Genomic DNA, 117,776 nt, shown 5'->3' on the forward strand with positions numbered 1-117,776 from the left:
CTTTCAACTAAAAGTATCTGAATCAATATATAAAAATGAAATATACATTTACCGAAATTGAATATCGAAAAATCGTCGATGAATAATATAATTGGTCTGATGAAAAACATTAAAAAATGGATATGATTCTAGCGAAATTTATCCGTATAAAACTTACAGTTACAAAGTTGGGAAATTTAAAAAAAAATTGAAGAAAATGCTTGAAAGAATGCTCTAACGCTCTTAATTTAACCATAAATGAATTGAAACAAGCAATCACGTAAAATTAAAAAAATGCAAATTATTCTCGATCAACCTCAAAGTACGATAGAAGATGAGAGTTGAGAAAGGCATGAGAAAATATACCGAACACTTAAATGTTATTATATCTGGCTAAATAAGAAAAAATCTATTGCATGCTATGTAAAAACCTGTAAAATAAAATAAAATAACACACAACAAAAACAAGTGAAGTATTTAATAAAATCAGCGAAATGCTTCAAATAATACATGACTCCATACCACCAAGAAACAATTGGAACACTATACCTCGAAGAATTTGGCATCAACGGTGAGTTTGTTAAGGGTAAAATAAATGTAAAGGCGGATGCGCTCTCTAGAATTAAGATTAATTCAATAATATAATTGTCCTGAAAATAAATATTGAAATTAATAATTACAAAATGGGGGCGGATATACGTAGTTGGTCTTGTACGCCGCTCACCCGGATTTGATTCCCAACCCAGCACATAGGGCTAGACATTTTTGTAAAGAGATTTTTCTATGCCGAAAAGAGGTGAATGAGCATAAGGTTAAAACCTCTATAATCGAAATAAAATAAATAATAATTATAAAAACGATATGATTGTAGCGTCATATTGAATTACCTATTACATACGCCAATAAAGCGTTTATAAAAGGTATCGCAAATAAATTGACTGTGTAACAAGACTTGACATCGCTGAATTTGAGTTCGTGATTGTAGGGGTGGAGCCTAGTCTAGAATTAAGATTAATTCAGAAATTCTAATGTGTTTTTAAAATCCAAACAAAAGCAGGAACGAAAAATCTGCTGCAAAATAAATTAGAATCCTAATCAACTTTCATCTGATTAAATAAAGTTACAAAATGGATATGACTCTAGCGTAATTTGTCCATATAAAACTTACAGTTACATTTTTTTTTGAAATATTTGAAGAACAAGTTGAAAAATTAGCTCTAACGCACTCAATTTAAAAAAGGCATAAATGAATTGAAACAAGCAAGCAGACAAAATGAAAAAAATGCAAATTATTCTCGATCCACCCTAGAAGACATATGTATAATTGATGTTTGAGATTATCCAAAATCGTGACTTCCCAATTGATGAACACGATTTTTCTATGAATTTGAGAAAGAACATGCCAAAATATACCGAAAACTTTAATGTTATTATATCTGGCTAAATATAAAAACCTTTGCAAGCCATGTAAAAAACTATAAAATGCAAAGAATAAAAATATCTGGCTTTGACATCGACGGTGAATTTGTTAAGGGTAAAAGGCGCTTTCTAGAATTGAGATCAATTCAGAAACTCTGTGTTGTCTGAACCTACCAGGTTAAAGTCCTAATAAAAATAATTCAATGCAATAATATAATTGTCTTGAATAATAATCTATAAAATGCAATGAATAAAGTACTATATAGAACTGAAATATGAAATAAAAACTGCAATAAAGAAACCGAAAAAATGAAATATTGCAAAGCGAGAGCCAATACAGTACAGTAAATGATAATGCGATGATAGAAAACGACAAAATTTATGAAGGACCATAACTGAAAAAAATCTCGCAAATGTAACAATAGAAGATGCAGCAACGAAGCAAAAAAATAAACGATACACAAAAGCAAAAAAATGATACACAAAAATATATAAAAAAGATCTATGAAATTTTCTACAATATACTTTTTGACAAAATAGAACGTATGAAATTTTCTACATTTCAAACATTTAAAAACTAAAACTTCAAATATTTCAAATCAAAATATCATATATTTCTTTTCAAAAATATAATGGAATTTTGACAAAAAAATATTGTTGAAAATTTCATTTAAAAAAATATATAAAAAAGACTCACCTGGGAAGGATTGTTCCTGAAGAATTCCTCCACCGAACTAAAACACTAATCATAGCTTTTTGTAACATTTCATAAAAAATCACTATTGGTCTCTTAGCAAATGACCCAATTGGCAGATTTAATTTTCAAATACACTTACATCACTTACACTTCACTCAGTCATTTAATTTTAGTTCACGTCCATTTAAATTTATTGGTCACACCACTGCTGCCAACCGCTATCGGCCCCCTCACTGCCAACACGCTCCCACGCAAATGAAAAGCGGATGTTGCCCAAATAAAACTAACTATTGGCAGTTTTAATTTTCAAATTCACTTGTTTCACTTACACGTAATATTAGTCCACATATGAATCACATTTAAATTTATTGGTCACACCACTGCTGCCAACGGTTGGAACGATGACGCTGCAAAGTGCCGGCCCACTGCCAACACGAAAATGAACAGCGGAACACTGCAGAAAAAAATCGAAAATACAGTTAGAATATTGAAAAGCATATCTTTTCCACCATACTTACATACGATGACGAAGGAACCCGTTCGCTGTCGCCCGCAGTAAACCAAACAAACGATGCTATTACGACGATGCACTGGGGAACTCGATGCCGCTGGAACCTTTGCGAAGTTCAAAATGAGAATATGCCGGGAACGTCGCCGAGTGCTTCTTTTAAACTCTGCTCAGTAACAAAAACTGCACATGTTGGGCACAATCTCTTCTCTGATTGGCCGATATGAGCATCTTGTTGTCTCGCTTCACACCATGGCGCCGGTTAAAATAGGTAAACATTGTTGCTTTGCACTCGTATCGAACCCAGGCGAAATAAAATTTTAATCCTTGTTAGATCCGCCCATTTCCTTGTTTTCTCGCTTCACACCATGGCGTCGGTATGGTTAAAACAGGTAAACATTGTGGTTTTGCACTCGTGACGAACCCAGGCGAGATAAAATTTTAATTATTGTTGGATCCACCCATTTTCTTTCAAAGGACACTCGTAAAAGGCATGTCACGCCCTCGTAGCAGCAGTAGGAATAAGCATATTGCTCGTCGGCCGCAGGAGGAAAGGGAAACTAACACATTCTGTATCGCCAAAAAAACTATGAAAGCGATATTGTATTCACCAAAAAATAACTCCAAATTAAATCCATCGAAGCGCAACTTTTACGGAAGTGATCTTACCTATTCAGGGCACCAGGAATTTTATCAGATCCATCAACATATTTAACAATCTCCTCTAAACAAAAAACTTAGAAATCAAATTTGGACTAGTCCACTAAATAAGCATAAGCATTCAAAATTTTGAAAAATCATCTTTTATTCCGTAAAATACTACAATTCTCTGACTTCGGTAAGCAATTTATTGCAATAACTGACCCCTCTAAAGCATGATAATATTAAATTACATATTGCATACGCAAATAAAGCGTTTATACAAGGTGTCGCAAATAAATTGACTGTCTAGCAAGAATTAACAAGCATCCACTAAATGACACTATATTTTAAGCAACAATTAAAAGGAAAACAGTTTCTTGACAAAACAGATTACTGATCTCTAGTCTATCTGTTTTCGATGAAAACCCATTCTCCAGAATTAACCAGAATAAGACTTGACCTCGATGAATTTGAGTTCGAATGTAGGAGTGGAGGCTAGTCTAGAATTAAGATTAATTCAGAAACTCTAATATCCAAGCAAGTTGCAAAATAAACAAAATGACCACGAAATACATACAGAGCTCGTTCAACTCAAAGTATCTGAATCAATATATACAAATAAAATATTCAATTTACCGAAATTAAATATCGAAAAATCGTCGACGAATAATGTAAATGGTCTGATCATAAACATTAATAAATGGATATGATTCCAACGTAATTTATCAATATAAAACTTACAGTTACAAAGTTGGGATTTTTTTTGGAAAATTTGAAGTTTAAGCTGGAAAGAATGCTCTAGCGGTCTCAATTTAAACATAAATGAATTGAAACAAGCAAGCAGGCAAAATTTAAAAAAATGCAAACTATCAACCTCAAAGTACGATAGAAGACATATAATTGATATTTGACATTTTCCAAGAAAATCATGATTTCGCAATTGGTGGATATGATTTTTTAAGAGTTTGAGTAAGGCATAAATAATGCATGACTCCATACTATTAAGAATCAATTGGAAGACTTCACCTCGAAGAATTTGACATCGACAGTGAGTTTGTTAAGGGTAAAATAAAAGTAAAGACGGATGCGCTCTCTAGAATTATAAGATTAATTGAGAAACTCTGCTTTGTATGTTTTTTTTAAATCCAAGCAAGAACAGGAACAAGAAAACTGCTACAAAATACACAAGATGGTAGTTTTAATCCTAATAAATGTCAAGTCCAAATACAAAGCTTGATCAGCTCAAAATATCAGAACTAATAAAAATAAATAAAACATATAATATACCAAAATTAAATTTTGAAAAATTCGAGACGAATAACATAAATGGGTGCGGAGAACCTACCAGGTTAAATCCCCACTAAACACAATTCAATACTATAACATAATTATGATTAAAATTAATTATTACAAAATGGGGGTGGGCATAGCGTAGTTGGTCTTGTACGCTGCTCACCCGGGTTCAATTCCCAGCCCCGCACATAGGGTTAGAGAGGTAAAGAGATTTTCCTATCCCGAAAAGAGGTGAATGAGCATAAGATTAAAATTTCTTTACTGCCCATAAAATCATAAGAGTTCCAGAGTATGCTGTATTACCACTGAATCACAATGCACAAATAAAATTTTCAGGTTTGTTTAGAAAATATCGAAAAAATACCAAAACATGGTTGTCCCATCCATAAGGCTCAATTATAATGTAAATCTTCAACAGCGTTTTTCTCGGCTTTCTGTTTTTCAATATTGGACTCTTATACTTTTATGGGCAATATAATCGAAATAAAATAAATAATAATTACAAAAACGATATGATTGTAGCGTCATATTGAATTACCTATTGCATATGCAAATAAAGCGTTTACAAAAGGTGTCGGAAATAAATTGACTGTCTAGCAAGAATCAACAAGCATCCACTAAGCGATACTATGTTTTAGGCAATAATCAAAAGGGAAAATAGTTTCTTCACAAAACAGATTACGGATCTCTAGTTTATCTGCATTGGCCGATATGAGCATCTTGTTGTCTCGCTTCACACCATGGCGTCGGTATGGTTAAAATAGGCAAACATTGTGGTTTACCAGAACAAATACAATCACCCGTCAAAGGTAGGTAATGTTCTCACAAATAAAGGAATACGGATGATCAAGGATATACGAAAGATCGGCCGGTTCCGATTCACAATCATGTTCGAAATGGCGTAGGAGGCTAGCCAACTACCGCTAGAGTGGAGATTTTCGAAAATTTGAAAGCTGATAAAGAACGATAATGAACGTGGAAAAACGGAAATTTGAAAGCTGATGAAAAACGATAATGAACGTGGAAAAACGGAAACAGGAAAAAACAGGGAAGGGAACCACGGAGAACACTGGCGAATAGCGAAGATCAAATTCAAGAACAGAGTGCCACCGGAGACAGCAATGGCTTCCATTTGGAATTTTTCCAATGAAACTGCGTGATGTTCGGCCACACAAACAGCAGGTGCGAAAGAAGCAAATCCACAATGCGCACCCTGCGGCAACAAACATGGAAACGAGGTGGAGTGCACAGGACAGGTCAGATGCAGAGAAGAACATCCATCTTACGACCGGAGATGCCCGGAGCGAGCGAGATAACTCAAAGCGAAGGAAGACGCACAGAGAAGAAGTATTACGCAAAAAGAAGCGATGGAGTTGCACCCGAAATGAGCCACCCCCGACAGGGAAACCAGTTCGACATTCTAGAAAGATACGAATTTTTTCCGCACCTGCAACAGAAATGGACGAAATGGAGACAATCTACAGTTCTGGTCTGGGCGTTAGAAAACGAACCGAGCAACGAAGAACCGCACCTGAAACCAAGGAACAATGAAAACGTCGAACGGAACTCCGAAGTAGCAGTTTCGAAAATGGCTAGCTATTTAGAAGATAGTCCAAGATGCAGAAAAGAGATAAAGGAATAAGCTAGGAAAGTTGAAGAATTAGACAAGAAAGTCGACATAATTGGAAGGATAATAAATTTAAAACGATGCGTGGAACAAGAAACCAAACAGTAGCAGAATCAAATTAGCTTAGAGAAGAACATGAAAGAAGACGGCTATATCAACACAAAACCGAAAACACAAAAAGCAGCAAACTTCTGACAACGAAAATGACACGACGATATGGACGCAAACGAAGACGGAATGATCAGCAAGCGACAGAGGGTAAACCTGACCATTGCTCACCACCAAGAAAGAAAATTAATGCGAGAAGCGGAAAGCATTGCTCCCAGAATAGCATTCGGTTATTTTGTTTGTTTGATATTTCATGAAGTGTATCTTATTTTCAAAAATAGGCGAATGACCGCCGTGGTTATAGCCGTAATAAATAATAAGAATAATAAATATTATCTAATTTGTATCCCAAAATTAAATCAAGAAAATGGCCGGTCAGGTTAAAACCCGCATAAACATACAAATAAGTAGATTTGAAAAATGTGCATTATGGGAGAACACATAATGTAGAATGCGTCATATCCAATTTTTCACTATTTATGTTATCGTATACGCAGTAGAGTGGAGCATGGTTATATGAAAAAAATAAATAAAATTTCGCTCCGAGCACTTTTTTGGGTTCCATTTGGGTCCTAGAATATCTATGCAAATCCTAAGCTCGATCGGTGAAACTATATTTTTGCGCCCACGGTTTAAAGTTTACATGGGATTTCGTAAAGGGGAAATCGACTTTTACAAACCAATTCATTCAAGAGTCACCCAGTGCCTCCTAAAAATAAATAGATGTGAAATTTATCAAAGAAACAAAGCCCCGAGAACGGCAAAAAGACTGTGGAAAAAGTTATAGAGAAAAAATTGATTGTTGCTCAGAAGATTGATTAACATTTCGATTTTTATAGCACCACTGCTACCGACGGTCGAACGTATGTAACAGAATTTTTACCTTAATTAGAGAAAGTTACAAAAGAAGCCTCAATTTATCTCTCAACGCTCTTGGAAAGCGACCAAACAGTTCAGATCATTGATTATAAGAGAAAGTCAAAACAAAATTACATATAATTGGTCAGCCAAATGCAGTAGTGCTAGAAAACAAGAATATTTTATTAATCATCAGAGCGAGCATCAATCGGTTTCTGATTAATAACTTTTTCCACATTTTTTCCCATGCGAAGTCCCATGTAAACTTTAAACAGTGGGCGCAAAAATATAGTTTCACTGATCGAGCTAAGAATTGATACAGCTATTTTAGAACCCAAATGGTACCCAAAAAGTCGCTCGGAGCAGAAATCTAATTTTAGTCCCACCCTAATACGCAGTTGATAGATTGAGCAATCGGGAAAGATTTCAGGAGGATTTTGAGGTAATTGTACTGGTTTGTATAGTTTTTCACCTATCAAAACCAAATCACAAGAGAGACTTTACTTGAAACCTTTGTTTCTTACTGAATCTATGCGCATAAGATTTTTTCGTAAAATAATGTACGAAAAATATTCGCTAGACATTATTTCTAGAAAAAGAAAGGAACACGAAGCGAACTATTTCATAATATAAACATAACTTCACTTGCCCAAGCTGGAAAGCTATTCAAAAGCTATTCAGTTTAACCAGCTGTAGTTGTGAATAGAAATGAATGATGATAAATTGAAGACAAACGACGACTTTAGCAAAGTGTTCTGGATACGTCTTCTGCATCTGTATCGCTTTGTCATTGAGCATTGCAACGAAAAGTTTTTGCTGTATTAAGCTTTCTCCTTGCAAAGTATAGAACCAAAGCCAAAACCATTGGGGTAATGAAGGAGTTCAATCAATAGATTGCAGTAAGAATAATCTCAATGAGACGGGAAGGTTGAGAAAAAACTAGGAGGATTGCTTTAACGAAAAATGCAATTAAAGCGGACACCGCAGGGGAAATTTATTTGAAAGAAAAACGCAAATGAATTATGATATTACGATAATAAACTATATAAAAAGAACAATGATAATAAAAGGTACATTATAACGTGAAAAGTTTCGACAAAATAAACGAATTGTAAAACTAAATAAAACGTGGAAAACAAAAAGTATTCAATAGCAAATAAAATATAAGAACTCAAAGAAGGAAGGGATCAAAATCAAAAAGAGCAAGTTACGCAAAAATGGAACACATGGTCAATGCATACATAGAAGTAGAGGACATAAACAAAAAGCGTATAAGCAGCCGCAAAGAGTAAGACAAACTAAAGATCAGGGATCGACTGCATTACGAACACAAAGAAACAGACACTTTAATTGGATGCTTTTCCGCGCCCTATGCTGCACAGCGGATAAAACGAATGCAATATTGACTGAAAGCGTCTAAAATATTTTAATACAAGTATGAAATCGAGTAAATGTATGACAAGGAAAGCGCAAACTCGGAATAATTCAGTGTCTTTATTTTATGTACGTAATCAGTCCATATCACCCACCATTGATAGCACGAACCAGCTGCAATCGAACCAGACTAGTTGTGACAGCCATAACCGAAATGTGCGCAAAGCACCAGCACGTTCCAACGGACCAGATAACTGGATTTGGCTAACCGCCTCCATAAGTGACTGACACCATAACGGGTAAGTGTACTATGCCATCTGCACCAGGAGCAGTTGCACTGGGTTTGGCGTGCTTGTGGACGACGTTTACGGCAAGTACCAATGCTATGGGCATCACCATGCATCGCTAAAGCAGTCCCAACCAACACGACGCAAACTGTTGTTGGTTCCACTGAGACAAAAATATAAGTAGTATCAAAACAAAAGTCGTTCGTCGTCTACCAAAGAACCATTTCAAAGGAAAACAAAGTTGAAAAAAATAACTTGGAAAGAAAATCATATTCAGCCAAAACAAAAAATAGGCTCCAATTATTTTTTCGCTGAAGAATTCAAGAAAAGTTTTGAAAGAAATTAAATTTTTGGTTGTAAATCTGACGTGGAATGATGCATATGGATATTTCGAGTAATCGTCAAGGGGTTTCCTATTAAGCAAACAAATTATATATCGAAATAAAATCGTGTGTAATTTTTTAATACAATAATTGGCACTAGTCACAATTTATCAATATTATGAACGTAAGTGACCTAGGGGGCGCGAACAGCATAGTTGGTAAATCGATTGCATTGTATGCAGCTCAGCAGGGTTCAATTTGCGACCCTGCAAAAAGGGTTTGAGATTTTTCTAACCTAAAAAAGAAGTAAATGACCCCAAGGTTAATACCTCTACAATCGGAATCAAAAATAATAAAACGATGGTTATAAATATGATAAAATCCAACACAGTGAATAGACTGATACAAACACTGAAGAAGATTACAAGTAGTAATCGAAATACCGGTATCTGCTAAATAGTGAAGTGCAAGTGCATTTAACTATAAGAAACAGTGGAATTAAACGGAAGAAAACCTTTGAAATATTACGTACATTCCACTACGACCTCCGTTCGCGTATATATTGTGAAAATGGTAACCAAACCAATAGAGCATAATAAATTTATTAGTCTTAGGAAAAAAATTGCGGGAATACATAAAGATATTGCTTCTTTAGAAAGTGTAAAAAATTTCAATTGACCCCAACTTGTCATAAAGTCAAGTTGAAGACATACGTGCCTTTAAGTGTAGTGAAAAAGATGGAAGCCGATTTCTTAAATCATAGTATAAAACGTTTATATAGTGTATTAAATGTGACAACATTGGAGTGCTATAGCCTGCATTTGAAATTGGCTAAAGAACACCCAATGAGTTTTTGTTTGTTCCTAACAAAAGTGAATGTTGCGGAAAAGTGTGAATCGGAAAGAAAGAGAAAACTTTTGAAAAAGAAGTTCGACAATTTAAGACGAAATCCTACATTGACCGACCCAAACCGACAGTACACATTTTAAATGACTTTGTGGTAAATCGTTCATCCCAGAGCTTTACCGAAGAACAATCGACTTTGTTAAATCAGGGATCTAACTATGCGATAGCATCAAGATAAAATTTTGAATAAGTAATCATCAACCTAGAGACAGGTATCAATAATTGCAACCTTCATTTTTCAATAATTAATAACGCTAGATCCACGACAGCGGAAATAATTAAAGAAAATACTCCACAAAAATGTCAAACAAAAGAATAAACAATTATAAAAGAATTGAGGGAAAAGCCAGTTTTTATTTGATGGCTGACAAGGGAAATAAAGTTGTAATAATGGACAAAGAACAATATGACGCTGACATGATCCAAAAAATTATATCTGGCCCGTACAGGGCACAAAGAACGAACCCCCTCCCGGACATGATTAAACGTGTTGAAAAAACTCTTAAAGACTGTAAACCCCTCTTGGGTGAGAATCTCACTCGTTTCAAAGTTTCAAACCCCATCTTACCCCGAATAAAGGGACTACCAAAAATTCACAAACCCGGAAATGAAATCAGAGAAATTATTTCATCAATAGGTGCCCCAACCCAAAAAAATGCAAAATGGCTAGTACAAGAATTTCAAAATATACCAAAAAAGTTTTCCAGCCGGTCCATCACCAATACACAAGAATTCACTCTCAAACTTCAAAACTCAGGTGAAATCAAAGACGATGAGATTATGGTCTCCTTTGACGTAACCGCACTATTCCCAAGTGTCCCTGTAAACGATTCAATTAACCTACTAGAGGATTGGTTATTACAACAAAATAGTAACAGTCTATGGAAAATCCAAGTAAGATCTTATATCCAACTTACTCGCCTTTGCATGGAAGAAAATTATTTCACAATCCGGGGTGTCTTCTATAAACAAACCAAGGGTGCTCCGATGGATAACCCACTCTCTCCATTTCTTTGTGAACTTTTTATGGCAAACTTAGAAGAATGTTTAAAAGAAAAAGGTGAGCTACCAAAACGCTGGTGGCGATACGTTGACGATACCTTCTGTATTATCAAAAGTAAAAAAATATCCCGGATGTTGGAAACCGTTAACAACATCCATAAAAATATCAATTTTACACATGAAGAAGAGAAAGATAACAATTTACCCTTCTTGAATGTGCTTGTAAAAAGAGAGAGGGGGGGGGGGTCATTGACTTTCGAAATATATAGGAAACCTATAAAGAGAATTATACTAAATACTTCAAACCACTAATATCAGCATAAAATGGCCGCTTTTCACCACATGGTCCATATAATGCTTACTTTACCATTAGGGGAAGAAGCAAAAACTAAAGAAACTGAATTCATTTTCGAAACAGGTAAGCTCAACTGGTATACAGAGCAAACCATCCAATTGATAATTAATAAAAAAATCTAGAATGCTTCATAAACAAAACCTCACAACCTTAACTCCAACAACTGAAAACTTAAAAAGGATAGCAGTAGATTTCAACCAGAATACAGCTTATCCAGTTAGAAAAAAATTAAAAAAAAGCTTGGTGTAGATCTAGTTTTCAGTAGTAAAAATTACCAGCTAAAATCAATACTAGGATCCAGAAAGGATCCGAAAGAAACACTGAGCAAATCGGGGATATATAAAATATCATGTTCACATTGTGATAAAGTTTATATTGGACAAACCAGGAGAACATTAGAAATTCGATTCGAAGAGCACATAGCGAAATAGCAAAAGCTTCTAGAGAATCTGATAAACATTTGCCATTCCACTTCAAATCCAAGGTAGCGGAACACGCTTTTTCAGAAAAAACATAACTTTTTTCCCCTTTTTATTAACGACTTATAGTGAGTCAATCTTTTTCCTTTTTTTATATTGAAACGACATTTAATTAGCAAGGGACTGGAAGGTGAAGTATTTTTCAAATATTAAGAGCCATAGTACTCAAGGTAGAGCAAGGATTTGAAGTAAGAAAGTTTAGAAAAGCGTGGAGTAGGGTTAATGAACAAGCTTAGAGTTTCCCGGCTACTTAACTCTTTGTCTTCTGCAACGCAGGAGTCAGGATCTTTTGCATTAAATGCGAATCACCTGAGTTTGCAGCATGTCCGGACAAGCGTAAAGTCAATTTAATGGCTTATGCTGTCGGTTTGTATATATTAAATTTGTACATGATACGACTGATCTTGGATGTCCCGGATTACGATTCCGTGGGTACAATAGTATACCGCCGGAATAGGCCAAATATGACTCCATTCTGCACCGATTCCTTCTGACCAATAAGGTGAAAAACGGTAATATTTACCAGAAACTGAGAATTTACACTCTAACAAACAATTTAAGTTCCAATTCATATAGATTTGGTTGGAAATGTGTCTTAAAACGGAGTTCGAAATCGGGGTCAATATGACCCGCTAAAACCTTATTCGTTACAAAAAGTTAACACCTAAATTAGGTATAGGAAGAAATAACCTTTTGTAATACCGATTCAGCAAAAAAGGGCAGTCAAATGTATGGAAAATTTATGAGGAAATAACCAAATTAAAATTATAAAATTAAATTTGAAAAAATAACAACTGAGGTATTTAAAAGTTAATTTTTTATATATTTCTTCCAAGAAAAATATATTTTACACTTTAAATAAAATTTGGAACACTATTCAATACGTATTACAAACCATACTAAAAATTCATCAATTTTCTCTTGTTGCGGTCAAGTACCAACGCAACCGAATCGACCTTTTCACTTTGAATCAATTATACAATCCATCTGATTATCATACCTTAAAATATAAATAGTGATCAGTATATATCTCTGTAAAGCAGATCCTCCTCAATATTTACTATCTCTTACCCAATTTTCAATATTTTGCAATGAAAATTTTGTTCAAATGTTGCATTATTGTAGGGAAACTAACACTTTCTGTAACGCCAACAAAATGAAAGCGATAATAAAAAATACAACTCCAAATCAAATCCATCGAAGTGCAACTTTTACGGAAGTGATGTTACCTATTTAGGACATCAGGAATTTTATCAGATCCATCAACATATTCAACAACCAAAAACTTAGAAAAACTTAGAAATCAAAATTGGACTAGTACTAAATATGCACAAATATTCAAAATTTTGAAAAATCATCTGTTATTCCCTAAAATACTACAATTCCCCGACTTCCGTCAACAATTTATTGCAATACCTGACGCCTCTAAAGTGGGATGTGGTGTGGTTCTAGTGCAAAAGCATGATAATATTGAATTTCCTATTGCATACGCTAATAAAGTGTTTACAAAAAGTGTCACAAATAAATTTACTGTCTAGCAAGAATTAACAAGCATCCACTAAGCAATATTATATTTTAGGCAACAATCAAAAGGAAAACAGTTTCTTGACGAAACAGATTACCGATCTCTAGTTTATCTGTTTTCGATGGAAACCCCTTCTTCAGAATTAACTAGAATGAGATTTGACCTCGAAGAATTTGAGATCGTGAATGTAGGGGTTGAGACTAGTCCAGAATTAAAATTAATTTAGAAACTCTAATGTCTGTTTTCAAAATCCAAACAAGAGAAGGAACGAAAAATCTGTTGCAAAGTAAGCAAGATGACCACATACAGAGCCCTTTTAACTAAAAGTATCTGAATCAATATATATATAAAAATAAAATATACATTTACCGAAATTAAATATCGAAAAATCGTCGACGAATAATATAAATGGTCTGATCAAAAACATTAAAAAATGGATATGATTCTAGCGAAATTTATTCATATAAAAAAATATTGAAGAACATGCTTGAAAGAATGCTCTAACGCTCTTAATTTAACCATAAATGAATTGAAACAAGCAATCACGTAAAATTAAAAAAAAATGCAAATTATTCTCGATCAACCTCAAAGTACGATAGAAGATGAGAGTTGAGAAAGGCATGAGAAAATATACCGAACACTTAAATGTTATTATATCTGGCTAAGTAAGAAAAAATCTATTGCAAGATATGTAAAAAACTGTAAAATAAAATAAAATAACACACAACAAAAACAAGTGAAGTATTTAATAAAATCAGCGAAATGCTTCAAATAATACATGACTCCATACCACCAAGAAACAATTGGAACACTATACCTCGAAGAATTTGGCATCAACGGTGAGTTTGTTAAGGGTAAAATAAATGTAAAGGCGGATGCGCTCTCTAGAATTAAGATTAATTCAATAATATAATTGTCCTGAAAATAAATATTGAAATTAATAATTACATACGGGCGGACATACGTAGTTGGTCTTGTACGCCGCTCACCCGGATTTGATTCCCAACCCAGCACATAGGGCTAGACATTTTTGTAAAGAGATTTTTCTATCCCGAAAAGAGGTGAATGAGCATAAGGTTAAAACCTCTATAATCGAAATAAAATAAATAATAATTATAAAGACGATATGATTGTAGCGTCATATTGAATTACCTATTACATACGCCAATAAAGCGTTTATAAAAGGTATCGCAAATAAATTGACTGTGTAACAAGCAAGCATTAACAAGCATCATCTAAGCGATACTATGTTTTGGGCAATAATCAAAAGGAATACAGTTTCTTGACAAAACAGATTCGATGAAAACCCCTTCTGAGACTTGACATCGCTGAATTTGAGTTCGTAATTGTAGGGGTGGAGCCTATTCTAGAATTAAGACTAATTCAGAAATTCTAATGTCTGTTTTTAAAATCTAAACAAAAGCAGGGACGAAAAATCTGCTGCAAAATAAATTAGAATCCTAATCAACTTTCATCTGATTAAATAAAGTTACAAAATGGATATGACTCTAGCGTAATTTATCCATATAAAACTTACAGTTACAAAGTTGGAAGTTTTTTTTTATTATTTGAAGAACAAGTTGGAAAATTCGCTGTAACGCACTCAATTTTTAAAAAAAAATTGCATTAATGAATTAAAACGAGCAAGCAGACAAAAAAATGCAAATTATTCTCGATCCACCCTAGAAGACATATGTATAATTGATGTCTGAAATTATCCAAGAAAATCACGACTTCACAATTGATGAACACGATTTTTCTATGAATTTGAGGAAGGATATGCCAAAATATACCGAAAACTGGAATCTTATTATATCTGGCTAAATATGAAAAAACCTTTGCAAGCCATGTAAAAAACTATAAAATGCAAAGAATAAAAATATCTGGCTTTGACATCGACGGTGATTTTGTTAAGGGTAAAATAATTGTAAAGGCGCTCTCTAGAATTGAGATCAATTCAGAAACTCTAACTATTTTGTCTCAACCTACCAGGTTAAAGTCCTAATAAAAATAATTCAATGCAATAATATAATTGTCTTGAATAATAATCTATAAAATGCAATGAATAAAGTACTATATAGAACTGAAATATGAAATAGAAACTGCAATAAAGAAACCGAAAAAATGAAATATTGCAAAGCGAGAGCCAATACAGTACAGTAAATGATAATGCGATGATAGAAAACGACAAAATTTATGAAGGACCATAACTGAAAAAAATCTCGCAAATGTAACAATAGAAGATGCAGCAACGAAGCAAAAAAATAAACGATACACAAAAGCAAAAAAATGATACACAAAAATATATAAAAAAGATCTATGAAATTTTCTACAATATACTTTTTGACAAAATACAACGTATGAAATTTTCTACATTTCAAACATTTAAAAACTAAAACTTCAAATATTTCAAATCAAAATATCATATATTTCTTTTCAAAAATATAATGGAATTTTGACAAAAAAATATTGTCGAAAATTTCATTTAAAAAAATATATAAAAAAGACTCACCTGGGAAGGATTGTTCCTGAAGAATTCCTCCACCGAACTAAAACACTAATCATAGCTTTTTGTAACATTTCATAAAAAATCACTATTGGTCTCTTAGCAAATGACCCAATTGGCAGATTTAATTTTCAAATACACTTACATCACTTACACTTCACTCAGTCATTTAATTTTAGTTCACGTCCATTTAAATTTATTGGTCACACCACTGCTGCCAACCGCTATCGGCCCCCTCACTGCCAACACGATCCACGCAAATGAAAAGCGGATGAGGCCCAAATAAAACTAACTAACTATTGGCAGTTTTAATTTTCAAATTCACTTGTTTCACTTACACTTAATATTAGTCCACATATGCATCACATTTAAATTTTTTGGTCACACCACTGCTGCCAACGGTTGGAACGATGACGCTGCAAAGTGCCGGCCCATTGCCAACACGCAAATGAACAGCGGAACACTGCAGAAAAAATCGAAAATACAGTTAGAATATTGAAAAGCACATCATTTCCACCATACTTACATACGATGACGAAGGAACCCGTTCGCTGTCGCTCGCAGTAAACCAAACAAACGATGCTATTACGACGATGCACTGGGGAACTCGATGCCGCTGGAACCTTTGCGAAGTTCAAAATGAGAATAGGCCGGGAACGTCGCCGAGTGCTTCTTTTAAACTCTGCTCAGTAACAAAAACTGCACATGTTGGGCACAATCTCTTCTCTTATTGGCCGATATGAGCATCTTGTTGTCTCGCTTCACACCACGGCTTCGGCATGGTTAAAATAGGTAAACATTGTGGCTTTACACTTGTGCCGAACCCAGACGAGATCAAAATTTAATCATAGTTAGATCCGCCCATTTTTTTGTTGTCTCACTTCACACCATAACGTCCGTATGGTTAACACAGGTAAACATTTTGGCTTTGCGCTCTGCCGAACCCAAGCGAGATTTTAACTATTGTTAGATCCACCCATTTTCTTGTGTTCAGCTTTGCCACCGGATTATCCATTTAAACCTTTTTAAAACTCTAAAAGAAGAATATCAGTCGATTTATTAGATCATCACGATTCAATTCATGCTAAATACCTGCTGGAAAAACCATCGGCTTAGCTAAATGGTGCTTTAGAAAAAGTGGCTGTGGTTTTTTTCATTGCGCAGTTGTGTTGCGTACCCCAGCTCGGTGTGGTAGTAAAAAATCACAGCCACTTTTTCAAAAGCACCATTTAGCTAAGCCGATGGTTTTTCCAGCAGGTATTTAGCATGAATTGAATCGTGATGATCTAATAAATCGACTGATATTCTTCTTTTAGTGTTTTGAAAAGGTTTAAATGGATAATCTGGTAGCAAAGCTGAACACAATTTTTCTTACACCTACTACCAAGCCTTGAGGTAACTTAATCCATCGAAGTGCAACTTTTACGGAAGTGATGTTACCTATTCAGGGCATCAGGAATTTTATCAGATCCATCAACATATTCAACAATCTCCTCTAAACAAAAAACTTAGAAATCAAATTTGGGCTAGTCCACTAAATAAACACTTTGAAAAATCATCTTTTATTCCGTAAAATACTACAATTCCCCGACTTCGGCAAGCAATTTATTGCAATAACTGACCCCTCTACAGCATGATAATATTAAATTACTTATTGCATACGCAAATAAAGCGTTTATACAATGTGTCGCAAACAAATTGACTGTCTAGCACGAATTAACAAGCATCCACTAAATGAAACTATATTTTAGGCAATAATTAAAAGGAAAACAGTCTCTAGACAAAACAGATTACCGATCTTAAGTTTATCTGTTGTCGATGAAAACCCCTTCTCCAGAATTAACTAGAATAAGACTTGACCTCAATGAATTTGAGTTCGAATGTAGGAGGTGAGGCTAGTCTAGAATTAAGATTAATTCAGAAACTCTAATATGTCTGTTTTTAAAATCCAAGCAAGTTGCAAAATAAACAAGATACAGAGACTGTTCAACTCAAAGTATCTGAATCAATATATGCAAATGAAATATTCAATTTGCTGAAATTAGATATCGAAAAATCGTCGACGAATAATGCAAATGGTCTGATCATAAACATTAAAAAATGGATATGATTCTAACGCAATTTATCCATATAAAACTTACAGTTACAAAGTTAGGAATTTTTTTTGGAAAATTTGAAGATTAATCTGGAAAGAATGCTCTAGCGCTCTCAATTTTAATATAAATGAATTGAAACAAGCAAGCAGGCTAAATTTAAAACAATGCAAACTATTCTCGATCAACCTCAAAGTACGATAGAAGACATATAATTGATATTTGAGATTTTCCAAGAAAATAATGATTTCGCAACTGGTGGATATGATTTTTTAAGAGTGAGTTAGGCATAAATAACGCATGACTCCATACTATTAATAACCAATTGGAAGACTTCACCTCGAAGAATTTGACATCGACAGTGAGTTTGTTAAGGGTAATATAAATGTAAGGACGGATGCGCTCTCTAGAATTGTAAGATTAATTCAGAAACTCTGTTTTGTATGTTTTTTGTAAATCCAAGCAAGAACAGGAACAAGAAAACTGGTGCAAAATACACAAGATGGTAGTTTTAATCCTAATAAATGTCAAGTCCAAATACAAAGCTTGATCAGCTCAAAATGTTAGAATTAATATAAATAAATAAAACATATAATATACCAAAATTAAATTTTGAAAAATTAGAGACGAATAACATAAATGGGTGCGAAGAACCTACCAGGTTAAAGCCACAATAAAATAATTCAATAATTGTCCTGAAAATGAACAGGGGAGGGCATAACGTAGTTGGTCTTGTACGCCGCTCACCCAGGTTCGATTCCTATCCCCGCACATAGGGTTAGACATTTTTCTAAACAGATTTTTCTATCCCGAAAAGAGGTGAATCAGCATAAGATTAAAATTTCTATGCTGCCCATGAAAACATAAGAGGATTCTTGTCGAAAATAAGTTATATGTTGGATTGTATTCTGTATCACCACTGAATCACATTGCGCAAATAAGATTTTCAGGTTTGTTTAGAAAATATCGAAAAATTACCAAAACATGGTTGTCCCATCCATAAGGCTCAATTAGAATGTAAATCTTTAACAGCGTTTTTCTCGGCTTGCTGTTTTTCAATATTGGACTCTTATACTTTTATGGACAATATAATCGAAATAAAATAAATAATAATTACAAAAACGATATGATTGTAGCGTCATATTGAATTACTTATTGCATACGCAAATAAAAGTGTCGCAAATAAATTGACTGTCTAGCAAGAATTAACAAGCATCCACTAAGCGATACTATGTTTTAGGCAATAATCAAAAGGAAAATAGTTTCTTGACAAAACAGATTACGGATCTCTAGTTTATCTATATTGGCCGATATGAGCATCTTGTTGTCTCGCTTTACACCATTTGCACTCGTGCCGAACGCAGGTGAGATAAAATTTTCTTTCAAAGGACACTGGCAAAAGGCATTTCATGCCCTCGTAGCAGCAGCAGCAACAAGCATATTGCTTGTCGGCCACAGGAGGAAAGGAAAACTAACACTTTTTGTATCACCAAAAAAACAACTCGAAATTAAATCCATCGAAGTGCAAATTTTACGGTAGTGATGTTACCTATTTAGGGCATCAGGAATTTTATCAGATCAATCAACATATTCAACAATCTAAACAAAAAACTTAGAAATCAAAATTGGACTAGTCCACTAAATATGCATAAGCATTCAAAACTTTGAAAAATCATCTTTTATTCCTTAAAATACTATAATTCCCCGACTTCGTTAGGTAATTTATTGCAATAATTAACGCCCCTAAAGTGGGATATTAAGTTACCTATTGCATACGCAAATAAAGCGTTTACAAAAGGAGTCGCAAATATGTAAATTGACTGTCTAGCACGAATTAACAAGTAGGGTAAACAGGTCTAATACGCTTCCCTTAAGCAAAAATAGCTATATTTCACCATTCGAAGCTATGATCTTCTCACGAACTACTCTAATTTATTGTTATATTAGTTAGAAATTAGTACCCGTTTCATTTTTTATTAAAAATATCCTGATACAAGTATAATTAAACATTTTTCAAAGATGCCTAAATTCTAGTTCCCCAGGGCAAAATGCCCCCGGTGAAAGTGTAATATGCCCCACAACAAGAGGACGCTATGCCCCACAGCAATCGGTGAGTATGCCCCACAACAATGGGTGGGGCGTTTTGGCCGGTGATGAGCTGTTGTGAATACATGAATAATTCTCTCACACACACATAGTTTTAAGCCAAGCTATAAACTAAGATAGTAACTATAACATTCTAGTAAGCTACTTGAAATAGTTCTATCGGATCCGACTATTTCTAATTGGTTGTAATGCTTTGGGAAAAAGTGGAAGCTTACATAAAAGTAGCTCTTTTGAAACTTTTGTGTATATTGTTGTTTTGCAACATATTAAAAATACCAAACTAACTTAGTACGTTGATTTCATGAAACGATACTGTTATCAGTCATTTTTACTTTTTAGATAATTCAGGAATCCTGGGAATCGAATAGGAGCATTTAGCCCCGGTGGGGAATATTATACCCTTTTACCCTATCCACTAAGGGATACTTTATTTTAAGCAATAATCAAAAGAAAACCAGTTTCTTGACAAAACAGATTACCGATCTCTAATTTACCAGTTTTCGATGAAAACCCCTTCTTCAGAATTAACTAGAATGAGACTTGACCTCGATGAATTTGAGTTCGAATGTAGGAATTAGAATTAAAATTAATTCAGAAACTCTAATATGTCTGTTTTCTGGAATACCTACACAAACGGGTAAGAAAATATTTGACAACTCGGTGAATATGCCACGTGCGGCTTTTCTGGTAAATGCAAATGTTAACTTTACACCAATAACCGAATTTACAAAAGGATACATAGTGGCAATACAGTTAAATATACCAACAACGAGAGGGAAAACTGATATTATAGTCGCTTCTGCTTACTTCCCAAGGGAATCAGATGAAGCCCCTCCACAGGAAGTAACTGACTCTGTTGGCTACTGTAGAAAAATAAATAAGCAGTTCATTATTGGTTGCGATGCAAACGCCCATCATACAGTATGAGGAAGTAGTGATATAAACGAAAGGGGTAATTTTGATATAGAATGTATTTCAAAATGTTTGTCCAATTCCAAATGCTCATGAAAATTTTTCCATAAAAACGCAGATGTTTTTAAGTTATTTTAGATTTTCTTTCGATATGAAGTGTTACTTCGTGAAATCACGACCTGTTCATACGTTATTCACGTTTGTTCATCAAATCCAATATGTTTTTCAAAATAAACATGAAATTTCCCGTTAATATTCAGTTCCCAGATCAAGGATGATTAGTGTATCACTGTCTCCATATCCTTGCTTCAATAAAAATTCAGAAATGTAATATGACAGATTATGGTTGAAACGTCACATATTATTTAGTATACTCCATAAAATCGAAAAAAAAGTTTTTCCTCAGGAAAACTATATTTCAAGATCTTTGTTTTCCAAGGTTTAACTCAAAACTGTGTTTAAGGTTTAACGCAAATTTGAAGGCCAACGAAACAGACTTTTTCAATTTAGTTGGGCAACCTCTAAACTCACTGCGAAAATTGTGTAACGTTACAGACGTATCAAAATGACAATAACGCGAAAAGCGTTCATAATAGAAAATAACTTTCTGTACAAAAAATGTGCGACTTAGTGGCCTTAATCCTGTGAAATTGTGATAAAATCTGATTTAATAGTTTTTACAGACTTGTCTTATGAAATATGCGTAAACTTGTAACGTGACAGACAGAAGCCTTGACCATATGTCATGGTAGATAGTACACATAGATTAAGGAAGGGGCATACCACAGATCTAAATACTGGTCGCAGTGGTTTGTCTCCAACAAACACAAAATGTCTGTTTTCAAAATCCAAGCAAGTTGCAAAATAAACAAGATGACAACGAAATACATACAGAGCCCGTTCAACTCAAAGTATCTGAATCAATATATACAAATGAAATATTCAATTTACCGAAATTAAATATCGAAAAATCGTCGATGAGGAATGTAAATGGTCTGATCATAAACATTAAAAAATGGATATGGTTCTAACGTAATTTATCCATATAAAACTTATAGTTACAAAGTTGGAAATTTTTTTGAAAAATTTGAAGATTAAGCTAGAAGGAATGCTCTAGCGCTCTCAATTTAAATATAAATGAATTGAAACAAGCAAGCAGGCAAAATTTAAAAAAAATGCAAACTATTTTCGATCAACTTCAAAGTACGATAGAAGACATATAATTGATATTTGAGATTTTCCAAGAAAATCATGATTTCGTAATTGGTGGACATGATTTTTTATGTGTTTGAGTAAGGCATGAATAATGCACGACTCCATACTATTAAGAAACAATTGAAAGACTTCTCCTCGAAGAATTTGACATCGACAGTGAGTTTGTTAAGGGTAAAATAAATATAAGGAAGGATGCGCTCTCTAGAATTAAGATTAATTCAGAAACTCTGTTTTGTATGTTTTTTTAAATCCAAGCAAGAACAGGAACAAGAAAACTGCTACAAATACACAGTGGTAGTTTTAATCCTAATAAATGTTAAGTCCAAATACAAAGCTTGATCAGCTCAAAATATCAGAACTAATATAAATAAATAAAACATATAATATACCAAAATTAAAATGAAAAATTCGAGACGAATAACATAAATGGGTGTGAAGAACCTACCAGGTTAAAGCCTCAAAAAAAACAATTCAATACTATAACATAATAATCATTAAAATTAATGATTACAAAATGGGGTATGCATAGCGTAGTTGGTCTTGTACGCCGCTCACCCGGGTTCGATTCCCAACCCCGCAAATAGGGTTAGACATTTTTCTAAAGAGATTTTTCTATCCCAAAAAGAGTTGAATGAGCATAAGATTAAAATTTCTATACTACCCATAAAAACATAAGAGTCCCATATGGATTCTTGTCGAAAATGAGTTATATGTTGGATTGTATTCTGTATCGCCACTGAATCACAATGCACAAATAAGATTTCCAGGATTGTTTAGAAAATATTGAAAAATCACCAAAACATGGTTGTCCCATCCATAAGGCTCAATGAGAATGTAAATCTTCAACAGCGTTTTTCTCCGCTTGCTGTTTTTCAATATGGGACTCTTATACTTTTATTGGCAATATAATCGTAATAAAATAAATAATAATTACAAAAACGATATGATTGTAGCGTCATATTGAATTACCTATTGCATACGTAAATAAAGCGTTTACAAAAGGTGTCGCAAATAAATTGACTGTCTAGCTAGAATTAACAAGCATCCACTAAGCGATACTATGTTTTAAGCAATAATCAAAAGGAAAATAGTTTCTGTACAAAACAGCTTGCGGATCTCTAGTTTATCTGTATTGGCCGATATGAGCATCTTGTTGTCTCGCTTCACACCATGGCGTCGGTATGGTTGATACAGGTAAACATTGTGGCTTTGCACTCGTGCCGAACGCCAAAAAAAACTATGAAAGCAATATTGTATTCACCAAAAATATAACTCCAAATTGAATCCATCGAAGTGCAACTTTTACGGTAGTGATGTTACCTATTTAGGGTATCAGGAATTATATCAGATCAATCAACATATTCAACAATCTCCTCTAAAGAAAAAACTTAGAAATCAAAATTGGACTAGTCCACTAAATATGCATAAGCATTCAAAACTTTGAAAAATCATCTTTTATTCCCTAAAATACTACAATTCCCCGACTTCGGTAAGCAATTTATTGCAATAACTGACCCCTCGAAAGCATGATAATATTAAATTACCTATTGCATACGCAAATAAAGCGTTTATACAATGTGTCGCAAATAAATTGACTGTCTAGCACGAATTAACAAGCATCCACTAAATGAAATTATATTTTAAGCAATAATTAAAAGGAAAACAATCTCTAGACAAAACAGATTACCGATCTTAAGTTTATCTGTTGTCGATGAAAACCCCTTCAGAATAAGACTTGACCTCGATGAATTTGAGTTCGAATGTAGGAGTGGAGGCTAGTCTAGAATTAAGATTAATTCAGAAACTCTAATATGTCTGTTTTTAAAATCCAAGCAAGTTGCAAAATAAACAAGATACAGAGACCGTTCAACTCAAATTATCTGAATCAATATATGCAAATGAAATATTCAATTTGCTGAAATTAAATATCGAAAAATCGTCGACGAATAATGTAAATGGTCTGATCATAAACATTAAAAAATGGATATGATTCTAACGCAATTTATCCATATAAAACTTACAGTTACAAAGTTAGGAATTTTTTTTTTGGAAAATTTGAAGATTAAGCTGGAAAGAATGCTCTAGCGCTCTCAATTTTAATATAAATGAATTGAAACAAGCAAGCAGGCTAAATTTAAAACAATGCTAACTATTCTCGATCAACCTCAAAGTACGATAGAAGACATATAATTGATATTTGAGATTTTCCTAGAAAATAATGATTTCGCAACTGGTGGATATGATTTTTTATGAGATTGAGTTAGGCATAAATAATGCATGACACTATACTATTAAGAATCAATTGGAAGACTTTACCTCGAAGAATTTGACATCGACAGTGAGTTTGTTAAGGGTAAAATAAATGTAAGGACGGATGCACTCTCTAGAATTGTAAGATTAATTCAGAAACTCTGTTTTGTATGTTTTTTGTTCAAATTCAAGCAAGAACAGGAACAAGAAAACTGCTACAAAATACACAAGGTGGTAGTTTTAATCCTAATAAATGTCAAGTCTAAATACAAAGCTTGGTCAGCTCAAAATGTCAGAATTAATATAAATAAATAAAACATATAATATACCAAAATTAAATTTTGAAAAATTCGAGACGAAAAACATAAATGGGTGCGAAGAACCTACCAGGTTAAAGCCCCAATAAAAACAATTCTTTACTTCGAAGAATTTGACATCGACAGTGAGTTTGTTAAGGGTAAAATAAATGTAAGGACGGATGCGCTCTCTAGAATTAAGATTAATCCAGAAACTCTGTTTTGATTGTTTTTTTTTTAATCCAAGCAAGAACAGGAACAAGAAAACTGCTACAAAATACACAAGATAGTAGTGTTAATCCTAATAAATTTCACCACCAAATACAAAGCTTGATCAGCTCAAAATATCAGAACTAATATAAATAAATGAAACATATAATTTACCAAAATTAATTTTCTAAAAACTCGAGACGAATAACATAAATGGGTGCGAAGAACCTACCAGGTTAAAGCCACAATAAAATAATTCAATAATTGTCCTGAAAATGAACATTAAAATTACTAATTTCAAAATGGGGGTGGGCATAGCGGCATAGGTTCGATTCCTAACCCCACACATAGGGATAGACATTTTTCTAAAGAGATTTTTTTATCCCGAAAAGGTCCAGGTTTGTTTAGAAAATATTGAAAAATTACCAAAACATGGTTGTCCCATCCATAAGGCTCAATGAGAATGTAAATCTTCAACAGCGTTTTTCTCCGCTTGCTGTTTTTCAATATGGGACTCATACTTTTATTGGCAATATAATCGAAATAAAATAAATAATAATTACAAAAACGATATGATTGTAGCGTCATATTGAATTACCTATTGCATACGCAAATAAAGCGTTTACAAAAGGTGTCGCAAATAATTTGACTGTCTAACAAGAATTAACAAGCATCCACTAAGCGATACTATGTTTTAGGCAATAATCACAAGGAAAATAGTTTCTTGACAAAACAAATTACGGATCTCTAGTTTATCTGTTTTGATGAAAATCCCTTCTTCAAAATTAATTGATGAGTTTGGGCAAAGAAGAATTTTAAATTCGTGAATGTTGGGGTGGAGCCTAATCTAGAATTAAGAATTAAGGGACGAAAAATCTGCTGCAAAATAAACAAGAATCCTTATCAACTTTCAACACTAAATACAGACATAAAATGTAGAAAAATCGTCGACGTATAATGTAAATGGTCCGATCATAAACATTAAAAAAAATATGCTTCTAACGTAATTTATCCATATAAAACTTACACTTACAAAGTTGGGGAAAATATCTGGCTAAATTTGAAAACATCTATTGCAAGCTATGCACAAAACTGTATAAAATGCAAAGAATAAAAACACACCACAAACACAATGAAGTATTTAATAAAATCGGCGAAATGCTTCAAATAATACATGACTCCATACCACCAAGAAAGAATTGGAAGACTTTACCTTGAAAAATTTGACATCGACGGTGAGTTTGTTAAGGGTAAAAAAATTTATGGGCGGATAGAATTAATATTAATTCAGAAACTTTAACTTTTTCGCCTTTTTTTAATCTAAGAAAGAACAGGAATAAGAAAACTGTTGCAAAATACACAAGATGGTAGTGTTAATCTTAATAAATTTCACCTCCAAATACGAAGCTTGATCAGCTCAAAATATCAGAACTAATATAAATAAATGAAGCATATAATTTTCCAAAACTAAGTATGGAAAAGTTCGAGATGAATAACATAAATTGGGGTGAAAAACCTACCAGGTGAAGCCCCAATAAAAATAATTCAATGGAATAATATAATTGTTCTGAAAATAAACATTAAAATTAATAATTACAAAATTGGGGCGGTAGTTGGTCTTATACGCCGCTAATAGTACGATAGAAGACATACAATTGATTAGCCAAGAAAGTCATGACTTTGAATTGGTGTATAAGATTGTTTAAGAGTTTGAGAGAGGGCGTGTAGGCATAAACAGATTATACCGAACATCTGACAAATAATACGAACAATACTATACACTAAACATTTGGGCAAAAATTAAAAAAAAATATTGCAAGCTGCGTCACAAAAATTTTTGTAAAATTTTCATATTAAAAAAATATATAAAAAGAACTCACCTGGGAAGCGTTTTCCGCTTTTTGCTCACGCTGATAAATTCCTCACCGCACTAAAACACTAATCAAAGCTTTTTTTGTAACTGCTTCTTGTTTTTCATACAAAATCACTATTGTTAATCTTCGGGCGAATGACCACATAAAAAATAACTAACTAGTAGTTTTAATTTTCAAGTACACTTTCTTCACTTACACTTCACTCAATCGTTTGTGTGCGTCAAATTCAATTTTATTCCACTTTCAAATTTATTGGTCACATCACTGCTCTAGAAAAACTCTAGAAAGTGAACAGCGGAGAGAAAAACAGCATTTTTGGTAACGTATGCCCCAATCGATTCAAAATGGAGTCTCCACAGTTCTCTTTCTAGAGTTTTTCTACTGCCAACCGCTGATATCGACCCTTTGCCGATTCACTGCCAATACACGATGTATACACGATGACGCTGCAAACTGCCGGCCCACAGCCAACGCACTCTGGCCCATTCGCTGTCGCCCGCAGCAAACCAAATGAACGATGCTATTACGACGATGCTGCACTCCGGCTCCGGAAACACACACTGACAAGCGGAACGCTGTAGAAGAAATCGAAAATACAGTTAGAATGCTGGATCATTCCATTTTCGATGGCAGTGCACCGGTGTAGTGGAGTGCACTCCACTACATCGGTACCTATCAATCGAAAAGCATATCATTGCGATCATACTTACATAGGATGACGAAATGGGCCCATTCGCTGTCGCCCGCAGCAAACCAAATGAACGATGCTATTACGACGATGCTGCACTCCGGCTCGATCCAAAGGATCCTCCCATCTCCCCAGTGATAAGCTTCGTCTACCTGGAAAATTTTAATTCTTTACAAAGGATTGGTAGCGAGCTAATGCACTGGGGAGCTCGATGCCGCTGGAACCGTTGCGAAGTAAAAAGAGAATAAGCAGAGATTGTCGCCGACTTTTATACTCTGATCAGTGACAAGAACTGTACATGTTGGGCACGATCTCTTCTCTGATTGGCCGACATGAGTTTATCATGTTGTCTCGCTTCACACCATGGCGTCGGTATGGTTAAAACAGGTAAACATTATTGGTAGTGCGGCTTTGCACTCGTATTGAAGCTAGTCTTGCGATGCGTTTAGCTTGTGGCTCGGTGTGCGCAGGTAGCAAAGACTTGCATTCACTTCGCTCGGCGCAAAAGAGAAGGGTAAACATTTGGAAGAATCACTACTGTTTGACGTGTTTGGTTAATTTGCCGAACATAAAATTTTAATCATTGTTAGACCCGCCCATTTTCTTTCAAAGAATGCTGGACACTCGTAAAAAGCACGGCATGTTTTAATTACTCATCATTCGTTTACCCGCTCTCGTAGCAGAAGTAGCAACAAGCAGATCGCTCACTGGTCTGTCGGAGGAAAGGCTCCCCGCAAGCAGCAGGCAACGAAAGCAGCAGGGACGTTGTCCCTGCCACGGAGGAAGTCATCGCTCCGTTTCCACCCAGAATCATCACCATGTACGAGTGTCGTTCGCAGAGAACGTACATTATTGTCTCACAACAAATTGTCCTTATTAGGACAACACAAGAATTATGGTAAGGATTATTTGAAATTTTCCATTATTAGCATAAACCCTCACTCACTAGAACCGAGTGCAAAGTTTATCGTGCTCTGCGCCATACTGTGCTAGTTTACTTTACTTTTTTTGTTAAATACTACTTTACTTTTTTGTTAAATGAACAAAAAAGGAGCAATATTTGTATCGGGTCGCTTGACGCATGCATTTTGTGTTTGTTGGTACAACGTTTGATGAGATGAATGGGTGGCAAGTAGAATTTTCATGTCAAAAGATATTTTTGTCGATTTTGGCACCTAGTAGGTTACGTGTTAGTTTTGTATTTCAAATGTATGTGGTGGGTGGGTTTTTGATATTATATTACGTTCGCACTACAAGTTAAAACATGTTTTAACGCTATCTTGATGACATGTTTCTTGTTGCTAATTATTAAAACATGTTTTAACTCTGTAGTGTGAACATAGTATTATCCTTACGTGTTTCTTTATTATACTTGGCGTCATTTTCATATTGGAAGCGATACACTTACATTTTGAATCGCCTCTAGTCAGTTGCCACCCATAACACAGTACGCACAACAAGACAGTTAATGGAGAACAAATAGTTTTTACCAAAATTGTTCTCCACTAAGGAGCAATATAGCATAGTACATGAAACATCTTATTAAACATTGAAAATTATTAACCATTTCGTACAGAAAAAGATGTCAGATTTTCATCCTCTTTTATCGTTATTAGGGATGAAAAATTGTTTAAACAAATAGTTTCTACTGATATCGGAGGTTTAAGCCCAAGCGGTTAGTGTAGCCTAAAAAAGTGCATTGAACTTAATACGTGTAGCTTTTAGTTTGCAATCGTGACTGAAAAAAGTGGTTCCGCGCTCCAAAAATTCTTCCTATTACCGCACGAGAGGTGCGACGGGAGGCACAGATTTTTTATTTAATTTTTCGCGGATGATCTGACAATTTTCTTACGCAAGCATTCGCTAACACTGCATTCAATGTGGGGCCGTTCGATTTGTATATCCTAGTCGAACGAATTATTTTTGCTAGATATTTCAGAAGGAAACACTTCTGCGTTACTTCGGCTACTGCATATGTTGTGTATATTGCCGCTATCAGCTAAGGTTTCATATATAAATTATGTCATCGTTAAAGCTGGATTGGGGGAGAGTGGGGGGAGTAGTTTACAAAATGTGACGTTCTGCGACGTATGGGAGAAGGAGAGTTAGATATAACTACGTACCATGTTTTTTTCTGAACAAAAAAATGAATAGGTAATGTCCGATATATCGGAGTGAACTAGAATACCCTTTGACATGTTAATTCGAATACAGCAAAGAAAAGAATCTTCTGAAAGATTATTTTTAAATCAGTTAGTCAGGTATTTGTCCATGTCTAATAAAACCTCGGATTTTAATATAATTTTCAGCAAAGGAAAAAAGTCGAACATTTTCTATTGAATCCTGTATGACACAGTCGCCTACGAGTTTTACACACCAAAATAATTCAAGCACATACGATCGCTCGAACAGATGCACTACGAAGGGAAGTTTGATCCCTCACGATACGGTTAGTGGTATGCGAAGAATTTAACTATCCGTTTTGGCTCGGTGCTTACGGTGTGCGCAGGTAGCAAAGACTTGCATTCACTTCGCTCGGCGCAAAAGAGAAGGGTAAACATTTGGAAGAATCACTACTGTTTGACGTGTTTGGTTAATTTGCCGAACATAAAATTTTAATCATTGTTAGACCCGCCCATTTTCTTTCAAAGAATGCTGGACACTCGTAAAAAGTACAGCATGTTTTAATTACTCATCATTCGTTTACCCGCCCTCGTAGCAGAAGTAGCAACAAGCAGATCGCTCACTGGTCTGTCGGAGGAAAGGCTCCCCACAAGCAGCAGGCAACGAAAGCAGCGGGGACGTTGTTCCTGCCACGGAGGAAGTCATCGCTCCGTTTCCACCCAGAAATCATCACCATGTACGAGTGTCGTTCGCAGAGAACGTACATTATTGTTTCACAACAAATTGTCCTTATTAGGACAACACAAGAATTATGGTAAGGATTATTTGAAATTTTCCATTATTAGCATAAACCCTCACTCACTAGAACCGAGTGCAAAGTTTATCGTGCTCTGCGCCATACTGTGCGAGTTTACTTTACTTTTTTGTTAAATGAACAAAAAAGGAGCAATATTTGTATCGGGTCGCTTGACGCATGCATTTTGTGTTTGTTGGTACAACGTTTGATGAGATGAATGGGTGGCAAGTAGAATTTTCATGTCAAAAAATATTTTTGTCGATTTTGGCACCTAGTAGGTTACGTGTTAGTTTTGTATTTCAAATGTATGTGGTGGGTGGGTTTTTGATATTATATTACGTTCGCACTACAAGTTAAAACATGTTTTAAGGCTTTCTTGATGACATGTTTCTTGTTGCTAATTATTAAAACATGTTTTAACTTTGTAGTGTGAACATAGTATTATCCTTACGTGTTTCTTTATTATACTTGGCGTCATTTTCATATTGGAAGCGATACACTTACATTTTGAATCGCCTCTAGTCAGTTGCCACCCATAACACAGTACGCACAACAAGACAGTTAATGGAGAACAAATAGTTTTTACCAAAATTGTTCTCCACTAAGGAGCAATATAGCATAGTACATGAAACATCTTATTAAACATTGAAAATTATTAACCATTTCGTACAGAAAAAAGATGTCAGATTTTCATCCTCTTTTATCGTTATTAGGGATGAAAAATTGTTTAAACAAATAGTTTCTACTGATATCGGAGGTTTAAGCCCAAGCGGTTAGTGTAGCCTAAAAAGTTCATTGAACTTTATACGTGTAGCTTTTAGTTTGCAATCGTGACTGAAAAAAGTGGTTCCGCGCTCCAAAAATTCTTCCTATTACCGCACGAGAGGTGCGACGGGAGGCACAGATTTTTTATTTAAATTTTCGCGGATGATCTGACAATTTTCTTACGCAAGCATTCGCTAACACTGCATTCAATGTGGGGCCGTTCGATTTGTATATCCTAGTCGAACGAATTATTTTTGCTAGATATTTCAGAAGGAAACACTTCTGCGTTACTTCGGCTACTGCATATGTTGTGTATATTGCCGCTATCAGCTAAGGTTTCATATATAAATTATGTCATCGTTTAAGCTGGATTGGGGGAGAGTGGGGGGAGTAGTTTACAAAATGTGACGTTCTGCGACGTATGGGAGAGGGAGAGTTAGATATAACTACGTACCATGTTTTTTCTGAACAAAAAAATGAATAGGTAATGTCCGATATATCGGAGTGAACTAGAATACCCTTTGACATGTTAATTCGAATACAGCAAAGAAAAGAATCTTCTGAAAGATTATTTTTAAATCAGTTAGTCAGGTATTTGTCCATGTCTAATAAAACCTCGGATTTTAATATAGTTTTCAGCAAAGGAAAAAAGTCGAACATTTTCTATTGAATCCTGTATGACACAGTCGCCTACGAGTTTTACACACCAAAATAACTCAAGCACATACGATCGCTTGAACAGATGCACTACGAAGGGAAGTTTGATCCCTCACGATACGGTTAGTGGTATGCGAAGAATTTAACTATCCGTTTCACCCCGACCGTTTGTTCCGGGGGCGGAGATGCACATGCAATACCTGGAAGATCATCAGGAATGCTTGGACAGCGAAGTTCAGCAGTATGATGCTAACAATGTAAAGTTTCGATTTTTAGTGGCCAGTAGTGGTAAGTTGGATGGTTTCTTTAAATAATCTCTTCTCGCACAATATAATCTCTTCTCGTTAGATTACTATCCGACGTTGGCAGCCGAAACTGATATCTATACTGAGATGGCAAAAGAAGCACAACCTACTCGTAGTAACAAGGATGAAACGGAAATCAGTCGCCTGTTCGGCACTCAACAAAAACGTTTCCTCAAATGCAACACCGAAAGTGTCAAAAATAATATCCTTCTAGTGTGCAATCTCCTGTATCCTACCAACACCAACCACCGACATGTCGACGGAACATTTGCGTCAATTTAGAGAAATATTTCTGTTCAAAAAATCACACCGGCCTGGTGTGAGAAGTGCAATAAGTAGTATCTAGGGGTGGGCGTAGCGTAGTTGGTAAATCGATTGCCTTGTACGCAGCGCACCTGGGTTCGAGTCCCGACCCCGCACATAGGGTTAGAAATTTTTCATAAGAAATTTTTCTAAACCGAAGAGGTGAATGACCTTAAGGTTAAAACCTCTATAATCGAAATAAAAAAGTAGTATCTAAAGAAAGTAAAGTAGTAGGTGTAAAAGGGTATAATACGACCCACCGAGGCTAAGTGCCCCTATTCGATTCCCAGGATTCCTGAATTATCTAAAAAGTAAAAATGACTGATAACAGTATCGTTTCATCAAATCAACGTACTAGTACTAGTTAGTTTGGTATTTTTAATATGTTGCAAACCAACAATATACACAAAAGTTTCAAAAGAGCTACTTTTATGTAAGCTTCCTCTTTTTCCCAAAGCATTACAACCAATTAGAAATAGTCGGATTCGATAGAACTATTTCAAGTAGCTTACTAGAATGTTATAGTCACTACCTTAGTTTATAGCTTGGCTTAAAACTATGTGTGTGTGTGTGTGTGTAGAATTATTCATGTATTCACAACAGCTCATCACCGGCCAAAACGCCCCACCCATTGTTGTGGGGCATACTCACCGATTGCTGTGGGGCATAGCGTCCTTTTGTTGTGGGGTATATTACACTTTCCCCGGGGGCATTTTGCCCTGGGTGAAAGAAAAAAACTAGAATTTAGTCATCTTTGAAAAATGTTTAATTATACTTGTATCAGGATGTTTTTAATAAAAAATGAAACGGGTACTAATTTCTAACTAATTTAACAATAAATTAGAGTAGTTAATGAGAAGATCATAGCGTCGAATGGTGAAATATAGCTATTTTTGCTTAAGGAGGGCGTATTAGACCTGTTTACCCTATCTAAAGAAACAAATGCCGCGACCCTCTGCCCAAGTGTCTAGTGATAGGGATGCGCGGAATGGTGCAAACGTAGGTAATGGGAAAATGTGTCGTGCTCTCGGATAGATTGTCACTTTTTCCATCCGAGGTGAGATTTAATTTTTGATATATTGTCTTCGAATTAATAATTTTCGTACAGACTGAAATATTATATTAACTTAAACCTATTTTCAATTTGAACATTTCTCTACTTAAATTAAAGTCAAAATGATGAAAAATGCTATTGAAGAGCTGACAGCAAACATCTACCGGGTCATTCTGGCCGTACTGCGTGCGATGAGTAGAGCGCCGAAAGAAGTCCATTCTCCACAGAGACCTACCAGGAACATTGAAGTCCAGCTTAACGAGAAGCAGAGGGCAGTCAATGTTGTCAGCGAGAAGATCGAACACAAAAAGTCGCTGCAGAAAAACTCACTTGTTTCGTAGCGTAGGCAGGTTGATAAGAGCACAACGATGCTCATACGGTGGTAGTTCAAATCAATTTCGCCAGGGAAGCCGTCGAAGAGCATACCGGGCGAAGCTCTTTTGCACCCGTTCTATGCGATTAATGTGTACGGTGTGATACGGAGCCCAAACGATAACTCCATACTCTAGAATGCTGCGTACCAGACTGATGTACAGTGCCTTCAGGCAGTAGACGTCGTTAAAATCTTGGGTGTTTCGTTTGATTAGTTCTAGTACTGCATAGGCTTTAGCAGTTACTGCATTGGAGTGTTCGATGAAACGTAGCTTATGGTCAAGTATAACACCAAGGTCCTTAATTGATGAAACTCGTTCTACTGGTGCAGCGCTCACTGCATACTCAAACGTAATTGGCGAGTGTATTCGTGTGAATGTGATTATGTTGCATTTCTGAATGTTTATAGTCATTCCGTTTCTATCACAACAACCCATGATCCTATCTATGTCCATCTGAAGTGCACAACAATCTACAGTTCCAAGTCGCAGAGATGCACTGCGGTTTGTAAGGTACGAGAAGATCCAATTGGTCAGCCAGTCCGGAAATCCAATTCGCATCAACTTTTCAACAGCTAGCTGATGAGAAAGGCGATCGAAAGCGTTGGAGAAAGCTACATACACTGCATCAATTTGTTGTCGTTTTTCTAATTTATCAATCAGCGTTGACACATAGCTCATTAGATTCGTCGTTGTTGAGCGACAGTCTGATCAGAATCGCCATCAATCCTGGGACGTTTTTGCGTCTTACTGGAAGTACTATCCTTTCGGCCAGCTCGATCTTGAAGTACACTTGGAATGTGTTGCAAAATTTTGTTGATTTTTGCGCTGTTTTGTTCCATCTCATGTCTTAGCTCCATTAGTGTTTTGTTTTGTTCAGCACTAATGGCCTCCATGGCATTGTTGGTGGATGAAATCGTTTGACGAAAAGTAGCATTAGCCATCCATTTAGTACAAGAGTTACACATCCAGAATAGATTAGCGCATTTGGCGATCAAATATGGCGGCAGATTGTTTCATGCACTTTAGGTGGAAAGACGACTTACAGAATCCACTGCAAACGCTTTCTTCCACTGTTTCAATTACACGAGTGCAGGCACAACAGACCGACGCAGCATCCATTGTAATGGTTACAGAGAAACTAAATTCGGCAAAATCGTTAAAGTTGCGGCTCGGAATAGGTGTACTCCAGGTATGATGAGCGAAGCGATGATCGATGAGCGGGATTTAAATGTTGAATGTAGAAAACGGGGATTTTAAGCACAAAAAAACACTGATTAGGAAACGAGTAAGCCACACGAACAACAATGTTATTTACCTCGAACTGTCCTTGAACCTGAATACTGTTTCCACAGGTCCTACAATATTTTACGCTGTTATTACAGATTACCGCCACCGTCGTTCAACTCGAATGCGTCTAATTGAGGACAGCAATACTCATGGTTCCTGCTAGACTTCTGAATGATTTTGGATGAGAAGGAGAATTTGGAAATTGGATAGTTGAAAACTGCTTTATCACGTGTATCCGCGGGCAAAGTAAAGATGAAGGAGTTCCCTTCGTCGATGATTACATCTCCACTCAGGTCAGGTTGTCGATTATTTGACAAAATTCTCCGGAATCAAACCAGTCGATCTGGATGTTAACTTTAGCAACAAGAGACTGAAGACGCTGAAAAAGTCCTACCAAAAAATACGCTATCTGGTGAACAGTGGTGTCATCTTCGATGGACATGGACTCAAGAACGATTTTCGCGTGATCAATATGATTGTTCCACCGGAGCAAGTCGTGGACACGGTTTACCTGTTTCATCTCCCCATCATCGCATGGTATCGCTTCGCTTCTTGGCATGACAATTCTTCGGGATCAAGATCCAATCCGAGACACACGATTCCGTTGAGGATGCCTGGACAGCGCTTTTGCTGTACAAGAACTATCTCAAACTGAATGCTAAGGATGAGTTTACTATGGCACTGTCGAACCTGTACGAAACCGGCAAGAAGTTGCAGTGGAAAGTGTCGGATTAACGACGGAGGACGATGTACCGTTCTGAGGAATAGTGATATCAGTATTTTCCGTATCCTACAAGAGATTTGAATGTTTATTTGATGCTTGGGTTTGGGAAATAATGCTACACTCAGAAAAAAGATTTGTAGGTTCAATTAAAATATGCATTAAATTCAATAAATAAAATTATTGGTCGGAAGACAATACAATTATTTTTGAATTCAATAGTTTGTTTCAATAAAAAAAATCGTTCCGTAAGACCACAATTTGATGTTGGAACGGTCTATCCCTGAGAATGATCATAGGAATGGCAACCCCTTGATTTACACATGATTATACGCGTATGAATAATGACTCTTTACCATAGGAATGGCAACCCCTTGATTTACACATGATTATACGCGTATGAATAATGACTCTTTACCCAGAGGGATTCAGCGTCTAAAATTAAAATAAACACAATTTGCTCGCATTTACTTTGAGGATAATGCGTCTCGTCCGGGACCAGCAGCGAGGCAAACTACCAACCTAACAGAGCATCCTCTGGCTGATGACCTCGAACTCCTTCCGTCACTTGTCGAAATTGATCAAGCCATCTTGTGGCGTATCAGGCATGGCAGCATGAATCATCGTTAGGTCTGTCTGCCATGTTTTGCATCTGAAATACCTTCTTCAGATGCCGGTCGTTCTCGCCTACCGTGTCTGAAAATTTAGTAGTTTTTCTCGCACGGCCCAGGTTTTCGAAAGGCGATAGACGGCATTCAATTGAAGTCCTGAGATGATCGCCTTTAAGGAGAAGTTTTTCAACAGTCGAAGCTCCTGTGCAATGTCAATCCAAATGGGCATGAGGAGGGTTCGTTCCTAGTAAAAAAAAATAACTCGCTAATTCCTAACTTAGTTAAGTAGTTAATCTACTTGCGGTTTAAGTCGCGGTTCGATAAGCATGTCACCCGGAAGGATACCGCATTAAACTCGGTAACGGTGGCGAGTACTGATCTACACTCGTACTTGTCTCTAATGGACCAAATCACACGTCTCAACCGCTTGAACAGTTCCATATCCGGTCGGGTCGGCTGTTCGGTAAAGTGCTACATGGGAATCGGTACGAGTCCAGCAGATGCAAAGGTGTCCCCCGGAAGACAGATTGTAAACACTCCAAAAACTCCAAATTAGTCGGTCAGATCATGGTAATCATTGAACCATGGCAATGGCGAGGGTATTCTTAGGAAATTCTTTATCCAATGCTATCATTATCTCACTTTTTGAGAATTTGTGACTTACTCCGGTCTGACTTAACACCGAAAAAATATCAGCCTAACTCACCTATGTAAAGCTTTAACGTGTCTTTCTGAATTCGGCAACCGCTTCCATGTGAAGGCCAGAAGCCTTGCAAGCTTCTCGTGTCCAAATCTCCGGGGAATCCATCCAGCCAAATGTGTAGAATGGAGACTATAATGGCAGAGCAGATAGTGTTTCTTAAGTGGAGTTATGAATTACTATTGAAAACTCTGAACTGTTCATTTTTTAACAAACCTAGAGTTTTCTTGTGCTGGTCGTTCAGCGCATCCGAGGGCAATAGTGCCGCTGGTTGCGAATTTAATTTCTCGTTTCGGTTCAGCAGCAATCCCAGGACTTTCTCCGGCTGGCAAATATACGGTAGGTGGTTAGGAACACATTCACGAATGTACTCTCCAGTTCTCCGTCATCCGTTGTCAGGGAATCCACTAGTCATGAGAGATTGGGGAAACTCGCACGGTTTCCCATTCCAGGTGCGATATTTCATTGTTCGTGGAGCTGCGGGTAAGAAGATTTTAAGACAATATCCATGTGCGAGAATAACCACCTACCTCCTCAAAGCTGGAATACTCCCATCCTTGTGCTGCAGATTAGAGATGCTTTTTATGAGTAATATCTTTTATCAATAAATAAAGAACTCAAGAAAACTTACATTTGCGTCAACAGGTAACCACAGACTAACAAACATAACACTATGAGGGAATTCCCTCAAGAAACATCGATCCGACAATTTTCCCAGAACACTAGCTCCACCTATTATTCACAGTCCCAAATGCTCATTTACTGGTGGGTTACCCCTCAGGTTTGGGAACAGTTTTTCACTAGTGGTCTATCCTTCATATGCTTGTTCATATGTCAGTGGCGCCATAATTTTAAATGTGGCCACAGTCCCAACTATAAATATATTTAAAATGACCGTTAAAGCGGGTGAAGCTTTGTTTTTGAGTGTTATGTCTGTTAGTCTGTGAGGTAACCAAAACAATCGTTGCTAAACAAATTCATCCGTGGCACTATTTTATCAAAGTACATTTCCCCTTCTATCGATAAGGCACGTTGCATGCTCATCAACATACAAACACACGAAGAACGCCGCAAATTTGCCATGCTTTACTTTATATATTATGTCTTAAAGTGCACAATCCGCATCATTACTCTCGCAAATAAAATGTTATGTGCGTCTAGCCGTCATCTAAGAACTCGTAAATTATTCCAAAGCAATTTTTTATGGCAAACTATGCTAAAATAGCACTGTCAATAGAATTGTGCATCATCATAATGAAAATTGTGAAAGAAGTGACTTCTATGTTTTAAAAAACAAACAAACTTAACCGTAGAAATAATGTATAGGATATAAGCAAACATTGTTATAACTCGATTATATGATGCTTATATAGCCATAAATGTATGCATGGATCGGTGTATATAGGTACCAAGATTTTGTTAATAATTAATCCAGCAGATGCTGCCACTGGCTGTTTTGTGAATTTGAGATCCTTAATATTTCGAGTGTTAGTATCAACAAATGTCCTCAATTCTGCGAGCGATTTCCTGTTCATTTTCTTCATTCCAAAATGTTCAGAAATGACCAGGGTGGGGGTGGGCGTAGCGTAGTTGGTAAATCGATTGCCTTGTACGCAGCGCACCTGGGTTTGGGTCCCGACCCCGCATATAGGGTTAAAAATAAGAGATTTTTCTAACCCGAAGAGGCGAATGATCTTAAGGTTAAAAACTTTATAATCGAAATAAAAAAAATACTGAAAACACAGATCTCAGACCAAATCCAACTCAAAAATGAATATTGAGTAGGATGTGTCCAAAGCAATAAAAATCGGTAGTTTTCGGAAGGGATAAGAAAATATCAATAGTTTTCCCTTGGTCGTCTTTGAATCGGTAGGGAAGACCAAAATCGGTAAGTGGTTGGTCTAGCCACCCTGGAAATGACAAGCAGTTTCAGGGATAACAGGTATATTTTTCAAATGTCTTAGCATTTCATAAAAAATGTCTTCATTTGTCTTCAACGGCCAGGATTCTGAATCGGTTATTGATTTTGAGCCATAATTCTGCCGGAAATCAGTCAGACATCGAAACGAATTTGTCTTCAAAATGAAAAACACGTCTTTACAACATTTGAAATGTCTTCAAAATGAAGACAAATCTTCAAATCTGGCATCCCTGAGCAGTTTCAAATAAAAATGATAAAAAATAAATAAAATAAACTAGCTTCAAACCGGTTGAGTGATTATACCAGTCTACAGCTAATACCAGAACCAACTGTCTGTTTTTTCTTGAAGCGACATCTGTGAGTAAACTGCAATTATCATCGATATCGAACCACTTGCATACAACATCAGTGTGGATAAATTTATTTTGCTACCACCCACTGGTTCCAGCTCATATTCCGGTTCCAGTGACATAACCGATTCTATTTAGAATCAGTTGTATCACTGGAGCCGGAATACGAACTAGAACCAGCCAGAATTCCAGTTCATTTCCGGCTGAACTTTACTGGGCAGCATTCCGTGCCGACCAAACACTTGAACATAGTGAAACGCTATCTGTGCATGGATTGTGCCTTCCCGGTCAGCGTGGCAAGCAGAAAGTTAGCAAAAGTTGAGCAAAGCGAAATTGATGCTGGCAGAGTTTCTGCGAGCATTTTGCGCGATTTGTGCGAGAATTCTGGCAACGAATTCGCTCGAATGGAACAACCGTTTCTGACAGCAGCGGTTAAACCAACTGATGCTGCTCACTTTTATCCAGATTCGAGCCAGAAATGTACGGCCAAGATCTCTGCACGCTTCCTGCCACATCTTTGTCAGATGTTTTGCTCGATTCGTGCTAAATTCTACCAGGTAGGAATTGCCAGGATCTTTGCAGAGTTTATGTCTGAGTTATGCCAGGGTTTTGCTCGGTTCCTATTAAAATTTGTCAGAAAACGCGAGCGAAACCGAGTTCGCCCTAGCTCAACTAACCCGACAGGATACGCGCAGAAATCTGACAGGGCTGCCAAACCAAGACTTACAGAAATCTAGCAGATCGGTCTCTGCCAGAAAATTTGCTCACTGGGTTGCAGGATAATCGCTCAAAATTTATATGAAAGCTCAACTCAAATAGACACGTGACGCCGCCTGTATAAATTCACAGAAAGCTTTTTCTTTGAAGCCTTCGGAAAGCACACAGCAAACAGGCAAATAAACATTTAAAGAGAATTCCCTCCACCCACATTTATAATAGAGACTGCTTGTCACTCCTATAGTTCGCTTATGTTCGACTGTCTCGTTGTCTAGTTCTAGAAAACAGCTTGCGGATCAACTGCGCCTATATTTGAAGCGCTTTTCAGACGGGCACAATGTGAGATTTTCTTATAAGGGCGAATGACCAGGAGGTTAAAACCCCAATAAATAAACAAACACGCGACAATATTGTAGTAACCACTCATATGAGTAAATGAGTCCAGATAATTCACCATTTCGACGATAAAAAGTAGGGTTTCCAACCGTCCTTATTTTAAAGGACATATCCTTAATTTCGATAATTTGGGAAAGCGTCCATAATTTTACCCAAAATGTCCTTAGTTTTTGTCTCAATTCATGGTATATTTAAAATCAATTAGATTAGCTGTATCGATTTTGTTGGCTATTTTCGGCAAATTTAAGACTAAGAGAAACGAAAGCAATGAAATTGAAAGACCGATAGGTATTCTAGAACAAATCAGTTATAAACTTGGAACGGAAAGCTAGGACTAGGCAGGCTCATATGGACATGATCGAAAAGAAATGTGAAGATTCCTTCTGCTAAGTAGGAGTTGGGCGTTGCACCCCAGCCCACCGTATGGTCATTGATAGAACATAACTCATCATCATGTTTTACCACCGACGCCATTGCAATATTTTACTGGCCATTTTAGTTGTTCACTTCAATATAGTACTTTTTAATTTTTTATACTCAGATTAATGATTCAAAAGCATTGATTAATTATATTGCTTGAAGTAAAGTTTCAAACTATTCTTTTCATGTTTCTCATCTTGTTGAGTGCTGGTAGTAAAAAAAAGTTTGATACTTCGATTTTTGGAAATGAAAATGTAAGGGAATGTTCAGAAGCGTTTTTATTTGTATAGGAGTTTCAAAGTAGAACTGGAACTGAAACATTCATATCCCCAGCAGAGCGCTTTGTTTTATAATTTCTAACAGTTTTGTTTCAAAATTTAAAACTGTTATACGACTCCGTTCTATTTATTGCTGATTTTAAAACTCGTTTAGAACTGTGTTTTAAATACATGCAAAGTTTTCAGCACAGACACTTAGACCCGATAGACAGGGGAAAAATAAATTTGAATGCAGTAACACTGAAGGAATGGTGAGACATGAATTTTAAACTGAATAGAACATCTGCTAAAACTGCTACTAGGGACAGCAAGTTCTAGTTTTAAAATTTTCAGTTTTATATTAGATAGAAGATAAGGAAATAAAAAATAAAAAAAAAATATTATGGAGCTGTCAAAATTATGAATCTGGAACTGAAACACTCCTGAACATGCTCTAAAAGGTAGAATTTCTCGATCTTATATCCATACAAATTTGAAATGTAATGCGGGATGCCACGGTATAAATAATTGACCTGATATTTTACACAGTTCCTTATGCAGCGCCTACAGTTTTCAGCCAGAGTCAACCCTGGAAAATTAAACCAAGTGATGCACCATGGAAGCTAGATTTTCTTGGTTACATCACCAGCTATAGCCTAAAGCTAAGCTGATATTTTGACACGCTCGCTTCCTCCAAGCTATACGCTTACAGAAGCGAAAAATCAATTTGCTTAATTCAACACGGTTTTGCTTGCCAGCCGTGATGGCGCGACCTTGCGCGAGCGGAAAGTAAAGACTTCCGAGCATGAATCATAAATAACTACTGATTCATCTACCCCCTCCTACTCTTGCGAGCGAAGTATAATGGTTAATTTTAAACCTTAGCGTTCTCTGAGCCTACAGCTAGAACTCTACACAGCCGAGTGACAAAAGGCATCTGGGTTAAATTTAATTAGGCAGTTCGTAGTTGATAATCGCTCGGTAGAGACCGGGGCGATAAATTAAGTCAGTTCGTAGATTGCACTTCGCCCGTATGCTACCGGCGCAAAGTGTCTTAGAGGTAATTAGTCTTATACGTTGGCGAGCAGAAATTACGAAGACTAGGGACCATTCATAAACTACGTAACGCGAAAATTGCCCAAAATTGACTCCTCGCTCCCCCCATGTAACAAATTGTCACAAAATTCTCTATCCCCCCTCCCCTATTACGTAACAAATTCTTCGTAAAAAATTTGTTCAGTAAAAACATCTTACGTAACGATCTAGCATAATCCCCCTCCCCCATATGTCGCAACATGTCACAACCTGTCGTACCCCCCCCCCCCTAAACGCGTTACGTAATTTATGAATGGTCCCCTATTGGTTACGAAATAATTCCACGGATAAAAGATAAATAAAAGAAAAGAAATAAAACATGACAAAAGTAAGATAAAAGCGAAATAAATTACTTTTTGTATGCAAATTCCCAAATTGGAAAATTTTGGACAATACCAAATTTTTTGTGCACATATCACTTATCTGTATGTACTGTAAGGCATACATAGTTAGTTTATACAGTTGACACATAAAAGGTATGTGTGCGCGTGATCATTTCTTCTTAACATGGATATTTTTGGAGTGGGGGGTTTGAAGCAAATTGTTTGAATTTCTATCAGTGCGCATGTATGTGTGTGGATCAACGAAAGACGATTTCAGCGTCGTTCTTGATTCCCGACCCGACCAGAGATGCCAGATTCTTTTTTCAAATGTCTGCTATAATAATTTTAAAAGCCTGGGAAGAACAAAAATTGTCAGGAAAACTATTCTTGACCAAAAATGACTTATTGATGATGCGTTATATTAAATGAAAAGTGCAATTCTAGCCCAAGATAAGTAGAGAGAAATACCTTATGGAGGAAAAACCTAAAGTAGATTTGAAACTAGTGTAACCAAAAGCCTTTATTTTCAAAAATCTGTAAATATCTGCAGCCAAACTAAAAAATCTGCAAATATCTGCGTCGTGGAAAAAATCAGCAGCTACAATTAAAAGTCTGCGAATTTGCAGACATGTCTGCAAATCTGGCATCTCTGGACCGGACAAACTTTGACACGCACATAGCCGCAATTGTGGAATTCCACTTTTTTACACACACGCGCTTTGACAGATTATTTCTGCATCACACCTCTTTTAGCGTCAGCGCGCTCTGGAGGTAAATTTTACATTGATACTCCTATTGGTGATTCTACGTTGAAACCGCTCGCAGACAGCGCAGGAAGGAAAGTGTTACTGATTTGATTCTGTTCTGTCATAGTGCATATATTTTCTGTGAACATTGGTAAAAAATGACTTTTAAACACCAAATTACCGATCAATTTGTTGATAATTGTTTATGAAAATGAAGGAAAACCATCATTTTATAAGATGATGAGTAAACATCTTGCGAAAAGAGTGTAAAACATAGTGGTTTCTAATATTATTCGTAGAGCTATATGCGCGCTGTTTCGAAATGTAATTTGTTGAGCACCGTAGCCGCCGCAACAGCATTTCCCGTTCGTCCTAAGTTAAGCTAAACCTTCATGTGATGGTGTAAATTCATGAAACTCTCCAGATCAGGCGAGGAAAGAATATATCCGGCTAATAGGAAAGTGTCAGCTTTGTATCATGCACAGCCGATCCTTCTCTCCGATAGTCTTCACTGAATCTCCTACGTAGTTCAAAATATGAAGGAGTTTGACATTGGTACTGATTGGGTCTCGGTTTCGAGTTGGAACTTTATTTATGGAACGATTTTTTATAACCACAATAATACCCCGATTACATTTCGAAGAAATGTATGAGTGAAATAGTGGCAAATGGCTATAATTTCAGAATAATTGCAAATAAAACTAAATTTCTTACGCGTTTCATTCATATTTTGGCAGTGGTAAGCTTTTTCCGAGAAGATAATGAAGATTTTGTTGTAAGTTACGACTCACTTACGGGTGAAAAAAAAGCAAACTGTATCACTTTGCCAGTTCATGAGCTGAATCATAGGTGTCGCATGACTAATTTTGGCTTTGCCGCAAATCGCCAATAGTGATAACTGCCTATGTAGCAGTTTTGACTATTTGCTACTTTGAGTTGGTTCTTGTAGATGGCACGCCATTTTGTAATTTGACATTTGCCAGAACCAGTGACGTGTGTACTTGTGGGATCTGTAAATATAATTTAACGAAACACATTAAAATTTAACATTCAATAATAGTGCTCTTTTTTGTGCAGAAAATATTTTAAGGCATAAATCATTTTAAAACACCTCGTGCATAATGGCTAAACTGACATATTTGTATCGTTCCGATGAAGTGAACTGTGTAAAGGTATCTAAACGACAAATTCCTCTGATTGGTGGAGAAAATTTAATGGTGAGGCAAGTTATAGATATTTGAACATTGTAATATTTGCATTTCCTTTTTTAGATGCTAATGGATTTAAACTCAAAAGGCCTCGTTTTCGATCAGCCTCCAATTAAGGGTCTTGAATTAGAGGAATTCACTAAAAAATATCAGCTTTTATCACTTGCTGAGTTACGTGTCTCATTACAAGTTTCTACAACAGATTTTACAGCAATATTAAGCCAAAATGTGCCTTGCGTTGGATGCAGAAGGAGTGTTGAAAGGCTGTTTTATCAATTGATGCTTTCTGGGCATCCAACATTTGATCCAGTTGTAATAACAAGTAAAGGCATCCTGACTATAAGTGAAGAGAAAATCAGGTCTCCGCAATCAATTTGCACATTGCTTCACAAGCATAAAACCCTTTTGGATGGGCTGTTGGAAAATCAACTACGGAATCGGAAAAAAATACGGTGCAATCTACATTCGTTAGAATCTTTTCGATCACGTCCATTTTCAGAGACATGGGTAGAAGTGTGGAACTGCATGAACCAACAATGCAAAGATGAAGTTGCAGTGGTAGAGGCTTCTGAATTGCAAACCACGCTTGACGCATATCTCAGAAAACATAAGTTTTGTCAAGAGTGTCGCTCAAAGGTGACCAGATTATGTTGTATTATTATTACTGTATGTTAAACGAAATATTGTACTTCTAGGTCGAAAAGGCATACTGCTTGTTAGTTTACGAAAGTAATCCTACGAAGGAACAAGGATATGCTGCCCATTTGTATTCTGGTATCAAACGTTGTCTAATGGATAAGCATATTCATTTGCAAACTAAGCATGAATACATCGATGGGCTAATCAAGCGAGCCGAACCTGAGTTGAATGGCAGGTGAGTTCATGAAAAATGCAGCTTTAATACTACATTTGGGTAAATATTTTGCAACCTTGGATAAATTTTAGAACTACTAAAAATCGTGAGCGACACGCAAAGACACTTGAAATCGCCCAAGACGAAGTTCTAACATGCATTGGAATGTGTCTTTACGAAAAACTAAGGCGTATAAGCGTTTGTCTTCACGAAGAAGAAAATGCGTGTCAAGTGTTTTCAGCTGTTGCTGTGTACGCGTTGAGGCGGAGCTTTGATATGGCTGTGGAGCAAAAGCAAGGAATAAGCAACTTAGAATTACTTTATGAAGAAATTAGCCGCGAAGAGAAATGCAAGGAACAAAAAAGAGAACAGAAAAAGTTGAAGAAACGAAGGAAGCGAAATGAAAAAAAACATCTGGGGGATATTGCACCTGGTTTAGAACGATTCAAAATGGAGCCAGTTTTTAAAGGATGTTTTTGTACGACTGTAGAACGTAGCTACGAAGAAACACAGTTGAATACGAACACGATTGTTTGTAACGCTACCATAATTGACACTCAAGAATCGTTGGGAAACATTAATCACAAGGGCAGTAGTTTTCTCAAATCTGATATAGTATCAAATATATGTAAATCATGCGACGAAACAAATACTAGGGATATGTGTACGCCTTGCGCATTAAACGATGGTGGATATTCTTCTGAAGCACATAATACAGAGTCATCTCATCTGGGATCAAGAACATCAAGTATTGTTAGTACCCCCGAGGGGTCCGAAGTAGCATGTTCAGATGGCTTTTGTAATCACGATAGTTTACCACCATTGAGAAAGACTGCACTTATAGAACAAGCTCATAGTATTAGAAAGTCACAGGCTGTGAGGTCGAGTGTGACAAGACCCACGATGACTCTGCAAGAAATGTTGGTATGTACAAGATATTTTAGTTTAAAATTTCCTCAATTTATCATATTTTTTTGCTAGGATAAATCTTCAACTGAAGATGACGATACTGAAATGGATGTTATTCCACATGAACACATATTAGCGTTTAAATTACGAAGTAATATTATTAGACAGCAAAGGGAGGCACTTCGCAAACAACTTTTGAATAACTTTAAACGATTATGCATTAACCAATGTAAAAAGGAGCTTCATGATGAATAGTAGAAATACATAAAATTATGTATTTAATAATTAGCAATTCAATTTGTATAATAAATCGCTTAAAAAGCTTTCCCCATTTTCTGTTTGACATAATATATAAATCAAACATGACAATCCCTCAACGGTTTTCTACCATTCTACTTTAATATAAATAATCCATTTCGACAGATTTAGCATGAATGTTATTCGTACCACAAAAGTTACAAAGTAGGTATGTAATTTTATTCATTATATGTAAACATAATTAAATTTTTTTTCTGTTTTCACTCTCAACACTTCTCACGCGTTATCTGCTGAATTGCTCATTGTTTGATTGGAACATTTTTCAGTGTCCGCGCATTTCTGGATGCTAAGAGCAGCTCTCCTTAGTAGGTCATCAAGTTCGGAGTATCATAGTAATTTTGCCCGATGACAGAGTGGGGGCGAGAAGCTTATTTGGGCTGGTACTGACAGTAGACTGCAAATGTAGCCTGCTAGAGTAAAAGCAGGCAATCCACGCAGATCCGCTCGACATGCACTCAGTTCGGTTCTAACCACAGCAGTGATCGGTCGACTAGCTGACTAGCTCCGCGCGTTTTACTTGCACGCAAGTTATTGCACAAGAAAAGTGCCTGTGGATCAAAAGTGCGGTCGACGCCATCCGGACGGTGTGTTAACTCGGGCTTTGCCCCCCGGCAATACAAGAGAAGCACTAAAGTGATTCCGAACACGTGCTTTATTCCTATACCATTTTCGTGATTCGCATATTCGAGTGTTAAAGTGCCATACCAGCCAAAAACCCCGCATAACGGGCCGTCGACTCCCGGTGCGGGGTGGCTTATAATCCAGCTCCGCTGGCCAACTGATTTAAGTACAAAAGTGTTACTGTGAAAGTTTTTTTTTAGTGCAAGCTAAACGGTGTCAGTCAGGTTAGTTTTTCCCCCATCATACTTTTTCACCACAGCTTTGAGTCGAAACCACGTGCGTTACTTGAGGTAACCTAAAACAGAAAAGTCTCGGACGGCACATTCCCGAGCAAACAATATCTGATCCACCCTTTCTCGATGGACACCGATAACCCCCCTCCCTTCGGGAGGCTACCCCTCAGCAACAAAATACCAGCTTACATGAATAACGGGGATCAGATAAACGAACAAACCCTAATCATGCGAGCATCCAAAGACGCCATGGGAAACGATCAGTCGTTACCCTACAATCCATTCTTGATCCACCTATCGTTAAAAAACGCCATCGGAAGAGAACCGAACGAGGTAGTCAAGGCGAGCAAAGAAGCCAGGGGTACACAGTATGTCCTCAGAACCTCTTCCCAAAAAGTATACAGCCAGCTCATGGCGATGACGCAGCTAGCAAATGGGACCAAGATTGAAATCACACAGCACCCAGTGCTAAACAAAACGGCGGGCGTAATCTACGACCTAGACACAAAAAACTTATCCACTGACCTGATACTGGAAGGACTCAAAAATCAAGGGGTTATTGAAGTACGTCGAATCACGAAAAAAGTCAGTGGAATCCCGACTAATACACCACTACTGGTCGTGTACTTTGAGGGTTCGTACCTACCGGATTATGTATACTTGGGAATGCTGAGGGTAAACGTTAGAAGATATTACTCCAGCCCCATGCAGTGCTACAGGTGCGGCCGCTTCGGGCACGGTAGCAAAAACTGCAAAGATAAGGAAATCTGCTTAAACTGCGGAACGGAAGATTTAAGTAACCACGAGACAACGATAGAAAATCCATGCAAAAAAACAAGCTACTGCGTAAACTGCAAAGGGGAACATTCGGCACGAGACCGCACCTGCTCCGTTTTCGAAGCGGAAAAACACCTGATCAAAATAAAAACGGACAATAACCTAACCTTCCCCGAGGCCCGGGCACTGTTGAAACAGGACAGAACAGGAAAGGAAACATACGCGAGTAAGGTAAACGCACGAATGGACACAACCGTGGACGAAAGAGACCGCATTATCCAGCTGCTCAAGCAAGAAGTGGAATCCCTAAAAAAAGCCACCAAAAATCAACCTACAAGTAACGATAAAGACACAACAATTAAAAAACTAAAGGAACAAATAATCGAAGAGCGCATCCAAAATAAAGACTTGCGAAACGAGATGGCCGCCCTGCGCAGAGCAGTCCAAGAACTGCAAAGAGGATCTTCCAAATCGCCCCTCCCGCTGCCACAAAATAAAACATCGCAACAACAAACCCAATCCGGAAACCCACAACTCCAAAAAACACACCAGCAGCAGGTAATCGCAGGAAACGTCCAGGCAATAATAGGAAACGCACAACCAAACAAAACCCCCCAATCACAAGCAGCAACATCAAACACTCACTCAACAATAATTCTACCCAAGATCGGCACCCAACCACAAACAAGCCTCATCCTTAACCTGCAAACAACTGAAACCACCCGCACTGGTCGTAGTAGGGAAAAATACAACAAAACCACCAAAAAAAGGAGCAAGTCACGAAGCCCACTGCGAAAACTGAGCATAACACGGGACGGACAGAACACTGCGAACACATCCAGCGAAATACCATTCCAACACCGAACAAACCTTGACGACCTGTCGATTGACCTCTCAGAATAAGGCGCAACCAAAAATAAAACCCAACATGATACCAACAAACAGCAGAAAAACAAAAAACCTACCCACATCGACCCTGACCGGGGAAGTACCGGGTCCCCCCGACGAGCCCCCGGCGGCTGTTGGTGTGGGACCATCGGTACCAAACCAGGCAAGTACCAATTTCATTACCAACCTAAACAGTTCAACGGCCCCACCCCCTTTCAACACAGCAACCAACAAGACCGAAACGGCGGACAACCCGGCGGACTCTAGCGCCCCGCAACCTAGCGGGCCTCTACGCAGCCCAGCCGACCACCATATTTCGACAAACCAACCTACGGATACAAAAAAACATGGCGAACCCGGGTCTCCCAGCACACCCCCACCAGGGGGAACTAGAGGACGGCAAGCGGATCGCCACCCACCATACGACCCCCCACCACGTGACACAGCAAGAAGCAAACCGTTTCACCCCGACGAACCTTCGGCTGCTGCCGATGCAGAGGGCCCGGCCAACCCCCCGGAACACCAACACAAAGAACATCCCATCACCCCAATGAGCTACAACTTTCACCCCCGCCCTCCGAGCCCGGTAGCTGGCTGCTCCTGGCACCCCATCACCTTCCATTTGAACACAGCGACAAACACAGAGCCAACCAGCAGTTTATTTAACTCCGATAAAACCAGTACAGAAGGAGACGTTAGGGAAAAAGCCTTCTCCCCTGCACCGGCCCCGTCCGCGGACGTACCGGTACCTACCGACGAGCCTTCGGCGGCTGCAGGTGCAGGGGGCCCGGCTCCCCACCGGGTAAGTCCCACTATTCGCTGCGTTTCTCCCGAACAATCGTACGGCTCCACACCTTTTCTAGACAACTCACCACCAAACCCGCCCAGCCACCTGCTTCACAACTATAGGAACTCCCAGGAACGTCTTGCTGACACCCCATTAAACCTGATACAACCAGGCCTACATACTACGACCAGACCGCAGATTTCCAACACACACAGCCCTGGCAACCCTCGCCCCGGCACCCCTTCGGAATCCGGCTCCGATACCCTTAACTCCGGCAACCGCAGCACACTGGCCCTCCAGTGGAATGCCAACGGACTGCGTCAGAACCTCGGAGACCTCCAGGTCATCATCGCCCGGCACAACCCCATCGTGCTTGCCATCCAGGAAACACATATCCCCGTAGGAACCGATCCCACCAGGTGGCTTGGTGGCCACTACACGTGGGAACTCCGGACCGGTGTAAACATTTTTCAAACCGTCGGATTAGCCACCCGTTCCGACATCCCAGGAGGCGAAATCCGCTTAGACACACAGCTACTCGCGATCGCGAGGAGAATCCTGGTACCCACCCCCTGCACCGTCGCAACCGTGTACATACCCCAGGAGGTCCAGGATGTTGGAAAGAAGCTTGATCACCTGATTCGGCAACTACCCACCCCGTTCCTCATCATGGGCGATTTCAACGCCCACCATCCAGCCTGGGGGTCCCGCCGCCCCAACCGTCGCGGAAACGAGATCCTCAAAACTGTCGAAAACAATGGAGCCATCATTCTTAACGACGGAAATCCGACGTTCGCCAGAGGCCCTGCCCTAACGCACATCGACATCTCCATATGCTCCAGCCCCCTAGCACCTGACTGCCTGTGGTCCGTGCTTCCGGACTCCTGCAGCAGTGACCACCACCCGATCTTGATCACTCACAGGGCATCCCCCCCTACAACAACTCGCCGGCGTCGATGGCTCTACAAGGAAGCCGATTGGGCAAACTTCCAGGAGACCTTTACGGACCAACTCGACCCACTAAGGTCGTACACTGCAGATGAACTCACCGACATCATACACTTCGCTGCCGAATCGAGCATTCCCAGAACCAGCGGGACCCCACGACGGAGAGCGGTCCACTGGTGGTGCTCCGAAGTAGCTACCGCCATCAAAAACCGCCGCAGAGCCCTCCGTACCCTTCGGAAAACTCCGACCGACAGCCCTTTATGGGCCCATCGAGCCAACAACTTCCGGCAACTGCGCAACGACGCACGGAAAGCCATCTCCGAAGCCAAAACCACCAGTTGGAACTCTTTCCTAGACGGGATCCACCCCGATTCACCAACGGAGGAAATTTGGCGCCGAGTCAACGCGCTCAGCGGAAAGAGACGTAACATAGGTTTTTCACTCGACATCGGTGGATCACCAAGCATTCAACCCAGTGAAATTGCTAACGAGCTGGGAAGGTATTTCTCCTCGCTCTCCGCAAACACCTCGCTGCCCACCGAATTCCAAACCAGAAAGAACCACCTCGAAGCCAACCCCGTTACCTTCCTTCCGGACTCATCCGCCCAATGGAACCAGCCCTTTTCCGGAACGGAACTCTCCTACGCTCTCAACCAGGGCCAAGGGAAAGCCACCGGCATCGATAACATTGGCTATCCTCTTCTACGCAACCTACCGGCATCTGGTAAAAGAACCCTCCTCGAGTGTTTCAACCAAATCTGGAAGGGCGGACCTATCCCGAACTCGTGGCAGACAGCCCTGGTCATCCCGATCCCCAAAAGGGTCCAGGGACCCCGTACGGCCAAGGACTTCCGGCCTATAAGCCTGCTTCCCTGCATCAGCAAAACATTTGAGAGGATGGCTAATAGAAGACTAACAGACATCCTCGAACAGCGCCAACTCTTGGACAATCGTCAACACGCCTTCCGGAAGGGGAAGGGCACCGGGTCTTACCTGGCATCCCTGGGAGAGACCCTCGAACAGGCCAGAAGGGACGGCCTCCACGCGGACATCGCAGCCCTAGACATCGAAAAAGCATACAACACCGTATGGCGTGAGGGTATCCTCCGCCAACTCCACCGCTGGGGGATCGGAGGAAACCTCGGCGCCTATATCCAGCGTTTCCTCCAAGACCGCAGGTTCCGGGTTGGAATTGGCGGTAGCGAATCCGGAGTGTACGTGGAAGAAAACGGAGTACCCCAGGGGTCCGTACTCGCGGTCACCCTATTCCTCATCTCTATGAACACCATATTCGCCACCCTCCCCAAGGGGGTCTTCATCTTCGTGTATGCTGACGACATTGTACTAGTCGTAACCGGAAGAACCAGAGGTAGAACGCGAATCAAACTCCAGGCTGCCGTCAATGCCGTGTCCAAATGGGCAACTGGAATCGGCTTCCGACTATCGATCAGCAAGAGCTTCTACACCCACATCTGCGACTCTTTCCACCGTGCCACCGACCGTCCGATCCGCATCGCCGACACCCCGATCACATACAGAAAGGAACCGACCATCCTCGGGGTCACATTAGACCGCAAAACCACCTTCGCCCCCCATTTCCGGAGGATAAAAGCCGAATGCGCCAACCGTAAACGCCTAGTACAGACAATAGTCGCCAGGCACCCTAAATGCAACAGGGACATCGCACTGAGGGTTGGCGAAGCCCTTATTTATAGCCGAATCTTCTACGGAGTTGAGATAACCGGGAAAAACATCGCAGGCATCAACAACATCTTAGCCCCGCTCTACCACGGATCCATCCGGAGCGCATCCAAACTCCTGCCCAGCACACCAGCAGAAAGCGCATGTGTAGAGGCTGGCGTACTCCCATTCCGTTGGAGAATCGCCCTCGTCATCTTCCGGCGCGCACTAGGCGTACTTGAGAAGACATACGGAAACGACGAATCTGCGACACTCCAAACAGCCCAGGATATATACTTGGAGTTCACTGGAACCGCCCTACCCCCACTCGCCCGGCTGCACCGGGTTTGGCCTCGCCCCTGGAATGCACAACCCATCCTGATCGACACATCCCTGTCCAGAACCCTCAGGGCCGGAGGAGCACCAGAAATTGCACAGGCAACATACAACCAGCTGGTAGCACGGCGCTACTCCTCCCACACACGCATATTCACCGACGGCTCAAAGAGGGACGGGGAGGTGGGAGTCGGTGTTAGCAACGGCCCAACCGGCTCCTCCTTCCGGCTCCCGACCCAATGCTCGGTGTTCTCGGCCGAAGCAGCAGCCATCGCTCTGGCCCTTGCCCGAAGACCTTCCGACTCTGCAACCACCATCTTCACCGACTCGCTCTCGGTTCTTCGCGCCCTCGAGAACGGCCAGTCCCGCCACCCCTTTGTACAGGCCATCGAAGAGGATATCGACTCTCTCACCACCCTCTGCTGGATCCCCGGACATTGTGGCATAAAGGGGAATGCCGAGGCTGACTCCCTCGCAACCCGGGGTAGGACAGCGAGGAAAGTGTTAACCAAGGAGGTCCCATCGCAGGACATTGTTCGCCACTTCACCCAGGCCATCTACAATCACTTCGCCCAACACTGGCGAACTTCTAGAGGTCATATGCAGAAAATCAAGGGAACTCCCGCCAAGTGGGATGACAGGGACAGCTGGAAGGAGCAAAGGGTCCTTTCGCGGCTCCGGACCGGACACACCAAAATTTCCCATGAGCATACCGTCGCCAACGCACCCGTTCCCTCCTGCACCACATGCGGGACTCGGAAATCAGTCGAGCACCTGCTCATAAACTGCATCGAGCTACAAGATCTTCGAGCAATGCATGACCTACCACTCTCCATCCGCGACGCACTTTCTAACGACCCTGTGAGAGAGGAGGTCATGCTCAACTTCTTAAAAGACTCAGGACTTTACGAACTCATCTAGACTCACCAACCCCGGCGTACCACTCAGCTACGCTGCCATTCAGAACCGCGGGCCCCTCGCCACTCCCGGACCGGGTGATGGGAGGGTTCTCCGCGGCCCACCTGGAATTCACCACAACACACCCCACACAGCGGGCCCCTCGCCACACCCGGACCGGGTGATGGGAGGGTTCTCCGCGGCCCATCGAATATCAAAATTCACCTTTTGCATCCAACACGGAGGATGGGAGGGACAACCGCGGCCCACCCAAACCAACCTGCGCCCTCCAAGATCAAACTCCACAGGACCATCACATACTAGATTTTAATTAATTAAATTACATGTAAAAATTTCCTTTCATACTACGGGTGAATGACCTATAAGGTTAAAACCCGTTTCAATAAAATCAATCAATCAATCGACATGCACTCTGACGTCATCCCTCTGGTTTGCTGCGACCAGGTTTCTCGCAAACTAATGTCAGTACCAGTCCCAACACAGCTTCTCTCCGCCACTCCGTCAGCGGTCTGAAGTAGTGAATAGATTGGGCTGGGATTTTCCAAATGATAACATCAATGTAAACAATAAACATTCGATTATATTTACATACACTTGATGTTCTATTTGTTGAACCGTTTTGGCTCGTGCTTGCTAAGTCGATTTTCAAACATTTGGTGAAAATGATTGGTGTGGGCGATCTATATCCTCATAATTTGCTTGACTATCGCCAGATCTTTGAGCTATGAGAGTTAAACTCCCACCACGATCAATTAGTTCTCTATGAAGCACTAATAGTGTAAATGGTCGAAGTGCCAAGTTTATCATAGCGAACACTACCGAAAATATTCCACCTTTATCTGGAAAATATGCAATTATACCAATCAAATCAAATATGAAGCTCATGGCATTGATAAGGCACGCCTGTAAATAAAAGAGATTACTAAACATAAGATAACACGGATTTACGCTAGTATTTACTAAATGAACTGCATCAATCGATTCATTGCACTGGATTGCCCAAAAAAGTGATAAAATGTAAATCTGATTATAAAATAAATATGAGGACGGTAACCAATAACTTTGAAGAGCAACAGCAATAAAGGTGATGTGAACAAGAGTGACGATCTGAAACGATTGATATTATATTGTAGAAAACATTGTTAGCAATATAAATATTACACTTACTTTAACACGCAATTGGGGAGTATTCAACGCGTTTTGAACATCCATATCTAGAAGATGATTTCCAAAACAATAGCGCAAATAAGGGGAAATCCAAAATGACAGCTCGTTCAAAGTATTGATATTGTCGACGGTATGTCATTCCCTAAGATGCTTATGTACACTCAAATAAAATTGCACGTTTATTATTATTATTATTATAATTATTATAATTATTATAATTATTATTATTATTATTATTATTATTATTATTATTATTATTATTATTATTATTATTATTATTATTATTATTATTATTATTATTATTATTCTTATTCTTATTGTGGATTAAATTCTATAAATTGGGCAGAAAATAATTTTATTTACTGAGTTCAATAAAATATATTTATTATTTCTATAAAATATTGTTCCCTTTTTAATATTTATTTCATGGAAATTAAGACAAAATAATTAAAAAAAAGCCGTGTTATATTAAAATTAAAGGTTTATTGTCCTAATAAAAAATTATGTGCAGGTCAAATATTTTGTCATTTGACAACAACGCATATTTATGATTACAAATGCTATTTTTCAAAGTTTTCTTTGAGCAAGATTCCATACTGAATCCATTCAGGATTTCGAACCGGTTCCAGAACGGATTTGACGGATAGTTGGGATAAGTTGGTTTGGCGGTGCTATTGTTTATCGTATATTAATTCAAATGTTTACACACGTTTTTTAAATATTTTTGTTCGATCATGGATGTCTGTTCTCTGTGGCAATATGTTTATTTAGTACACGATACGTTAGCTTAAAGATGTCGATTTTTTCGTTATACATTCCAAATGCATTAAAACTAGGTGGATACATTATGAATTTATCTGAAAACTATATTTAAATACTAAGGAAAAACTTTAAACTATCTTAATCTAATTCACTGCAATATACTTGGGGGCTTTTGTAAGAATTTAATTTTTTAAAGTTTCTTGAAACTTGAGGGTTACATTATGTTGCACTTACCTTAAGAGGCGAATAACCTTAAGGTCAAAACCTCTATAATCGAAATAAAAAATATATGTTGCATTTAATAATAAGAAACAATTTAAAAAAACTATCAAATCTAACGAACATTTTTTGAATTATCGTAATCTAAGAATTTTCTTTCGAATACACGGGGATCAATTTAATTTTTAATATAACTAAGACGGCGGTAGTAGATCAGATTGGTTTGTATGGTTTGTTTTTGAAAGGAATTATAGCATGGAATATACAAGGCGGAAACAGATTCAAGTTAGATTTACAAAGGAGACGCCTATATGCATGGGAAAAATGATTCCAACATCGAAGTAACAGCAATATATAAGACAAGTGAAAGAAAGCGGACAACGGTAATAGTGAAAAGAAGAACATCAAGCTTGCAACCTTATGGGAAACCGATGACCCACGACAGTATTGGAATACCAAGACAAAACGCAATATGACGTCCGGTGCTCTTACTCAGCTGGGCAGGCAATGCTCCAAAACCAGTTAGATCATTAGGTAGACGTAACCAGAGATTTTTATCTCAGAAAATCCTAACGAACGTGACTAGAATTGAGCACTGCTGGATGAGAGATAATTCTCACTCCATTGGGTCTGGCCAGGAGACGCCAGTGGGACGATCCATAAATGACGTAACATTTTTGAGTGATTTTTAATACCCCCCTCCCCCAGTAGCATTTCGTCACAAACCTCTAAATACCGTATCTTGACGGTAATTCTCCCCCTCCCCCTTTTCCCCGTAAAATAAAAAAAAAATAAAAACGATGTTAGTTATTCTCCTTTAATACAGCTACGTAGCATGACATGACCCCCTACCCCCTGTCATCACACATCATCACAAAATACAAAACTCCTCCCTCCCCCATATTATGCTACGTCATTTATGGATGATCCCTCTCAAAATCTTAACAATCTGGATTGAACATATTAAAAGTTTCAACTCCTTTTTTTTCCATCTGCATCCCATGATTCGGTTATGTCAAACTGGTGTCGTAGTGGGTTGGTCATTGTCCATCCGCTACAAATACGTGTAGTATAATACAGTAAAATGAGAATTTTTAGTATTAACCAGTAATCGAGTATACTTACCTTAATTCCTTTCTTACCTTAACCCTTAAATGCATGAAACTCATTTTCCATGGTACTCATTTTTTAGTTGGATACTATATATAACTCTTGTTAAGGCTTTATATCACATAATTCGGTATGTTGCCAAATGGCAACAGTATGCATTTAAGGGTTAAATCCTTTCTTTTGTTAATTACAAGTCAGTTACGATAGGATGCCGAGTTCGATGGCTGCTACGAGGTACATTCCCATCGGTCGTAAATCGATTGCTTGGAGGTACAACAGGGAATAATTTGACTGTTTGGGTATGATCTTATAGCGGAATCAAAGATTTGCGTGCCTTTACGGAAATTGAAAGTCTCCTCGGTGATAATCCGATTCATCAAGGTGATCAATCGATGGTATCGGAATGCTGGAAGAACTGAGCTGCGACAAACTGGAGCTAGCGTAAGGAAATACCGATTCAAATCGGAAGCTTTGAAAGGGTTAATGAGACATCTAAGGTTTTTCGAACGGAAGATGTTGCGAATGTTCCACAGCGGAATGCAGATAGGAGATGAAACGTAAAGCATGAATATGGAGAACTATTCGCCGGTGAGCCGGGCATAATACCAGGAATGGTTCTCAAATCTACCCGGACGAGTACAAGGAGGAAACGTTGAAGACGACCTGAGGTGTCTCCGTGCTCTGAGAGGCTGGCGACTACCAACCGTAGGTCGAGTGTGTTGGGGACTTCTTGATACAGCTAGGTACATCACGGCTTGACTGAACGTTAAATCACAATTCATGTCAGTTTCTTGTATAATTTTTCTTTTTAAGAAATACATACTAATTTACGTGTCTCAGTATATATTATATACGTCAGTACAAGTTTTTATACTTTCGCAGGGTTAATTAGAAGCGTTAACCCTCAAAACGGCAAGGGGTCTAAGCGGCCCGGCTAGTTACAGTTCTCTAGTTTCAAGGAGCTTGTAATTTGAAATACAAACGATCGAGCGTTTTCGAGCTTTCGATTCTCTCACTGATAAAACGACAAAAAAGAGGCCTTTGATTGCATTGGGTCTTAGGAGCGATGTATCTTGAAGTCACAATTTTAACTTGCCTTTTTGAGGTTTAATAACCCGAGAAATCATATGTTGATACAATCGTCATGTTATCACGGTAAATTTTGGGTAAGTTGTAGTGTCCACAGTTTTATTAACAATATTTAATGGCCTAGACATATGTATTAATTGATGGAATCTTACATCAAATGTTAACTATCATTGTTATTAGTATTTGTTGTAACATACATACAACAACTGAAAAAGTTAAACCTAATTTCTCCTAAAAGACGCTGTAGAAACATGTAGAATCTACGTGTTGCGTGGAATCTAACAAATATGTTCGGTTGCAATAAAGTTATCGTTTTGTTGCGATGAGCAATGTACTGCTATGAACTTTTCTTAATGTTTTTGCCTAATGCGTGTATAAAATAAAAAGTAATTATAGTCACTGAATAATAAATAATAAAAAATAACTCGGTATACTTGTTTCATATGGCTTGTATTAAATTAAACAACACAAAAAATCTAAAATCTCAATTTTTTGTTGAATATTTGTTTTTTTCCATAAACGTGATTTGTAGTAAAGCAAAGTGACGGAAAAGCTGAATCTCAATGCCATCGAATAGAACAATACAGCGTTATGGGTAGGTTTAATGTTCTTCGAAAAGCTAAACTAATCTGTATTTTATACGACAGAACAAGGACAATCACTTCAACAAATTAAGTAAATAAAAATTGATGGTATCAAGATAAATTTGAATTGTTACTGTGGCGGACAACGAACAACTGTTGATGTTGCTAATTCATCAAATGTTTTGTCTATCGGTATTCGATCATCGTACAATGTTGGAGCTTGTAGAATAATTCCAGCAGTACCTGCTAAAACAGCTAATGTGAATATCCACAGGAATAAGCGATCCAGAACCATTGCGACATATTTCCAATCTTCTTTGACCTGGAGAGAAAGTAAACAAAAAGTGTATATGTTAAACGCTATTGTGGTTTGTATTATTCAATAATTTATGGAAGTGCACACCAACAGAAAAATTTGGAAGCGTTTTCTAGCAGGTGCAGGTTGTTACATTGAGCACCGAAAAACCCTTCGAACGAAGAATGTACGACACCGCACGAAGTTAACCTTCTAGAAATCGCTCATTAGACCGGAGCATCTTTGTTTAACTTACTTGTGCAAAAAGATGGGTTGGTGCCATCTGGATATAACTGGAATGCCATGGCGACCCTTGGACTGGTAATGCACCGTAATGAACAATCCACCAATCAGTTCAATGTTTCTAAAATTATCTCCTCAGTATACTTGATATACGGTAGAGTGCAAATATTTATGGTCATCCTGAATTTTCAAACCGGACCCACCTCAAAAGTATAGGAAACTCGAAAAAAGTCCGCATGCACAATTTGAGCGCAATCAAAAACAATATCATGAAGCGTCGACATCTGGTGTAATGTTTAAAAAATGCCTTTGTGGTACAAGGAAAATATTTGAATTGAGATGGAACTGTTGGAAATGCAGCCTTATTTTTTTTTGAATGCCAAATATCGATATCCACCAAATGCAAAAATCTGGTGTTAACTCGAAAAAAACATTTTTTTTTTTTTATTTTTATTTGAAAATCTCTGTTCAAAAATTAATACCAGAGAGGCAACTGTCGTCAAAACAAGATGCAAGATCCGTTGTTTCATGCATTTCTAAGACATTTGGCATATAAAATAATATAAAGGAGCCTTTTTAAACCCCAGTATCTACTCAAATCCAGAATATTCCAAGTTCCATAAAGACTATCTTAATACAAATTCAGGGTGGTAGTAGATCTCGACGTTTCATTATATCCTAAGCCATTTATCATCAAAAATTCGAATGCAATTTCTAAATATTCTAAGGGCCCTTTTGTGTTTTTTCACAGGTGAAAATTTTTGCACTTTGTCTTTGCGCCGTATTGCGCTACCTCTTATTCGTGTCCGATTGAGCTAAAATTTTACAAATAGACTTTTTTTAAAGTGCTGTTGAGGTGCGTCCAGTCATTAAATTCGACAGTCAAATGTCAATTAAGTAGGGAGTATGTGTGCCATTTCCATGTACACAAATAATTTTTGAAAGGCCGAACTGAAAAAGAAAGCGCGGCGCAAAACTGAGACTCCGCCAAGAGCGCCAGAAGACCACACTACGGCTCTGGCTATTATATATAGTAGGTATAATGCTCCTGTTAACGATTTTAGAAATTTTAAATTTCGATGAGCTTTATCAGTCCAATGCTGCTCTGTGCGCTGGCATGATTTTGAAACCAAGCGTCGTGTTAAGGGTGATCCACAATCAACAGAAGTGATTCTATGCGACATGACTTAATAATGTTTGAATTCGTTTGATTTGTTGATGCTTCCTAGTGCAAGTGTTCGTCGTTCATCGTCATGTAATAAACATGCCTCTCAATTTCTTATCCACTATTTTCCCACAGAAATTTCGAAGACCAAATGGGCGACAGTAATTCAATGGAAGCGTCCAAATTTTAAACGAAAGAGACTTTATACCCTGCCTCTATGGTAATAATGACCGTCAATCGCAGGCAAATTGGAAAAATGTTTTTACAACGTGTGTTAAAATCGTCTGCTAGTCAGTTCGTTACTAACGTGCGTGATGATCAATCGACCAGTGTATAGCTCCGCGTGTCCTAATCAGGTTCCCATACCAAAGCTCGGACTTAGTCACCAGAATGTCATCAGCTCGGCTTCTGTGTCCCGGTAAAAAAATGCTTCACACTGCAACTGTTTTTGCCGTTCCCAATGCGTTTGCAGCGCTCTTTCTGCATTTCATATGAAATTTAAATTAGTGAAACTGAAGACAATTTCACCAGTGTACAGTGGGACGAGCTCCATACATGAATTTTACGAGATTTTTCCGCTAGTACCCGGTCAAACCATTCGGAATTTGATTCGGAATCCTGAATGGAGTCAGTATGGATTCCAAATCAAATGCAACAACCGATTCTGAGTCGGAATCGGTTGTTGCATTTGATTTGGAATCCATAATGACTCCATTCAGAAATCCGAACCGGTTCCGGAATGAGTTTAACTGGGTATTTTTGACGTATTAGCTAAGCCAACAGGGATATTCTGACCAGATTTTAGGTTATTCAGACAAAAAATGAATTTGGCAGCGTTTTGAAGGCATAGAAACGTCATGCGGTTATCGTTTTTCGAAGAAACAGTTTTTATACCATGCGTTACTTCCGCAGATTTGACTACATCATTAAATCGCCAAAATTAAATGACTATTTTCTATAAATTGTGTTGATAGCTGTCTGTCTTTTATTAAACACGAACTTCTAATGCCAAAATAATAACGAGAGCCGTGAATGCCAGCGATCGTGCTATGCTCATTCGAAAGCTTTTAATTTTCTCTTTAAAATGTGCTTGAGCTATGCGATAAAAAGTCAAAATTAAACAAAAAACTGCCGATGAAGACTCATGGTTATTACTGATATTTATTTTGAATAATCGCTTCATAGCTAGAATAATCACAAGATATACACAACTTTCCGATAACGTAGAGTTTCACAAGTGGATAAAAGAAAGGAACCCTGTGGAAAGAGTGGTTTCTTAAATGGTGAAAGTATTCAGATTGTTTAAAATTCTGTAAATATTTTCAACCTATTGAAAAAAGTGACTAAATGTTTCTGGAACTTTTTCATGTGCCAAAATTAGTAACAAGGAAGTAATTTTGTTTTATGACGAGATTTCACAAAAGTGTGTCATTAAATAGCGTTAGGTTATGCAATTAGTAGGTTTTCAGAACGATTTTTCTGTTTTCGATAGAAAACCAGCAAAATCAAATAAGAGGGCATTTTGCCCCGATGGAGCAGAGATATAAATTTAGCAAAAAGAGAATTATTTAGTAGATTTTTAATATGCAGTGCGACAGAATAATGAACAACGGTATAAGTAGAATTGGAATGTTCTGATATAATAGTAAAACTGCATTTATAAGAGCTGAAAATCCTTGTTGTACGAGCCACATTAAATACATGAAAAGAGCACGTTATTGTTTTTTGTTTATTTCTCGAACTGCTATTGATGTACGGTTATCTAACTTTGACAGTGTATGTTTACTATGGCGGACTTCCGACTGGCGTTGCCCTTTTCCAGAAATTTTCAGCTGTTTTTGATATAAGCAAGGGGTGCATTTTGCCCCAGGGGTGCGTTTTACCCCATCTTCCCCTATACGCTTGTCTGAGAAGTGCCCTAATCAGTGAATTTTATTACAACGGTTTGTCATTTGATTGTGTTGCAATGTTGTCGGTTAACTCATACACATTGAGAAATTTTCTGGTTACTCAATATGTAAATAAAAAAAAGATCAGACTATTTTGTATAACACCAAAATTAAAATATAATATATGTTTCTATTAGTACGCACCTTTGTCGAGTCCTCTAGCATTTTTGTATGTTCTGCAATGAATCGTACGCAAAAGCAGCTTCTATGGACCTCTATAGGACAACCAGAATGCGAGTATGGTGGTTGCTTGAACACTGGGCTTTTGATCCCGGACGGAACTGCTGTGTCAGCTGCTGTCGAGAGAGACATGTCTTCTGATTCTGAATGGGCTACTGGTAGTGGGCCATGGATCTGACAGCTTCCACCGAAAGGTCCCGTACCTGACAGACTATGCAATTGAAAATTACTTCTACCAATAGTATCATTTGAAGCGATGATATATTTGATAGAATCATTCGAAAAAATATAAATAATACATAAAAACAAGTAAGAAAAAGTTAATCGAGAAGAGAGAAAAACGAAATAATGATTAATGAAATGTATAAATACCTTGAAGGGGAAAGATCATCTTTTGATGATGTCCTATTGTCAAAACGAGCTATACGATTCAATGTGCTTGTTGAATAATAAGGATAAAAGCAAGCATTTGGATCTTTGGGTAATAATTTTCTACACAAGTCATGAAAAGATAGAAAGAGCCGTTAAATTTACGCATGTGCTGATTAAAATTCATTCAAAAAAGTAAGTATTGAACATGACAAAAATGCAATGCTTTAAGCAACGATTGATGATAAAATAGTTTGAATGATTTTGTATACCTATGTTTCTCAATGTATGATGGTCGCTTCATGAAGAGGAAGCGAGGTAAGAAATCTGAAAATAAATATAAGTGTACTTATAAAGCTTGCAATATTTGTTAAACTGTTTTTGGGGCGATTATTTTTAGAACTTTGCGTGAAGCGAATTGATCAAAACTTTTGCACATTATAGTGTATCATTTGAATAACCTGCTGGAGTTTTTCTATGCAAAAATATCGACGAACGACTCGGTGACGAAGCTTTTTGTAGAATATCTCTGGAAAAAACATGATTTGCGGTGCCATTCAAAAACTACTTAACCGATTTCTTTCAAACTTTGCATACACATTCAATTTTAAAAATACCTAACCTCTATGTTGAGTTTTTGGGACAATTTTTCTATTAAGGGCGTGTTTACTCATAAAAAGGTGAAAAATTGATTTTTTTTATTTAAAATGAGTAAAAACTCCCTTAATAGAAAAATTATCTCCAAAACTCAACGTAGGGGTATTTTTTACATAGAATGTCTATGCAAAGTTTGAAAAAAATCGGTTAAGCAGTTTTTAAATGGCAGGTAATACCGCAAATCGTGTTTTTTTTTCAGAGACGTTCTACATACAGTTTCGTCACCGAGTCGTTTGTCGATATTTTTGCATAGAAAAATTACAGCATGTTATTGAAATGATACACTATTTTTTTCACGCTGGAAGCATTAACCACCCCCCCCCCCCCCTTTGGAGCGGGTCAATTTCGTAGGCACACCACAATGGTCCATTGGTTCTATATTGTGGTCTCAAATCACTCGTCGGAATTAGAAAATGTGACCAAAGACAGTTACATGGCCACCAATGGCCTAGACAAGATTTACCGAATGATTATTAATATTTGTATTATTCGTACAAGACTAGTCTACTTTCATGCGAGAGAGGAACATACAACTGAACAGACAGCGACTGTAGGCACAGAGGAATATACCCAGGACCTTGACAAACGAGTTGAAGTGCGGCCGATTGGAGAACTGATTCTAAATGTGGCTATTACAATACAAATCAACGGAATGGATATTTCGAGAAAATTGCTTTACGTCAAGCTAAGAACATTTCTCTATGCTTTTATTCACAGCCATCGATGGGTACGAGTTGTCGGTTACGTGCATGTAAGTAAAAAACAAGATATTCTATGCACAAGTGAAACGGAAACCTTATTTGTATATTGGTGCAAACATTATCACGCAGACGGTAATAATTATCAAGGTTCAAGCTGTGAGCTTTAATAGCGAATAAAAGTAAAATTTATACTCGAAAACTGTTTTTACGGTCACGATCACATTCATTCGAAACTGTCAACTTTGAATATTTAGTATTATCGAAGAATTTTACAATATAAAACAACACAATCTTTTTGGCGGTTAATCTTTCTAGAGACAATTATGGAGAATTTACTGTTCAAGTAAATTTATTTCAAGATTGAGACTTCATGTCTTCAGCAAAGTTTTCGAACATGCTATTTCAAACAACTTCGTTAGATATGATTACTCCGTATATTCAGAGTATCGAAATATATTAGACTGTATGTGGAACAAAACCTTGAAAGAGAGTTATTCTGATATTACTGTATTTAATAAATCTCTTCTGCAGTTTATAAACAATAACATTTACATTACATTCAAGGAATTAATCTCTGAAGCCTACGATTAAAAGTTATATTGAAGAGAACTGGCTAAGAATCATTTTATATCTCATGTAGTATTAATATTTTCAATAAAGTTGTTGAACATGACATTATTAACAAGATTGCTGAAGACTCCAAATCTCTTACTAATTTTGAAGAGTTAAGGAGAATTAATCACTAAAACTATTATATAAATAGTTGCGCTTTTTTATGTTGAAAAACTTCTTCGACGTTGTCAAACCTTCAAAGTTGTTGATTTTGAAATTATGTGATCTTTACCGTTGCAAAAGTTTTCGAAAATTTAATCCACTTTCTTCGTCTCCATTGCCATATTATACAAGAAACGAAATCTTTTTGTTTTTAAACTGGAATGGTATCTGTTAGACTGCTCATGTTTCTAAACTTTCAATAGTTTATCAAAATTACCTTAAATTTTAGCATTTTCGAAAAATTAACAATTTTTATCAAACCCAAATCAATTCAGTCAAACTCAGTAGCACCGTCCACTTTGAGCGTTTAAAATGTAGCCTTTTTAATGAACGGCGGAACGAACTAAGACTGACAGGTCAGTGCGAGAATCTTTCTTGGTACAAATAAATTCCTTATTTTTCTTACTAAACACACACACACATAGCATAATGAGCTTATTTTCTCTCTTTTCCCATTAAGGGAAGATGGGGTAAAACGCATCCCCTAAAGAAATATGATTTGCTATTGAGCATTAATTGGGAGAATTTCATTGATGATATCATTTATATTTTGCTCTGTAATAACGCTTTGCAAAATATTCGAAAACTTGAAACATATTCAATCTCAAAATCATTGAAAATTTCTCTTTGAAAAATAAGCGAGACAGAACGCTTCTGTGCGGGGGTAAAATGCACCACAACAACGGGGCATAATGCATTAGAACAATAGGGCAGAATGCATCGCAACAACGAGACAGAATGCTCCGTGAACAAGCAAATAACTTTGTTTACTGTCGAGATTTCACAAAAGTGTGCCATTAAATCGCCTTAGGGGCATAATGCATTAGAACAATAGGGCAGAATGCATCGCAACAACGAGACAGAATGCTCCGTGAACAAGCAAATAACTTTGTTTACTGTCGAGATTTCACAAAAGTGTGCCATTAAATCGCCTTAGGTTATGCAATTATTACATTTTTTTCAGAACGAATTTTCTGTTTTCAATTAAAATTACGACCCCGATGGAATAAAGTCATAAATATAACTAAAAGAGAACTATTTTGTGGATTGTTAATAAAAAAAGCAGTGGATTGCAATAAAATAGCGAACAACGGTAAAAATAGTACTGGAATACACTGATTGAATAGTAAAGCAGTATTTATATGAGCTGAAAATCCTTGGTCTTCAAAGTTAAATAACTTTATAGGAGAACCTCCAACCAATATGCAATCTTCAACAAAGCTGTTCGTTATAAAATAATCTACGCGACCATAATTTTTGAGGCATGCAGAGTTATTGTGGAATTATTTATTGGATTTTAAGTTATTTCAGAGTTTCCATTTATACAGCTATAGAAACTTGAAACCTCTTGTGGGTCAACTAGAGCAATCGGAAAAAGCTCATCTTTAGCATATGATCTGTGCATACAATTACCATTTGAATTAGCAGTGTTCCGTTGCGTTGTGACGATGATTTTGGCGGATTGCACACTGACTTCATCATGTTTGACTGTTGATTATCTAATAAGAGTTGCTTAGGAAATGGTAAGTAGGAATTCGTACTAATCCGACCTATATTAAAACCTCAACAAGAGGGGTGGGCGTAGCGTAGTTGGTAAATCGATCGCCTTGTACGCAGCGCAGCTGGGTTCGAGTCCCGACCCCGCACATAGGGTTAGAAATTTTTCATAAGAGATTTTTCTAACCCGAAGAGGCGAATGACCTTAAGGTTAAAACCTAATCGAAATATAAAAAAAACCTCAACAACATGATAGCCATCATTGCCGGCCGCCCCCGTCTCCATCGTTCATGGGAAAGGATAAATGATAAGGTAGACGGGAAGTATTGATGGTCCACCTACTTAACGGAAGGACGACGATTTATCAGACTCTTCCATAGGTGTCGCGGAGTTGGTGGTTTGGAAGGGTATAAGGTCTAGGATTCGCTCCAAGCAAGCGATGCGACCTGTAAAGCATATTTTATTAGGTAGTTGCTTAGTTAGTCTTCGAGTACACGATCACTCGAAAATGATCTTGTTTAGTCTTTGGTTTTTTTTAAACTCTGGGCAGCCGGCCACCGAGAGTATCCTATGTTCCCTAAAAAGCAATTTGAACTCCACACGGCCGACCGTAGGAATATTGCCTAGAAAAGCTAATCTTATCTGCGTAATGGGCAGGATCACTATTTATTGCAACAGTATTTAGCCAGAATTCGCTACTTCTTCTCTACGATATATTGCGAATCTTTTTCTAAAATCCACATCGTGACATTTTAGCCATGCGCTACCAAGCCGTGCGCCGAATTACGCGCAAGTTCACTTTGTATTAGTGCAAGCGAAAAAACGGTTTGACGTTTATTTTTGTTTCGTTCGCACTCATGTGTGTCACATATAGCAATAAATCAACGAAACGCTAGTTTATCTCAGGATAGACAATATTTATTGGATTGAAAACTAGCGAGTGATAACACATTATACAGGCAAAGAGTTATGATAGCGCGAGATATTATAAATCAAGGAAAGTATTTATTATTCCATATCGTATTGTTTGTGGAATACAAGTATACGAGCGATAATAACGAACACTGAAGGGAAATTTGGATTGTTAACCTGATGCACGGGTTTATTAGCAATAACGGAGCTTGAAATTAGGTTCATAAAACAGACGCAGCGAATTTTTAATACGTATTGACCCGTGATCAACGATACTAGTCAGATTAAAGTCTTACTGGGGCTAGTTTCCGATCAACTATTCATTTTTACGGCAATGTTTTCTCGACTAGATCTGTTCGGACCTTCTCATTCTGCTACTATCGGCAGAAGGCTGATAGCACCCAGTCGTCGCCGGTCCTAGGACCAAATGTCATCAATAGACTTAGACTCGCGAGGAGGCATGTGATAGGAAACTTGTGAGAATTTTGTTATTCCACCGTTTGACGACCTACCATTTGAATTAAAGTCAAAATTGTTGCCGGTCTAATCTGCAGTGTCCTGACACTGATCGATTATGTTGCTCGCCGCACAGCTGCACTTTAGCACAGTCCGGTCACACAGTTGCACTATGTAGCATCGCGTCAGCGGCTCGAGTGCCCTGCCATTTGTCACAATGCACTCTACCGCACCGAGTGTCGCAGTCGTCGTTGCACGACTTCTCGCATGCGAACTTACCGTCCTTATTGTTCGAACAATGCGACAGAGCGAACGACTTGGTTGAGGGAAGTGGTGTGGTTGTGGCCCGCGTTTCTTCGTGATTGCTGCCTAGCTCGGTATTTCTGGTCAGCCCCGACCGTCGTACGATCGCCGTCGCACTGGTAAAGATGAACGAGCTGCAAATTAAAGCCCTCTGGTGTAGAGGTTTGCGCAACGCCGCGCCGACGATTGCATGTAAAAATAGTAAGCACATCGGCGTGACGCCGGCGCGCCGCCGATTTTTACCTGAAATCACCACACCTCTACTCTAGTGAAGGGCTTTTTCGCTTTATATGATGCTTCACTCGAACTTCGCAGGCGCATGCAATTTATTTGGCGATTCTGCTCCAGAACCTTGTATCTTTCGACCTGCTTTGACGTTAATAGGTCGAACGAATAGTAATACTCGACTCACACGATACCTTGACTCCGTATTACGATGCTAGTGTGTCCGGCACAAGTTCTAAAAACTGCAATTAGTGCGTCTGCAGAAGCCTATTGTTCCCATCTCGCGATGGTCGAATTGCACGTGGTTGATCGTTGGAAGGCCGTTACCTTTAGTGGTCGGTTTAAATACGGATGAATTTGCGGTCCAATTTCTGGTTGCTCACAATAAGTTCCACTCAACACCACTTGTCTTTTAAAACTACCTCGATTGTTCCTGACGGCTCGATCGTCTAAGATCATTCTTGCGGTACAAGAGCGAGATCGATATAATTATCACAATTTTGCGTGAAAGGAAGATCGTGCATGCTGTTTTAGAACTGGTTGCGTTCTTCTTTTATGTTTCGTTTGAAGCGAAACTGAGTCAGTTCCTAACCCCAACTGCTGTCAAAATGTATGAACTGACAGCAGTTGGGGTTAGAACCTGACTCAGTTTCAGGTTCAAGCGAAATCGCCATTAATAATTATTATGCACTATAAAAAATGTTTCGGTATTTCGTCGGCAAAATCTAGAAGTGTAACAACTGACAAAGCTCTACCGTGCCGCCCGTCGAACGACTATGTCAGAAACCGGACATATCCGACGAATCGAACCCCTCGTCGAAGTTCTAGTCCGTGAACATACTCGAGAAACGCGCAGAGGACCAGTAACGAACGATGGTAGTAGTAGAAACCCGTGTGGAATTGCAGAGATGAAAGGAATAAAAGTGTCAACAAAGAACAGCAATATAAAGAGTTGGCTTGATAATACATATCAGATATTTTCTTGGCCACGATTAATTACGAGTATAGGCCGACCTTGAGGTATTGAGAAGGGATGTAACGGGTGAATGACCTATAAGGTTAAAACCCGTTTCAATAAAATCAATCAATCAATCAAGGGATGTCTCATATTTGCTGGGGAGTAGCGATACAAAAGTTACACTACCCTCAAAAGAATTGTATACGCATATTTCTACGAAACTGACCGCTCGGAGAACATTGTTAGAAAATAGAAATAGATGCTTACCTATAAAAAATGTTTTTACCCATGGCGCCATTCGATGTGTTTGAGGAGAACGAAAATGAACGTTTAATACGACCACCGTAACACATATGCTGCAAATGAGGAAACATTGTTTTAAAAAGATGCCTTACTTAAAATATTTGAATAAATACAGCATTATTCAATTTCTTTTACTCAGCGAGAAGAACCTAGTAGAAAAATTATACTGAAAAACAAAATTGATTCAAATTTTTCATAAGAGATTTTTCTAACCCGAAGAGGCGAATGACCTTAAGATTAAAACTTCTATAATCGAAATAAAAAAAATTATGATCTTTAAACATGTTTTATTTATTCCCATGTCTACGATTTAATAAAATTATACCACCAGCAATATCATAGATAATACATGCTTTCTTAACTGATTTAAAGAATATACTGCCAGGTTGTCGTTTTGTTGTCAAATAAAAAATACCCAAAAAATAAATTCACTTCACACTATTCATAATTCGTAATCGATCGGAAAGTTGATACTATGGTATGCACTTTTTAAATAGTTTGAATGTAAATTTGAGCACAGAGAGGATTTTCACACTTTTGCGCATTCGACCATTACACTGGTAGATTACATACCACAATACATTACTAGAGCTGACCGGATGTAGCATAGTTGATAAATTGATTGTCTTGTATGCATCTCACCTGGGTTCTGTTCCCAAGCCCGGCACACAGGGTTTCAGATTTTTTTTAATCCGAAATAGAGACGAATGATCCTAAAATTGAGCTTTTATAATCGCAACAAAGTATACTAGAGGGGACAAAGTAACCACGAGCAGTGCTGAGAAATTTCAGGATGACCTTTGAATTATAACAGAAAATATTGTATGACAGCAGGATTGCACAAATAACTGTCAATTTAAATCTATTTTTTGACAAAGTGTTTCACTTGGCCACCTTTTACAGAAAGCCATTTTTTATTAGAGTGGTAAATGAAAAACTATCAGTAAGAGGCGAATGACCCTAAGTTTAAAACCTCTATAATCAAAATAAAACAAAAAAACTATCAGTGTTTTGCACACAGCGGAGATGCCAGATGATTTTTTAAAGTATTTTATATTGATGTGCTATTGGATTTTACTAAATGTATTTATTATATTAAATTTGAAATTCATTCTTTACTGTAACTCTAAAACTGTTCTACAATAAATTTTTTGGACTCCATGTTCAGATTCAAGATAAAATGTTACATTGGAACTGGCCACTAGCGTATTGAGTTCAGAAATGCTATAAACCTATGATATAAAAACTAAAATCTTAAAATCTTTCGAACACTAGGATGCAAAATTATATGATCATATGACACGTTTACATAAATGCACGTTTGATGGACACACGCGTTTATTTTTTAGGCCCATCTCACATTACAGTTCTTGTCGATATCTGAACAAGTTAAGACACAGCAATTATTTTTTGAGATCTCAGTAAAACTGACGTTTGTTAGCTAAAGAAAATATTAAGCTCAAACCAATAAAAAAATGAAACTTTGCTGAGATATGTTGACAGGTTTAGGCTGATATTGTTCGATGAATATAAATACAGTGATAACCCGATTTTATTTTGGCTACCCCCGATTTTATCAACTTTTTGACCCGATTTTAATAGCATCATATGAAAATTGATGCTGTGAAGCCCGTTTTTATCAGCTTTTCGACCCGATTTTGTCAACCAGCCAGGGTTAATAGCTTTGGGTTATAAAAGAAAATAAATAAATATGTTTGCCCAAGTTTTCTCAACCAAAAATACACCAAATGGGATGATAAATACAGGTGTAGTTAGAAGTTTGCTGGGCTCTAGCAGACGAACCTACTTGATTTCCAGTAAATCCTTTCTTGAGCATATTTTTCTTATCTTAGAGATCCGAAATATGCAAAAAAAAAATTAAATTTTACACTTAAGCTAAATTTAGAATAAATAATCAGAAAGGGTTATGAGGCCATAGCTATATTTTAGAGCTTCGGTTTATTAAAAAGTTAGAAAGATATATGTCCCGATTTTATTTCTGTAGTTAACGTTTCAGCCTACTCACTCTACAGCTATCCTCAGAAATTTGAGCCCCCAAACTCAGTTTTATTTATGGGCGAATGACCATTTGGCTAAAGCCCCGAATAAACAAAATTACAAATTACTCAGTTTTATTTGGACAGTCCCGCGAGCGTCAAGCGAACTGGCTTAAATGTCTGAGAATGGTTGAAGAATGAATAGGCTGAAATGTTAACTACAGCAATAGTTTTATTATTAATATGTGCCGAACAACATCAACCTAATCCTGTGAACAGAATCAAAAGGTGACCAAAACTGAAAACATTTTCTGAGATATTAGCTAAATTATCAGTAGGTTATTAGTCTGTGACATATTTTCAGATCATGGACGTTGTTTAACTTTCGAAAGGATAAGTTGATTCAGAATTTGTCCATATAGACTATTTACTTTCATGATAGAAGCAGTGATAATCTAATTTGACCCCCGAGTCAATTTGCCATATATCACTATCAATTGAAGGGATGCAAAAATTGATTTATTGACTATTTAATGAAAATTACCTATAACCCATTTAATACGGGACAAATATGCGATTAGCGGCAGTGATAAAGTTGTTTATTTGAGTCAGTTCAATTACAGAATGCTGAATTCACAACACATCGTAGCAACGACATCTGAGTAACATTTTCTGTAGTTATTGGCTCGTTAAGAATATCGGATATAACCTAAAGAAAGTTCAGTTTTGAGGATCTGTGTCAAGGTCATTAAACACGAGAGAAAATTTTCCATCTACAGTATCCTTAAATCTTTTTTATAAACATACTCGCTTTTCACGATAAATAATTTCGCTGATTAATTTTGTCAATACTTATTAATCTCTAGTCAATTGAATATCGTCACCAAGGATTTAAATCAAAACAATATTAAAATAAAATTCTCTAAAGTCGATTGTATAATCATCATGTGTTCCTTTTTAAGTTATCTTTATGGTAAATGATTTTAAACTCTCTTGATGTAACAAAATTAAATTCTCTAAAGTCGATTGTATAATCACCCTGTGCTCCTTTGTAAGTTATCTTTATAGTAAATGATTTTAAACTCTCTTGGTGTAACAAGAGAAAATCGAGATTTCGAAATTCTAAAAGAAGAAATAATAGCATTATAAATAAATGTAGTCAATAGGGGAAAAGGATTTTATATCAAGAGTAAATTTATAAACTTTTGTAATCGTTTGTCAATGTTTTGTTTTATTAAATATTATGTTGCGAACATTTGCAATAAAAATATTGTTTCGTATCGTTAAAAGAAAAACTGACAGGTTTTTGTTTCATTTCATATCATATAGATAATTTTCACGATAAATAATTTCGCTGATTAATTTTGTCAATAGTTATTAATCTCTAGTCAATTGAATATCGTCACCAAGGATTTAAATCAAAACAATATTAAAATAAAATTCTCTAAAGTCGATTGTATAATCATCATGTGTTCCTTTTTAAGTTATCTTTATGGTAAATGATTTTAAACTCTCTTGATGTAACAAAATTAAATTCTCTAAAGTCGATTGTATAATCACCCTGTGCTCCTTTGTAAGTTATCTTTATAGTAAATGATTTTAAACTCTCTTGGTGTAACAAGAGAAAATCGAGATTTCGAAATTCTAAAAGAAGAAATAATAGCATTATAAATAAATGTAGTCAATAGGGGAAAAGGATTTTATATCAAGAGTAAATTTATAAACTTTTGTAATCGTTTGTCAATGTTTTGTTTTATTAAATATTATGTTGCGAACATTTGCAATAAAAATATTGTTTCGTATCGTTAAAAGAAAAACTGACAGGTTTTTGTTTCATTTCATATCATATAGATAATCATCCCATTTCATTAGTGATAGCACTAGTAGAATGAGTCGAAGAATGTGAATTTAAATGTTATATACCTAAGTCAGTAATACGGGGTGCAGGCTAATAAAGCTATCCATCCAGAAATCAAAAAAAAAAAAATACGGATCGAACCAATTGACAAATAACTCAATGCATCATCGCTAATAAATGTGGTAGACAAGTATTTTTGACGAGTTTATAAATAATCTAGGGAACCATATGTTCATAAACTTACCTGATTGAAACTAGAATCATGGCGAAAATCAAATATTTCCCCAATAAAGGTACTACTAAAGATGTTGGAGGGATGATTTCAACTACCAAAAGGAAGAACACGTGGAGACTAATCAATATTGAAATTGATAAAGTGACCTACAATGCAATAAATATCAGATTGATGAAATGTTACAATATGTACTTAGATTTAAAAATACCTTCTCTCCGCTATCAGATGGTAAGTAAAATGTCAAAACTGTCAGAAATGATATACCCATGCATGGTATAATTATGTTTACCGTATAGAAAAGTGTTTTCCGTCGCATTGTTATGTTGAAGGTAATATCTAGATAAGGCTCATCGCAGCAAGTATAAAATTTTTCATTTCTGAAAAAGTATACGCATTAAATATCGAAGGAGAAATATACCCTATAATATAATATCATTTAATCTGTTGCAAAAGCATGTGAGTTGAATCTTATGAAAGATAACACCAAGGTGATCATTGAGTAGGTGCGAAATAAAATAAATAATAAATCGGCCTTTTGTGAAAAACTAAAGTGCTTTCTGTTCATCGATAAAAGCTTGACTGTAGTTAAATTTCGGATGTACTTTTTTTTCATTTTATTCAATCTAGTCGAATATACCATGAAAATATTATGATCATTCTTTTTTGAAAACATTATTCCCTCGTCGTTTTTTTATTATTGGGTGGCAGTCTCTAACTCATACTCACCGTACTGCTGGTACTTCAAGAATATCCCATTCAACAGACATATAAAACTCCGACAAATCAACGCCGACATCTACAATGTTGCTTCCAGATTGCTCATCCATATGCCTTAAATCAACCTGTTTAGATAAAGAAGGATGTTTGTATTCAACAGTACCGGAGCGCAAATAATAAAGAAAATTTGTTATATGAAAGCATGCATTCTTCGCGAAATAAAACAAACAGCATGTCAATGTCATAATGTGAAAAACCAATTGTCAGAGAAATGTGCAAAAATTCGAACGTGTTAAACAGCGAGTCTATAATATTGATAAAAGTATGAGAAACCATGACTTATATAAAAAACTTATGATTGTTGAATATTTGGGAGAACTTAAAAACACTGAAATTGTTAGTACTTATTTAATGTTGTGCCAAATACAGAATTATATTATCAAAGTGGGAGGTAGTTATTAAAATGTAAATAACAATTGAACCATTACTATAATGTGAGGCACCAAAACCTAAAATGGATAATGTCCTTTGAATGAAGCAATATTTTTCATAGGAACTTTCGCTGTGTTTATCACATAATTTACTTTAATCTCAGCTAAACAGACATAGCACTTCGAATTATCTAATTTATCAGTATCTAAATCGATAGTTACGTGAGCGACGTTGAACTACACTCCTGTGTAAGTAAATGGCCTCACTTTAGTATGTAATCATAACTTGAGTTCAAGCCAATAGTTTTGTTGTATATTCATACATACGTTAATCGTTCACTAAGATGCGATGTTCCCGTTCCGCATACAAGCGAAATTCATTGCTTGTGGGCGATGGAGGATAACAAAATGTTATGTCTGCTCAAATATGCTAAAGTCATACTGATTCAAACATCAGTATTCTGGGAGTTTTTTATTCAACTATTATATACCCTAATTTAAAATTTATAAATACATTTTTTTAATGGTAATAGATATACCCATCTTCAAAATATCCGTAAAGCAGTATTTTAAAAGATCGATGCACTTTCAACGGAACCCTGTTATGTTGAAAAATGTACACTTCAATATTTTGTGTACCATGCGCAATCATTCATCACTGTTAATAATGCCTTGCAATACTGCTTAAGTCATAACAGAGAATAAACGTCCATCGCGATCGTTAAAGACGTGCAAAAATTATCAAAAGTAATGCAATCTATTCAAAAGTAATTGGAATACCAGCACCAGAAATGCTACTGAGTGTGACTGAACTGATAACTCATCATATAGAGATTTGAAAATAGCGGACATAATTCTACCTCTAGTTGAGACATACAAATGTAAAGGCGCTAGTGCTTAACGGGTTTTAACGGGTTCCAATCCACTCAATTCCAAAATCGCAAAAAGTAAATATGCAAATGCTTGATTTTCGAATTTCTCAATGTATGAAAATCTCCGTAAATATTATGCATGATAGTTTGAGTAAATCCCTGTAAGCACTTATTTGACAAAATATTAGTATATCTATCTATGATAAAAAGTATATTGTTATTGTTTTATTAAGGGCTAAATCCTTAAGATGAGGTCTTGATAAAATATTATCTTTGTACAAGTAATCGTTTAAATATACTATATATATATATATATATATATATATATATATATATATATATATATATATATATATATATATATATATATATATATATATATATATATATATATATATATATATATATATATATATATATATATATATATATATATATATATATATATATATATATATATATATATATATATATATATATATATATATATATATATATATATATATATATATATATATATATATATATATATATATATATATATATATATATATATATATATATATATATATATATATATATATATATATATATATATAGATAATTGTCATTATCCTTACCACCTAGAACCTTGGAACCTCAACTATGTGTATGAAGTAGTTATTGAAGCTAAAACAAACGTCAATCCCATGAAGCATTTCTTTTTATTCCATTATGAGATACAAGTCCTTTTTATCGGTGATAGTCAAAATAAGCTTATTTATAACGTAGATTTGAATTGGGTTCTTTATTGAACTTTAAATGTTGAGACAATTCCAATTTACTTCGATCTACCTTAAGTGATAAACGGTGGATTTTCCGACAAATATTTGCATGAGCCGCATAGAAAAATATTTGTTAATAACAATCAGAATTCCACAATCTCGTTCTGAAGAGTATTGTTTTTTATGTTCTTTTGTTATTTCTCTTCTGAAAAAAATATCTGAAGTTTTTAGTTGATTCGAATTTTGTGGTGAATAGAAACACAAATTTCAATTGCTCTGTTCTGTTGGTGGTAATTATACATTGGTCTCAATAAGATCTCACAATAGAATTTATTTCAATTATTTTGAATCAGAATAATACTATAGTATAAAAAGTTTTTTTAAAGCCGTCCACAGCGTTACTTCGGCCATTCAGAATTTTTGTTGTAGTAAAGAGCACGGGGACTCCACTAGTAATAATTTAAAAGTAGTATGTGTGAAAAGTTCCAATTCGTCTCTTCCAATGGACACAATCAATTCTGATTTTGGGCATCACCTTGAAATTACTCTTAATTTTATGCATAATTCTGTACCGATTCATACATAGATACAATAATAGTGACAATAAGCCTTTTATTGAAATACGTCGTAGAGTTTGATAGAGAATAGCAGGATGATAAAAAATAATATTCGTCTATAATCAAAGCCTATCTCAATAAAAATCCAAGTCATATTGCGTTCTTCACATCATATATAATTTAGTGTATAACTTGTTATTCATAAGATATTTGTATAGGTTTTGTAAAAGATTAATGCACTCTACTTAATACTTAATAACTTGAAAAGCCATGCATTTTTTTTCGAAAAGCAACATATTATCTTGGAAACAATTCATAAAAGAGTTAATGCCAAAATAATAATATATAATATATACAATCGAATACCATCTTCTTTTCTATTGCAATGGAACAACAAAAACATTCAAAAATTTATAAGCAGGGCAAAATAATTTATGAAGATTTAATAGCAAATTACGGGTATCTCCAAACATGGAACCATAGAGACTTAAATACGAGCAATCGCTTCTATGCATGCAGTGGAGCCATAGATTTTATGCATTTTCTATCACAAATAATGTTTGATGTAATTCTAGTAGTATTAAATCTATATTGCCTACTTGGTGAAAACCGAATGAAATCAAAATTGCTGAGTTTATATAACCACACTCATCATTTGGATCATTCGTATTCATTTTAAATGTTAAAGTTATTATCAATTATGGGACATGTCTGACTAAAACGAAACTCTTAAGATCTTAAGGCGTATATCTCATTGTGCTTCAGACAATTCTAAATAGACTGAACCGAAAAACTGAAAATTTGGAAATAGTAGCACTATTCCTGAATGAACCTTGCAATATTATTATTCCTCAGAATTGAAAACTTTTATTAGATTAGAAGCAAATGATAGTCGTCTCTCTTTCACACGTTGGTCAACGCTTGGGTTGTGAATCTCTGTGAGGTCAATAAATCATGTGTTGTGTTTGGCATTTTCCGGTGCAATTAGCATTAAAGATCAAGCGTAATCAAGCGCTTATAGTACAAATGCTTATTTGTACAACAACCTCTATCATTTCGTTGTAAACAGAACTCCGATTAAAAAATCCGTAGCACATTATACTGTTTGTTCAAGGGGATCACTCCATTTGCAACTTTCAAAAAATCGGTTTTTCTAATTTTTCCTTTAATCGATAGCTATACTATCCGAAAATATAATCCTGAAGTTCGAAAGTCGTATTGGGAATAATTTTGGCGTATCCGTCCAGGAATCGGCATGTGCTTAGCCTCGCCGGGTGGCTATGACGCACCCCTCGTGCGGTGACGGGAAAAGCTTTCCCGAAACTACTTTTTTAAGTCAGTAATCACAATTGCGAATGAAACGCTACACGTATGAACCTCAACATTCATTATTTTTCAGAATAAACCCACCGCTTGTGCTTAAAACATTGAAATCAATAAAAACCATTTGTGCAAACAATTTTTCAATCGATAATAACAACAAACAAAAAAGGGTCATTTTCTGCATGAAATTCTTAGTTCTTTTTTTTTTTATTTACGCCTATAAATTAGTCAAACTTTATATTTTTGCCTTTCTCATATAAAGAAAAGATATGCAATCACTCCAAAAATCGATTTTCCAACAGAGGCCCGGAGGGCCGAGTGTTATATCCCATTCGATTCAGTTCGTCGAGAACGAAAAATGTCTGTGTGTATGTATGTGTGTGACAAATAATGTCACTCAATTTTCTCAGAGATGGCTGAACCGATCTGCACAAACTCAGTTTCAAATGAACGGTATAGCTCCCATAAGACGCTATTGAATTTTTAGTTGACCAAACTTCCGGTTCCGGAGTTACAAGTTGAAGAGTGTGGTCACACAGCAAATTCCCATATAAACTGGTAACCCTATGATGTCCGTATGATGTAATACATATTTAAATACGTTCAACATTACTTGGATTTGCGGATCTAGATCACTAATGACCAATTAAAGTAGTTTGACCACATTGGTCACCTATGACGGTTCTTGATGCCCCCTGGGAACTCGTCAAGTTCCCAAGCTAATGTCACGCCTGTTTTCCAGCAAACTCTTAACCGATGTTTACAAACTTGATTTCAAATGAAATATATCATACACTGACTGCTATTGAATTTCATTTGGTTTGGTTATCGCGGTCTCATAGGAATTTCTCATATAAACCGGTACAATCGTAATACCTCATAGGTTTAAAATCTATTGAAATGAACATCAAATTACTTCGATTCGCAGGCCTAGATCATTGATGCCGAATCAAATATTATTGGAATGTACTGTCCACTATCAATAATTCCGGAAGTCCCAGGGTGAGCTCAATCACGCTGATTAAGCTATATAAATATTATATTTTTGTTTGCTTCAAGTGTGTCAGTATCGACATGTTGCTTATCAGGTTCGCGACAGTCGTGCACTTATATATGCTAATCAAGAGTAATAAGAATGTAATACACATTTCCACAATGTTATATTGAACATAACCAGCCATTAAATCATAGTTTGGATAAATGAGAAAGGAACAATTGCACCACTCGGTGGATTAAAACAGGTTTTTTTATGTTGTAACGACATTCAATTAGCAAGGGACTGGAAAGTGCGAAATATTTTAACTTTAAGAACCACAGTACTTAAGGAAGAGCAAGGAGATAGGGGAGAAAGTTTAGAATAGCGTTGTTAGGGTCATTTGAGCAAGCTTTAAGTTTTCCAACGGCTTAACCGTTTGTCTTCTACCGCAAGAGTTATTTATATCGCTTTTCATTTGCCGAGATATGTTTCAGATCGATCCGACGGTTATATGTTAGAAAATTTGCAGTCCGAAGGTTCGCGCAAATAAAATTTTTTGCACCACTAAGTGATCAATCTAGACAACTTGGAATTGTGTGGTAGTAATTTCTAGCGGTTGTAGATAGAAAAATGAAATACGAAATTCGTTTTATGGAAATAATATTTGGCTTATTTAAATGGATTATTACTATATTGAACAATAAATAGATGACAAAGGGTAATCCACAAACACCAAACCACAACTTTTAAAGTATTCAAAATAAATAATTGAAGTCTTCAGTAAAGTTTTTCGCAAAAGCAAGAGCTACAAATTTACTGAAGGCATCATTTCAATACAATCACTCCCAAGAAAATTTATGAAAATATCTCACTTTTAGGGGGATTAATCAGAAAAAAAACACAATACAAAAAGAAAGGGCATATTGCATCCATTAAATTTTGCGATGATACTATTAACCTAAAACTAGTAGTTTTGACGTTAGTAATAAATTAAATATTTTGGGTCATATTTCTGGCTATGGGAAATGATAAAAATTTTCGTCCATATTTAATGTTAAATATCTCTTTTTTATTTCGATTATAGAGGTTTTAACCTTAAGGTCATTCGCCTTTTCGCGTTAGAAAAATCTCTTATGAAAAAATTCTAACCCTATGTGCGGGGTCGGGACTCGAACCCAGGTGCGCTGCGTACAAGGCAATCGATTCACCAATACGCTACGCCTACCCCCAATATCTCTTTTGATATTAGTCCAATCTCAACATATAGCTCTTTCGAACTGTATTCGTATAAGCTGGCTAACGATATATAAAGTGTTTATCTATGACGCCAATTTTGGCGTTAATTAAAAAACTGGAAAAAACACCATTTTTGCATATTCAAACATTCATATCTTGGAAACTAAACATCAGAACTAGGGGCAGAACATTCTAGGAATGTATAACCAATTTGCATCAAATTATAAAAAATGCATTTAATTTCCATTTTTGTATCAACTTTGCACTCCCTCGCAGAAAAATTTGTTCAACAAACATTCTACACTAATTCACGTTGCTGGACTTTTTTTTTAATTTAGGGCAAGTTTTTTGATAGGGTTTTGACGTCTTACACGCAACGCAAAATACACTGCACGCAAACAAAATACATTGTGAATTTCCATTTTGATGGAAAGAAATGCATTTAATTTCGCTGATTTTTAAAAATACATCACAAGTGATATGCCCCTAGCATCAGAATCAAAAACCATTTAATAGCGTCTGGGTGGTAGACCTTTCATTTAAAATTGCTGAAAGAATACAACACTGTTATACAGGACGAATTGACGATGACGATCATTATTTTTACAATTTTTACCATAACAACAAGTTAGATGATTTTTTAACGAATATCGCATTTTAGCTTCAGAATGCTACGACAAATTCAAATATCGAGAAAAAAATAAAAGCTTCGATCAATACCTGGAATTGTGTAGAAGAACTGTGAAAACCTTGAAAACGATTGGTCCAATATATTTTGAGTTATGATATAAACCGCAAAACAAGTTTTCAACGAGACACCTCCACTGTAACTGTGCTGTGACATTAGAAGAAATATTGTTTAATTGTGCAATGATTATAGGGAAAGTGAATGAATAAACTTACTCTCTTTGTCACCAAAACATTTTTTGAAATGTGCCACTCCACCGGACTAATCTTACCCAGGTATCATTGGGAATATGTTTCGAAAACAGAACTTTCCCTTAACCCATTATAACCCAGGGGTTTCAAAAAGTGAGCCAAATGCAGTGATATCTTCAATTCCACCAAAAAATGTATCAAAGATTATGGGAAAAATAAAATCACCGCTTAAAATGGTTTTGAGAATGAAAATTTCTCGTGCAAAAAATTTCGTGCGCTTAAATAAAAACAACAAATTTTAAGTTGTTTGACATATTTCTTCGGATTTTCTAATAGACAACACTTCTTTTACATCTGTGGGAACGTTTTGTCACATAATGGAATTATTAGCAGGAATTCCAACAATAAAATTCAATTAAATGTATTGCTTACTTTTCAGCCGCCATTTGCCCCAGCTATACACGGTTCAAAAATGTAAACAAAATTATAAAAAATGGCAGTTGCCTTGTTTCACAATGAAATATGAGGTGCAATGATCCCATTGGTGCAATAATAAAACAGTTAGATGCCAAAATTCTGCAGTAAATACGCGTTAAACGATGGATAGTTCTGCGTATGAAATTTCATACGCTAGGATATAATGGGTTAATATGTGCATTCTTTTGTTGACTGATTTTTATTGTCACCATCGCAGGTCAATTCCCCAAGGAAATGTTGGATATCCCAGGTAACCAACAAGCATTAGTGTATGCAGTAAAATAGCACATAATATGCATTTCGGATGCTTATTGCAATATATTTGCATCCTCTATGCATATCTGTTAATCAGCATTCAAAAAACTGTTTAAAAACTTCTTGCTAGTACAGTGTGTACCTTAGCCGCGACCGATTGACTGTTTTAGAGCTCCTCGCTAGTCGATCCAAAATGTAATTTTTCGGTACAGATTACCAAACAAAAGTGTTTCTAAATACGAAGAACGACTCGGTAAACAGTTTTCGTAAATCGGAAGTGCAATCCAGATTTTTTCGGAGTTTTTCATCCCGACGTAAAGTGACTCAAAGCCACTCAGCATATGTGTCATAAGTGCTCCCCCCCCGCAATACCGGCCGTCGATTCCCGATTCGGGGAAGAAAAAAGTGTATTAACAACGTAAACAATAATAGTGGAGATCAAAAATTCACAAGTGTTTTTTTTTCCAGTGATAAACCTTTTTCCAAAAAAGTGAAAATTTTCGGCGTCACTTGGTGAAAAAAGTGGCGATTCCAAATTATCAGCGCGTTACCCGTAGCTATCGCCCGATAGGTGTCGCACCAATTTTTTAGTTCCGCGACCGATTGACTGTTTTAGAGCTCCTCGCTAGTCGATCCAAAATCGTAATTTTTCGGTACAGATTACCAAACAAAAGTGTTTCTAAATACGAAGAACGACTCGGTAAACAGTTTTCGTAAATCGGAAGTGGAGTCCAGTGATTTTTTCGGAGTTTTTCATCCCGACGTAAAGTGACTCAAAGCCACTCAGCATATGTGTCATAAGTGCTCCCCCCGCAATACCGGCCGTCGATTCCCGATTCGGGGAAGAAAAAAGTGTATTAACAACGTAAACAATAATAGTGGAGATCAAAAATTCACAAAAAAGTGTTTTTTTTTCCAGTGATAAATCTTTTTCCAATAAAGTGAAAATTTTCGGCGTCACTTGGTGAAAAAAGTGGCGATTCCAAATTATCAGCGCGTTACCCGTAGCTATCGCCCGATAGGTGTCGCACCAATTTTTTTAGTTCCGTATTCGGCAACCTGCAGGTCAGTTTTCTTTTTTCTCTTTCCGACATTTTCCAAACCTTTTTTGGGTCAGAACCACGTGCGTGGCCAGTGGCTCGCCATGAGGGGGAACTCTCGGACGGCAAATTCCCGAGCAAACCGTAATTCAATAAATCCATATCAATGGACAATCACCCACCCCCCCCCCCCCCTCCCAATGGGGGGATACCGCTCAGCCGGAAATTTCCGGGCTTTTCAAACAACGGAGAATAGACGAGCAAACATTGATTATGTGAGCTGTTAAGGATAAGCAGGGGAATGAACAAACCCTCCCTTATAATCCTTTTATTATCCATCTTTCGATTAAAAATGCCATCGGTCAGGAACCAAATTCCGTCGTAAAAGCCAGCAAAGAAGCTCGAAACATGCAGTACGTGCTGCGAACGTCCTCTCTGAAAGTGTACAACAAACTTATGGCAATGACTGAGCGGGTTAACGGAACCACCGTCGAAGTTATACACCACCCCACCCTCAACAAAACCCTGTTGTTTTGTCATTTACAACCTTGACACAAAAAATATCGACACCGATCTAATCCTTGAAGGTCTCAAAAATCAAGAGGTCGTTGAGGTCCGCAGGATCACAAAAAGTGAGCGGTAACACCCCTCTGTTGGTCCTTTACTTTGAAGGTTCCTACCTACCGTACTTTATTTACCTTGGCATGATGCGCGTGAACGTAAGACGCTACTACCCCAACTCGAGGCAGTGCTTCAGATGCGGCCGTTTCGGTCATGGAAGCAAAAACTTCAAACCAGCCGGGATAACCCATGCAAAGCCACTAGCCTCTGTATCAATTGTGACGGGGATCATTCAGCGCGAGACCCCAAATGCCCAGTCTTCCAATCGGAAAAAAGCTGGTCGAATCTAAAACCGACAATAACCTTACCTTCCCCGAGGCACGAACCCAAATGAAGCTGATTTCAGCCGCTGGAAGCGCTTCCTACACCAACAAAGTCAACGCTAGACTAAACCCCAACACTGATGATAAAGATAGTATTATCCACCTTCTCAAACTGGAGGTTGAAACCCTGAAAAATCCATCCAATCTCCCTCTGTAAGCAACGACAAGGACCAAACAATCCGAAAACTCAAGGAACAAATTCTCGAGGAACGCATTGAAACCAAAGACCTCAGAAACGAAATGGCCACCATGCGTGAAGCCATCCGGAATCTTCAGAGAAAAAAATCTAAATCACCGACGTCTCCGGCCCAAACAAAAAAAAACCCACAGCACCAGCTAACACCAGCCAGTACATCCCAACAACAGCTTAAGACTGGAACCGTACAATCATCCAAAACACTAGCAAAAGCTAGCTCCCAACCGCAACCAGGACCTGTACCAAACCGTCAAACAAACGAGACAAATAGAATTGGACGCAGCAGAGAAAAACAAACCCACGATCCCAAGAAACGAAGCAAATCTCGGAGTCCACTGCGGAAACCCAGCGGAACCCGAGCTGGAACCAGCCAACATTAACGAAACACTCTACCCTACAACGGAAATTCGGAATACCGAGGTATTTGCAGCAGTCAGCGAAGAGAGCCTGAGTGTCTCCGCCAACAACCACAACACACCTCTTTCACGAGATGCTCTTCACAACCCAGTTGCCCACCGTCACAGTAGACTTGCACTACAGCGGCACCCGGAAAACTGTACACTTGCAGTCCAGTGGAACCATAACAGCCTCCGAGCGAACCTTGGAGAGATACAAATTATCGTCACACGCACGGAACCCATCTGCCTGGCCCTACAGGAAACTCACCTCAAGGACAACAACAACCTCGTCTCTTGGTTTAGCCTCCGCTATACATGGGATACCGCAAGAGGATCCAACATTTACCAAATCATCGCACTCAGAACCAGAGCCGACATCCCGTCGGAAACCATCCAGCTCAACACAGAACTGATCGCAGTAGCGCACAGAATCCTCTTCCCGACGAAATGCACGATCGTCTCCATCTACATCCCACAAGAAGTCAACGACGTTGGGCATAAACTCCGGGATCTAGTCAGACAACTGCCAACCCCATTCTTAATAATGGGAGATCTCATCGCACACCATACCATGTGGGGCTCCTCGAAGTGCTGCCATAGGGGCAACGCCATTGCCAAGATGATGGAGGAAACCAACGTCATCACCTTAAACGACGGAAGCATTACTTTCCTCAGGGGTCGAGCTTCATCTGCCCTTGACGTGACGATGTGTTGCAGCTCGGTCGCAAGTTCCTGCGGTTGGGCAGTACTGCCAGACCCAGGGAACAGTGATCACTTCTCAATTACAATATCTTACGGCCGCTCACTCCCAACCACATACCGACGCAGGCTTTGGATCTTCGAACAAGCGGACTGGACCGCATATGAAGAAAGAATACTGGATGCATTGACCGCAATCGACAATACTCGCCAGAGGAGCTAGCAGAAATTATGTCGGAGGCCGCAACACCATGCATCCCACGATCAAACGGTACCCCACCAAAACGTGGTGTCCAGTGGTGGAACGCTGAAGTTGCCAACATCCTGAGATCAAGGCGGAAAGCTATTCGTGCCCTGAAGAAAACCACACCCAATAACCCACGATGGGAAGAACTCGCAGCAAATTTCCGCCACCTAAGAACCACCGCAAGAAAAGCAGTAGAAGAGGCGAAATCAGCGAGCTGGTCTCGCTTCCTGGACGGTATAAACGCAGATTTCTCTACTGCTGAATTGTGGCGAAGAATCAACGCTCTCAACGGAAAACGCAGACAAAGAGGCTTCACACTTTCCCTAAACGGCACCGCAATAGTAAACCCGGGTGAGATACCCAACGAAATTGGCAGATACTTCGAGTCACTGTCATCTAACGATTCACTTTTTACCAACTTCACAAAACGAAAAGAAACCCTCGAACTCTCGCCAATCACCTTCACCCCGGACTCGAGCCAAACACACAACCGGCCATTCTCCACCAATGAACTGGCGACAGCTTTAGGCCGCACCCACGGAAAATCCACCGGCCTCGACGAAATTGGGTACCCATTGATCAAACACCTACCACCAACGGGAAAAAAGCGCTCTTAGAAGCCTTCTCTGATCTCTACGAAGAAATCAACGGCGTATCCCAAGGATGCGAATTGGCTGCGACACTGTTCCTGGTCGGAATGAACACACTCTTCGACTCCCTACCCAAAGGAGTATACATCCTGGTCTATGCAGATGACATCATCCTCATAGTCGTCGGAAAAAGTCTCGCCATAATCCGAAAAAAACTCCAAGCAGCAGTTAGTGTGGTCGGACGATGGGCGAATTCCGTAGGCTTTAGCCTATCCGCCCAAAAAAGTGCTATCGCACACTGTTGCGGCTCTTACCACATCGCAACCGGCAGACCAGTGACACTAGACGACAACATCATCAAAAAAAAAAGGCCAAGCGCAAAAAAATAAGAGAGTGAATGGTCTGTTCATGCCGAGGCAGGTTGGCGCAGCGAATGGCAACCGCGTAAGGGGTAATCCCAGCCACCCCGAAGCAAGACAGAAGAGTAAGTGTATAGGCGTATAAGTGGACTGCCTCATGCCAAGACGGGAGGGTCGTAGCGTAGTATGTTGGAACTAAGCTATCGATGCCTCATGGCGTGGCAGAGGAGTGAAAGGGTGAGCATCCAAGTCAGTCTCACACTGCATGTTAAGGGTGAGCATAAAAGTCAGCCTCACAGGTTGGTAGAGGCTAGCACAAAAGTCAGCCTAGCAAAGAATGAAGAAAGGTGAGCACACAAGTCAGCCTCGCATGGTATGTCAGAAGTGGGGCCTAAGAAAAATGTCCCACATGGGATGCCAGGGGGAGTGATAAAGGTACAATAGAGTGGCACGATTGAGAGTGAATCAGGTGATAGGGTGAGCACCCAAGTCAGCCTCACATGGTATGGGTAGAGCGAGCACAAAAGTAAGCCTAGCAAGGAATGAGTAAGGTGAGCACACAAGTCAGCCTCGCATGGAACGTAAAAAGTGAGCACAAAAGTCAGCCTCATGTGGGAGTGTTTGAGAGTGAATCAAAGTGCGATTGAGAGAGCACCCAAGTAAGCCTCATACAGGATGTATGAACGCGTGAGTGAGAGTGAACGAGTACATTTAGTACAGCCATCCCCCCAGAAGTAATACCGAGAGGTTCCTCCCAGGAAGGAATGATGGCGGAGCCCAATGGAGTTTAGTCGATATTAATGGCTGGTCACCATTCGAGTCCGACACGCCCCCAGTGCACCCCGTGCGGTTGATTGGACCCTACCAATAGCACGTGTACTGGGCTAGGACATAAAGGTCTTCTCCACTGTAAAAATAAAAAAAAAAAGACGACGACATCATCCCATTCCGAAAGGAACCGCGAATCCTGGGAATGGTGACCGACAGGAAAATGACCCTACTTCCGCACTTCCGCCAACTCAAAAAAGATTGTGAAAGTAGAGACTAGTACAAGCCATCAGCATCCGACACACCCGATGCAACCGCAGAACGACCCTTAACGTGAACCAAGCCTTCATCAAGAGCCGCATTTTCTATGGACTGGAACTGACCTGTCGGAACATCGACGGGCTCATCTCCACCCTTGCACCATTGTACAACGGGGCGGTAAGACTCGCCTCAGGTCTACTTCTCAGCACCTCAGCAGAAGCTGCGTCGAGGTTGGAATACTCCCCTTCCGGTGGGAGGCTGCCGTCGCGGCACTCAAAAGAGCACTACTCTACCTAGAGAAAACATCTGGCAACGACTGCTCCATCCTCAACACTGTTACTTCTCGGTCAGACGGACTTCGATAAAACCCCTAGTCCCTGGTCAAGCCACGGGAACCATCTGGGGTGGGCTCTCAACGGCCTCTTTTGCACAGGCGAGCTCGAGCGTGAGAGACGGAACTCTCAAGGTCGAGTATTGGGACCCCAATCAGAACGACAAGAACTCGATCAAATCAAACTTGACTTTATTACCTACAAATCATGTCTGTGTGCGTGGGTGGCCGGCTGGCGACGACTGTATCTACTGCAGATGAGGATTTCCCGACCGTAGGATGCGTGGTGTCTTAGGTGTTCGGCTTTTAGGGGCGGATGGGTTGATTTTCCCGACGGGTTGAGTAGGCGGTGTGCCTTGGCGAATGAATATGTGCTCGATGCTGGATCGGATGATCACCACCGTTTGGCAGATGAACTCGGTAGCGACCGAATGAAGCGTTACTCGAGCTGGTAGCTTGGATGGGTGGGTTTGGTTTTCCACGTGCGGCGATTATGTTTCCCACGAGGGTAACGATTGTCCGGACCCGCGTGGTAATTACAAACAACTCTGACCTCGTATGGTCTCCTGGGTTTATTTGGTATGTAATTTCCGCTCGTGAGGCACTTCTCGGAGGTTTCACGAAAAAACCGAATGGGTCCTGGTTAGAGGGAAATTGGCGGATGGTGTAAAGTTAGGCTATTACTTTAATGAGGTTATGCTACTGGGTACATGAGTGTAGTTTGTTTTTGACATACCTGATTCTTGTATAATTTTAAATGCTTTCACGCTTTTCTTATAAATAACTTTTGATTTCCAAATATTACCTTACTGTTTTACTCACTGACTTTTTCCTTTAAACTTTCTTGTCTGATCACTGGGCTGTTCGGTCGTAAAGTGAACCTAAAGAAATTCTTAATCCAGTAGCCACCTATCCTTAACCAATTCCCTCTCTTTTCTTCTCTTTTTCCGAAACTTCTCGCATTTTCCTCCTTTTCCGGCAGACCAGTCAGTGAATGTATGTGTTTTGTGTTGTAATCTTAAGTGTACTGTTTAACAAATTTTGTTCTAGGGTTTTTAAATTGACCGTTAGTCGCATACATTATAGTGGAGTATTTTATCTTTTTCTTATAATTTACAACAATTAACATTAACCTAACTACAAAAGTAATAATTTTCGAAATACATTTATTTAATTATTTATTCTCAACATCATCGGTTAATAATGTTTTTATGGAAGATAAGCCCTCATCTGCAGTAAACAGCAGTGTGACCTGCGCCTCTCTCACGCTCTTACTACTCACTTCCCATAGCTGCATAGGGCAAAGTACCCAAACGGTAACAACACTGCGAGAGACATCCACGCCAACTACACCAGTGGACCTCAAACGAAAATCGCTCGGTTGCATCGGGTCTGGGACCGACCATGGCATGACAGAGGACCAAACATAGACACCAGCTTAAGTCGAAAATTCAAAGCAGACGATCCCACTAAGCTCGCGCGGATCGAATTCAACAAACTTATCAACCAGAAGTACAACAATCACCTACATCTATTCACTGACGGCTCCAAGCTAAACGAGGAAGTAGGAGCAGGCGTAAGCGGAATCGGAGCTGGTCTATCGCTTCACTTGGCAGCTTCTTACTCCGTCTTCACAGCTGAAGCAGCAATCTTCACCGCAATTACCCAAAACCCACCGATACACGGCTGTATTTTCGGACTCCCTTTCGGTCCTAACTGCGCTCGAGACAGGGACCTCCAAACACCCGTACGTGCAAGGAATAGAAGCTAACTGCGACACCCTCACCACATTAGTGTGGGTCCCCGGCCACAGCGACATTAAGGGCAACTCCGAGGCAGACCGCCTGGCAGCCATCGGACGAAAAGCCCGCACCATGATCTCCCAAGAAGTTCCTACTTGCGACATCATCAGAGCATTTAAGCAGAAAGTAGAAACCGATTTCACCAGGCACTTTCTCATTAATTGCCTAGAATATCAAGACCTTCGGACAAGAATCGACCTCCCGCTATCCATCAGAGACGCCCTGTCCAACGACCCGGTCAGGGAGGAAATTATAATCTGTTTCCTAAAACACGCCGGCCTTCTTGACAGTTTATAAAACAAACCAAACCCACAAACATGCAACACAGACAACTAAGAATTTCACCAACTAATGCTGCGTGCCCCTCGCCATACCCGGACCGGGTGATGGGAGGGTTCACCGCGGCCCAACAGCAACCAACACATCCCACCGCGGACCCTCTGCCAGCCCCCCGCTAGGCGCTGGAGAGAACCATAACTGTAACTGTAACCATAACTGTGTGATCCCTTTTTCCTTTTACGGGCGAATGACCTAACGGTTAAAACCCAAAATAAAAAAAAATACAAATACAAATTCTTGCTAGTAATCAGCATTCTGAATGCACAACAGCAGTAGAAAAGCATTTTCTTGGCTCAGCAGTAGAGTAGCCGTATATTTCGCCAGATGTGACTTTTAAATAGCATTTAAAACGACTTAACTGCTTATCAGCTAGTCGTTAAGACGCATTTTGCATGCTTATTGGTTACTTGGGATATGAATTGGAAAAATTTTAATCGATACAACAACAAATTGCACCACATTTCTATGTGGTTTTGGAAAATTATACAATCCGTTGAAGAATTGCGTATGTTGACATCAATTTCATACACTACTGCATCCAAAATAAAATCGGTGTTACCCATATTAATCTATGAATTATCCTGTTGAATTCTTTAATTGGGGACGGGCATAGCGTAGTTGGTAAATCGATTGCCTTGTACGCAGCTCACCTGGGTTCGATTCCCAACCCAGCACATAGGGTTAGGGACCATTATAACTAGAAAATATAAAAGAGCAGATGTACTGCTGCTACGGATTCGAATGCAGCCAACGGATTTCAAATGATTGTGTGTAGGAAATCCGACCAATTTATTTCATTATGCTCCAAATGGTCAAACAAAGAAAATTGTCTATCCGCGAAAATAACAATAAGTCTTGTTTGTAATGAAAATATTTGTTATTTTTGATATACTCAAACTATTTTGTTTAGTTAGTGTCGATGGGTGTATCGAAGCGCCCCGGTTTACAGATTATATATATATATATATATATATATATATATATATATATATATATATATATATATATATATATATATATATATATATATATATATATATATATATATATATATATATATATATATATATATATATATATATATATATATATATATATATATATATATATATATATTGAGTTTTTGGAAAAATCGATAGATAATCGGACTTGTCCATAAGTGTCTTTCCCACATTGTTATGAAAGATCTATAACTATATTTTCAAATCAATCTGAAATTTTTAGTTTTTAACGAATAATTTCTACTTGCGTTTAAGAAACACCAATAGAACTATTATTCCATTATGATAAAGATTCTAAAAAAATCTTAAAACACTTGGAAAAAGGTTCGAAACCTTAAGGTGTCCGTCTGAGGCACACTTCCCAACTATACTTTTTCATTTGTGATGCTATACTTCATACAATACTGAAAGTATTGAAGCTTTCGTTGATTTCGGAATGTCAGTTTAGCTAATAGATTGGCTTATAAAGCGAAGGATGCAGTTGTGTTGGAACTATTAATAACATTTTTTTAAGATTCGATAAAGGTTGAACTAAGAATGAATTAAAAATGGAAAATAAAGATATACAACAATGTTTAACACATCGGTCGCGGGTGAAGTTTCATGTGGAAAGTACATATAGTTTTTTATAGTGATCGAAAAATTTTTTTATATATATATATATATATATATATATATATATATATATATATATATATATATATATATATATATATATATATATATATATATATATATATATATATATATATATATATATATATATATATATATTGGTTTTAATTTAATTTATATATTAGAAACATACGAATTAATGATGCTGAAATGCAATACAAAGCAAAATTACAATTTCATAACTCTTATATAAATGATGCATAATATAGCATTAAATGAGCTTTGATCGTTCAATAACGATAAACCGATATATAGTTAAAAAGCTTATTTCACAATGCGTTGATGCTACAGTGGATGACCCTATTGTCTATATTTTGGATGCGTTATGATTGTTCACTTACAACGTACAACTACATTATATTAAATGCTAACAACTAAAGGAGAACAAAAACATAGGTATTCAATCAATCATCTATTTGAGAACGACGGATATTTTGGTTTCCAAACGGGAAAGATGCGCTTATTACTCAAGTAGCAATGGTTTCATGTTTATAATCACACAAACAGCAATGCCATTACTCTTCAAAAATACCATTGAAAACTCAAAGTACTGAAATTAAATGAAAAATGCTTTGCAATACTCTCAGTAGATGAATAGTAGACTAATACTTTTCTAACATGTCACGAACCATAACGATGGTCAAATTTCATTATCGTTTGATAAACATTGTCCGTATGCACGCCATTCTAATAACAAATTTTTTACGTATCATCTAAGTTGCAGGTTCATTTAAATCATAACAAATGGCAGAGTATATAATAACAATTGTTGCACCTTAAACCCGTCATAGGTCCAGCTTCCTAGCTTTAAGACACACGTTTGTACATCATATGGAAAATATTCAACATCGATTGAACATGACGATTTGTATACTGCGGGTGGTTGCCATATTACCAGACCAGTATTATATACTGTTGCTTTAGTCATTAAAGTTACTTCATAATGACCATCAGCACTGTGAAAAGAAAAAATGCAGAAAGTAATGAAAATCCACAAAAAATAAAGCTAAAGTTGAAATTAAGTCATTAATTAGAGTTCAACAATATAGTATACCAACGAAATACTTTACCAAGTGCGATTTACAATATGCACGGAATATATAAGTAAATGGCTTAGCAGCCTAAGACTTCAATTAAACATTGAACGGCGATACAACCTCGTATAAGGTAAAAGTGAAAAGTCAAATGTCTATAGTTCGAGTTGTCATACATGACAATGAGACTTGAAATCATATAGTACCCTACCAAGTTCAAGCTTAAAAGAAATCATAAACAGCAGAATCCCTGATGCGTGACCTTGACCGTAGGTGGCTTAAAATTATCCTAATCGAGGTATTCGCTTTTCATTCTTTAGTTTTTTATCGCATTATTTGCACTTATTGAATTTTACAGATCTTTATATAAAGAACTTATTTTATCAAACTTCCAAATGGATCAAGTTCCAATCGTAACAAGCTTATATATATATATATATATATATATATATATATATATATATATATATATATATATATATATATATATATATATATATATATATATATATATATATATATATATATATATATATATATATATATATATATATATATATATATATATATATATATATATATATATATATATATATATATATATATATATATATATATATATATATATATATAATACAATAGAAGACTGGTGAGTTTCGATATATTTTTAAAAATAACCGAAGCATCAATACAGAAACTCAACATTTTGGAAGTAATATTTCATGTTTACATTGATTACAAGTTAAGGGGAGATTATCGTTCTCGGAAATTAAAAATCGATTGAAGAATAAAACGTATTATTTATTTTATATTTGAGAAAAATCCCAAAGCGAATGGAATTTTCATAACGCTCGACGGTATGTTCGTCTTTTAGAACTTGCATTTTTCAGCAAACAAAACGCGCATCTAGTATCAATGGATGAATCAATGAACGGAAATTCAGTTTATTGAACCTTAAATATGTTTTATGTTGAAGCAGAAAAACCAGCAGATGCTTTGTTTATTGTATTGCAATTTTGTTGTTCATATGATATACATCTATTTTGTAATTCAAATGATATGTATGTTTTTAAAGTAACAAGAATCTTTCGTAAATCATTTGTTTTTACTCAGTTATTTTAAATTTAACGTGCTATCTTTAAGTAATGAGTTATTGAATTATATCAGTGGTATAGATCGAAGAACTTCTCCTTGCATAATTATGCACAAGCATACTCATGTTCTCACCATTTTACCTTATTGACTTCGGAAAAAGTATAAATTACAATGAAACTTGAAGTATGATTGGTCTATTACATTGTTGTTCTGCTTACAATTGTTGGCGTGTTAACGAAGTAATGGTAAGAGTCACCGCTTGCTAGCTTTCAAGTTGTATTGTGCTGAAAAAAATATCATAGTCCAATATTGGCTTTTCAAATTAACGTAATATTACCAGAGTGCATTGAAACATGAAATGATGACAACGTAAAATACACATTCTAGATATAGAAGTATACCACATGGTTTATTTCTTATGGATACGTGTGTTCATGCTTTTGTGTGAATATGGTGCTGCGTGTATCTATACAGGCGTTTGCCTTGGGCTGCTTATATACGAAAGTATGTGCAACTCTAATTATCTGTTGTCTATTTTTGTATATTTTCCAATGTTATAATGTTCTACATTGAATTATATTTTATTATATTAGGCTTCAACCTATTCATACACAAATGATTACCTCCGTGAATAGTGTACATTTTTCATCTTAGCCTGTGTAATTTTTTGTATCGAGTTCACAATTCGTGATACTTTTGGAAAAAGCTGCAACCATTCAAACTAACAGGAATTAATCATATTTGTTATTTCCCAAATTCTGTTAAGAATTTCCATATTCAAGCTTCATTTATTCAGCAATCTTTTAGGGATTACTCTGAACTAGTGATACAAGAGCCTCTTGTTTTATAAGTCATCCACCGTATGGTCGAGTCCCGCCAGCAAGAATTTTTAGCATGGGGACGGGCATTGCGTAGTTGGTAAAACGATTGCCTTGTACGCAGCTCACCTGGGTTCGATTCCCGACCCCGCACAATGGGTTAGAGATTTTTCTAATGAGATTTCTCTTGCCCGAAAATGAGGTAAATGACCCTAAGGTTAAAACCTCTATAATCAAAATTTTTAAAAATATGTTCCAGTGGCGATACATGGTTGTATAGCACGCTTGGAGTATTTTCAAGCGGTCAAATTAGAAATTCCATTGATCTGGTTGGATATATGGATATTAGAACTCGCCACATTGATTAGTATTGTTCTAACTAAATTCTTATGTTTATTGTTTATTGCATATTATAATAATACGGCAAAATCAAGGTCATCGTTTTGTTTGAATGAATTACAAAACTGAAGCAAATTGGTTGTTCTATATTGAACCATGGATATTTTCTATTATTACTCATAAATAGCGCACAAACGTTTTTGTGCATATAATTGAACACATGATATGATAGAAACAGGTTAATATTGCATACAGAAGCAACGTGATACGTAGATATTTTTAGGACTATTCACGATTCAATTTTATAGAATAAATATTAACTATCATATCAACTTTACATGACTTAGCTCACAAACAATCGAAATTATTCCGATTTAGTAATAAGATTGAATATGATGATCTTCAACCGACCGAAAACTGAGCTACAGCTCAACGCACTATTGATGTTCGCTGTCCCAACACATATTAAGAAGCAAATGTTATTACACTTATGTTTTGCATTGTAAATACAAACGTTATAATAGCGCACATAATAATTGCATACCAAATCAAATTGACACATTTTCAGATCGAAATAATTAATTGAATGAGTTTTCTCCGTTATTTTAAATGAATAAATCATACTTTCAAAAGCACATGAATAAATAACATAAAAATACAATCATAATAAACGGTTTATTACTATATACATTTATGATTGTTTGTATTTTAAATAAGAAATTACGTGCAGATTTATGTTCAATAAAACTATTATTGTAGGATTGGCAAAAAATCTCCCCTGATCAATTATATACATGTTACAGAAAGAAATTCTTTAACAAAAAACTATTTTGTCCGTAAAATACCTTGAACTATTCCATTGTTTCATGTATTACGTAATAAAAAAAATGTAGTTTAATGTATGTAAGAGGAATTCTACCTCCCACTAAGATCAGTGGGACTTAATAATTAGAATTTGGAATCCGTAAAATTCAGTACATTTATTTTTATTTTTTTGGAACTGAAGAAGGTATGCTGGAATAGTAGTGAATGGCCTAACAACAAATTAGGGAGTATACTTAATAACTCGAAATAATAATGCAGATCTATTTTTGTAGTGGTGCGTTATGCTGAAGCATTTCGATTGGTTATGAATATTATTTACTTTACTATACAAAATCACTATGAACTACTATTTACATGGGAAACCTTTTCGTGGTATGTTTTAGTTTCTGATTTAAAAATAAAATATTGGTATAATTGAAATGTATTTATAATCGATTAACAAATAAAACAAAAATCTTGGGACTAAAAATGCTTTGCAAAGCTAAGTTTTCTTTAAAAAAGTATCCAAGTGAAGAAGGGCTGCAAATTTCCAAAAACCTACCTTAAAACCATCATATGTCCAACTTCCAAATTTCAATACGCATGTTTGTTCATCAAACGGAAAATACTCTACATCAATTTCACATGATGATTTGTATATGGCAGGAGGTTTCCACTCAACTAAACCTTCGGAATATATTGTGGCTTTTGTAGCTAACGTCACTTCGAAATTACCGTCCGCACTGATGATTATCATCAAACAATTTAATGCATTAAAAGGGGAGATTTGGCGCATGAATTTAAGCATGGAATTAAAATGATTTTTAGAATTATGTTTAGAACACATTTTATTGATTAGTTTAGTTGCATGACATGTATTAAAGAACTTAGGAAAAACAATATTGCTTAATAAATTTAATTGATAATTGAAAATAATATTCACCCATGATAATAATAGGCAAATTAAAATGATACTCTCCCATTATATCACAGTTGAAATTTTGATCAATGGATAATGGCAAACAAACCTTTTTTTCTCGACAAATTCCTCACTATAATCGTAGATCAAATAAAGTAATACAACTGATTCAAACTGAATGCTTGAAGTAATCAAACCTTTTTTTCAGTAGAAAATCACTTGATTGCTAGAAAACCTACTGTTTGATTCATGCAATTGTGAAAATATTTATTACATAATGTAATAAATCATATTTCGTATCAATATGAGTGTAATTTTCAAATGATTTGTAAATTATTGATAACTGAATTTATATGTTCACAGCATCAATTAAGACATATATTCAAACTACGAGGAATTAGACTTAAATAACCTCAAGCTGACAAGAGTCAATAATAGTCGATGTGTAATTATTGGATACGGGTTGATTTATGTGATCGTAAATCTGAAACAGGTATACAAACAAATGTACTCACTTGTTGTATAACACAATATCTGGCCGCCAAATGTGATCCGATGGCACATGTAACATTTGCACACCTCCATATTCTTTTGGTTCCCATCTCAATTTGTAATCATACCATGACTGCAAAAAAGCAAATTAAAATTGGTTTCAATGCAACGTTATTCCTCTAAACAGATATTGTATTTAAGACCAACAAATTGTGACATATTACAACAAATTGTGACATATTGTGACATATGGGGCAGGTGGGGGGGGTAAGCTAGATGCGTTACGTAATTCATGAATGGTCCCTAACCAATAAAATTGTCAATGCAAAAAAATGATGAAATACAGTACAAAGGATTGGAAACCGTACGTTCCTCGGAAATGATAATTTCAAAAAGGATCTTTAACCATATTCAATTATCTTGTTTTTAACCCATCGTTTTTCAAATATTCAAATTCTAAACAAAATGGCGGGCATTTAAAAAATCAATTTTTGCTTCAATAAATCGTCGTTAATTAAAAACATTACATATTCAAATTTCGCAAAAAGAATGGGTCAAAGGCTAGATACCTTAATAAGCTTTCAAACGGAAAAAATATAAATTGGGACGACTCTGGAGAAATTTTGGTTACAGTTGAAAATCGAAATATTGATCTTGCACCATTTGCTTTTTTTCCCTATTTACAGAGTGGGCAACTAATGCGCAACTTGTGTACATGTTAGAGAATCAAGTTGCGCATCATCTACACCAGTTGCGCTTTAGTTGCATATGCTGAAAATAGGAGAAAAACCGAAAGGCGCAAGTTCACTATTTGTTACTATGTTTTAATTGCCGCAAGGTTCTTCTGTATCGATTTTGTTGGATATTTTCGGAAAATTTGAGACTAAGAGAAACGAAAGCAATGAAACTGAAAGACGGATAGGTATTCTAGAGTAAATCAGTTATAAACTTAGAGCGGAAAACTAGGACTAGGCCGGCTCATATGGACATGATTGAAAGGAAATGTGAAGAATTCTTTGCCTTCTGCTAAGTAGGAATTGGGCGTTGCACTCAAGTCTAAAAGGGAAAGGGAGAAGAATGATCGCATGGTCGTTCTAGGCGAGGATTTGTGAAGAATTTTTTTGCCGGCGTCGGCGGTAAAACATGATGATGAGTTATGTTCTACCATAGACCATGCGGTAGACTTGGGTGCAACGCCCAACTCCTACTTAGCAGAAGGCAAAGAATTCTTCACATTTCCTTTCGATCATGTCCATATGAGCCTGCCTAGTCCTAGTTTTTCGCTCTAAGTTTATAACTGATTCGCTCTAGAATACCTATCCGTCTTTCAATTTCATTGCTTTCGTTTCTCTTAGTCTCAAATTTGCCGAAAATAGCCAACAAAATCGATAAAGTTCACTATTTCGATTTTCAACTGCAACCAGAATATTCAGGATACTGACTCTGAAGTTATTGTTTTGAGAAAAATACGTGTAAGTTTTATGTTCGATTTACTTGCAGATAAAAAACTACCAAGTTCAACGTTATATACCTCAAAAAATAATAGTTCAATTTCTATGAAACGTTCAAAGAATACTTTTGAAATATTCTACGTTCATGAAATTAAAACAAAAATGATTGCTTCAAAATTTTAAATAGATCCTCAGCCTTGGAGTAGATGATTCAGCTTGCGGGCTTAGTCATATAAACCTATGCGGGCTTGCACCTGCTACAACTTTGTCAGTTATTCGAATTCCTTCAAACGGTTTTAAATGTGTATTCTTAAAAATGGTCATATTTTCCAATGCGCTAAAGAAAATGTTATTTTTCAAGAAAAATAACTCCTCACCCCTGTAAATAGAATATTGAGACTGATGTATTTAAGTGGCATTGTAACATTGGCATTACTCGGCTTACAATTTATGGAATGCGAATTAATTGCCATATTATTGCTTTGTTCTTAAGAGTCAATATAATAACTAAAAAAATAGGATAAAAATGTTGAAATAATCGTGCATGAGATACATGGAAACACGAATCGAGTGCCCCAATTATTTCACTACCATTTTAGTTAATGCGCTGAACAAAGATAGCAGACGCGCAAAGATAACCAACATCTTCAAATGGAATAATAATCGAAACAGGGCGAAAAAAGGCTCATTACCCTATATTATTGAGATGTTATTGCCTAATGAAACTTATTTCTATTTAAGCGCAGAAGATTATCGGAATAAGATAGTACTTACTTGTTCTACCCAAAGATTTGTAGTCATTATTTGATTTTTGAGATTCTGAAAAATAAATAGTTATGAGCTAGGAATGAATTTGAACAAATCCAAAGTGATCATTTATCAATCTTATTACGTACATGTAACTAAATTTCAAAAGAAGAAGGAAAGCTTTATTTGTTTTATAGCAACTGCTTCTAAAAAAACAAAAGTTTGATTCTGGAAATAAAATTATACAATTTTGATTATGGTTAGATATTTATGAACGGCAACTGTGTCCCATTAGAATGTTAATGAAGGATGACACTTAAATTTTAATATTAAATATTACGGAACTCGCCTTTGCTGTACCAAGCTAATCTCTGACACAGTGAATTCAAATGATAATCATGTCCCAATCGACCTTCCATGATTCGCTATAGGCAATTAGAAACCGATGCGTTTAATATTTGATACTTTTTCTGCAACAATCGCTGGATACAGTGATGTACAATAACTAGAGTAACACATAAGTTCATGAACCAAAACATTTCCAAAATAGAAATTTATACGAAACAAGTTACTGTATAACAGCGTCATTGCGTTTAACAAAAACGGTATGATTAATCAACGAGAAATGGCTCATGCATGTGTACTTATAAGTTATAACTAGTATAAGACTCATGTGGTATTGGTACATATTTTTTTTCAATGTCTAAATCGGAGAGCTGGCCCTCAACCTGGCGTATTTAAAAAACTGATTTTCATTACCATTGAAATAAAGAAATACAAAACTATACTACAAATCCACCTATGTCATTTTGCAGCGGGTGCAAATCCCATTGAATTTTGTTGAGTGCCAAGATTATACGAAATTTATTGGGATAATTCGAGTACACACACCAAGAGCTAAGCAACATCAACAAGATTAGACGACGTGCCATTACATTGTAAACGCGCCGATTGAACCAATTTCTGACCATCTGATTCTCGATTTATTATAAATATGTCGTCGCTTTTGTGCTATCTTATGACAAACGCCATTTTGGGGTAAACTGAGTTAGATATGCTACATTACTTGTCAAAAAAATCTCTACAAAGTGACGTTTTCAGAATTTTGACATTCTGCTTGGTTATTGAGATATAGCGAGAAACGTGCTGAAATTTGTTTAATTTTTTGCTTCAAATGACTGTGTCTGGAGATTGGCTCAAGTTATCTTGATGTATAAGGTGTTTTTATGTGTAAAACTATCTGTGAAACACAATGGCATAATCATTTTCAAAAAAAAACACGCAAATTGTGAGAAAAACACAGTTTAAGTTTTCAACTGGAAATATAGCATATTTGGCAACACTGTAACCAAAAATAACTATTTTTGCTAGATTCCCTGACTCATTTCCTTCAAAATGCATCGCACCGGTTGTTTATAGACCAAATGAAGCCAAAGATATGAATAAAAGTTAATAATTGATGATTTTTTTCTATGAAAAATTTTCCATGCACGATTATGACACGCCATACAAATTTTGCCATCAATACACGCTTATGACACGTGTGAGTGCGACTTTTGTTTACATTTATAGTAAAAACTCGCAACATAGTCAACCGATCTTCGTAATATTTGAGAGATTAATACAGAATAGATAGAAGCATTAATTGTCTTTTTTGAATTGTTTGTACCATTTATAGGTTTCAAGATATTCAATCTCAAACTTTAAAAATCGTTTTTCTCGAAATGTGCAACATGGCGCTTGTCATAAGATAGCACAACAGCGACGATGTATAAATAAAGGTTTGATACAGAAAATAAAGTAAAATAATACGAAAATAAATAAATCTGATTAAAGTAAAATATTTACGTACCACGTCGATCAGTTGAGATAATTTTAGCTTGATACAAACACGAAGAACATCTGAAGTGTTTACTACAGGTCGTACTAATTTATTGTAATTACTCAGCAGATCATCATATAATCTTTTTGCGTCTGGATTTCCGGCTACTGCACAATGCACTACTAAAGCAGAAAGCAGCCAAACTCTTAATGTTTCACTTGCTGTTAGCGGCATTTTTTTCATTTCTCGGTCAAATATATTTCACTTGCTATGTATATTAAATTAGTTTGTGTCTTTAATGTATTTCCTTATAATTGATGATTGTGTTATCACATCTGTAAGAAGAAGAACGGTAACAATAAATAAGAGAAATAATGTAGCGTTTATTGAAGAATTAGAAAAGCTAATCCTAATCAGTCCGATTCAAACATCCGTTCCATCCGGTCATACCACTTAAAAGTTAACGAACTACTTAGAGTTTTCCAATAGCAGGCTTTCTCAAGACCCCTTGTGTTAGTCCTTGACCAATATTTTTCAAGGATAGTAGTAAAAGCTAATTACAGCGAAACAACTGATTTCTGCAAGAATTTGATGGAATCGAAACTTGAACCCAGTGTCATCTATTTCTAATAATACTTAGTAAGACTTCTTCCATCTGATTAAGACATCGGTACTACTTCCTGCAACAGCGGACAGCAACCAGCCTAGTGGCAGTGCAGAGCCAAGTCGAGTTGTATCATCAACATCAGACCTATTTATTTACAGATGTTTAGAAATTGGGCAAATCACCTTCAAAGTTAAAGCCCCAAATAAACAATACAATACTATGTATAAAAATGAACGAAAACACTAGCAATAAAGCTAACTTTCATTAACTTTGTCTGTCATGGAATTCTGAATTTTCTAAACTGAAGGATTAGAATGAGAATATTTGTTCAGAGGTAATGTTCTCAGCTTTCCAACGATTGAAAAAATAGATAAATAACATACTTTTTGATTAAGAGCAAGTATAAGAAAAAATAAATGAAAACATATAACATCATTGGGAAGATAACCGGTACAGTGAAGTTGAGAAATCGTTTGTCTTGTACGTCTCAGCTGGGTCTGATTCCCAACTTCGTACATAGGGTTAGAGATTTTCCTAATCCGAAAAAGAGGCGAATGGCCCTGAGGTTAAGCGAATCAAATAAAAACTTCAAAGGGACATAATCAGTAAAATAAACCTTAGAGATATTGTGAGAAAGAACAAATTGTGCAGCTCCATTCGACAAAAAATCTGACTGGTTAAAATAATAATATTCAGCCGATAACATCCTAGGAACATTTCTTACAGCCATCAAACGACTTATAAAGTGAAAACGTAAATCACAACAACTTCCACTGAACGAAACTCTTGATTGACTGAAAAAGAACCTCCAAGCAGCAACTTATGAATGAATGCCATGCTATCAGTACACATATTCACGTTTGTTTTTAGTTATATCCGTCGGTCTGAGCACAGAATAAAAAATCACGCAAGCGAAAACACTGACTGTGACTAAATATTGATCCACTTTCGCTTTCACTTATCGACATAACTATAGTTAATGCATTGATATTAAAGGAAAACAACTACCACTACATAAAGAAGCAAAATTATTCTGCACTACGACGGATTGATTTTTCGGATGATAATGGTTCGGTCTTGTCCTGTCCTATCTTCTGTTTGATTATGTTGTTACTGTGAAAGCAAATTAAATTTGTTCGAAAAAACGATCAATCGCGATGCAATATACCGCTGATTATCTCCGACAGCATATATTTTCACATATTCTGATATGATTTCACTGTAAATATTGCATAACATATGAAAGCTAGCACACAAAAAAGTTTTTGCGGTAAATTCATAGTTAACTATTTAATACAACAATGTAACTTTTTCTAAACCATCTTTACATCACGATGTTGCGATGAGAAAATATAAAAAGGAATTAAACCTAAAACTTACTCTAAAATTGTGTAAAGTCTGCACATTTGGCACAGAAGAAAAGGATTTACGCCCTATCGTATTGTCACTCAAATTCTCACTAAAAGTATAAATCTGATATTGAGTTTTTACTTTACCACATGATACTTATGGACAGGTAAAATGAGTTCCAGTGAGTGTACAAACGAACAAAAGTTCATCTCGTGGACAGATTTTACTCACAATAATATTCAGCATCTAGAGCCATACCATTGTTATCATTCGTAATGCGCAGGTGCTATGAACATGAAACGTGGTCTTCACCCTAAACAGAGAAAATATCACTCTCTGCTGCGTTTTTTGTTATACATGGCCCTAATCAATACAGGGACAAATAAGAGTTTTGCCTTAAAATCCTAGTGCTGATATATTATATTATATTATATTATATTATATTATATTATATTATATTATATTATATTATATTATATTATATTATATTATATTATATTATATTATATTATATTATATTATATTATATTATATTATATTATATTATATTATATTATATTATATTATATTATATTATATTATATTATATTATATTATATTATATTATATTATATTATATCATGTGATAATATCTTTTCAAACTTCTCTGAGGCCGCTTTCCGTTTCTGCGCAATTTGAAAACAATAAGGATAATTTCGGGAGATATGCCGCACCTTCCCAAAAATCAATCTTGCATCAAAGTAAACAAAACAAAATATGATTAAATCATTTTTATCAATTGCGACAAGTGTCTAAAAACACTGAAATGCTTTTTGTAACGAATGAAATTATCAAATTTCTATGAAAGGTCTATTCGAGTAAAATGCCACACTGTAATTCTAAACTCAAAAATGGTGATCAAATTTGATACTAAAAATGGCTTAAAACACCTGGCAAATGTGTTCAAATATTAAGGTGTCCATCTTAGGCACAGCTCCCCTAAGATAACAAAATCCATCATTATGGATATTCAATTCATCTTCATTAATGTTCCCCATAATTTGTTCTTCGACCTAATACCCCTATCACTTTTTGTTTTGTTGCAATATAATATTAACCTAACATAACGCTAATGCAAATACAGTGTGTTCAAAACTGTGCTTTGTGCATACGCAATGAAGAGCTTAAAATGGCATTGGACCTACCTAATTCAGTAACGAGTGTATTGGCAGTGCACAGCTAAATCGAATTTATTTTCAATAACATCATTTTTATCTTCATAAAATTTGTTTTTCTTCAGAAAGACATGTTACGTAACGTTCTGCCTTATTCCCTCTCTCCCATATGTCACAACATGACTAGAAAAAATGAAGAAAAAAAATTAAGCGCACATATGGTACAAATTTGTTTTACATTCTAATAAAAGACTGCGTTGACTTTTTCGTACACCCTACCCTCTCACAAACTGTCCACGTGGTATATGAACGGCCCCAAATGAGCAATCGCGATAGGGGATAATGAAGCGGTTCTTTGTCTGTTATAGCAATAGCTTTGTTCAGGTATGATCAACAAGTTTGCAAGGTTTTCCAAGCTCACAGCAGCACGATATTCAATCAAAAACACTCGGGGCAGTAAGCAACGATCCTTCCAAAACTAATCAAAGTGTGGTCGAGAAAAGCAAACATGCTGGTTCTCAAGTTTCCCAGCTAAGTATTGCGCATTTTACACCAAACTGGACTGTCACACAAGTGTGAACTATCCTTCAAAGTAAAGTAAAAGTGCACGTTGACACGGTTCGCTTGGAAGTCTTCAGTGCACAAATAAAGCAAGAAATAAGTACACCGAAGCCTTCAAAGCGCTCCGACGAGAATGTGCGCTTTTATTAGACATTGAAGGTAACTGATGTGAATAGTGTAGGGAAAAAATAAAAATATCAATGTTCTCTAAAGAATCTTTTCATCGCCGATTTTCAAATAAAAAGTTCACTGATATAAAATATCGTTAGAGAACCTGCAGAGTGCCGATGCTTGCGAACTTGGTTCGGTTCAAGCAAATATCAGTAGGAAAAATAGATCACTTGCGAACTTTGATATCTGCGATAACACAAAAAAAGTTCGCCCTATGAAACCATCCTACACGAACTTCGAGCAAGTTGTTTTTTATTTAAATGTGCAAAAAGAGAGCAGAACGTTTTCGTGGTGAATAGCAGACTTTCTATCCATTCTGAGTTGCATTCAAAATCAGCTATGGATGAAACGAACTCGTGCACTCATAACACCGAACCGAGTTTGTTTTCGTACAATATTCATTCCAAAATCAATATTCCAGACACCCCCGCTCCTTCACATTGATTTTTTTTTCTGGATCCGGCCCCGGAAAGAAAGACCAACATAGGCTCAAAATCAAATTTCATAGGCAACAGACAGCTGGAAAATGGTAATTTCGTCGAACAGAACTGAAATAATGCTATTTGGCCCAGATCTCAAAGTCGAACTTAAATAAAGAATCTACAGGAACACTGAACAACTCCGCTCAATTTAAGTATTTTGCAATGAAATTGTGAGAATATATCGTCCAATAGTGGTATTTTGCTGCGTCGACATAACATTTTTTTAAAACGTGTTTTCTACGATTCGAAAACTTAAAGCAACCTCCGTATTCTCCACCGACTTCCACTCTCCATCAGGTACATCCTAGCAAACGATCCAGTGAGCGAAGAAACTCTAATCTCCTTTTTGAGAGATGCGAGGCTACTCGAACGCATCTAGAACACGAATATCGAACGCGCTAAACATCTCTTGCAGGCGATCTAATTTGTACAATCCCACGGGCCCTCCGCCTCACTCGGACCGAATGAAGGGGAGGTTAGCCACGGCTCACAAACAACAAACAAGCACGACCCCAACATCCATGATAACTACACACCATGCAAACCATGGGCCCTCCGCCTCACCTTTAGCGGGTGTAGAGGAGGTTTCCCGCGGCCCATCAACACTACTATACCGAGAATCGATCCGTCGAGCTACAACCAATGCGAAAGAAGTATGAAACACTGCGGGCCCACCGGCCTTATGGCCCACATCTGCACCGAACAAGATACGACACAGGCAATAACTAAATGATATACACTTGTTAATGCAATGTAACATACCTTTTCCTTTCTAATGGGCGAATGACCTCATGGTTAAAGCCCCAATAAAAATAACTAACTAACAAAACTAAAAGTGTCCGTCTTAGGCGCAGTTGCCCTACATATATTTACGTGAGTTTTTAATTATATCCGCCTATGCAAATTTGCTGGGCTTGGTCTGGGTACAGAAGAAAAAATACACGCAAGAGAGAACACTTTAATATGTTACATAAATGTGACTGAATATTGATTTTTTTCACTTTCACTTGTCGACCTAAAGTTAATGAATTAATATTAAAGGAAAACAACCACAACGACACAAAGAAGTAAAATTATTCTGCACTACGGCGAATGGATTTTTTGGACGAATATGGTTCGGTTGTATCCTGTATCCTACCGTTCGTTTGATTATACTGTTACTGAGAATGTAAATCAAATTTGTTCAAAAAAGCAATCAATCGCAATGCACAAAAAGGTTGATTGTCTCTGACAGATTATGTTTTCGCATATTCCATGAAGATTTTACTGTGAATATTGCATAACATATGAAAGCTTGCTTTTTCTGCACACAAAAAAAGTTTTTGCAGTAAAATCATAGTTAACTAGTTAATACACCAATGTAAGAATTTCAAAACCATTTTAACTTCACAAGGTTGCGATGAGAAAATTTTAAATCATGAAAATATATCTGAAACTTACTCTAAAATTGTATAAGTTCTGCACATTTGCACAAAAGAAAATGATTTACGCCCTATCGTATTGCCACTCAAATTCTCACTAAGTGTAAATCTGATACTGGGTTGTTATTTTATCACATAATTCTTTTGAACAGATAAAATGAGTTCCAGTGAGAGTATCATATACCAACAAAAGTTCATCTCGTGAACAGATTGCACTCACAATAATATTCAGCATCCAAAGCCATTCCCGGTGTTATTATTCGTAACGCGCAGATGCTATAAACAAGAAACGTGGTCTTCAACCCAAGCAGAGAAAGTATTAATCATAACCTCTCATCTTATCTCAGTATAAACTCTGTTGTATTTTTGTTATACATAAAAATAAACGGCCTCCAATTCAATACATTGACAAAAGTTTTGCCCTAAAATCAAAGGGATGATCCTGTCTGAAGAATACGTAGATTGTTACACTGACGGTTCTTTGTTGAAGGGCCGAGGTGGTGCTGGTGTCTATTGTCATGAAGCGAGATTAAACCAATCCTATTCGTCTGGTAGATAGTGTAGGGCACTTATTGGTCTTTGTAACCTCAAATATGGCATGGCTAATATTCAACATCCTAAAGATTATTCGTGTGATATTTGTGAAATTTTTATCAATTCGTATACTTCAAAAAGTTGAAAGTATTGGCCAAAATTATCGAAGTCTGCTATTCGGATCTAGTTGATTATATCGTAAAAGTGCAATTATATCGACTGTTGCTATATGCAATATGATTATTTTTCATCTCTTGAAATGTCAAACTACATGTGTAATAAATAATAAATAATTTTGGAGTGTTTGTTAACCAAATAGAATTGAAATAAAAATCACACCTTTCATCAAAAATTGAATTCACCAATTAGTTTTACCATTACTGCGCAGGATTTCAACAAATTGATTTCACACGTTCAAACGTCGGTATACATACCGACAAAACTTCAATCGAAATTACTTGTTATTTTGAAATATATTATTTATTTTGATCATAGAGGGTTTCACCTTACGGTCATTTGCCTTTTTTCGGGTTAGAGAAATCTTATTTGGAACAATCTCTAACCCTATGTGGGAGGTTGGGAATCGAACTAAGGTGAGCTGTGTACAAGGCAATCGATTTACCAACTACGTTATGCCCGTTCCCCAAATATATTATTTTATATTAAACGATAAACTACTTCAAATCAACAATGAAATCAGTTGAATTCCAGTTGTTTGTGTACTGACTGAAACGGTCGTATAACGGCTTATGCGACTGTGTCTAGACTGAAACAAACGTTGCAAGTTTTTCAAATTTTAACCCAGTCAAACGTTTGTTTGTAGTTTTGTACCTAGGCAGAGACGTACGTGTCCAGGCTGAGGCTGGCAGCATCAAAACAACAAATCAAAAATTAGGTTCATTTTTTGTTGAAATTATAATAAGTCGGTTTTCAGTATATTTACGGCCTATCGTATTGCCACTCAAAATCTCACTGAAAGTGTAAATAGTATACAGGGTTGTTGTTGTTTATTGCGGCTTAATCATTTCTGATATTGGGTTGGTACATTACCACACAATTCTATTGAGCAGATAAAGTGAGTTCCAGTGAGTGTACCATACACAAATAAAAGTTTATCTCGTGAACAGATTTTACTCACAATAATATTCAGCATCCCAAACCATCCCGGTGTTACTATTATTAATGCGCAGGTGCTATAAGCAAGAAACGTGGTCTTCAACCCAAACAGAGAAAATATATATCATAACATCTCACCTTACCTTAGTATAAACTCTCTGTTTTGTTTTTTCTTATACATAGATTCATCGCTCAGGGTTTTGTACCCAGGCCCTCATATCAATACAATGACAAATAAGAGTTTTGCTCTAAAATCTAAGTGATGATCCTATTGTTATACCATGTATAGTATTATTTTAAATTTCTTTGAGTCTTTTGCTCTTTCTAAAAAAATCCTTTAAACAAGTTTTCAGAGCCCTTCCAATTAAATTGAAATGTAAACAATATAAATACGATATTTCGTATACCTTAGTTTCGCAAAACTAATCTATTTCAAGGATAAAAACCCCCATCTCATATTGACATTATTTATGGTTGCATGACCTTTCAGTTTTCATACATGTTATCTCTATCCACTGCTAAAAATCTAAACATATATTTTATGTATTCCACACACATAATATGCATATGCACGAAAATGTGTTACAAATATAAATTGTATTAATTGCACATACATTTGATGTGCAATCTTCTATAAAACGAATTTCTATGTGGCAAACTTTAAAAATTTTGATGTACCCCAGATGAATTTATATAGTTTTCAAATAATACTTATGTGTGACAGATAATTTTTATATGCTGCTACAAATTGCAAAAAATCATGTGTGAAATCAATAAATTCAATGTATCGAATTTTATCAATGTGCTCTTCCAGCAATGCCCTAATCACTGGATAGATAGATAGAGAGATAGATACACAAAAATACATCACTTCAATTTTCTCAGCTCTCCAATAAACGATAACGGACCATTCATAAATTACGTAACGCTTTTAGAGGGGAGGGGGTTCGACAAGTTGTTACATATTGTGACATTGGGGGAAGGGGGAGTAAGCTAGATCGTTACGTGACATGTTTTAACCGAAGGAAAAAAAATTCAAGGAAATTGTTACGTAATAGGGGGGGGGGATGAAGAAATTTATGACAATTTGTTGCATGATGGGAGGGGGAGTCAATTTTGAGCAATTTATGCGTTACGTAATTTATGAATGGTCCCTTAAGGTGTATCCTTTTTGAGTAAGTATAAGAAAAATAGATCAAAACATATAACATCATTTAGGGGGGGGGCATACCATAGTTGGTAAATCGATTGCCTTGTACGCAGCTCACCAGGGTTTAATTCCCAAACCCAGGGGTAGGTATTTTTCCAAAGATATCTTTCTAGCCCGAAAAAGAAACGAATGACCCTGAGGTTAAAACCTCTATAATCGAAAAAAAAACTTCGGTAAGGCAACGAAATAAGTCTAAATAAAGATATTGTGAGAAAGAACAAATCGTTGAAATTATGATGTTTAGCCGATAAAATCCCAAGAATATATATCACAGTCATCAAACCCTTAAGGGTTACACCACTGTAGAATTTTCAAAAAATCGATTTTTTATTTATTAGTCTAAAATGTGCTTTAGGATGTTAAAAATGATGTCCCAGAACATGGAAGACGAAAACAATACATAAGTGTTCAAGTTTTCAATTTTGCCGCAACTCCTTTTATGTATATCCCGTGTATAGTGAAAACTTTAACCGCGTTTTTCTCGAAACCACTTTTTTTGAGGTGGCCGAAAATGTAACTCGAACAAATGATTTTTTATCGCTTTGAAATTTTCACGGCATATTCAAAATTGATTTCTTCAGCATCGTACGTAGGATTATTCGAACAGCGACTTCCGCTTACCAAAAAAAAATCACATTAAAAAGAAAATTTTTTGGCAGGGAGTGGTAAATAAATCGAGGAGAATTATAAATGGCTTCAATCCATCATTCAGTTAGCACCTCTTTGATATGACACCTATTTTTACTTATCTAAATGTTTTGTAACAACCATAAGTCCTCATGTCGAATGCAAAAATCATCAATCATCAGTTTTCGAAACTAATAAATTGTCTAATTTAAAATTCCCGAATGTTCTAAAAATTATCAAATAAAAAATAATTATCGAATAAAAAAATATCGTAGGTTGGGATTCGAACCCAAGCCAACTAGGTTCACTCAAATCTATAAAAGGTTACTGTAGCCTTTGTACAGACTCTATTCAGCAGCCTAGAATTTTCGGTATATCGGTGAAATCTTAAGCATTCGATGTATGCAAGGTTGGTGCAGACAGTAAGGTAAGTGCTCAGCATTCAACAGGTTGCGGGTTCAAATCCAGGTACGTGATATGATATCCAACAAGGTAATGCAATTTTTCTCTAACTGTAACGTAACATTAATTAAAACAGATAGCTTCCAAAGAGATTGATGGCGTGTGTAACTTGAAATTAAATATCTTTTTTAATATTTTCCTATGATAATTCTCTCAGCTGAATAGCAGTAATGAAAAGGTTTATTGATAAAGCTGAACTGTAGTTTTCTTCAGGCTGTATACATGCTGAAGAATTGTTCTTTAATGTGTCTTAATCGGACAAGCTGAATAAATTCTCCAAATCCACATGCTTAATGGTGGAATAAACGTTATATGATTACGCCTATACTTCCCATGTTCAGCTAGAGCTGAATAAAGCAACTGTTAAATCGTTTATAAAACCACGAATTGTTTGTTGGGATGTTTCCTGCAGTCTTCTACATTTTAGTCGCTTTATTTTAACTTAATTTCTCCATTTCGTCAAAAATGTTGTTGATCCTGATTCAAATTGAGCTGATCGACGCTCCAAAAAATTTAGATGATTCTGTTAAAAAATTAGAAAATCGTATAAGGTAGTATAATTTATCCACGAAAGGACCTTATACTGTTTATATTAGAAAAAAGAGAAACCTATAAATGTACTTTATCCGAAATTTATAAGAAATTTAAATCTGTTACAGAAATTAAAAAAAATTTCTTTAAATAAATTGAGGGTTGTATTTTCTGATTGTATAGATGCGAACTCCTTAGTATCTTCCAAACTCTACCCTTCGGATCTTGTAGAAATTGATGGCGTTATATTTGATGAATTTATTGAATTTCATGATATTCTCAATCATGAATGTGGGGTATTTAAAAATAGAAGTGTTTCCTCTGATACTTCATAGTGAACATCTTTATAAAAAATCAGATTCCAGATTTCTTATACGTAAATAATGTAATATTTCGTGTTCGTATTTACCGCTCCCAAAGTATTGCATTGAGATCAACTTTTCGGTCACACTGAAAAATTTGGTTCTAATATTTTTTTATTATTTCGATTATAGAGGTTTTAACGTTTAGGTCATTCACTCCTTCGGGTTAGAAAAATCTCTTATAAAAAATTTCTATCCCTATGTGCGGGGTCGGGACTCGAACCCAGGTGCCGTTCGTACAAGGTAATCGATTTACCAACTACGCTACACCCACCCCTAATTCTAATAAATTAATATGTGAAAAATGGGGTGATAATCATATTACTTCTTCTTGTAATTCATCTGATGAAAATTGTATTTTATGCTCAATTAAAAGAATGCTCGGCTTTTATTAATTGCCAAACTCAATTGCATCAAAAGGCATTCACTAAAAATAAAAAGTCGTATGCTGCATTACTTAAATCTTCTTCCTTAATTATTCCTACTGAAAATTTCTATTGATTTACTTCCTAATGATGATGATACTAATTCTTCTGATTTTCAACCTAACTGTAGTTATCATCCTCCAACTAAATGAAGAAGTAATATTCACCGTGAACTAAAGGAAAACCACAACACTCATAAATCGATCTTTTTAATTCCTAAAGAATTCCCTCCACTTAAACCTACATCAGCCGATGATATTCCAGGTTTCCCTAAAAATGATTCTGAAAATAAACCTTCTGATTCTGATAAATCAAAATCTTTGTTTCATAACATTTTAGAGAAAATGATTAATCTATTAGATTGTATCTAAGCAATAAAGATTTTGTTGTCCTTAAAATCATCCTCGAATTTCTCATCAGATCCAATCTTAAACTTTGATACTTCATAAATTTAACATAATTTCAGGTATTTGAATACGACAACTTCTTATCAAGACAACAACGCTACCATCCTTTGAACTTTATATACATGTGGATAATGAAGCTTAGCTCTGTTATGATTGTATTTAACCGAGTGAGCAAAATTAGTTTAAGAATTTATTGTATTTATATATTTTGAAAAGGAAAATAGGTTTTTTATGCCTAGATTACAAAAGCAAATTTCACTCAAAGGGGCTTTTCCCTACTTCTTACAAAAAATTCAAGTAATAAATAAATAAAAATCTCGATTCACCCTCTTTCTTGCGCCAAGGAAAAATCCTCGAAATATGCCTGTCTATAGTGGTGTAACCCCTTAAAATACATAAACGTATCACAATAATTTCTGCTATACGAGACTCCGTACGGACTACAAAAGAAGCATCAACTTATGAATGAATGCAATTTTACCAGTAGGTATATATATATACATACATTTTCGTGGGCTTTTAGTTATATCCGTCTATGTATGTATGCTGGACTTGGTCTGAGCACAGAATACATATACACGCGAGAGAACAACAATGTGACTGAATATGGATTCACTTTCACTTTTCGACCAAACTAAAGTTAATGTATTAATATTAAAGGAAAACAACCACCACCACACAAAGAAGCAAAATTATTCTGCACTACGACGGGTTGATTTTTCGGATGAATATGGTTCGGTCGCTACTTTTCGTTTTATCATGCTGTTGTTACTGAAAATGAAACTCGATTTTTTTTTTCAAAAAAGCGATCAATTGCAATGCACAAAAAACTGATTGTCTCTGACAGATTATGTTTTCATATATTCGAAGAACACTTCACTGCGAATATTGAAAATTTGCAAAATAAAATGTTTACGGTAAATTCATAATTAACTACTGTGTATTACACACAAATGTAATATTTTCAAAATCATCTAAACACCACTACGTTGCTATGAGCAAATTTAAAATAATGGAAATAAACTTAAAACTCACTCTAAAATTATATAGTCTGTACATTTGGCACAAAAGAAAATGATTTGCGCCCTATCGTATTGCCACTCAAATTCTCACTAAAAGTGTAAATCTGATACTGGGTTTGTTATTTTGCCAAATAATTCTTTGGAACAGATAAAATGAGTTCCAGTGAGTGTATCATATATAAACAAAAGTTCATCTCGTGGACAGATTTTACTCACAATAATATTCAGCATCCAAAATCATTCCCGGTGTTATTATTCGCAATGCGCAGGTGCCATAATCAAGAAACGTGGTCTACAACCCAAACAGAGAAAATATATATCAAAACATCTCACTTTATCTCAGTATAAACTCTATGATGTATTTTTTATTTGGTATACATACATAGAAACGAACGAACCTCAACACAATGGCACATAAGAGTTTTCCCTTAAATCCAAGGGTTGATCCTATTCTTATACCAATATCTTTTGCTCTTTCTGCAAAAATCTCATTGAAACAAATTTTCAAGAATTTTAACAAAACCATGCGAATGCGATATTTCGAATACCTTTGCTTCACAAAAGTATTGTCTATCTCGAAATAATCTAGCATTTCGTTGAGTTGAAACACTCGAGAGCGACCGAAACAAAAACAAACGTCAAAACGTTTACTCACTCGCACTGATGCAAAATAGATTTGCGCGTAATTCAGCGCACGGCCCGGTGGCACATGGCTGAAAAGTCGCAATGTGGATTTAAGAAAAGATTCGCAATAGTTTATTGCAAGAATAAAAACCCAGAGGGGTGGGCGTAGCGTAGTTGGTAAATCGATTGCCTTGTACGCAGCGCACCTGGGTTCGAGTCCCGACCCCGTACATAGGGTTAGAAATTTTTCATAAGAGAAATACTATTCAATGAGCGCCCGACAAAACTAGAATACTGTTCAATGAACGCCCGACATTTTCAACTGGGCATTACTGTCAAGCTGGCGTAAACGATTATTGTCGAAAAAGGTCAATTAAACGTATTACGAACTGAACAATTTAGACCGCCATTATGGCACGTAAAAAGCTGGGCAATCGGTTAAGCCGTTTGGGAGTCCATATATCCGAGGGATTGCCCTTCCTATGATCATTCTCAGGGATAGCCCGTTCCAACATCAAATTATGGTCTTGTCAAATTTTGTCTTGTCAAACTGCAAATAACGTGAAAACCTAAGATGGTACCAGATAAGGTATAGGCATACGTAAAGCGAGAGTTTTGGTTTTACGATTAGCTAGATCGACATTGCGTAAATACTGATTCACTTCTCAGAAAAGAGGTTAGTAAAAACGAAATTAATTAAAACAATGTTTTGAATATAGAAACTAGTGCTTTCAGCCTCTCAAAGCGTTTACCACCAAAAATATTATTGTACACACATGCATACACCTTATGCAGATTATCTTGAATCTGTTTTGCGTTTGTCAAATCTGCCACTCTTCTTATTCTTATCCGGACACGCTCTTTTTCCCTTTGAGGCAGACCCTCGCATATATCATATACATACAAACATTGACTTTTGTGTATATATATATATATATATATATATATATATATATATATATATATATATATATATATATATATATATATATATATATATATATATATATATATATATATATATATATATATATATATATATATATATATATATATATATATATATATATATATATATATATATATATATATATATATATATATATATATATATATATATATATATATATATATATATATATATATATATATATATATATATATATATACAGGGTGTTTGGTTCATGGTTAAGAATCTCTCGGGGGATGATAGACTGCCATATTTGGAGAAAAAAATTGTTCTACACATACTATCAAATCTCAACCGTTACAGAGTTATTGAACTTTTTGTGTAAAAACTTATTTGTCTTAAAGTACCTCTAACTTTAAAAGTATACTTTGTATTTTAAATATTTTAGTTCCATTCGAAAGGTGAGAAAATTTCGCATTGAGTGATGCCCTTACATGTTTCAGCTAATGAGTTTAAGTAGCCTTTTCAAAGTAATTTATTGAAAATTAAACAATTTTGAACGATTTTTCGTTCATTTCTTGAAAATCCTTATAGTTAACCTTATCATTTTAATAATTCAGATTGTTAGTCTTGATGAGCTGCTTAATTCGTTCTTTGACATGATACACTTATCTTTTCTTATTTTCATGATTTTGAGTTATTCAACTTTGATATTTTTATCTCATTTTCACTAGTACCAGCTCTAATTGAAAAATTATGGCACTTATTGTACTGTTTTTCTTTTTATTCGAAAGCCAGGAAAATTTTACAGTGAAAAATGTAGTAATACTTTTCAGTTAAGTGAATTTAGTATTCTTTTAAAAGTGAATTAGTTTAAAGTTAGTTCTATTATTAGCATTTTCGTTAATTTTCTTAAAATAGTAAATAATAAACATCACCATTATTATCATGGAAAAAATGCATCTCAGCAAATTCTACAGTTCTTTCTTTGACTCCATTCAATTATCTCTTTTGGTTTCGACGCAAAATCGTTTTTATCACATCGTTTCATATGCAAAAATAACGATTTCGAACCCACTACATTTGTGGCGAGCTCATGCTGTGTTAACTATTAAATAGCAGCAAAATGAAAAGAGATATAGACAAAGTGTCAAATAAAAAGTTATAGAGAATATTAAGGGGCATCAAATGAAGAATAGTAACGATAAATTTTGTTGATTAATAATTAGAATAATTAAAAAAGTCTCCAAAAAAACACAAATTTTGAGTTATTTCGTTAGTAAAAAATCATTTAGTACACTTAACTAAAAGATATTTGTACATACACTGATAGGACATTTTCTCAGCTTTCCAATGAAATCTTGTAAATAACGATATAAAGCATATTTTTTAGATTAGAGTCTTTTAAGCACTTGCAAGTCGGTTACAGGAAAAGTATAGTAATGAAATTACAAAGAAATGAGAAGAGATAGAAATATGACGTCCAAGAACAAATTATGAATCGTCCTAAAACCCAACTTTTGGATAATGGATATTGCTATAATCATACTTCATTATTTCGAGAAAATTAGCAAAAACCTCCTCAAAAACACTAGCTTTTAAATACTTTGCAGCTAAAAGGTAATTAAAACTAATTACTTAAAAGATATGAGAACACCATTCAATAGGAAATTTTCTCACCTTTCGAATGGAACTGAAATATTGAAAATACAAAGTATACTTTTAAAGTTAGAGGTATTTTAAGACAAATAAGTTTTTTACACGAAAAGTTCAATAACTCTGTAACGGTTGAGATTTGATGGTATGTTTAGAACAATTTTTTTCTCCAAATGTGACAATCTATAACCCCCCGAGAGATTCTTAACCATGAACCAAACACCCTGTATATATATATATATATATATATATATATATATATATATATATATATATATATATATATATATATATATATATATATATATATATATATATATATATATATATATATATATATATATATATATATATATATATATATATATATATATATATATATATATATATATATATATATATATATATATATATATATATATATATATATATATATATATATATATATATATATATATATATATATATATAGATAGATAGATAGATAGATAGATATCCTGTCCTGTCCTAGCTCTTGACCAGCAAAACGACCAATCAGAAGCTGGTTC

General features: G+C 36.5%; 3 protein-coding genes and 1 long non-coding RNA gene across 14 annotated transcripts; 1 reads left to right on the plus strand and 3 right to left on the minus strand.

Moving 5' to 3' along the window:
• Positions 1-36,145: 36,145 nt before the first annotated feature.
• Positions 36,146-37,818, minus strand: LOC131682316 (uncharacterized). The gene is made up of 3 exons (XR_009304061.1): positions 37,760-37,818; positions 37,446-37,706; positions 36,146-37,361 (listed from the first exon to the last, which is right to left on the minus strand). It is a non-coding gene; the product is annotated as an uncharacterized LOC131682316 (long non-coding RNA).
• A 6,596-nt stretch (positions 37,819-44,414) lies between these two features.
• On the plus strand, positions 44,415-46,755 carry LOC131686074 (gametogenetin-binding protein 2-like). The gene is made up of 6 exons (XM_058970204.1): positions 44,415-44,466; positions 44,532-44,671; positions 44,726-45,298; positions 45,358-45,536; positions 45,608-46,439; positions 46,497-46,755. The coding sequence occupies exons 2-6, from the start codon at positions 44,576-44,578 to the stop codon at positions 46,677-46,679; spliced, it is 1,863 nt and encodes a 620-aa protein (XP_058826187.1). The 5' UTR covers positions 44,415-44,466; positions 44,532-44,575; the 3' UTR covers positions 46,680-46,755.
• A 7,578-nt stretch (positions 46,756-54,333) lies between these two features.
• Positions 54,334-55,252, minus strand: LOC131686075 (type-1 angiotensin II receptor-associated protein). 3 transcript variants are annotated; one of them, XR_009304923.1, is made up of 4 exons: positions 55,098-55,252; positions 54,891-55,037; positions 54,523-54,833; positions 54,334-54,461 (listed from the first exon to the last, which is right to left on the minus strand). XR_009304923.1 is itself a non-coding variant. In XM_058970206.1 (3 exons), exons 1-3 carry the CDS (start codon positions 55,140-55,142, stop codon positions 54,576-54,578), a joined length of 450 nt encoding a protein of 149 aa, XP_058826189.1. In that variant the 5' UTR covers positions 55,143-55,252; the 3' UTR covers positions 54,491-54,575. The 3 variants fall into 3 exon arrangements, 1 of the variants encoding a protein (XP_058826189.1); XR_009304922.1 differs by having other exon boundaries at positions 54,519-54,833; XM_058970206.1 differs by lacking the exon at positions 54,334-54,461 and having other exon boundaries at positions 54,491-54,833.
• A 2,762-nt stretch (positions 55,253-58,014) lies between these two features.
• On the minus strand, positions 58,015-114,069 carry LOC131686076 (acetylcholine receptor subunit alpha-like). Of its 9 annotated transcripts, none has more exons than XM_058970211.1 (13): positions 114,052-114,069; positions 101,627-101,931; positions 99,802-99,846; positions 97,600-97,709; positions 96,728-96,908; positions 74,665-74,780; positions 74,147-74,315; positions 73,948-74,084; positions 69,813-69,901; positions 63,335-63,389; positions 63,066-63,185; positions 62,658-62,925; positions 58,015-59,183 (listed from the first exon to the last, which is right to left on the minus strand). In XM_058970211.1, the coding sequence occupies exons 2-13, from the start codon at positions 101,837-101,839 to the stop codon at positions 58,992-58,994; spliced, it is 1,695 nt and encodes a 564-aa protein (XP_058826194.1). In that variant the 5' UTR covers positions 101,840-101,931; positions 114,052-114,069; the 3' UTR covers positions 58,015-58,991. The 9 variants fall into 9 exon arrangements, with proteins under 9 accessions (XP_058826194.1, XP_058826193.1, XP_058826191.1 ...); XM_058970210.1 differs by lacking the exon at positions 114,052-114,069 and adding an exon at positions 107,362-107,446; XM_058970208.1 differs by lacking the exons at positions 96,728-96,908; positions 114,052-114,069 and adding exons at positions 92,851-93,031; positions 106,486-106,598.
• Between the last annotated feature and the right edge of the window lie 3,707 nt (positions 114,070-117,776).

Source organism: Topomyia yanbarensis, chromosome 2 (genome assembly GCF_030247195.1).
Source record: "Topomyia yanbarensis strain Yona2022 chromosome 2, ASM3024719v1, whole genome shotgun sequence".
Lineage (NCBI taxonomy): Eukaryota > Metazoa > Arthropoda > Insecta > Diptera > Culicidae > Topomyia > Topomyia yanbarensis.

Excerpts from the sequence above, each read along its gene's own strand:
- LOC131686074 (XM_058970204.1), top strand. The coding sequence starts at position 44,576 with ATGGCTAAACTGACATATTTGTATCGTTCCGATGAAGTGAACTGTGTA. Across the intron at positions 44,672-44,725 it reads TTGGTGGAGAAAATTTAATG|ATGCTAATGGATTTAAACTC; the intron begins GTGAGGCAAGTT and ends TTCCTTTTTTAG. Across the intron at positions 45,299-45,357 it reads GTCAAGAGTGTCGCTCAAAG|GTCGAAAAGGCATACTGCTT; the intron begins GTGACCAGATTA and ends TTGTACTTCTAG.
- LOC131686075 (XM_058970206.1), bottom strand. The coding sequence starts at position 55,142 with ATGGATGTTCAAAACGCGTTGAATACTCCCCAATTGCGTGTTAAA. Across the intron at positions 55,038-55,097 it reads CTCCCCAATTGCGTGTTAAA|ATCGTCACTCTTGTTCACAT; the intron begins GTAAGTGTAATA and ends CAATCGTTTCAG. Across the intron at positions 54,834-54,890 it reads CGATTGATGCAGTTCATTTA|GCGTGCCTTATCAATGCCAT; the intron begins GTAAATACTAGC and ends TTTTATTTACAG.
- LOC131686076 (XM_058970211.1), bottom strand. The coding sequence starts at position 101,839 with ATGAAAAAAATGCCGCTAACAGCAAGTGAAACATTAAGAGTTTGGCTG. Across the intron at positions 99,847-101,626 it reads TATCTCAACTGATCGACGTG|AATCTCAAAAATCAAATAAT; the intron begins GTACGTAAATAT and ends TTTATTTTTCAG. Across the intron at positions 69,902-73,947 it reads ATGATTCTAGTTTCAATCAG|CATATGTGTTACGGTGGTCG; the intron begins GTAAGTTTATGA and ends CCTCATTTGCAG.